The sequence below is a fragment of the Gobius niger genome (genome assembly GCF_951799975.1).
Source record: "Gobius niger genome assembly, chromosome: 2".
Lineage (NCBI taxonomy): Eukaryota > Metazoa > Chordata > Actinopteri > Gobiiformes > Gobiidae > Gobius > Gobius niger.
Window position 1 is genome coordinate 26,673,259 of NC_136853.1, and position 115,804 is coordinate 26,789,062.

Consider the following 115,804-nt stretch of genomic DNA (forward strand, 5'->3'; position numbering starts at 1 on the left):
CAACCAGTTACATATCAAACCTGGAGCCACGATAAAAAACATGTAAACACAGGTAAATGTCCATGAGGAATTGTTCATACAGGGGCTTTTCAAGACAGTACGAGTCAGACGCAGTACTGCCGTTTGACCTCTGGAGACACCGATGACTTAAAAAAAAATAGATTTAAGATTCAATATTCACTGCTTTTACTACATAACCTTCAATGCATTTTAGTTCATTTAAATCAAATTTCAACACAAATCAAATTGTTTTACCCATTGGATTCTCTGAGGCTTTTTTTCTGGTTGTACAAGGTCTAATGAGTATCCTTTTAAAGCAGTACTAAGTAACTCATGCCCCTAGAGGCCATAAGCGCCACTGCAGGTGTCATATCATGTTGCGTTTTTTTACTCATTAATTGTCCTTGAGAGTAAATACTGCGCTGACAGAAAAGATAAAGGGAGAGAGGGATATTGTATATCCAATTACACAATGGAGATCATTTTTTTCCCTCAACCTTGGCTGTAAATACTGTTTAAGTGGCGCTAGCCCACAGTTAGCTTTGCCCGTTAGCCTGTTAGCTTCTTCTTCGTGATTCCATTAGTGTGTATTGCGCCTCAGACCCGGAGGCAGCGAAGTTGCAATTGCGGTTTTCTGGCCAGAGACACCAGGGGGAGATGAAAGACCCCCCAATCATACCATTAACACTTGTATTACCCCCAGAGGGACAAGGAAAAGGATTTATTAAGGTACACAAGCTGCTTAGTACTGCTTTAAGAAGCGATAAACAGCCTACGTCGTTAACATTCATTTTATCTAATGCATTAAAGTGCTATATGTATTGAGTCCAGTGAACACCCTTTGGCTCTGTATCAAAAGCAGAGAATTTTGAGGCTTTGACTATCGTCTGTAAGTCTAGGGTGAGTCCTTCAGTATAGGTTTATCAATTTTCTTATTTGAAAATGTTGCAGCAAAAGTATTCCTTCATCCTTCCTTTATACAGAGACAGACCTGATGTTGATCCCCTGTGGAAGAGTATGTCTGTACACCATCCAAAAGTCCCAGCAGCAGCGCAAACTCTTCCCTTTTTTCTGTCAGCAAATCAGGCGGCACCATCTCCTCAGTGCAAAATACTACTTTTTATCACCTACATTGGCCTCCAAAAGCACGTGCTCAGTGGGTTTTCTTGCGTAGTCCAAGTAAACATTCAGAGTTTTGTAAAAGGACAAAAAAATAATAAAAAAATAAAACCCAAGCATCATTTTGAACGATGAAAAAACGTCAACCAAACCAGTGTTGACGACCAATTTTTGTATTGCGTTAAGCAGGTGCCAAAATCATTGTGCTCTGGATTGTGTGGCTCTTGACTGATCGTATATTTGGACTGACATCTCAAATTGCAGCAGTTACGGCAGTTCAACAGCCAGTTTTAATACACTACTGTTGGCAATTTAAGTCCCTTGCTGGGTGGCAGTGTAGCATATTGGGCGCCATGTTGGTAATGCTGCATGGTGTCAACTCAAGAAGACAAACAAAAGTCAAAGTGAGGGTAGAACTTGACAGGCCAGTGTGCTTGCTGGTTGTCCAACGTCTCCTGAGATTAAAAACAACAAGAAAAAAAAAAAAAGCAAAAAGCCGACTTTCCCCACACGTTTGTCACTTCAGGTTTTCTGAACGAGTATGGAGAGACGATACACCCAGAGCTGTGACACAGTCGAGAGGGGCTGGTGTCAGGCGATCAGTGAAGGCTTCATAAGGCAAAGCTGCATATCCATGCGGTAACATCAATTCAACATAACACGGATATTTAAAAGATTTCTGCAATATTCTGCTGTTTTGTTTGATGAAGCGTTTCTTCTTCTGCACAGAATGGATGCCTGAAGCACAGGAGGTTGGGCAGCCTGAACAACAAAAACAAACACTGTGAAAGAGAATCACAGAAATTGCTCCACTGTAAATATAGACATTACATACAGCCATCAAGTAAGTTCGAACAATATTATGCAGAGAGTAATCAACTTCTTTGACTGAATACTAAAGTCACTGTTAGCTGGACAGAAAGTCAGCAATGAACGATACTACAGTGGTGTTACTCACATGTGAGGAAGAAGGCCATCATTATGTCTTGCTTGCGTTCTCGTAGATGACGTCTGAAGTGATGGACTGTTTCTTCTTCTGCCACATTAGCAAAACACACTGGTGGATGAACACATACTGCTCCTAAAGAAGGATTTTAACAGATAGGTCTCAGTGATTCTTCCTGCTCAGGTTTACGTCAAGTCTCATGCTTTATTGCATTTTATAGCTTACTTCAGTCTGCACCATGGACAAACGATGTGACCTCATCTCAGACACCATGCCTAAAATGTCTACAAACTCGTGCTCGCGAATATGCTGCATCAAGCGGTCCAGCGCAATGAAAGTCCCAGTCCTTCCGACTCCAGCACTAAAACACAAGTGCAGTCAGCCAAGACGCTTCAGACAGAAAGCTTTCAACAATGACTGAAGAGACTTATTCATCTATATCACTTTAACTGAACTTACCACCATGTAGGAAACACGTTAAGCGATTTTAATACAACTTGCAAAGCCTTGATAAATCAGTCATGTTAATTGACTGAAGAAAATATACACCTGCATTTTGCATTAAATAAATTGAGAATTACCTGCAATGAACAATAATGGGGTCTTTGGTCCTGTTGGCTTGCAGACGAACAATATGGACAAACTGAAGGATGCTCTCAATAGCATTTACTGTTGGTACGCCATGATCTGGCCATGACGTGTAATTCAAATGAAGCACGTCTAGACATTCATCTGCCTGTAGGGGGCAGCAGACACAAATAGTGCAGTAGAGCTTTCCCCAGTAAGTAAATACAATGAAACCCGACATTTAAAGATGCTCACATATCCCAGTCTGATCTTCCGGATGATCCACTCCGGAGACTCCGTTTCGGAGAGCATCTCTGCACTGACCTCGCCGTACATGACCGGTTCATCTGTGAAGGGCCAGTAGTGGTCACACTTCACCTGAAACAGAAAGTTTTCTCAAACACATCTTCAAAGGACAGCAGATAAATAACAGGGGAACTATGTTAAACTAATTGTGGCTTTATCATCAAAAAATGGATTACCCTTCGTCTCTCATTACACTGGGTGAGCATAACTATGATTGGACATTTCTGCTGCAGGACCATCTTCCAAAAATCATTTTTGGTCTCTGGTAAAGGACCCTGAGTGGCAATGTACTCCTTCCCATGCTTGTAACCCTGAATTACAAAATCAAGCAATGAAACTTGCAGTAACATGAAGACAATGTACATGTCTGTTGCAGGGAACTCACAGGGATGTAGTTGGCATTTATGTAATCTGAACCTTCATCGTTGTGCATGGAGATCAGTTTTACACGACTAAAATCATCTGGAAAAAAAAAAAAAACATGCCAAAAATCATAAATATTGGAAAGAAGTGTTTCATGAGCAGTATGTTAGAACCTTACAGGGCAGGATGTTGGTATAGCGGTTCTTCGGCCTGTTAATTGGTAAGTCTGCTGCATCATGGGTAAGGTCCAAGCCAACAGTTTTTAGCTCCTAAAAAAACAAATAGTTTCACAACAGAGCAACAAAAACAGGCAAAATCACAAGTTCCTTTTATACTGAAGTGTACCTCAAACTGCAAAGAAAACTTGTACGCTGAGTCTTTAGTCATTTCTTTGAAATAGGCATCAAAATCATCCAGTTGTACAGGGCTGTGAAGAGATAACATGGACAAAGATATTTTTATTACAGATACATTTTTGCATGGTCCAAGGCGAGGGAATCTGAATTCTAGAAATCATATAGAGCTCCTAACTTGGCACTAACGCCAGATTTGGACAAGCGTTTAAACACGTGGTTGATCTCATCAGGTCTCAGCTCAGTGCAACTTTAGCTGGTTTGGTTTAGTCTATACATTTTAAAGGCAGTTTTTAGTGAAATAGCAGACGTCAAATGGAGTGAATGCAAAAATAAAACACAAAAAGCACAGGTATAAAGCACATTAACAGTTTTAGTCGTGTTACCTTGTTAACTTCCGTTTCTTTAAAGCTGTCTTGCTCCTATAAAATATAGAATAAAGTCCTTATGTTGTTTGCAATTGTTTATGTAAAATGACTAATGTCTGGTATTCTCTTTTAGTTTCAGTCTTTCTTTAGAGTTATTGTGTTATTAACAAAATGATTAACATTATTAATAAAAATCATGGCAACATCAGCTTAAAAAAACAGTCATGTAAATAAGATTAGATGTTGCTTTTATAACTGTGTCATGTTATTCAATACAGTTTTATAAATGCCTTAAATGCATTTATACCACAGACATTGCCAGCCCCACAGAAGTGGATCATGCAGTGATAGGCATGCATCTGAGTCGTGTGTGAGACCTATTTGCTCAGACGTGTTCATTATCGAGGGGTTCATGAAAAACATGCATCACCAAAGTCGACTAGACAAAATTCTAAAGTGCAACGATGTACAACTATGCATTACTTCTAAAGTGTGTCTTGATGTGGGAAAAAACAGCGTGCAACACTAAGACACGAGTTAGCACTGAACAACATGCTACGTTCAACAAGTTAGACACACACTTATGTAAGCAGACAGACACAGCATCGCAGGACACTGTCAAACAAATGTTAAACAACTACCAAATAAAAACAGTCTGGTGTTAGTCTTTTATGTCTCTCGTCCACTATTTGTTTTTATGTCGCACACCAAATTAATTTCCCAACCTGTCTGCGAATTACAACAACTCATACATTTGAGACAGGTACTCGGAAATCAGAGCTACCTCAATGATTATGTGGACAAAGGATCTGATATTGTCCCAATCCAGAGGATCTTGTGATTGTTGAAATACAACTAATTTCAACCGAAATGGTTTGTGACAATCTCACTTAGCCATGCTATAACTTTGAGACAAAGTAGATTATACATCTGTTTTAGTGAGATCAAAAGAACTGCCTGATCAGGTCATTTGGAGATAATGCAAAAACAGCAAAGGTTAATAAGCTGCAATATATATTTATGAAAAGATAATTTGGGCTATGGAGAAACACTCAGGAAAAACACCAGACTTTTCACAGTGTCTCAGTTCTGTGGCCTGTGGCTCTGCTAAGACATGCCCCTGAAGTGCAGTGTTTTGGCCGTTAGTTGCTTACTTACCAAGGATTAATATAAAAAGCCAAAAGATAGTCAGTCCAAAGGCAGGATGGCAGTAGGGTAAGGAAGGCAAAGAGGCTTCTTCGCCTGAAGGGGTTCAAATATAAAAATATAAAAATAAAAACACAAAGGGAAACAGACACCAGGGGGCGACAGGTTGGGGACAGAACATGGTGCTCCATTAGTAAAGAGGCAAGAGCTTCACATTAGTGCTGAACAGAGTTACAATGAATTATACTGCCCTTTCAGAAAGTGCTCCGTTGTCCATGGAATGGACAACAGGAATCTGTTTCTGCCAGAAGTCAATGGTCACTCTGTCCCATTTTACAATCCCCAGCCTGATATCGTGACATCACAGGGTCCCCCCATCCCGCCCACAGTGAAACTGCAGTCTCTCAGAGCCTAGTCACTGTAGTAGGCAGGTCCATATGCTGACCCCACAGAGGACCCCTAACACACGTTAATAGGCAAGTCTCCAATGAATCAGATATTTTCAGCCTTCTTTTACTACACAGACTTTCCAAATAAGAAACGGTACATTTTTGCATATTAGCACATCTGTCATTAGTTCCTGGAGGTTTTATCTGCGTCATTGGAGAAAACATTTAAAGACAATTCTGCTATGTATAAACAATGACAATTGCCGACATGCACAGTCAAAGCAGAAACACAACTCCACCGTCACAATTAGACACTTTGATGGATGCTTTTAGTGATGAGAGGTAAGATACAAGAGCAGATGGAAGCTGCCTTAACTGACCGTCTTTCAGCTGTTATATTAATCACAAATCCGTCATGTTGTCATCAATTTAAGTCAGACATTTTAAGTCTTTCAAGCTATTACCAAAAATATGCTGTGCTAAAGGGGACTTCATTACTCCCAAGAGCTGCAGAAAGTACTGCCGAGATATAATCTGTTCGTCAGACCCTAATCGTCCTCCAAATCCCAAAAGGGCTCTGCTAAGCTGTATATTGCTGGGTCTTTTGAGGGTGAAAGCCGCAACACGCTTTAAACAACACGCTAATGCAATTGATCTTCTAAAAAAACACTTAAGCAGCACTGAAATATCTGCGGTTTAAAACATATTTCACAAACAAATGCAATGTTTTCCTACCAGTTGTAAGGAAGTTTTCCATCTCTTTCAAATGAGGGGAAATTGACAAAGGTTTCGGCCCCACACTCTCTGAAACAGAAGCCGAGATATATTATAATTAGAAGCCGTGGAGGAGTTATTATAACACGGCCACAGGGAAGTCTGATATTTGATGACTGGACAGTTAACACAGGAAATGAATGAATACTGAAAGCAGAAAGCTATGATAATACATAATAGTTTTTTTTTTTTTAAGCAAAAAGTGACATTCTGTGTGTATACATACAATAAAGCTATACACCAGCACAGATAAGATAAGATAGATTAGATAGATAGATGGATAGATGGATAGATGGATAGATGGATAGATGGATAGATGGATAGATGGATAGATGGATAGATGGATAGATGGATAGATGGATAGATGGATAGATGGATAGATGGATAGATGGATGGATAGATGGATAGATGGATAGATGGATAGATGGATAGATGGATAGATGGATAGATGGATAGATGGATAGATGGATAGATGGATAGATGGATAGATGGATAGATAGATAGATAGATAGATAGATAGATAGATAGATAGATAGATAGATAGATAGATAGATAGAAGCGTCTAAACTAACGATGTTCTGGCCGTAGGCTTTGTTTGACTTTACAGCTCAGGGTGAAAACGGGTGAAGAGCGCTTAAAGCGGGACTCGTCAGGCTCGGGCCCAATGTGTAGCGGCCTAACCACTAGTCCAGAGGTCTCCAACTAAATCTGCTTTGGCTCCTCAAACTTTACCATCACGAACTTCGACATTCATTGCTCTTAACTGTTACTTATGTGTAAAACATGAGCACAGGTTAACTAACGCCACAGCAGAGCTGAACAAAGAATCAATAATTATGCCAAAGTCTTAATATTGTCTATTTAATGGTTAAATCAGCCTCAGATATCAAGTATATTGAGAGGATGAAAAAGCTCTGGACCCAGGTCTGCCGGTTGGGGACCCTGCACTGGACTATTGGCTGCACATGTAGCTTCAGAAATGCTGATCTAGATCAGTACTGTATGAATTATTGATGTGATAAATTTAATGTTCGTACCTGGTCATTTGCAGATGTTTTTTACGTAACACCAGGAGGAAGAGCACGAGCAGGCTGATGAGAAGGATGCTGAGGACGGCCAGCGCAGAAATAGCTGCAACACTGGGGTTCATCTCTTTGGCTGTAATTAATAAATAACAGATTTCATCCGGGGCGGAGCTTAACGTTCTAGGTCACCCACTCAGTTAAAAACGTATGTTAAAGTGTTAAAGCTTAACACTACACCACATCCCAAATCCAAAAAGAACCGGGAAAGTGAACAGTGCTGAGAGAGGGGTGGGGGGTGGGGGGAGCTCAAACTTCCTCCTCCTGTGGCTGGTCAGATCACTCTGGGGGGGTGACATCAGCTTTTGGCCCCTCAATAATTGCAGTTCACCGTTGAACCAACAGATGTTTAGTTGGTTTTTCAACTTCAAAAGTGCAAATTAACATAACAACATGAATGGCAAAAACTGGACAGTAAACAGTAGACAATACTGTACTGCAGCACTTCCCAAAGTCCAGCACATCACGGCCCCCCCTCACTGAACTAAAGATACCTCCCCCAACAGTATGAGTTCACTCTTTTCAAAGAATACGGTTTTCATCATTAATTTCTCACAATCTTACAAAACAACAAACATGAACTCACTTTTTCCTTGTCATCAGTTACAAAACGTTTCCATAGTTACAAGGCAAAAGTGACATCATTTTGTTCTGCAGCCCAGGATGCAAGAACAAGAAGTTCCTGCGTCTTGTGAAGCCTTTATTCTTAAACCCATTAATTTTTATGTATAGGACGAGTACACAACCTTTGGACCACTGCAGGTACCCTGAGGCCCTCTGGACCCCATTTTGGGAATTTCTGCTGTACTGTATACAGTTTATCAGCACTTTAAGTATCTTACCCATAACCCTGTCCCAAACATTAACCAAAATCACCACAGATACAGTATCAAAAGCTGACCAGGGCAAACTTGGAAGAAATGCTGAGAATTTAATGAGGCATGGATTGCGACATGCTGTCATTACATTTAAGCCATAAGCCAGTAAGCATGTGCCCAGGAAGTAACACAAATCACACTTACCAGTAGTCTGGATGGTAATGAAAGCTGGTTTGCTGGGAGTGCTGTAGCTGAAGCTGGTGACGGTGCAGTTGTATGTCGAGGAGGGAATCAACCCAGAGATCGTCACCACATGAGTGTTCACCGTTTGAGGTTCACGTGACTGAAGAAAAAAATATGTTTTAACAAGAATGCGCGACATTACAAAAAAACGTTATCCGTCTCAGCACTGAAACTACAGTATTTTTCTCCCACACATGTTACACGTACCTTGAGTTCTTTGTCCACTTTGCTAGGTTTGCAGTAGATCTGATAGTAGTCCACAACTCCGTCCTCAGCCCACAACAGAGTCACCGAAACGTGAGTGGCATTCACAGCGTACAAAGACTTTGGAGCAGCTGGCTCTGTGTGGGAGAAAACCTAAATGTAAGACTGAACCCATTAATATCTATCGCTGTTCTCTGCAAAACTTCCTCTTAAAAGTGCAGCTGCATGGTAACAAGAGGAAGTAGCCAGAAAACACTTCTTCAGTTTCACCGAAAATGAATGAAAGGAAAAAAAATGTCAGCCTTCAGAATGTGACGATTACAACAGTTTTATGCAGGAAGAAAACGAAACAGGGACGGCATTTATTTATTTTCAAAGGGCTAAGTGAGCCCCTCCTGTCATTATTTGAGTGTCTTTTTGCAAAAATGAAAAAAAAAAGAAAAAGAAAAGAAAACGCTCTAGTTTCTATTAGGGCTGTGCAATTAATCGAAATTCGATTACAATTTCGATTATTACACTAAACGATTACAAAATTAGCAGACTTGCATTATTTAATGGCGCTGGGATTATTTTCCCTTCGCATTTCACGTGCCATGGCTGCACTGTGCGATGATGTCATCAGGCCGCGCTGCTCAGTTTACTTGCGCAGGTGTGGGGGCTGGCCAGCAGGGGGCAGGTGTGAAACAGAGACCTCTCCTTAATCGAGGCATACTTGAAATCATTTGTCCTTTAATGACTGTTCAGAAAACAGAAAATATTCAGCATAGTTTTTTTTTATTAATAAAGATATGAATAAAATAAATAGTTTTTTTTTAAGGCAACCAACAATCGTTTGAATAATCGTGATTTCAATTATGACTAAAATAATCGTGATTATTATTTTTTCAATAATCGAGCAGCCCTAGTTTCTATTAGCCCCTTCATCACGCACAATGAGCACATAAATGTAGCTGCACATACACACCGTTTCAATCCCTCAGTCGCAGCATACACAGTAGTTTGAGGTCCTCGTGAGGTGGGTGCAGAGAGTTTGCTGACTTTTTACTGGTTTATATTCATTCACTGAGAGAAACTTGCCAACACCAGTGGATTACAAGGATATGCGTTGGCGTGGTCCATGTTAATAAAGGACTTCTAGTCTACTTTTTGCACACGGTGTTGCCTCGGATCTCTTGCTTTCCTGCCATTGACAGTCGTGGTATGGGTTCTTTTTTTCTGTTTCAGTATACGTTTCGGCCTATTCCTTAAGTGGACCAGTGTTTGTCTACAGTTTTTCGACTACTCAAGCGCCAACGTACTGTCCCTGTCAGATAAACTGATAAATAAATACATTTCTATATATGAAACTTAAGAGGTGTGACTGTCCCAGAATACACGTGCTCTTTTTACACATTGAGCAGGTGCCGACTGCCTCCATCGCAGGCTCATGTGTGCTGTGTGTTTGGGGCTGACCCAGTTTGATGATGTAGGGCATGGAGATGTTTCTGCTGCGCTCAGTGCACGCCGTCACCGTCAGGTTATAGATGTCTCCAGGAGGAAGAGGAAGGCTAGCCCGCATCACGTTACGAGTCACCTACACACAGACACAAGAGAGGACGACACCCATTACATTACATCACTTTTGTCACAACTACGCAAGAAAAGCTATTCAAGTAACAAATGCCAGTGACGGACTGTTTTGAAATCTTCCTCTTATTTCCACATAGAAAGAATACAAACCATGCTTTTTATGCTGATTTAACAGATTTACAGGTATTACGGGCAGTCAAAGACATGCATTATCATATTGGTTATCCATACCTTACTCATAAAATGTCACAATATATCACAAGAAATAAAGATGACATCTTGACATAGATTCAAACACAATCCTTTGTGTATATGCTTTGTGCTGAAGTTACATTCAAAAGAGTAAAATAACTTTATCGTAACAAAAGATTTCACTGGAAACTATGATGGTTTGTGAATACTTGTATTTGAATATGTCTCAGTTGTGCATGTTGGAGCTGATACAGCGGTGGAGACAGTACATCATTCCTCTGTTCCCATAGGAGACGATCAATAGCCACTCAGACTGACCTCAAACTATCAATGTGCTTACAGTTAAATGCTAACAGTACCAACAAAAGGTAGTTGCAGAGCAGATTAATGGGTGACTCACATCAATAGAGTAGCTTTTCTCTGGACCCTTCTTCCCAATGGCCACAACCTGCCAGTGCAGCATCCTGGAGTGGGACAGGTCGATGAAGAGTTCACCGTAAGTCCAGCGAATGAACAGGACGCCATGAGAGTAATCGACTGAGGAGATGTGAGGGGCTTCAGGAGCTGGGCAGAACACACAGCATTACGCATAACATGATAAGTTGCATAACATTTACACTTTTGCACATGAATTCCAATCGGCCTCACCTGTAACAAAGCTCACTGCTGAACTGTCACAGCAGGTGAGTGGTCGCTCACCCCACGTTACCATAGAGACACGGAAATTATAGTACCAAGCCGGCAATAGATCGGTCACTCTCTGAAAATACAATATGTTGTTTTGTGATTAGCATAGTTACAGCAGCAGCACCTGCGTACTTGACCAGAAATTTATTATAACACAAATACTTACCACAGAAGCAATCACAGATGCAGTGGCAGCAATCTCATAGTAGGTGGTCCACTCTGAGGTCAGGGTGACCGGGTTGAAGAAAAAGGTCTGCAGCACATACTTACGAAAGGCAACGTTGTATGGGCGCTGCCAGCTCAGGATGACCGCAGTGGGACTGAGTGGATACACAGCCAACTCACGCACCCCTGTGGGCTCTGAAACATGAACGACCAAACAGAGAAAATCAAATAACCGATGACTCAATAGCACCACTTAAAGAAATAAAAATAGCCACTAACTGTGGAACACCATGAAATCACATGCACACCCTCTATTCTGAAAAATGACAGTACTGAGCATATGTGAATGTCGCCTGACCTATAGCAATGATAACAGGTTCAGAAGGGGGGCTGATGAGCGGCCCGTTAGTGTGGTACACCACCACTCTGTACTGCGCCCCAGGCATCAGGTTGGTGATGATGTCACTCGTTGAGTTCTCCTGACACAAACAAGCAGAAAAGGTTCATTCATAGAAAGAAAGAAATAAGAAAAAGTCTAATGTGATATTGAAATATATTGAATAATTTCAAAATAGTATACAAAACACAATATCAATGAATGAATCAATCAATCAATCAATCAATCATTGTGGTGCTGTTGTTTCCATAAGTGCAGTGATAAACTTGTATTTACACATTTATTTACTAATATGGATACTGTGGGTCCTAAAGAATCTTTTTCAAATGCTTCGGTAAATGCTTGGTGAATGAATCGTTTTCTCTGTAAACTGTAACTAACCAGTGAAGCAGAGTCTGAGCTCACCTCATTGCAGTACGTGTTCTCCATTCGCTGACTCAGGCTGGGCTTTAGGCAGGTGGTGGACATCACAGACACCACGCTGCCATTGTGATTCTCAGACGAGGGTGCCCAGGACACTGCAGCTGTGGTGGAGTCCAAAAGCCGGACACTGACAAACAGAGGGCGCTCTCGGAGCTCCTCAAGCACCTCACCACTGGGACCTGCAACAAGAACAGCAATAAACACTGCAGCCCACAGGAAACCAAAAAGAGCTTGTTGAACTGACCGAGATAGAAGGTGAAGCCCGGGCTGGCGGCGCTCTCTCTGGCTTCACATTCACCGAAGCTGCTCAGCGTCGTCACCTGCACATGGTACGTTCCCGGCTCCGTAAGCTCCGTGAAAAACTCATGAGTGTTTTCATCCACTGTGGCAGTTTCTGTGGAGTTTCCTGAGAATAGAAAACAAAAATATATATATGCGCTAAAATCATAATAAATAAATTGTAGCAAATGCAGAAATTTCACGTTTCTCACCATCTCTGTAAATGTAAATGTTAAAGCCATCATATGCGGTGGGAGGTCGGGGGGGAAGCCAGCGTAGCTCCAGAAGGATGGGCAGGATGGGCAGTTTTGTGGACAGAACAGTTGATTCTGGAGGCAAATCCAAAGCTGAGCCTGGTTCATTGGAGTCCTCATAATCGGGAACAAGCGCATTGACAAACTCCTCCTTGTCCAGAGAAGCCGGATCTTCAGTCGGGGGTTCCTCTGTTGTCGCTGCGGTGCTGATGTTGCTACCGTCAGTGAAGTTCAGTGCCAGGCTGAGAGGGACTGAGGTAACCGTCCCGACTGTTTCGTCTAAACTGTTCTCATTGGCAGGAGGCTCCTCAATCTCTGTGACCTCTCGACTGTGGCGCATGTGGATCTGCTGGCCGCCTTCAGTCAGCGCAGTCTTTGGGGTTAAACTTGGCATGGCACCCTGGGTCAGATGGACTATTTTACGAGAAATGTTGAGAGGAGGAAATGGTACTGTGGGGGAGAAAACAGGATATGATCAGATCTATTTTTCTATCTACAAAACACAGAAGCTAAGGTTATTTTAAGCTGACTGTTGTAAGAGTATGGATATTAGCTTACACGCTGCTGTTGTTAAGTGTGTTCCCAGCTGTGATGGTGAATTTGTAGGTTTATTACCATTAAACCTAAGTCTCTTCCTACAACTTAACTAAAACTTCCCCTCCCAATGCAGCTTGTACGTATTAATGGCTTATACACTACACTAAATTATCTCCACACAAGGTGATTATTTACTGCATGAATAATAAATAAAATGGAGCTGTACCTGTCCTGTGATGCAGCGTGGTGTGGGTGATGTCACTGTGTGTGATCAGGGTGCTTTGATTCACAGTGGCCTCTGAAATCAACTGGAAGATGATGTTACGGTAACAGACTCCCGGCAGCCAGTGTCTGAACACCGTCTTTCCCCTGTAGAAATCTGAGCAATAAAAAGAAAAAGATGTCTTTCACATTACAGCACAGTAGGAAGCAAATTGTTATTGTCACACTATGAACATTCACACCCAAAATCGACATCCTGCAGTATTGTCTTATAATTGATTGTTGTCTTAAAATAGCAATAAAACAAAAAGAAAATGTGTGACTAGACGTGTCTTGATCAATAGTGGGCAGATATCCAGTTGTCTCGCTTTGGCAATGTCTCTCAGCACTAAACGTACTAGTGGACACTTCAGGTCAGTTACAGCTGCTGAATATGATAGCACTGGTAGATAATGAATTCCAGGTGACCCCACGTTTGATAGTTTCTTTGCATCTTGACCCAGTTGCAATTGGCAACAAAACATTTGATGGTTCTGTGCCCCATCTCAATAAATGTTTTCATTTCCAATTTACTACATCCCTCTAAACAGTCCTCAACAATTTGTGTAATAAATTCTCTATACGTTTGTTAAGTGGTGACGTCACAGCTCTACTTCCGGGTTCGCAGATGTGCGAGAAACTACAAAAAACTGTTTAATACCACAATCAATATTTCTGAAACTCAACAGAGAGTTACTGAACATACTTTATATCAAGCAAAAATGCTGAACCTACTGCTCTAAAAATAATATTTACCAAAATCGGTACTTCCGTTTTAGCGGAGAAAAATGCAAACAGCACAGCAGCTACGCTAACCCCCGGAAGTAGTGACTTGCTAGGTAACGGAGCAGTATATAGTTGAGCAGTCAGTTAAACAGTTAAGGCCTATTCATACTCCACAAGACGCGAGAACTTTGTGCTTCATACACTTTTATGAATGCCGAAAGGTTTATTTAATGATTTCTGCGGATAATAGTTCCTAAAAGCTTGTGCGTTGCTTGGCTAGCTTCTTATTGTTAGCCTAGCTACTTAGTTGAAGGTGCAGTTGGAGAGAAGGAAAGGTGGTGAATCTGGGGAAGTTGAAAGTCAATCACGAGTGATTCCCCCAACTTCTCTCGCAGGGACGAGAACAGAGATCCTCTACTACTACGTGCGGAGTGATATGAAAGACCTGTATTACTCCTCTATCAGAAAATAATGGCCGTTGGTTCGAGTCAATGGAGCGTTCTACTTACGTTATGAAGAGCCGTATAATAAGCTACTTCATGAAATGTGTTTTAGGTGAACAGTTATGTGTGTACTCGAAGTAGTTGCTCCCCGTTATTTTTCAAATACCAGACCTTTGTAACATATTGAAGCCACATTAAACTTCTAAACTGCCCTTTGTGTCCAAAATCGTGTGTTGAGTGGATGAAGAATTCCAGAAATCAGCATACACAGTCCTACAATCCCGAATACTGTGACTTTTTCGCATGTCTTTTCCTTCCCATTTTGTGTGAGGGAAAAAGGCTGCATAATAATTCTGTACACTTGATTTACAGCTTTGAAAACACTTTCTCTCATTACAAACGTTGACATCACTCGGCCTTTCAGTTTTAAGCAGTTTGTAGTTTGAAATATAATTTAAATCTAACGCCATAATAACACACAACTAGATAATTATTCTTCCATAGAGCATTTCTCCATAATATGTTGCAGCCTTGGTGTCGAACATTGACTTCACGACCTGTAACCCAGTTGGTGGAACAAACCTTTGTAGAGCATGAAGCGCCTCTCCTGTCCTTCTGTGTAGCTGATGTTGACTCGACTGAAGACGTTTCCAGGCGGAGGCTCGATCTGAAACACCACTCCCGTCTCTGGTGACTCCTTATAATCTGATATCTGCACGCTGCGCAAAGGCAGGGGCTCTGGGGATCACAGAAAACATTGATATCCTTAGTCTTAAGCATTCATGTAAACTTAAATGCAAACTGTTTGGTGATGTGGGTAATAAATAGTTGAAGTTAATGCGACATTACTAGAGCAAGAACGAACAAAAGGTAAATCTCCCTCCCCATTCTCTCAGTTTACAGAAAAGCTCGGCTCATTGGTCAAAGTGATAACACGGGGATTCAGATTAGTTGCAGAGATTAAAAAAATATATGTATACAATTTTTTAATATTACTCAGATTACGTCAAATTGCAGAGCCAGACTATCAAAATTGTAGTACATTTAAACTTACAGACTATCACTTTAAAACAAGGATGTCAAACTCATTTGGAGTTTGCCTGGCCTGCCGTCTGAAGAACCGTCTGGACAGCTCCTCGCAGCCTATCATTTCACGATTCGGTCCAATCACGCACAAAAAGGTGGGACTTCATTCCCCAAAGAGGCGGAAGCCGTCACCACACTCTACCAAAACAATAGAGATGGCGTGCGTGGCGGGTGATACAATGTTTTCTTCTGTTCTTTCGTCTTTTAAATCATTTGAAAAAAAAAAATGTAATCCCTAAAACCGGAGCAAGAAACAGCGTTCAAAGCGCTTCTTGTAAATAAGGACGTTTTTGGAAAGGCTTCCTGCCACTTGTTGCAGTGACGTATCTAGCGTTGCTCTGATTGGTTGATGCCGTCTGTCAATCGAGCCCACCAGGAAATCGTTGAGATCATGTTTGCTCTCAGACTATATGTCTTTGAAATATCATATAAAAAAGCATGTAGTTTGGCAGGCCAGGGAAATTTGGAGTGGGGCCAAAAATATAAACGTAGTGTTGATCAGGCGCCAAAGCAAACTGATGTTAGCTAATAATTCATGTATTATTAAATAATGACACAGTGACCTCCATCAGCCCTGCTGTTCCCTCCTCCATGGGACTCATCAGTGCGTCCAAACAGAGACATATTAAAAAGTCTGTTTTGAGCAAAATAGTGTGCGCTCGATGTTGTGTGTGAGCAAATGAGCACTTTAAGACGCACTGGGAGAGAGATGGAGAGGTAGAGGGTGTGTGTCGTGTATCAGCAGAGCATGGCCGAGATCCACATATTCTCCTTTCACTGCCCAGATCAGACGCTTTCAAACGTGGAGACAGTGCTTGACTTTGCAATGTTAGCTTTGTGATGCCAGGCGAAGGAAAACCTAAAACTTTATCGGCACATGATAAGCTGAACAAAGAATGTTTCACCCCTTGTCTTCAGTCAGTCTCTTCCATCTGTCTCAGAAGCATCCACTCTCTCCGCTGAGAGTATTCAGTATTCTGTAACTGTATTTCCCCCCAACACTGGCCTGGACACAGGTGCCTGATCAGCCTCCGTCCGCACAGCTGTGGGACCGAGAGACATGTTGTTTGAGGATCAATGTCTTGGTGAAGACCTTATTCCTCCTCAGTCGCCTTTGTCTTGTTTATTTCTGCAGTAGACTTACATGTGGTTTAGTCCTGGGCTTGATGTAAATGATCTTAAATATCAGTGCTAAATACATAATTCAAAATACATAATTTAGAGCAATTTACAGTATGATTAATTTGAACAGAATAGGTTTGAGTTATTGTGGGTGCGGCCCCTTGTGAAAATTAATTTCCAATCCCCTTAAAAGGGTAATTTGTCATTTATTAATCCCCCAGTTACATTTGTATAAAAAAAAGATTTACCTGGTAAAGTCATACATTTTATTTCTCCTTCTTTGCCTCCAGTGTCTATGGACGCTAGTACTGTATATGAAGGGGGGATATTTCTGAGTATGAATGCATTCACAGATGGACATAAGCTGACGGCAACAATCCAATGTGTTTACAAGCATGAGTGTCATGCATGCAGTTCCGACCTAACAAAACAATAACATTTATCAGGGAAATTACTAGCTTTATTCTACTCAGTTCTACCCACGTTCGGAGTGTTCCCAAGGCCTAGCAGGTACTCAACACAATACAGTACTGTGTTGAGTACCTGCTAGGCCAATCAGCAGCCCGTATTACACTGGCTGCTGATTGGTCCCGAGACAAGAGGCATAATGAACAGTAAAGTAATTCTGACTCTAAAAAATGTGTAAAAAAAAAAGTAAAAAAAAGGCACATCCACTTGTACACAGAGTTAATTTTTAGCCTTAATCTTTCGACACATTTTATCATTTAGTTTTATTCAAGATTTAGTCAAATAATTCTCGACTAAATTTTAGTTGACTCAAATTGCATGAAAATTTTGTCAACTTTGCATTCATAATATTTAGTATAGTCATATTAAATAAAGGTTCTCTGTGTCATGTTTCTTCTTCCACGTGAACAAAGCTCAGACTTGACGCTCTTTCAAACTGTCAGTGGACGTTTGGATGATTTTAGTCTCTTCTTTTCATTTTTATTTAGTCATATTTTAGTCGACGAAAATATCTGGGCATTCTAGTCATAGCTTTAGTTTCATGAACAACTTTTAACTCAGTTTTAGTATATTTAGTAGTTTTAGTTTTAGTCGACGACATGAACATTGCTTGCACATGCCAATCACTATGACTTACTTGTGAGGACGGAGATGGTCTTGATAGGTTTGGACCAGTACTGCCCTCGTCGGGTGAGCAGCCCCACTGTGTAACAGACCCCGTGGAGAGATGTGTTGAACAGCAGCGGCTCACTGATGTTGGCGTACTGCACCACACTGATGCGCGGCTCTCCACTGAACTGAGCCGCGTACGACGTGATGTTCACCTGCAAATCTGACGGCTCCAGGCTCGCCGAGATCACACCCTCATCGTTTACCATCACCAGGAAGGCAGAGGCGCTCTGAAAGAGTAGACAGACAGGCATTTTCTATTAAACTTATTCTCCAACACCGCCAAATACATAAAGTCAATTCAAACGGCGTTACTCCCAATCCCTCACTCTGTTAGGTTTTCATTACACATGTATTTAAAAGAAAGCTTTTGTGAATACACTGTTATCAAAACAGATTCCAATACTTTTCGACTCTTACTTCAGCAATGATTTGGATGGTAATGTTTTATTTCTTCTCCATTTCTTCATATTATTCATAAGTAATGTTAGTCTACTAAATATTTTGACCAGACGGGGGTCTTATGTCTGAATGGCAATTTATTTTTAAATTAGATTTTTAGAAGCATTGAGAAACAAACTTGCAAATGATGTTAGTTGGCTCAGAAATGAAGCAACAAAGAAATGGAGAGATACCGCTGTGGTCAGGCTCCTGTCTCACTCATTTCCACAAAATAATAAAATATATAATAAAAAATAGATTTCGCAAATGTTTTTATTTACATACAGTAGAAGGTTTATAGTAAGTAAACTAATGAAAATGTGGAACTGACCGTGGCGCTACCTGACACATAATGACACATAATTATCTATACTGTAAATTACTGTATTTTTACACTTGTCTTTTTGTACTTAATTCTGTTTTAATGGAATAGGCCACAGTTTTTCCATACTGAAATATGTTCTTACCTGAGCAGTAACATCTTCACTTTACTGCGTGGATGCCTTACAATATAGCACCCCTTTTATCCGCTTAGAAAATCGTTTAATTTTGTGTAACTATACTTGGATCGTGTAACTACTCACGTTACCGTATTCAATTAGGGGAAACATGGAAGAGCTTGGTTGCTTTTCAACTTCACCTCGTTTGACCCCTTAGAGGAGAGGAGGAGAGGCTAAATGCTAACAACATCTTTGGTGTTTTTGCATGACTGAGCGCACGCACAAAGACCAGACGGGTACACATCAACTCGTCTAAGCTCAGGTATAGACATATCTCAGTATGGAAAAAGGGTGGTCTGTTCCTTTGAGAACAATTTATTTCTCTATGATGGGATAACATATATTATTTCTTGTTTAAATAGAAAGTACATTTTCCTTTCAGTGGAAAGCAATAAAGTTAACAGAATTGGAAACAGAGCATAATTGCACATTAACAAAGAAACTACACCCATTAAAAATGTTCCTATAAAGGGCCAGACTCTTTCCACAGTCACAGCACAAACAAGTCTGAATAATAAATGATTTAGAGTCTTTAAAAACGCTTGCCATCTCCTCGCTCTTTCAATAACATTAAATACACTGCCTCACTGATGGTTCCACAAAGCCCTTCCCCCTTTTCTTGCTCCAAAGATTTCTCTACCGTCACTGGCTGGGAGCTGAGATTTGGGGGAGGAGAGGAGTGAGGGGTGTTGCTGAAAAGGGGAATTGGGAGCATCTTCAAAGAGACCATGGGGGATTCCACTGGAGATCATCAGACACACTACTATGTGGGGCTTTGCATATAGAGTTGCAGTTCTTTGATGCAGTGTAACCAAACAAACTGATACATATGAATGAAATTCAGACAATGCAGTTAACTGATCACAAATAATATCCAACATGTGGGTCAGTGTGATCATATTCTACAGAAACAGACGACTTATTTTGTATCAAAAACAGGAAAAGGGGAGCGCACTCTCTGGTGAAGTTAAAAATGCTTTATTTTTTATGGTATTTATTTTGTGTTATATTTACACTGACGACAATTTCTGTGTTTTTTGTACTTGGTCTTGAAAACTCTGTTTTAAAATATTTAAAAAGTGTGTCCGTGAATGTGTAATGAGTTACTCTAGACTTCTTTTTACAGCTGTCAGTTGCTGAGGAAATTCAATTGTCATATAGCTCAAATGTCATTCAAATAATGTTAAGACAAAATAGAAACAAAGATTGTCAAACTGCAATTCTGTATTTCATTGTCTCTCCCCCCAGTTCCCATTAAGTCATAGGAAGTCCCTCATCTCCCGCTCGTGCTCCCACTGCCAACACCAGGGCTATATATACATATGCCACTGTTTTCGACGTCAGCATCAACTTGCAGCTTCAAAGAAGCTATATTACATTTTTCAGCACAGAACATTTATAGTAGGGCAAGACTTGACCATGAGCCATGAGCAATGACCAGGCTTTTAGAGTTGAACAGAAAGAGTGCACACATTTTTTATTATTTATTTTTATTGAAGAGATGAAGAGCTAACTTTAAAATTAGCGACTGGATTGTGCGTAACAAATATTTTGTTTTGGCTGATTATGTAACCACGTCACCAAAGCATTCCTGGCCTGAGGACAGCATTTGCCCCAGTGCTGGAACTGAAACGGTCCCTCGAACAACGGTCCAGTTTCCTGGCAGCCTAACGTCTCAAAGCACATAGAGGTTACGGCGCTGCTGCACAGCACAGGCGAGGGAGATACTGAGAAGCGCAGAGGAGAAATAGGGGAAATCGTGGATGCTTTGAAAGCCACACAGGAGCTTTAGGCATGTTGGTAACAAACATGTCACAAACGCGTTATTACCCACAAGTCTATCCTCAGTCTCCAGGCAATAAAAACACATGTAAAAAGCTCAGAGGCAGGTGAACTTACAGGTGATGGAGATGAAGGTGCAGCAGTTATTATAGCAACAATATTTGATCTTCTCTTTCATTGTTTTCCAGATAGAGGTAGACTCACAGATTTAGGTTAATTAAAAAAAAAAAAGGCGCTTGCCCAGGGATGCAACTCCCTCTCTCGCGACTGCCGTGCCTCACACTTGCCCTGGCTGCACAGTCAAACCACCGTTCAGGCTCCTCTCCGTCCCCAGCCTCACAAATCACTGACCATGCATGTTCATCTGTGTGTTCACCTTGTTCCCCGACGTCTGCAGTCCTATGTAATTGAACAAGTGAAGGGGCGAGCACAATACATGGCCACAGGAACTTCCGGAATAAGGTTTGTTTGTTTGTTTATTTATTTATCAGGACAGTGTAGAATTACATTATGCTCGAGAGCAAAGATGACCGTACCAGATTATTACTATTTTACAGTTTTGACGTGGAAGGTTTGGTGAAAAAATAAATAAACAAAGTGAGACATCTTCTCTAGAAAGGATCGTTTTTTTGTTGCTGCAAAGTGAGTGCTCCTGTCGTGCATGGACAATCTTTGCCGTTTTTCTCTCGGTGAAAGTAAGCGAGCGTGCACGGCAGAAACGAGGCCTGAGAATGACTTCTGAACACCTGTGTTGCTCTAAATGTTTGAGCCTTGGGAAATGTTCGTCTTTGTAAGTATTAGTGTGTCCAAAGCACCTGTTGAAGTTATCAATGTCTCTGTAATGTTACATTTGAAACGTTTGTCACTAGAGTTTTGGAGTTACTGCAGTCTATAACGCCGACTGTAATAAGTGAATTTCTCCTTTGTGAGATCAATAAAGGTTTATCTTATCTTATCTTTATCTTATCACATGTGCATTGACTAATTGTGTTTAGCATGTTACCTGTAAAATATATTGTTTGTATTTGCCCTATTTTTTCTGTATGTTACAGTTACCACATCACACACACTGAAAGCTTCCCTAAAACAAGAAAAGCCTTGTGTCCAGAGTTTCCTTAATGGTTGGCTGTCTGGCAGCACTGACACGTGTTGTGAGGTCAGTGCAGCAGTGGTTCTACACCATGAAGCCCCACCTGTGGTCAGGCCACACACCCTAATCCAAAAACTGTGGCTACCACAAATATTAAAAGATAGAAATTATAATATTATTGCCACTAAGAATTTGTTTCAAACTTATATGTTCAGAAATTGATGTTTTCTGCATATATACATTTTTTAAGGTCCTATTTTATGATTTTTAACCATTTACTGTTGCTTATGACCTGACCTTCGGACTAGACAAAGCTGTAGGCCCTTTATGTTGGGAACCAATGGATTAGGGCGTAAACACAGATGTTTTTTGAAGGATACCAAGCAGTACACACTGTTTAACAGTTCTTCTTGTGATTGTTGATATGAACTCATGAAATGCTTGATTATGGATGTTTGTAAATTGACTTTTTGAGCACTTCTTGGACCCTATATTCCAAACAAGTGTGAAATATGAGCTGCGTACAACTTCAGACGACGAACAAACAACAACAAAAATGAAATTAGGAGATTTCCTATGTCCACAAACAGTTGTGCAAGAAACGATTTAGAGCTTCACTAAATGAATACTTCTTGGGTGACTGAGAGTCTCTGCAAACATAGTGCCATAATACTTACTAAAGCATTGTTACATTTATGTATTGTGTAATCATAAATGAATAAATAAAATCTTGAATGTTGATGTAAGCTCTTCTGTGTGTAATTGCTCTCCTAAAACAGGTTCAGTATCTTTTAAGTTATCAAAGCTGCAACGCTTCTTTTTAAGAGGCACATTCATAGTGAACTCACCATGAGATCATTGTTAGTTGTACGTTCATGCAAAGTTTGGTCCTTGGCGTGGTTGGTTTATTCGCAAACAAAAAAATCATTAAGATCATGATTAATTAATCATTATCATTAATGAGTTAATTGCCTGAATTAACGGTGTGAATTCTTGAGTATTTCATCATGAATCGTCATCATCGAAGTCATGATGAATTCAAGCACTCATTTATGCACCCTTATTTTAAAGCGTTACCAAATAATCAACTTAAACTGACAAAGCATGTGCAAATTAATAGTGAGCAATCGATGTGAGAGACATTTACCCAGGCCACGCCCCACATTGTACAAAATAAGGTATGTCTATAATACAATATTTTACTTGAAGTTTCCAAAAAAACATTCAAAGTTATTGAAGTTATAGATAGAATGTGGGATTTTGTGTTGGGTCCATTGACTTTTTTGATGAGAATAAAATGAAGATTGTGTCAAACACAGAGGTTTCCAGGCAGTATTGATTTTTTGAAGAATGGGAGAGTTTTGTATCTTCTCCATTAGGATAACATTGGGCCTTGCGGTCATCACCGTGGCAACACCATTGAAAAGATATTTTTCTGCCAAATCTCCTACGTTTCTGAGAAACGAATTTTTGGAGTCTCCATTCAAAATACAATGGTTACTCTTTAGGGGCACTTCGTGTCTGTCAGGGGTCGTGGCCATAATAATATTTTTTGGTTTGTTTGTTGTCCCTCCTCCCACTGGCTGATTTTTTTTTCACTTTTGCAGGTGGCGCTGTCGTGCCATTTTTTCATTTCCCAAATGTAAAACACTTGCTCAAAACACATATTCAAATACATTTTTCCCCGGACCGGATTTATTGGCCACAATTTGGTGAGTTTTCGAGCATGCTTAGGGGATCAAAACCCTGTTCAAAAAGGAGGAAAGAAATAAAAATAATACTTTTTGCAAAAACAATATAGTTATCATTATAGTTAACATTATCGAGTACGTCGTCCGCATGATTCGCCGCCAAAGTGCGCATTGTGTTGCAACAGCAATAGGCCCTAATGGGCAATGCGGCTTGAGCCTAATAAAATAGCTTTAAATGAATGTGCCCATCGGCTAATGGCTGTAATTATTTTGAAGTATTTAGTCAGCTGTGAATTATATTGCCATATATATCGTTATATATCGTGTGATATATCTTTTTGGCCATATCGCCCTGCCCCAGTCCCAGTGTGAATGTCACCACGGTCATGAGGCAATAAACGTGTGGGCAGCACGTCACAGTAAACACTAGGTGATCTTTAGAGCTTCCTGTTGTGCAGGTGATGCTGATGATATCAGCGGTTCTTTCATTAAAGTGAACAGTGGGAGAGTTTGAGCTGCACTGAGGATAATCTGTTCAGCAAAAATACGACAGGAACAGGAAATTAGGAAAAAGATAATACTTTGTTGGTTTTTATACAAGCTGTTTGCTTCAGGGTCAGACTAGATTTGAAACAAAGTCAAAAAGCTACCAAAAGGTGTGAAAGAAACACGACTGTTTGAAACAAGTGCACATTGTTTTGCACTTAGTATCAATGCTATTTGATTCATAGTTTTACAATAAGGTAATGGTTTTTGCATTATTTCACCCCCACTTGTATCAGAAGAGGCCACTTAAAGCACTGCATTGATTAGAAAACCCTCGTGCAATTATGCTAGCACTGCTGAAAACTACCAAGCTGTTCCCCTATTTACATACAGTTACGTGACAAAGCACAAAGACCAGACAGTTACGCATCAACTCGTCTAAGCTAAGGTAAGAACATATCTCAGTATGCAAAAACAGTGGCCTGTTCCTTAACTTGCGGTTTCTCAAGTATACAACAAACTTGGGGTGCAGAGTCGGGTCAGGTCAGAAAGCGCACTTATTTAATTCTACTTTTTTCTTGTTACATTGTTGTCTTACAACAGAACGTTTTTATGAGGTAAACGTATCATTAGCATATTTGGTTTTCTCGACTTCAGATGAAACCTAGAGCTCTTCTGCTCCAAATGTGGCACAAAGCAGCAGTGCGCCAGCACATAAGTGTACGTGACAGGCACATGTGATGAAAATAACGCAGCAGCAAGACGAAAGGCAGAGCTAAAATATCAAGGCGACATCTTCTTACTACCCTGAGTAGAGCAGCATCGTAGCGTCAGGTAAAGGCTGCTCCACTTCACTTCCAAACTTCGTTTTGTTTGACAGAAACAGTTGTCCATGATATGGTGAAAGTAAGGCCTCACCAAAAGGGTCTGCTCCTTTTTTGATAAGTCCATTAGCGATTTCAAAGCTGTCATCAACGATAGTGGCAAAACAAACCAACAAGTGCCATTTCTCTTCCTGTAAACTCGCTCCATTTGACAGCCAGAGGCAGAGCAGCTCATGCAACGGCTTTGTGTGTTGGCAAACTGAGACTAATTTATCGAGTGATAAAAAATTTGACGCCGTTAAAATGCATTTGCGTTAATGCGTATATGTATATATATATATATATATATATATATATATATATATATATATATATATATGTATATATACAAAGCAATTGAGTTTACTCTTTTTGAGTCATAATGACAAAAGATACCAAAGATACCAAAATGACCCTGATCAAAAGTTTACAGTTTACCCTTACTAATTGACCATTCCAATATGAGAAATATGTGAAAATACAGCATTAGAGCATTATAATGAAAGAATGAAACACACAACCACATACTCTCAGGGGCAAAAATCAGGGCAGAGAGAAAGAAGAATCCATACCAATTCACCCAATTCATAGCAGTTCGGTCATCACCATGGCAACACAGATGAAAGGGGGGACATGTTTGGGGAAGGAGGAGATGTTCGTTCGGTCTGAGTCCAGGATTACCATGGACACAGGGCAAAGAAGAGCATGCTAATGCTGCCCTGCACATTGCAAAAATCAGGGCAAGAGTGAGGGGAACAGAAAAAAGCAATAGTACACAAGCTTGAACTGACAAAACAAAATTTAGATTTTAACCTTCTGAGTTGGATTATTTTATGTGTTGTTGCTTTAAAAGCCTCAGACGTGAGGACACACGCTCAATGCAAACACACAGGCGTTGTTCAAGGAGAGGAGCTGCTGAATGAATGGAGCATGTGACCCTATGAATGGGTAGTGAAGGGGGTCAGGAGGCGGTGCCTTCAGGCAGCTGGCAACATTATCATGCAAAACTTAAGAGGTTTTGTTTTATCTGCTGAGGAAGACAGGCTTCTGCTCTGCCCAGAGAACATTAGTCTATGACAGTGGTGTCAAAGAACATTTTAAAATATATGCTGATAGTATGTAAGTACACTGCAGTGGCGGGCCATGCCCATGGGGTTAAGCCTTCACACACTCATGCACTAAATGATGCCATGGCAGCTATTCTCTGCCCTGAGTCTACCTGCAGACATGCAGAAGGCAACGGAAATAGCAGCACCAAGCTTAAATTTCACTATTACACTGCCCGTACAGTGGTGTCGATAAGCTCACTCCATCTTACCACTCATTCACTTTCCTCCCTACCTCCTTTCGCCTGCTGAATAAATGACTGTGTGGCTCGGCGAATGGAGGTAGGGAGGAAAGTAGATGAGTGATAAGATGGGGTGAGCTTAATTGTTACAAGCATTGGGAGCAGCTGTATGAGCCATACAGTCCCATTTCATTTTAAAAGTGAGCCTGTAAGTATAAATGTTTAAAGAGGGGGTATAGAGCATGAGTATGCTTTTTTAATCACATAGCACCAGTCTATAGCACACAACATTGATGACAAAACCTTCTGTTGGTCTGTAAATGCAGTAAATTAGAATAACTGCCTTGTATAAAATTGCTCTCTCAAAATGGCTGTAGCAAATGGCTGTGAAATAGGCCTCTGTCTCTTTAAGAACCTCTGACCCTTTCAGACCCCCTTTCAGGGGGTTCTGCTGAGGAGCAGTGGTTGGTTACTCGGCTGGTGACGAAAGCTCGGAGGCGTCTCCAGGAGGTGGGGGCGTTCCTAGGAGGACTCAGGCAAACCTGTCCCTAAAATGGCTGCCATCAGAGTTTTTACAGATTACTCAAAAATATGTGAATGTGCTCAGGCGTGTTTTTAATGAGGGAATGACATAACAACATGATGTAAAGCTTGAAAAAGTCGATTTTGCATAATACCCCCCCTTTAACAAATTGAATAGCTTGTGTATAATTGACCGCTTGGGTCTGACATTTGAGGAAACAGTAATATTAAATAATACTTTTTCTAAAGTCTCTGATTTGCTGATTTCAGACACTAGAATCCCCGGGATACCACTTGGACCAATGAGAGGCGCTTTCCTGTGAACCGGCTTGTCTGGTCCTATCAGGAGGGAAGGACCATGATCGTTTAACCCTTAGCATCCTGTTCCAGCCATAGACATATTATTGATAGACGTCTTGTGCTCACTCCTGCCTATTTACATTAATGACTCCAAACGAGAGAAAATCCATGATGGCTGCTCAATCTCCACCCACAGAGCATGCTTCAAAAAAGGACAAAAGGTGGAAGTCCCGTGGACCTGCTACACGCCTCCACAGTGCTGCAGAGCCCGTCAATCACAGCTTCAGGCTTAAACGTTTTATTTTGTCACAGAACAAAAACCAGCGAGGTTAAAAAATATGTGCCCAAAGCTTAGATTACAGCTAAAAGTACTCACTTAAACCCTGAATAAAAGTCTAAAACTAAATGCACTTTTCTACCTTCATTAAGCCCAAAGCGCTTTACAAAAGGAACAAGTCACCCATTCACACTCATTCATACACCAATGTACACAGACAGTGGAGGAAAGGTGGGTGAAGTGTCTTGCCCAAGTACACAACGATAGTGTACATCTTCAGTTAAAAGAAACTGAAGATGCACACTATCTTCAGAAGATGCACACTATCTTCAGTAAAAAAAATCTTCACTTAGTTTAGCTAACTTTCATTCCTATGGCTTAGTGGCTCACATCCGTTTACATGTATCAGTTAGCATTGGATGTGAAGCCGCTTTTCTCTTAAAATTATCGACAAAATGGTGCACAGATCAGGACTTTTGGTACTTTTAGTATCGTGACACGACTTCTCCACATGATTTTATCAAAGGAAAAAGTGCTCTCAGCAGAGGCACAGGGTGCTCGATTTGATCTGGTAATGTGTAGTTTTTTATTTTATTTACTCTTACTTTAGCTGTAACAAAACAGATTAAAGGGACTATACAGAGTTTAAAAATGTTTTCATTTTTGAACCACACTGTGGTTGCTGTTTTTTTTATTTATGAAGATTTTCCTCAACATCTGCACCACTGAGAGTACTTCTGGTGTGCGTTGCTTTATTTTCTCATAAGGCCAGACACAGGTCCTCAGCCAATGTCATTGCCTCTGCATAAATAAAACGTGGGTCCAATTGTAACGTACTGAATTCTTTCACAAAACCATAAACATGACCCAGGTTTCCTTTTGATGATTCTTTTGAACCTAGACGAAGCAACCCAAGGGGGTCCATTAATAGTGATGTAAGTAATTGCGGACCCCTGGCATCTTTTTATCTTTTTGAAAGTCCCTTCCCAGCTCTTTTTGTCTATTGTGAGATTTAGATCCTTTCCCATTACCATCCTCGTGACATTAAGAGAGGCATCACTGAAGGTCTTTATCAATGTTGCATATATTATGCCCTTTCCCATATCTGAAAAGAACCTGTTCCAAAATATCACAGGTTACAGGTGCTAATTGGAACAAGGGATGAGTCCATAAAAGAGGTTGTAAGTTGTAAATATTTTAATTCTTTATGCTATTTCATCAAATTACTTTAAAATGCCATGATTGTACAACTCATTATCATGCACACAACTCTGTATAAACTAGTATTGCACACAGACAAGCGCAGGTACACGTAATCTCCCGCCTCTCCTCACCACTCCTACTCTACTGTTGTGCTCACCACAGTTGGAGTTGAAATTCAGGTCATCCTGAACTACCTACCAAATCATTGGGCCTCATTCATGAGCATCTTCTTAAAGGCTCAGGCCACCGTTTTTCCATACTGAGATATGTTCTTACTTGAGCTGAGACGAGTTGATGTGTACCTGTCTGGTCTTTGTGCCCGTGGAAGAGCGTGGTAGCTTCCAACTTCACCCTGTTTGGAGCTATAGGAATACATTAGAAAAGGCTAAATGCTAACAACATCTTTGGTCGTTTTGCGTGACTGAGCACACGCACAAAGACCAGACAGGTACGCATCAACTCGCCTAAGCTCAGGTAAGAACATATCTTACTATGTAAAAACGGTGGCCTGTTCCTTTAAGCAACTTCTTAAAATCCGTACTTACGAAGGCAGTGTCAGGAAACTGCGCCAGATTCATGACATGTTCTTAAGTAGGGAAATACTACTGAGTTTGGTGAATCCCAACTTAGATGCGTGTGCGTGTGAGAACTATTTAACAACCTTTGGGCACATGAATTTGCTCTCATAACAAAATGTTTTAATAGATATAATCTGCATGCCATGAAAGGGTTTTCCTCCTTTTCCCCGGGTCAGTTGATGATGCGGCTGCCCACCAAGCTCAACGAGTGTAATCGCAAGGTCGCAGGATCGAGGCTGACGCTCGTCTTTGTCAATAACGTTAATGCAGCATATTTAATGCCATTTGTGAAAGGCGGCACTCAAAAGTTTTAGCAGTAGTACATTGGTGCTACAAGTGATATTACCAACTTATTTCTGAATAAAGGCCTCTGTAATTTATTTACATTTTGGAATTAACTAACATAATATATATTACATATTAAATGATTTAAATTGTGCAAATATATATGACTCAGAATGTTGGGTTCCATCAGGAGCACGATCGTGAACAGAACTGGAGATGTTTTTGTGCATAAGAGTCCTCCTGAGTGAGCCAAAAACCTTCCTAAAAAGGCCTTAAGAACAAATTTGTGCGTAAGAACGTGTCTTGAATGAGGCCCATTGTTTGTACTGTTAATTGGTTTTAATGAGGCCAAAACTCAAGTCACACATGGAATAAAAATGCATAAGAAAATGAGTGGATAACAATATCTTAGCTTTGCCTACACGTTTGGAAAACAAACTCCCCACCATCATATCTCCAGGACAGACGGGGTTTATAAAAGACAGACAGTTGTTCCTTAATGTAAGCAGACTAATGAATATTATTTATACCCAAGAAATGGATAAACATAAACAATATCAGGAGTTGCTGCTCTCCCTGGACGCGGAGAAGGCCTCCCACAGGGTCGAGTGGGATTTTGTTTCTTCTAATAATAATCAAATTATTAGATCTGTTCAAACTGATAATGTAAATTCCTCTTACATCTTACTGATTATTGATGTAGGTGTAAAACGACAAAGGTCGGGTACAATGATACCAAAAGAAAACAAATCTCTTTTTTTTAACTAACCCGATTGGTCTTTTTTTTTGGAAAACAAAATCACCCAAAAACAATTATGTTTGTCAATTTTGCCACATGTAAAGCACACACAGAAATGACAGGTCAAGATCATTGTTGAGATAGACTATAAGCGGTGCGGTGGTACAGCAGTTAGCGCTCGTGCTTCACAGCTAGAAGTCCCGGGTTCGATCCCCGGGTGGGGCATTTCTGTGTGGAGTTTGCATGTTCTGTGTCTGCGTAGGTTTCTCTGGTTTCTCCTACCACTAAAAAACAGTGTAGGTCGCTCCGTCAGCATTGAGGATGTGTATTCGACCCCATAAAGCCCAAAGCATTATACGCCGAAATAAACGGACTCAATAAAGAACGCACTGGATCACAAACAGGATTTAAACAGGATTATACCATGACAGGATGCCTGGCGTACTGTCCAGGGCCACAAGGGGGGAGCGTGTCGGGGAGGGTATTTCCGAGTCACTGGGAGGGTTAAAAGCTGGACAAGGATTGCGTAAAGTATTGGAGGTATGGTAAAACTATTCCACTGTCACCAAAGCACAATCAATTGATCAGGAAACTTTCATTTGCAACCTTGTGCTCAGGAGCAAAACCCAGAGGTTTTCTTAGAATAACGCAGCAGCAGTAGCTCCTACTGAATAGGGCTGGGTAACGTAAAATGGTACCTACCAGGTAGGCACTCTCGGTAGAGGGCGGTATCTAAAAACTAAAATTCTTTCGGTGCCAAGATTCGGCGCTCTCCAGATGTCAATATATGACATATGAATATATGGAGAAAAAAAATGAGCGTGAGCAGATAATTAGCCGCTTCAGCACAAATAGAGGCTATTTTCTTAAAGCAAAGCTGTAACTTACTAAACTTTTGTAATTATTAGAGATGGCATTGCCGCGGCAGGCCTGAGCCAGGACTACACCGATTGTAACCCAATAAGTGTATCGCCATGGTTCAAAAATCTGTTTGATTTTAAGCTTAACACTTAAAATATGCAAAGACAAATTTAGAGTTCTATGCACTCAATAAATGGAGATTAACATCATAACACCAGGTTAATCTCTGGGAGCGAGAGTGCACTCAGCATCTGAAACATAACCAGCACAGCATGCACTTGTGCGGAGTTCAGTCTCCACTCACACACGAGCAAGGGTTTGATCAGGCCACATGTGATACACATACGCTCACCTCAAACAACGCCCTCTACTTTAACAAGCATGAGTGGCACAGGCAAGATCATGCGGACACCATTTATCTAACCAGGATGGATCTCAATGTTTATTCTGGATTTACACTGCCATATGAATATTTTACATATTATATTGTCTAAACTGTAAAATGCATGAGTTATCATTCACACCAAGGACTTTGGACACTACAGTGGCCAGGTTTACTTAGTCCGAAAAATTATAAAATTGGAGTAATAAGATATCCCAATAATCAGATCAGATGCGTAGTTATCAATTAGGTGAAAACGTTTGACAAAAAGATTGTGCAAAATATAAATATATAAATGTGGTCCACACACTCGCTGCTGTAGGCTACACACAGAAATAAAGGAAGGAGAGTTAGTCAGATTTAACACGAAGAAAGCAACAACAAGGATGAGACTGAGCGACCGTCCCATGAGAGAATTTGCTTCACTTCACATTATTAGAGGTAAGAAAATAAGTATCTGCTCCACACATGCTCAGACTCAAAAAAAGCAACAACCATCAAGTGACTGGCGCCTTCATTGAGTCAGCTAAGCCTGGTAGATGTAGATGCTTCCATGTTCAACGTGAGCCTTACTGAGGACATACAGCATCAGGCTTTTCTTGAGTACGTCAGGACATTTGCTCCAAATTGTAAGGATGGTGCACCTTGGTGATTTTAGTCATATTTAAGTGCAGATTAAAATCATAAATAAATAGCCCAAGTGTAAGTGTTAACCTGTTGTTGTTTTTGAATAAAGTTGCAGCTGTACTATTTCACATGGATGAACTGGGCTTTTCACTTGCAGCAGTCAGTTTAGTGACTTGTGATCCTCGGCACAAAGGTGAAACAGTCAACTCTTAAAGTTTCAGTTTGTCATGCGGTCTTTCCAGTGACTGTATTGCCAGCAGATGTGTTAAAAGTATGTTACAGATAGGGTTTTGAGAGGGTTGATTATGGAAGCGTACTGCACAGTGTGCCGACAGTAAACAATAACTTTCAACGTGTGTTATATTTGCCCTTCAAGTGCTCCGTGTGGCATCACCCCCTGTGCTTGGTTTCCTAGTAGTGGATACAGCACAGGTTTAGGCCCCATCCACATGGAGTCAAGCTCATTTCTTTAGAATGTTGTAATATCTTGTCATGTGCAACCTAAAGATGACATCCCCATAGTGCACATGCCTTCTTTCCATCCACATTCTGTAGCAACAAAAACAAGGCAAAAGGTGCCACTCATTTGGCTCTGTTGCTATGCGGTTACCATGATGGAATGCTATCTGCATACCTTATTTCACCTTATTCTGGAAGTCCGCCATGAATTGTGCCCCTTTACTCATGTTAGTTTACATAGGGCAGCAGACGTGATGAGAAAATCAGTTCTACACGGACACAAAGCCGTTTTCAGGCCGCGCAGAGAAACATTGAACATGAACATTGGACATTTTACACAAATCAATCCACTGTGCATCACATTTTAGCGGCGAACGGAAGTGCTGATCCGTGGCAAAAGTGGGCGGAACAAGGTGAATAGCAGTGAGTCGACCTCACTATTCAATCTCAAGGTAAAGCAACACTTTCTACAGATGCCAGTGCATCATACAGTGTGTGACCTAACAAGGGTGTTCTGCAGGGACGTTTTGATGGTATTGACTTTTCAGGGACAGTTGCGCAGACTGGTCTGTCTTATTGTGGCCGGAGGGTCGGCGGTTCAAATCTGCAGATACACACTGTCAATGTGTCCTTGGGCAAGACACATGTTCCTTGATGTTTAAACATTTTGAGAGACTAGTAGGAACGTGCTATATTTGTGACCATTTACTATTTCACAGTACTTCAACCTGCTACTTGCCATCCCCCTGATCAGGGAGTTGGAGTTAGGTTTAGGGCAGTGCTTAATTTGATCCCCCAATTCAATTTTTTTCAGGGTAAAGGATCCGGGAAATATTTAGGAGGATCCGGCAAAAAATGTATCTGATATAATGGTGTCTAATGAGAGTGTTCCGGCAAATGTTTTGGCCTGTTCCCCCAATCCATCACATCAGACCAAAAGTGTTCCTGAAAACACTAATTTACAAATTAAGCACTGGTTTAGGGTCAGTGTTATGATTAGGGACGGCAAGTGTCATGTAAGTTGTGTTTCACTCACACAGATCTTACACATTCTAGAAACTAGAAGGTCTTGGCTTTCAAAAGAGTGGCATATCGGCTGTACATTCTTCGTCAATACGCTTTGAGATTCAGATATGCATAAGTGCTAAACCTAACTCTAATCATTAACGTAACCTTAAGGTATTTGATCTCTGATTTGAGTAATTAGATATCTCAAAATCATGGCCAGAGGTTCAAAGCTGGAGGGCCAGACTTGACCCCCTGGTCCTGAGGTTGCCCACTTGTGCTTTATAGTGATAAAACATAGGCTACAATAGGATTCTGGAAAAAGCATTAAACTAAATCAGAAGGAATGTGGACTTCTGGACCACTGCTAAAGCTCAAACTGCACTTCTCACCAATTCGCTTATTATGCTGAATGACAAAGTAACCAGACACATCAACAGAAAACAACCTGAAATACGTGATGTGCCAGGTCCACTGATCGATCATAATCTCAAGGTTAAGCACGGCGTACCCACAGCTGTCCTGTGATGCTGCGGTCCCATCTGAGCAGGATGCGGCGCGTGCAGACAGCTGTGGAGCAGGACCACTCCGTACAGTGAGTGTCTGTGTGATACTCACTGATGCTGACAGACATGCAAGGAATCTCCGAGGCAGCAGCCGACTGACCCACTTTCCACAGGACAAAACGAGCCGCTGACCTGCCCAAGCCGCTCTGTCACAGCGCAGTCTCTCATGTCCGACATACACATACGTTGCATTACGCAGAACTTCAGTTACCGATTACCTTCGACAACACATGCAATAAATCCGATGTGTTGGATCTATTTTCGCAAACAAAGCCGCGCTGTGGGTAGCTAACGTGTCATCAACAAAACGGCATCCATACGGAGAAATAAGCTCTCTTACCTGTGCAAACCAGTATATATGAAAGGCGAGCGTGAGCACTGAAGCCATAGTGTCCTTCTCTAAAACACAGTGAAAGCACAATCTCTCTTTTCTTTTCAGTCTGCTGCGCATCCAAACAATGGCGATTTTTGCTGCATCGGAGCGCAGCACGATGCTTCCCGCAGTGGTTCAGTGAGCGCCTCGTTTCCACAAAATCTCAGAAAGTGACGGCATCATTGTTATCAGCGACCCCGGTGTCAGTCCCTCTTTGGATGAGAATATGATGAGGGGCCTAGATCCATGCCGCGGGCTGGAGACAGGAGGAGGTCGGCGTGGTGCTGTAACTGAGCGGAAAAATCAGGCTGCTGTTGCCGCCGCGTGGCCCCGCCCTGCTCCGGAGGCTGCGCGCATGGATAACCTCCTCCAAAGCTCCTGCATCAGGCTGAGGGATCTGACGGTGTGTGGAGCAGCTTCAGTAAGAATGAAGAGAAGTTATTACAGACTTTACATACGACATACAACTCCATTGCCTGCAAATGTCTCACAAATAAAGAGTAGGCTATATATAGTCAGTGGCAAACGGGCTGTTTTACTTACACAGAAAAAAACAGCGCCATCAAAGTGTAAGTGAATGAAATCCTTGATAATATTAAATTCCATAACGTTATGTGTTTCTAAAGAAATACATTAGAAACAAATCAAAATCACCAGCACAGTCAAATGTTTCATGAGTGCAGTCCGCCCTCTGGTGGTGAGAGATGTGGAGTGCGATATTAATAAGAAGAGCTTATATTTAATGTGATAGAGTCCCGATCTCTATGGTCCCGATCAAAAGTTTAAGACCAGTTGAAAAAGGGAAACAAAATTGCATTTTTGCAATGTTGGATCTTAAAAGGGTTCCAAGAAGAAGTACAACTACAAACAAGAAGGAATGGGAGTGATTTATTTATTTATGTATTTTTTGAGTAAGTGTTTTATTGAAAACAATAAATACACTGAAATAGGTTGTTTTGCAGCTGATCAAAAGTTTAAGACGGTTTAACTCTTTTTATTGTCCGGGCATTTGGATGCGAGGTGACACAAGGGGGCGCCCTTCCAACCATCTCAGTGTAAATGTGAATTTACTTTCTCCAGAGAGACTTTAGAGCAGGGGTCACCAACCTTATTTCAGCTGAGGGCTACTTTAAGAGCATTAAGTTGTTCGAGGGCTACCAGTTAAAAACAAATCCTAAAGACTTAAACGTACTGTTCACTTATAGGTTATTGACCCCATATTATATTAAAATAGCTTTATTTTAAACTCATACCGAGTCACAAGAACCGAAATAACTGTAATTGTAAGAATTACATTCAAGAAAATGAAGCGTTTTACACTTTAGAAAAGGTCCCAAGGGCTACTGGACATGCCCCAAAGGGCCCCTGGGTGCCCGCGGGCACCACGTTGGTGACCCCTGCTTTAGAGACACCATGAGTGACAGTGACATGACACTAAATACAGTGTGGCTTTGTTTCTAGTAAAAGGCCGAGGCCTCATTGCTCTTCAGGTGAAGAAGGAAGTCATGGAGCTTCTGCTTTAGACAGAACTTTATACGTGCATGTGAATTGTAAAACTAAAGTATGTAGTAAATTAAAAATGAAATGAAATTTCTGATTCAACTTTCATTTTTTTCAAATCACACTATTGATGCTTATAAAGGTTGAAAAAATTATCTACATTCATATTATCTGATGGACATTCATGTTTGTCCCAGTTCCTCTGACCCATGGTGGGTCATGTGGACCATGATCGATGTGGACAGGACTGTGGTAGATCTACTTTTACTTTGGAGAAAACAGTTACTATAGTAACTGTTGAAGAAAAGAACCTCATGAGCTTCTTCTGTAACATCAGTCCTGCTGCACCACGACTCAGAGGAACTGGGACAAACATGACTCTACAGCAGATACAAACTACAAGGGTTTGATTTTGTAGAATGAGAGCAATTAATAACTAACTGAAATTCTAATCACATAAACGAATCACGATTTTCACACCAATTACGAAGGAATACTGGAATTTCAATCTTTTATTGTTACATCCAGCAGAAGGGTCATGTTCTAGTGACTTCCTTCTTCACTTCTCGGTCTGTGACTGACTGAAGAGCAATGAGGCCTCAGCCTTTTAACAGGAAAGAAAGGGTCACTATTTAACGTTATGTTACTGTCATTGGTATCTGACCTACAGTGTAATTCTGAAGCCAATCAAATCACAGTGACTCAGAGCGGGTTAGGCTCAAATGGGCACCAAACGGCAAGATCTAAGCTCTGAGACAGAAAATAATAAACCCACAGCTTAATGGGTTATGGTCTGTGCAAAAATGTAGCTTCAGTGTCATTTTCTGTCAGGTATTCACACTGCCATGACGGGCCTTTCACAGCGCGCCATCGCTGCTGAGGTGGGACGCAGTAAAGCAGTCATCTTTTATTTCCTAAAAAAATCCTGTAGGTTATGGAACAAAAAGGTCAAGTGGAAAACACCCCCCAAAAATGTCACCAGCGCTGGGCCGGAGGATCCGATTGGCTGTCCGTCAAGACACTGGACTTTCCTCGACCCAAATGAGGCCGTTAGTGAAGTCGACTGCAGCCCAGTAACCAGTGGTTCCCACAGACGAGGGCCTCAGTCCTGAGGGATTCTCTCTGCAACATCTGCACAGAGCCAGTGGCCATTTGAGCTCCATTGTTCCACTGAAAGAATAGGCACCTTCCTCCACTGTGGGGCGGAGAAAACATCTCAGGTGGATCTGCTTGTGATGCCAGCAACATTGGAAACCCTCAGGACCATAAAGGACAGGTAACATTTTTTTCTCATCAGAGAATAAAAATGTCTTCCACCTTTCAATGTCCCATATGTGGTGCTCTCTCGCAAACTCCACACGGACAGTTCAGTGGCTTTAAAGAGACGAGGCCTTTTGGAGACGTTTTTTGTTTTTGAAGGCCTTCAGTCGCAGATGCCGATTGTTATTGCTGTATATGGGTGTGAAATGTGCATGTAATTACATTATTTGAACAATTTGAATACACAGGAGGGACTCTGAGAGCTAGAAACAAGTTTAGGCCAAAACAAAAAATGTCACTGTTTGAACAAAAAAAATCTGTTTCCCCAGCTTTAAGTTTTAAAAAGCATGTAAAAGGGATATCGAATACAGTCAGAATTTAACCTAAAAATATTTAACATACTTGTCAGTTTATAGCTACCATTTGGGGCTGCCAAAATATTATCTTATCACATATTGAATATTCAGCATCAGAATAGGTTTTGTTGCCATAGAGAGGACCAAACAGGTTAACAAACTAGGAATTCGTGTGGTTAACTGGAGCGAACACACTCAAATCAATAGAATCGGTTCATAAAAATTTTGATAAAAAGCCAATGCCCTACCATATTTGTTTCATCATGTGTTGTTTACAAAGTGTTAAATGGATTTGCGCCACCTTCTTCTCCTTCTTTTTGACAACTTAGAAAAAAGTGTATTGTGTATCTTACTGGATCAGGAGAAATTACTAAACAAAAATATAAATCTACAAGTTCATCCATCACCTCTCAGAAAACAAAACCTACATTCAATGTTCAAATCTCTCCCCTCAGTGCTTTGTCCAAATCCTCCCCAGAAAGGCCATCAACATGCAAATACTTCAATTATCACTTTAATTTAGTCAGATTTTCCCTGTAGATCACTGCCTAATACAAGATTTTTGATCCTTTTCACTGTGCATGGTTCTCATTCTTCCACATCTTTGACTAGCTTCACAGCCTCAGTATATTATATAGGCTATATGTTAGGCCTACTTTATTTTCCAATCTTATTCAAATAAGATTCAAATGTGGCTTAAAGCAAACCAATCTTGTGACCATTAACATTTCTTGTACTTTACAAATGTCTGTTACATTGAGCATTTTCTGTATTTCATCTGCCTAGGGAATGTGACTTTGTGGCTATTAACCCTTGTGTCGTCTTTGTCGCTGCGCATCTCTGTCATAGTTCTATTAAATGGTCTGAATTTTTGGATATGCTTTAACACCAATGACTTTTAACAGGAAAAAAATAAATCCTGCATGCTTTTGTACTGACTTAATTTGTGCTTCAGATATGAAACCATAATTATGTCTCCATCCCAGAGGACCTCCTTGACATGCACATTCACAGCAGCAGCTCTCCATTCATCTCAATGGCAGTGTCTTCCAGGTCTGTGAATCCAGCTATATTTTTGTCTGCAGCCTTTCATACCAGCTTTATTTAAAAGCCAAATCCGTAACTTTTTAAAAATATACAGTGGGGATAAAAAGTATTTGGTCAGTTTCACATAGACATTCTATTGGATTTTGGCCAAATACTTTTTTTCCCCACTGTACACTCCACAGGGCCTCCTCTACATGCATTTACCCGATTTGAAATTCACTCATTTTTTCATAGTTTTAGGACCCAAAAACCAGTGCTATAACCCAGTTTTTAAATATATTCAAACTGTGATTCTCATTCACCAATTCCATCTATTTTCAGGAAATTCCTCTACTTTCATCATAAAATCTGCTCAAAGTAGAGTTTATATCTTAATTCATGTGCGTCCGTGCGTGTTTTTAACATAAACAAGGGCTACAAGTTGAAATAAATAAAGTAACACGAAAATTTAGTATCAGGCCATTAGTCTGGAGTTATACTGAAGATAGAACCCACATTTATTGAAAAATTAAATGCTATGACTGAAATATTAGAGAAACAAATTGGGGTCATAACAGAATGGAGCACACAAGAGTTAAACAACTTTTTTCTTTTTTTTTTTCAAAGCTTAAGTGTTTGTCAAACTAAGTCACTGTTTATTTCACACAGAAGCGTGGAAGTGAACATTAAAAAGTTTAGTAGTACTGAGAAGTTGGGTGTGGTTGTTTTGACTTCCACTTTGTCCCATACACAAGGCTTTGCACATGTTAAAGAGAGTTTAATATACACAAAGCAGGTCATTTTCAAAGAATAAATAATGCGTACACAACACAGACATAATGATCTTAATGTAAGTAACAATTCAATGCAACACAAGTTTAAGTGACACCATGCGGTCCAGAGGTGGTGAATATTAACTTTCACCAGCAGAAGCCTGTAAATACTTTGCCAGTTCTTGGAAAGAGAGAGAATACAAAGCAGTGTTCATATGTCGTGTTCTAAGAAACTCATGGCCCGGGAATCACATGAGTCAACCAATCGCACAGGAAACCTAGTCCACTTTTGGCCTCATGTTGCTCTGCTGCAGCTAATGATTGGAATTTCGTCCAAAATACTCAAGGGATTTCAACAACCTAGACCTTAGAATTTCTGTTTAGTGATGCTTTTAAGACAACCGCCAGGTATCCCATGGGGCAACCTTAAAAAGGGCCAACACCAGGGACGTGGGAACTATAATGTGAGAGGGGGAGTGGGATTCTTGAGTAGGGGCTGCACGTACGAAGCACTTTCACAGAGGTAACCATTTCAGACAGTACCGGACTGCCTTCAGTCTATCGACGGGGCGCTCCTTCTCTAAAGTCTGACTGAGGATGGTCACTTCCCCTGAGCAAGGCCTGAGTTCGGTGTCTTACTAAGCTTGGTTCCTCTGGTCGTGCGTAAAAACAGTGGTGCGCTCATGCCCCCCGCCAAGTGTGAAATCTTGCGCATTTTGCAATAGCTACAGTTTGACAGGATGAGGAAACGTGATGCACGCTTCTGATTGGGCTCTGAGAAGTGCCAGCCGTGCGCCTCCATGTGCATTCCGTTACACTTCCAGCTCTGTCCCTCAAGGAAAGACACCTGTCGCCCTGGTCACACTACACTGGTTACTCTTAAAGTTTGACCAAAACAGCCCAGCTCCTTGTGCAGGACGGCGAAAGACGTGGCCCATCAGCGCTCGAGCCACTGATAGGGGTCGGGGGAAAATGCTCAGCAGGGACTCAACCTCTGCAGCTGAGGAATGAATGAAGCAGTCAGTAAAGCCTTTGATTTATTCCAGGCCTACAGAATGTGATTCACTGAAAACTAACATGGCGTCTAGTGGTCAGACTATAGAACTACAAGAGTTTTGTTTCTGTAAAATTTATATCTGAAATAGTTTAAATATATATATAAATATAGAGTAAAAAGTGCTAAAAGCTTTAAAAGTTTAAAAAGTTATACAATTATTATCCTGATTGTAAGTTGTCACATGACCTTAGTTGGTAAGCGCGGTACAACAGATGCATTATGGGTCTGATTGAACATGCTAAGCGAAGAGAAACATGGCCCGAAAGTACGGACATTCTGAACTAGCTTTACAACGGTACATATGTACATTCATATGGTTTTCCAATGTATTTACGATATCTGATGCAAGTTACAGTAGAGGGCGGCACCGTATTATTTGTTTTGTTGTAATTTTCACGGTGTTAACGATGTCCAGAGAGTCCAGAGCTGTCTTTTGACAAAACAAAATGAAATGACATCATCTTGTGATGCTGATGTTTCTCAGCTCCCCTGAGGCCTAGGGAGTTGTGAGAGAGCTCATTCTAAGGCTTTGAGTCAGCTCTTTCCAATGCACTTTCGGCCTTTTATCCACATAGCTGATATTGTAAAATACCCATATATCTCTAATTAAATGCCCCAGAATTGGGGAGAAAATAATCACAGACACTGGGTATCAAAAGGTTCAACTCTGTCCCGTACATGTTATGCAGTTTAACCAGTCCCAGAATTCAAACAGACAATTTGCCGCAGCGAAGAGCGTCCTGGAGCATAGATGGGTGAATTTCTGCTGCCTCTAAGCTCTTTATCAGCCGTTTGACTGTTGCCCTCTTCCCCTGTGCCCTCCTCCACTGAGCAAGCCCCTCCAGAGCTGCCCCGTGTGTGTCAAGCTGGTGGTCAGCACGGCACCGATACAAGTCCTCTGTGGTGAGTTCCAGGTCCAGGAGCACAGACTCCCATTGCGCCCCAAGGAGAGAGGCGATACGGGACAGCTCACGGTCTGTTGGCACTTTGTGCAGGATGTCGTCACTGAGATAATCATCTGGTAAAACACACGCACACAAAATTAAGCTTTTCCAGGTCAATTACAAATTATCATAAGGATATACTTAAAATGTATGACAGGTTGTCAAGTTTTTGTAATTCTTGATTTGGTGGGATAATACCTGTGTTAAAGCTGCTTTAAGCGATTTTTTCGTCAGTAGGTGGAGCAGTGAACCCTTTTCTGCTCCACCACAACCCACCTCCCCTCACCCGGCTTTCCCCCCTCACCCACGCCCCTCACTCCCCTCCACACAATACACCACAGCTGTTCTGATTGCATTCAATGAGATACGGAAATCTCAATACTCTTGAGCGAAACACACACATTTATCAGCATAAATAACATATGTAGCAAAGTAAACATTTTGAGACTTACATTTATTTGCTAAACTGCAACTTTCATTAAAGTCTCTTTTTTGGGCATTTAGAACATAATACTTCCATTTAGACCGAAGTTTTACAGGGCAGAACTTTATTTTTTTCACTTTTTTGGAAACATGGCGAGTCTCCATGGTAACAGTGGATTTTCCCGAACTCCATAGATTCCTCGGAAGGTCACAAGGGGGAGCTTTTATCAGGGTTGTTATTGACCTCTTCAATACCATGTAACTATAATTTATATAATACTGCATTATAAAACAAAGAGAGAACATCATTTAACTTGATAAATGATGATGAACAATTATTTGTGACAAAGCGGCACAGTCTGACCTGTCGTCCCGGGCGCTGGACCAGGCAGTGGATCGAGGTCCCCCTGCAGTGCGCTTCGGACCCAGGGGAAATCGTGGAGCGACTGAAGGAAGGCGTCGAAGGCCCGGGGTCCGCGGCTCGGCAGGGTGTCCAATAGTTTTAGGACTCGGTGCTTGCTACTCTCCTGGGACTCGATAGCCTCAACCTGAGCCAGGGTTAAGATGTCCTCCTGGTATAAAACCTGCACAATGGTCTCTGACACTAACAGTTGCTCGGACAGCCACAATCGGTGTTTTCGCAGAATTTCCTTGTGTCGCCTTTCCATGGTATCCTTTACAAATGTTTTTTTTTTTATTACAAGCTAAATGGCTAAATGCTAGCTGCGCAGCTCTCATCGTGTCCGACTAGAAACAACGTATGTGGAACCACCCCCAAAAAAATCGCCACAAAAAGAAAAAAGAAAGACGCTCTACACGCTCCAATTATTACCTAGCGGTCAGAAGAGGTGGGACCTTTAGCTTTGATCACAGCATCAATGCTGTGGGCTTGTTTCAATAATCAATAATACAATCAATAATAATTCAATGTCAAAAGATCCAGTGGTCCATTATTTTTTCACCAAGCTCTTGTATGGATGATGGGAGAGTGCAACCACTGCGCAAAGCCTTTTCCAGCACATCTCAAAGATTTTCAATGAGGTTAAAATCTGGACTCTGTTGTGATCCATGTGTGAAAATGATGTCTCATGCTCCCTGACTCCCTACTTTTCGGGGAAATGTGTGATACACATCACATTAACCAATTGTCTCAGAGCACATACGGAGGACAAAAACTGCTAGAATAGTTAATCAATGTCCACATTGGAGAATTATTATAAACATATCATTTCAAATGAATTTTTTTTATTTTTATAAATTGTTCTTTTTTTTGTTCAAACCAAAAATAAAGCCATATCGTTAGGAATGGTATTGTGAAGGACGATGCGATTCTACTACTCTTATCAAGACTCCTTATCGATCCGGTACTTTTACGATACTCTTATTGGTACTTTAAAAGGGGAGGGCACGATGGCACTGGTTGCTTCCGTCAATCTACCGCAGGGCATCTGTGGCTACAACAGTTGCTTACCACCACCGAGTATGGCATGAATGAATGACTAGGCAAGGCAAGGCAAGGCAACTCAATGCACCTACAGTGTAGCGCTTTGAGAAACTTGGTAATATAGGCAAGTGTGAGGCATTATTATTATCTCTATTAGCCTGGCCTTAGCCATCCGTAAACTCTGGTCAATTATATATTTCTATATTAAAGTAGAAAAAAAATACGCATGTACAGTGGGGGAAAAGTATTTGGCCAAAATCCAATTCTATGGAAAACTGACCAAATACTTTTTTTTTTAAGCACAGTGTGCTGCTATACTGTGCTTACGCGCTGTAATGACTCTGGTGTAAATGCAACTGAACCACCATATATGAAGGGAGAGAGTTTTAGCCACTTATCTCACCCTTCTCTTTTGTGGAATGAAAATGTGCGTAGTCCAAGCCTACCCTCTATAACAAAGAAATGCAATACTTGCTGAGTTTGTGCAGCTTTTATTAAAAAAACAAACCAAAAAAATTAAAAATGGTACAATAAACACAAAGCCACACAATCAATAAATATATATTTTCCAATTATGGAGGAGCTGCAATAAAATAAACCGTAAATCTCTTACTCATACAATTCAATATACAAAAGTCAGATACGCATGTCAGTTATCATATTGCAGTGTTACAGGGGTTTATTGGTCAGTGATAAAGTACATAAAAAAGTACTGAAGGCAGCACACTACAAATTTGTTTCCATCATGTGGCGTTTTAATTGGTGCAAAATAAGTTAACTTAAAATCAGAAGGTTTCTGTTCTTTGTTTTCTAGCCGTCATTACAACAAATCACAATATTTAAAGCAATAGCGGATGGCATTTATGGACTTCCATTTTCTTTCACTTGAAGTTTCTTGAAAAGTATAACAGCAAGACAAAGTCTAACAAAACTGAACTAAAGCAAGCAAGCACTGAACATACGTTTTTTGCTCACAAAACCTGAAATTTAATCGTCACCAGGTCATCCGAGAAATATTGCTTTAAATGAGCAACAGAACTAAAATTGTGTCCCACAAAAATCTAATAATTGGATATGAAAAGCGAAGCAATGCTTAACGTTTTTTTAATACATATAATTTTTCCATTCTTAATTTGTATTTGTATATCTTTTATAGCTTTTGCAAACACCTAATTAACACCTGCTGCTGCTGAAGGTGATTGAACCAGCGGCACAAATATGGCGTCGTCTAACAATGTTAATTTAGTGTTTCAGTGATCATATTTTCAAATTTATTTATTTGTTTGTGGTTATTCATACCTGTCAGTTTTGACTGCTCACTTCCTGCAGTCTTCCTCAGAAGTCAGGTATGACCAGCCACAACTGGTCTGATGGAAAAGAAATCAGAAAATAAAAGCAGTACGGCATCACCCAAATGGCAAGACCAGGATGTGTCATTAGTTGATTTTAACCAACAGAAACTCATGAAGGCTAAAGACAAAGACAATCTTTGATTACAGCTAATATTTGATTTCCAAGTCTTGATTCTATACAATAAAAGTATGCACAGCTTTGATATGATAAAGAGCTCATATTGCTTTGTTTTTTTAGAGAAGCTCAACAGCTGCTGAAGCTTTACAACTGACTCATATTTTTCCCCCAATACACACTTGCAATAAAGCAAGAGTCCACAGTCTGAAAAAAACAGTTACTTAATTGTATTTTGTATCTTGAGCTTGAGTTATTCCACTACACCTTGAGCATCTCATTTATATTATTGCATTCAGCCTTTGTGATGAACGAAGGGTCTTCCAACTACAGACTTTGACTACAGGCTTTTACAGCTACACATTATAGGCGTAGTCCAGAATGTAGTTTTTCAGTCTGTTGGGTAATGGCAGAGCCTGGATCTGCCGTGTTGTTCTATTAATGGCAATGCGACTGAGGTGCTTCAGTGATGGTGTGGCAGTGTACACAGGTTTGGTTAGGAGCAGCTGCACCGTTCCATTCGGAGATGCTGAGGGTTGAGAGTTTAGGGTAGTCTTACTAATCCTAGACAGCAGGAAATAGTGTTCTACCAGTTGGACAACACTGTCAAACTGTTTCAATTTGGGTTTCACCAGAACAATGGAGTCCAATTTAAACTTTCCATGTTTGTACTCAATGCGCAGGTTTGTAGGACCTGCCGATGTTACGGTGGAGATGGTGAATAAATAATCCCTCTGGGAGCTGTTGCGGACAAGGAATGTGCCTTCAGTGGCATCCTGCAGGATTTCTTTGGCTTCATTCGCAGTTAAGCTTCCCCAGTACCAGCCTGACAACAGAGATTCACATTATAATGAGGAAATAGAGAAGTACTTATTTGTAAATCGTCACATAATTTTAAATCAAATATAATAATAAGGACATGGATGGCAAACACTGTGGACTGACCCGTGTTTTTCAGTTCCTTCATGGCTAATGCTATGCGACCCTCATCAGATTCCACAGCCCCGGAGTTGCTGTCGGCTCGTCTGTCAGTCTCAATGCTCTCTGGGGCCTCAAATGATTGGCAAGTCATTGAACAGAGCCAACCTTCAGCCTGGTTTCGGGCTAGGTCCACTACATGGGACAATTACAGCCTCAGCAACATGTTCTGCCCCTGTCACCTGAATAACAACTGACAGTTAATTAGGACAATAGTATTGCCTATAAACATAAACGTTCAGCCGATAAAATAATAATAATACAATAATAATAATGACCAAAAAAATAATATTATTATCATTATTATGTTATAATAACGAGACACCAACACTAATAATATATGTTGCATCGATGCATCTGAGGGATTTTGATTTGTATATATATATATATATATATATATATATATATATATATATATATATATATATATATATATATAGGCTACTGCAATCTATATTTTATGGGCTATAGACCATGTGTTAAGTAACATAGCTTAGCTTGATAAGCTAAGCTTACCCTCTTTAACCAGTATTATAGTTCAGGGGCTACAAGATACATGTGCGATACATATTAATAGAAGTAAAGCAATGGCAGGCTACCTTAAGTGCTGGACATGCACAGACTCCTCCGCGTCCTCCTGTGATGTGAGCCTCGGTCAGACACCGATATTCAATCAGCTCGAGCGCAGCGCGTTATTTTCTTCTGAAGGCAGGTTTGAGGTCTTCGTCATTGCAGCGTAAATTTGTGGTGGAATTGGAAAATTGTAGATGTGGGAGCAATGAATCGTAAACGGTTTTTAGCTCACTGACGCGGCGAATAAAAAGCTCATCGCGTGCTTAAACATGTTTCCAGTCTGTCCATGGCTGCCGCTCCCGAAAGAACCAAATTCATCGAATCCCTGATCGAGCCCTCTAATAACCGAGATGGCCATGAGCACACAAGTGGCATTTCCAGGAACTTTCCAGGAATAAGGCCACGTGGTATAACGCGAAGCGATTTAAGGTAGTCCCTCCGGCTGCGTTCATGGTGTGTGTCAAAACAACCCATTCTCATCTCAGCACTAGAAGTAACTTATTCTTTCAGGTATAGTAGAAGTAACCATAGCAACGTAATGCCACTCCTCCTGAAACCTGCCCATTATGCGATCCTGGGCATCGTCTTAGTCAGGGATCAACTCTGTAGGTTATATTATTAGGCCTAAACTTGAAAGGTGTCTCTATGCAACTAGTTCTGAAGTTTTTCAAAACAATTAAAATAATGCACTACAATTGAGTCTGTGCTTTTCTTTCCATATTTCACATTTTTGTTTACAGTGACATAAAGGCAAATTTATGTAAATTCAGCTCTTATCTATTCAACAAGCATGTAATAGCGCCACTGTGTGGAGTATTATGGTAATGCCCATAGAACAGTTACCAACTTTGACATTGAATTTTATTCTAACTTAGTGGAGGGTTTCCACATTTTAGATCTGAACAGAAATAGAACCTTCAACAGTAGTAAATTGAGTGGACTTTTCTGCTCTTCACTCCTATGCCCTTGGCAAGGCAAGTGTATTTGTAGAGCACAATTCATACACAAGGCAATTCAAAGTGCTTCACAGTTCCATAAAATTGCAAGAAAACAGATACAATCAATAAAAACATCAACATGAAATGCATCAATTACAATAAAAGGCAAGGGTGCAGATAAAATACTTTCAGTCATATGCATGACTGAAAGTAGACATGACATCATCATCAGACATGACATCAGACAGGAGATGAGACACCTGTACTTGTAGTGCGGTCACATGACAGAGATGTTCTCACCCTGCCCACTCTTATTAAAGCAGTGGCAGGACCTACAGAGTGACCAATGGCACAAAGGTACCTTTTAATTTTTTTTATTTTTATGTAATTGTATTTCTCTGTCATGTGACCTCATTAGGGGCACTGCAAGTACAGGTGCCTCATCTCCTGCTTCATAACTTCATTGTGCCCAGAGGTTTCCTTGTCAGCAGGGGGCAGTGTCGGGACACGTGCGTGTGTAACACAAGAAGGAGTCATCGTCATCAGCGCGGTTGTTTGACTTCACCGCTAAAGCTACAGACTTCACCAGGCGGGCTTTTTGTGTACGCTGTGGAAAACAAACAGTGCAGTAAGTTTTCCTGTTTAATTTCCCGCGAAGCTTATAACTTAAGGATGCACCTTACGTGGTTTATATACTAAAGATACTAACCAGAACAGAAGTCAGTTCATTCAAATATGTTTTATTCATAGTATGTGATTATAATTTGTTTACATTCTGAGATGGTTTTTACTCAGATACTGTAATATAATGCATTGTAATGTGGTACATGCTGGTTATTTTATCTGGCATTTCAATTCAATTGTGTGTAATGGCAGTCTTATTATTCCCATAATAGTGATCATGGAGTCAACTGAGAGGAGATTTGCCCACCTTCTGCAGCCTATCCGAGAACTCACCAAGAACTGGGAGATTGATGTTGCTTCAGAGTTAAATGATTATTTGGAGGAGGTAGAGCAATAACATTGTTATTCTAATGCATTGACATATTTCATTTTTACATTTCGGAGTTTGACTTTCTCTTTGTAGCTTGATGAGATGTGCATCACATTTGATGAAGGCAAAACGAGGCTAAACTTTGCAGAGGCGGCCTTACTAATTCAAGGGTCTGCTTGCATCTATAGTAAAAAGGTTTGTAAAAATATAACATTGTATTTCTAACCTTCAATCTTGATTAATAACCACATGTGTGTGTGTTTTAGGTTGAGCTTCTACATAGTTTGGTATACCAAACTCTCGAGTACATTAATGACAAAAATAAAAAGTAAGATACATAGTTGAGTCTTCACTAATTGTATAAATCCTGTCTAAAGATTTGATACTTTTTGTCCTTAAGAAAGAACAGGCAAGTAGAACATCAGGATAATAATGCAGAAGATGAAGAGCACAGTCACACTGAGGATGAAGCTCAGGTGAGATTTGACCAATAGCTAATAGTAATATAAATTACTAAATGAGTGTGATCACCCACATCCCATGTATTGTTTTCACTTTAGTTTACAGACCTGGAGATCAATCCTTCAAACTACAGTCAGAATGGAGATTCCTTCACGGTGAGTTTTCATTAAACTTTCTAACGTAATTAAACAACAATTGTGTTTTGACTCTGGTTACATATTGTGTTGCTTAGACGGTCAATGATATTCCTCTTCCTCCTGAATGTCTGATTCCTCAAGACACCAGAGCCAAGCAGAGGCTTCCTCTCATTAGGTCAGGATTTTTGTGTATACATTACATCCAGGGCTTGACATTAACACTCACCAAATGCAGGTAGATTTGGGCTGTGGCGGATGATGCTGCTGCCTCTCACAGTGGCGGGTCAGACGGGTAATTTTCCCACATCTGAACATCATACTACTGCACTATATCTCTCCGGGATATATTCAATATTCTCTGCTCGAGCCTAATTGTCTTGTCTTCGGACATGTGTCTGTCATGTGAACAAGCATGCGCTCCCCTGCACCAAGCAGGCGACTATGGCGCCGCGCCACACAACAATGTCATAGCTCACAGGCTTTTTTTTTCTCTTTTACTCAGGATAAAGTGTTTAATTCCCAACTAAATACAGCACTGTGATGTGCGCTGAGAAAAAGAGAGGCGCGCATGGGCGTCAAGCGCACTGGACCACGGTGAAGTTCATTGCACGCTGGATATTCACTTCCAACAGTTTGATCTCTGTCTGGATAAAGCTACAAACATGTTAAACAGACTAAAGCTTTTCAGTCTGCGCTTAGTGTGGGTTATGTAAATAGGCACCATTATAGATGGCACTTGTCAATCACTTACTACAGCCCGACTACAGCAGGTTAAGCACATTGCAACAATAAAGTAAATTTAAGCAGGCCTAAGCTGTGTGTTAATCCATCATGTTAACATTAGACACACACACACAGTGAAGTTAAAATGGGTGACACACTACCATGTAGGGAAGGAGCCAGTTCCTATTAACTGCATTGCACTTTCACAAGTAGCATCTAAAAAGATAACTTATGAATTACAAAAATGATCATTAAAGCAGTACTTAGAAACTGGTTTACCTTGATAAATCCTTTTCATAGTTCCTCTGGGGAAAATACAAGCGTTAATGGTGTGATTGAGGGGTCTTTCATCTCCCCCTGGTGTCTCTGTCCAGAAAAACACTCTTGCAACTTTCCTGCACTGGGTCGGAGTCACCAATACACACTAATGGAATCACGAAGAAGAACAGGCTAGCTGGCAAAGCTACCTGCGGGCTAACACTGCATAAACTGTGTTTACAGCCAAGTTTGAGTGAAAAAAATTATCTCCATTGTGTACTACGGCACCTGCAGTGGTGCTGATGGCCTCTAGGGGCATGAGTTACTTAGTGCTGCTTTAATATCATCGTCCGGGACCATGATCTCGCTGTACAGCACCAGAAATCTCAAAAACAAAATAATTTGATCCCTTCCCCCCTGTATAAATATAGGCATTTAGAACGCTGTGATGTCATCTGAAACCCAGCAGTTGTTTGTTAGCCTATTCACTTAAATATGTGTTTTACTTGTAGCGAGTGAAGTCAGTTGCTGGCTAGTAACTTTAGAAAACCACTAGATAAAGCGGCCGGTGACCGAATAAGTTCATGTCAAGCCCTGATTACATCGTTATCAAATACCATAATCTTATGCATCTCTGTTTTCAGTCTCAAAGGTGAGATCTTGTGCAGCCAAAAAGACTTCAGGTTAGTCACCTTGATCCCAGAAAACGATGTCATTCTTCTCGCATTGGCATCTACTGAGTCAAGGGAACTGACTGAGGATGATGACCGCATTGCAGTTGAGGAGCCCCTGCAGAACTGTATAAACCAATTCCATCTTAACAGTATAATACAGAGTATGTCTGCCATTTTCATTGACAGTCTGCAACTCTTGTAGACGAAGCACCAGCTGGAGAAAATGCCAGTGCAGCAAATGTGCATGTAGATGCTGCAGATGAGTTTTTTCCTCTCGAAGAAAACAGTATGGAGATTACCCAGGGAGCACAAGAGCACATAGAAAGACATCAGGTCAGATTACATCATGATGAGTTCTGAATATACTATATTCGTTTCTCTTAAACTCTGTTTTTACAGCCTCCCCCTGAGGGAAGAAAGATGAGAGACAGGTGTCAGGTTGAAACCATTACACCAAGGAATGAAGACCTGACCCCTGTATGCTTTTCAGATGCTTTCAAAAATGACTCAGTTGTTACTAATTTAGCCTTGGTTTATTGATAATTTATTGATTTAGGTAAATGTGTGGGCTCTCCACGATCCATACGCAGTAACTGTTGAAGATAAACCTTTTAAATCAGGTATTGTGACCAAAGCCTACTTGAAACTGCTTGTACTCGGGGAAAGAGGATAAATGTATGATTGTTTTTGTCAGGCAAGTGTTACAAGGTTCCTGATGGTTTGGATGATGGAGGAAAAAGAAAACGAAAACGTTCTTCTTTGATACAGGATTTTGAGAGCTGGTTCAGAGGAAATTGTAAGAAATTGCTTCTTTTAAAAAAAAAAAGTTTTGTTGATTTTACGTGGCATCAAGTTGGGTTCTTTTGCTGTTATTGCAGTTGATCCGCCGGCACACAAGTTGAAAAATGGTCCTCACTTTATGGGTAATTTGTGTGCATTTTTAATTGATTTTGATTGTTTTTTTTAAAAACTTTAACCAAGTTTGTTTTGCAGACCTAAACTACATCTATTTAACCACAGTCAAAGACAAAATTAACACTAAAAAAAGGATCTACAGGAAGGCAGTAAGGACTTTTTTTGGCAATACACTGTTTTTTATTTCTTTTTAGTAAGATAAGTTATTGGTTATGCTGTATTTTTTTTAGGGAGTGATGATTTCTGATGAAGAGCTAAGACAAACTCTCTTGCAACCAGAAGACACAGCACAACAGAGACATGGAGAGGATCCAGGAGATAAATGTTCTCCGGAAGACCTCGGTAAAAGACTCAAATTGTATTGCTGAAATGCATTTTTTGACCTAATTCAAGATGGCTGCTTTCTTTGCTTTCATGGCATGTGAGCTTTTAGTGCTTCCTTTGTTTGAAGAACTTTAATTTAGATTTGGTGAACACGAACCATCCATGTTTTTGTGTGGTTTTTTTTACATACTGTGGACGTTACAGTTTCCATTTACTCAGTTGATAAGTTTGTATTATTTCAAGGCTTGAATTTTTGCAAACCTAGAACTGCTATTTTTTTAATTTTATTTTTCATTTCTGAAGACAATGACATCTCTGACAATGAGCATGAGGGCTTCCCGGATGATATTCCTGTTGCATTTGGAGGTGAACCCGACTTAATATCACCAGGTAAAAAGATTACAGTCATACAATATTTGGGTGAAAACAAGTCATTTTTCTGAACATTAGTTTATTTTTTGCAGAAGATAAAGATGAGCTGAGCTACGAACAACTTGTGAAACTGCGTGTTGTAAGTAATGGGGGAAACAAGTTGTGAAAGTAATGGCTTCTGGATGAAAAGACGGTACAATTGCCTCCACATTGCCTGTTGCAGGAGCAGCTGGTGGTGAACTCTCGGGGCTATACTCAAGAGACCGCATTGTCGCGAAGAGTTAAAGACTGGGAAGACAAAATCAAACCTGAACTTGCATTGCAGGTATCTAGTTCAAACGCTTCCTCCAATCAAAATAAATGACAGCATTTAACCCATTTGTTTTATTACTTCAAAGGAAGAACGGCCAGCCTTTGATATCCATGATTACGGTGACAGGATTGTTCACACATTTGACTGTGTTGGCCAGAAAAGACGCTTTACTTCTATTGTCTCTGGATTGGACAATTTTGAAGCATGCAAATACTTGTTGGCCTCCCTGCAACTGGTAAATATCATAGTAAACGCTTAAATTTCCAGTACAGAAAGATTTTGTAAAATTTTCCTTTGCAGAATATTGAGTACTTGGTGCATAATGTATGTTTACTGTCTCCCCTTTTAGGCTAATGACTACACCATAGAAATCGACACTTTGGTTGGACTGGAGGCAAGTGTAGATTCAATGGGACTGACCCTTCTTAGTGTTCAAAGAGCCAACGAAAGGTTTAAAGACCTAAAAGCTTCAAACTGAACCACTTCTTTAATGAATATAATCAAGTATTTTAAACAATTCAATGCATATATACATTTTAGCTTTAGCTTTTATATGCAGAGTTTAAGTCACAAATAATGTTAAATAAATTAAATGGCATTTTTTATTCAACACTTTTCTGCTTCTGTTGGACAGTCATTCACTCAAATGCACTCACATTCATGCAGCAGTGATCAAGCATATGCGATGACAGCATTCTTTGCCAGAATTGCCAGAAGCATGAATGGAACCACAACTATTCAGATGAGCTGGATCAAATTTGATATGTCATCATGTGGTTTTTGATACTTTCTGTGATTTGTTCCTTACTCTTCATTCTATTGTAATAATCCAAAAACAATCCATCTGGGCTTATGAGGTAGATGAGAATGGTATGATCCACGATGTAGTCTCCATCCTCGTCTTTAGGCCCAGGATTTGCATACACTCTATAGTCCCTTCCTGCGTGTTTTATCTCCTCTGAGGTGCCTGTCAACCCTATCAATCGAGGGTGGAAGTCTTGAACATATGCAGCCAGTGCTGGCACTGTGTCCCTCTCCGGGTCCACGGTGATGAAGAGTGGTTGTACTGCTGGCAATGATGGGTCCTGGTCAAGTACAGACACAACAGCACTCAGCTTCTCCAGCTCATCGGGGCAGATGTCTGGACAGTGGGTGAACCCAAAATACAGCAACACCCAGTTCCCAAGGAAGTCTTTCTTGGTGCAACGATGCCCTTTGTGGTCCACCAAACTGAAGGTACCATGACCCAGGGCCACTTGCTTCAGCTGATTTGAACGTTCCTGCCTCAACTTCTGTTGCTTTTCCAAATAAACGTAGTACCAGGTCCCAAGTATGCCACCCCCAAAGAGCATTGTGACCAGCAAACGTGACCCAAGCCTTATTTTAGCCGCATTTGCAGACGTGCCTTGCTTTTGCGAGAGGAATCTTCTGTGGGCCAGACGAAAGCTTTGGGGTGTATTGAAACCCGCTCTCTGCGCACCCATGGAATATGGCACGCGCTGGAAGGCACATCTTTTCAGTGCTGTGCTGAGGTCATTCAAGATACATCGCACGTTCAACATCCTGCGTTCACAGAACTACAAAACAAAAATGGCGTAATTTTAGATTAATATGCAATGCTATTAGGAACTACAACAAAAAAACAGCCAGCAGTCAACTAAACTTTACGATGACTTGATTAAAGTTATGAGTAAGTGCTGAACAGCTAGCAGCTAACAGAATACAGAACGTACAGAAAGTGGCGCTAATGCTCTAATAATTGGTTGCCATCCGTCAAAAACTCTAAGAAGAAGAGGTACTGTTATAATTAATATTATGTCTATGGTTATAATTTGATATTTTATGTAAACATGTAGAATTTGTCCTACCTGACAGACAAGACATGAACACTCTTGCGCCGGTGTCACGCACGGTCATTCAGCCTTACGTATCGCCTTACGTCATACACGTACTGCTCATGCGCAGTGCATTTTCAAAACTGTTCATGGGTGCAAGTAACCTGGCTAACACCATGCTGCTGTGTGCGCTCGAATTATTTCGAACTGCACAACAGCCTGGGGACCATGGCCGAAATCTCCGGTGGATTTGGGAACCAATCACAGAGCGAGGAAGGACGGCAAGACGATGACGCACGGAAGCTTGTAGTTTATTTACGGATAAAAAATAAAAAAAAGTTTATTTACGGATCCAACATGACAGCAGCAGACACGATGGTATTTTTCGATCAAGCTTTAGACCGTGTTATAAATAGTTTATCTCAAACGTTTACAGCGGGTACGTCATACGTCATCTCATGCGATGATACGATTGGCTATGGCTACGTGCAGACGCAAGATAGACTTTTTTTTTTTTTCGTATCGCCCAATAAACGGCTATGGACGATCGTAAACCACACCTCTCCTACGAGAAAATGCATTGGTGGTCCCCAGACTAAATATCACTTGTGATTTTAGTCTGGTGTTAGCCAGGCTAGGGTGCAAGCGGTAGCAGATTCAATTCAAGACAATGTTAACAGTTTCACCAAGTTTGCATTGCTTGGCACTAAATTCCGTATCAAGTTGGGTAATTTAGTTTTCTTACTTGCTCAGACCATACACAGACTTGTCAACTAAAAATGAAATCAGGTCAGTCAATATTTTTTATTCGAAATGACTATTATGAAATAATATACTAATATCAGTAAATAAAATGGGAAATATATAAATCTATAAAGATATGAATGTTTTTAATAATCAACATAGATATGACAGACATATGGCCTATTTAAAGGGTAAAAAAAAAAAAAAACATCTATCGGTTTATTGTTCATTAATATTAATAAATGTTGATTATCCTCCTGAGATTGTTTTAATGCCCTTGACAGAGAGTAGCATTGATAAACTAGCTCATATACTGTTGTGCTCAAAAGTTTACATACCCATCCATCCATCCATTTTCTTCCGCTTTATCCGGGGCCGGGTCGCGGGGGCAGCAGTCTCAGCAGAGATGCCCAGACTTCCCGGTCCACACACACCTCCTCCAGCTGTTCTGGGGGGACCCCGAGGCGACACCAGGCCAGCTCGGAGACATAGTCCCACCACCGTGTCCTGGGTCTTCCACGAGGCCTTGTCCCACTAGGACATGCCTGGAAGACCTCCCGCGGGAGGCGACCAGGAGGCATCCGGAACAGATGCCCGAGCCACCTCAGCTGCTCCTTTCGACGTGAAGGAGCAGCGACTCTACTCCGAGCTCCTCTCGGGTAACTGAGCTCCTCACCCGATCTCGAAGGGTGCACCCAGCCACCCTGCGAAGGAAACTCATTTCGGCCGCTTGTATTCGCGATCTTGTCCTTTCGGTCATTACCCAAATCTCATGACCATAGGTGAGGGTGGGAACGTAGATCGATCGGTAAATCGAGAGCTTTGCCCCCGACTCAGCTCCCTCTTCACCACGACAGACCGATACAGCGACCGCATCACTGCTGACGCCGCACTGATCCGTCTGTCGATCTCACGCTCCATCCGTCCCTCACTCGTGAACAAGACCCTGAGATACTTGAACTCCTCCACTTGAGGTAAGGACTCCCCACCGACCTGTAGAGGGGAAGCCACCTTTTTCCGGTGGAGAACCATGGCCTCGGATTTGGAGGTGCTGATCCTCATCCCGGCCGCTACACACTTGGCTGCAAACCGCCCCAGTGCGTGCTGAAGGTCCTGGTTTGTTGAAGCCAACAGAACAACATCATCCGTAAACAGCAGAGATGAGACTCTGAGGCTCCCAAACCGGACACCCTCCGGCCCCTGGCTGCGCCGAGAAATTCTGTCCATAAAGGTAATGAACAGAACCGGTGACAAAGGGCAGCCCTGGCGGAGACCATCACGCACTGAACGCACTGAACTGGCAGAATTTTGGACTATTTTCAGAGAATATTAATCATAACACAAAAAGTGTTTGTTCTTTAAAAAATAAATAAAGTAATAATAATAATAATAATAATAATAATAATAATAATAATAATAATAATAATAATAAAAAGAAACTAATAACCCTGATCAAAAGTTTACATACCCTGGTGATCTTGCCCTGATAATATAAAACATAAATGGGTTTGAATGGCTACTAAATGTCAGCATCCTCACCTGTGACATGTGTTTGTAATGGTGTAGAAAAGGTCAGTGAGTTTTTGGGCTCTTGACAGGCCCTTGCATCTTTCCAGTGCTGCATTGGCGTTTCTGGCGTCATGAGGAAAAGAAAATAATTGTCAGATAATCTGCAAGAAAATGTAGTTGAACTAATGGGAAAGAGTTTTATATATATACTGTATATATAAAACCACTGCTGGGAAAATTGTGCGGGATGCAAAGAAAACCCCACAAATAACTTCAATAAACACAGGAGTCCCTGAAAAAAGTGGTGTGACTGTTTCAAGGTACACAATAAAGAGGCAGTTGATGAAAAATGGGCTGCATGGCCAAGTCGTCAGAAGAAAGCCATTACTTCACAAATGTCACAAAGTATCCACTTACAATATGCCAAACAGCACAGAGACAAGCCTCAACATTTCTGAAACAATGTCATTTGGAGTGATGAGACCAATATGTGACTTTTTCTAAATAGATTTCAGGGTGAGTGCCGCATGTTATTAAAGGAAGTAGGAAAAGTGTCGCTCATCAGCCTGGAAGCTGTGCATGGGACGCACTTGGACGTTCCAACATGACAGCGATCCAAAGCCACAAGCTGTGTTCCATTCAGAGTAATGATCCCGAGTGGACTGTGAAATTAACATGGCTGCTCAACCTTCTCCTACAAAGCCTATTTTTTTTTTTTTTTTTTTTACCTAAAATGAAATTTGCGAACACAGTGTAAAAGAAATTCTGCGCTATGGCTGCGAAGCGCTAAGATGTGAATGAAAGTTGTGTCTCGATTCTTTGCTTGTGCTTTGGTGACAATGGAATAGTTTTACTAGCCTATCTTTCTCGGACACTTGATGCAAACCTCGGCGCTTATTTCAATATGTGTGGTTGAGTGTGCTGTACCTGTCTGTCCAGAGATCGTGTCATGTCAAAATCCCGTTCAACACATGTTTGTAATCCAGTGTGTTCTTTATTGCGTCCGTGTCTGTGTTTTCATAAGTACTGAAGCGTATAATTCCTCTGATCCGAATGCCTGGGCTCAGGAAAGGCATTTGAAACCACAGCTGCTGCTTGTCATAAAGCTTTTCCTCTTTTCAAGCGCTGTTTCCGTCTAACTTGTGTCTTTATGATGTAGTAGAGGTGGTTATGTTGCTCCAAATTCAGATGATCTGTGTCCTTTTTTTCTCTCCAAATGTTGTACTCCTGGACTCCTTCCCCCAACGCCGTGTTCACCCGCTCTGAACAGCTGACGTGCACAGTGCTCTGATCACGCCTGCCGCCGTGCACATCACCCGCACGTGTGCGAGCATTTCACATACAAGGCATTGAGTTGCCTTGTGTGTTAAATGCGCAGTGTAAAGAAACTTGCCTTGCCTAATCACCGCACCTGCCACGGGATCTGCGTTAGGTCTGAATGCACCTTTAGAGATCGGGTGAGGAGGCACTCAGTAACCCAGAAGAAGCTCGGAGTACAGCCGCTGCTTCATCACATTGAGCGGAGCCAGTATGTATGGATTTTTGTAAATGTGATATGAAGTGCCTTTTTTTCCCCCCTACATTATTTTCTAACATTTAAATTTCAAGGCAATTACAAATGTCAAAAAATCTAAGAAAGCGTGTCGACCAAGTGTCAAGGCAAGAGGTCCCTAAGGGGTTGCTGTGTTCTATAAAAAGCCTTCAGATTACCCTCTACATGGGCACTCCATTTGGAAAACCTTCAATGTCTTTCTATACAATTGTATAACAAAAGGGGACTGTCCCTGTTTCCACTATTGCAGTGGATACAGTGGAGGTATTGTGGTGCCAGGTGTAAAGGCTTACATAGCTGCATCATCGGCCCTGGTAATATGTCTCAACTAACAGGCCATGTGAATACTTCGATGCAAAATAGAACTGAGTTCTGTAGAAACATAATAAATGAGGAAACCGGCTGTAAAATACTGTGAGATAACCACTATATTGTCATTGTTTGAAAATGCTTTGATAAAATATGTTTCGGTCTTACAGATATGCCTTTTGTTTTTATATTATAGTTCGTAGTGTTTGCTCTTGCTAATGCTGTCAGCTGTTACACACCATGAAATGGTTAATAGAGCACGTTATTGAGGCCCATTACGTATTCATGTCAGGGTTTGTCTGTGCGCTCAGTGACGTAGCTCTGCATCACACTGGTGCTGAGCAGGAAATGTGGGACAAGAGAGAGAGGTCTGCAGTGAAGCCACAGCAACAGGGAGGGAGTAGACAGAAGACAACCCCACTGCTGCAGTCTGCATCACATTTAACAAGGTATTTATGCATCCTTTCATTCTGCAGATACATTCTCTAGAATGGAGCAGCAAGCAGAGCTGTATTCGGCTTCTCATTGCATTCTGCATCTGCATTATACATCAGTGGCTACATCCCTAACAGCTTCATTGCAAGAAAGCATATAGCTATAATACAGCGGTCTGTTAAAGGAGCAGTGTTAAACGTTCTTTGACTCACCTTGTACATGTTTGACATTTGAATTTACTGATCTGAATCACAGTAATTATCTGTTCTGGTGGCTAATGTTAGCATTATTAGTGAATTGCTGCAATTTGATCATATGAATTACAATATTATTTGTTTTATGACCTCTGATGAACCAGTATATACATAAACAATAGCCGAATATCATTGGTCTTGAGTAGATTCTATGTTTTGGTTTGCAAAAACTCACGGTTGACTCGTATTATTTTCTGTTTCTGCTGCAGCATGCGGGGGCCCAGAATGCACCAAGTCTGAGGATCTTTCCTCAGTCTGTCTGTTGTCCTTGCTCCCAAAGCTTTTGCTCCGGTGTCTGCAGCTGTGCTTTATCCATTGACTGAAACATGGATGGATTCCGCCTGCCCCCTGTGATAGAGGAGGTTGTGGATCCCTCTGGTAGGTCTTCTTTTCACACATACACACAAACAGACTTGATGTACCTGTGACGGCATTGATTGAAGGAAATGGCTCTGATGAGCTCTATTTATAGACTACCATGATGACAGCAGTGAGATCACAATTACGGTCACACTGAAATAAATGCTAAATAAATAGAGAATTAACATTAAAGGTGCATTATGGAACTTTTTATGCAAGTATAAAAAACGTAATACTTTTTAAAATACTTTTTGTGACACAATGGCTGCATGAGTGGTAGCATGGAGCCTTCACTTTTGACCATGGCAGCCTCTACAATGCCCACAATGCTGACCACGCAACACCCGGAAGTCAATGTGAAATTTGACAGGAAGCTAAATGGGACTTGAAAGGATGGGGGTAATGTGGGCTGTTCTGGGTGCACCTGTCATTTTGTGCAAAGTGGAAACAAAATTACAATAATCAATACGAGGCGAAATTAAAGCTTGGATGAATTCAAGGCTCAATTTGGACAACATATTCCTCCCTTTAGAGATATTTCTCAGGTGATAGAAACTGTTTTTGGTCAGCTTTGACCCCCTAAAGACAAAAACTGGTCCAACTCAACCTCAAGGTTTCTGCAGCTGGTTTTAACAGACCAGCCAAGAGCACCAAGGACGTTCTTGATCATGGGGACCTTTTTGATCAGAAACAATGATCAGAGTGTCCGTTTTGTTCAAATTTATCTCAAGGTAATGCCAAAAGAACACGTTTTTGATGCAAGATACACATTCCAAAAACACAGATAAAAAGTGAAACTCTGAGTCATTGAAGGAGCAATACAACTGAATATCATCTGCGTAAAAATTATGAGACGCATTTTCAAAACCACAAATCAACCGACCAAGAGGTACAACTAAAACAAAACAGGCACCAGAACACAGCCCTGGGCAACTCCACATGACATGTTGGACACATTAGACGTTACATTGTTGATAGCAACTTTAAATGTTCTGCCATTTACATATGGAGAAAACCTTTGGAGAACAGCCCCAGAAAACCCCATTTCAGATTTAAGTCAATCCATCAATATACCGTGATCTACTGTTTGAAAGCAGATGTCAAGTCCAGTAAAACCCAAAACAGTGTAGTTAGCGGCCACCATCACATCACTGGAAACTTTCACAAGAGCAGTTTCAGTGGAGTGCATTCTCCTAAAGCCAGGTTTATTGTACAAATCATGAAATTATCTGTTCAGCCACCACCTAGATTTCTGAGATGTAGGGAAGTTTTAATATGGGACGGGAATTTTTTGGCTCTACAGGATCAAGATTTGGCTTTTTAAGATTGGGATTCACCACAGCTTAAGTTTAAAGTAGCTGGAGACCAAGCCAGATTCAAGTGAAAGACAATTTTACCACCCAAGTACCAACAACATCAGAAACATGTAAGAACAGGGACGTAGCAACAATGTCCTCAGGCCTCGATGACCCACAAAAACCTGAACATCTTGCACGCTGGCAGGGGTGAAGAAGGACCATGAGTGCACAGGGCAGTTACAGCACATAAGCTATTGAAGGGTGGACTGATGTTCCTAATATCTTGCACTTTGTTCACATAAAAGTTCAAACAGCTATTACAAGCTTCCTGTATGGCACGGGTTCCCAAACTTTTCAGACCGCAACCCCCAAAATCACTCAACAAACTAATCGGGACCCCCCTCTGTAAAATGTAATAAGCATTCATAATTTAAGGTGCAAAACATCTAAAATCTGGTTTAATGCTTTTAGTTTGGATAGTATATTTTGATACTTGATTTAATATCACTAAAATAGGCTGCTTTCAATCAAAAATACACCAAATTCAATGTCAGATATGTAAAAAAAAGACAGTTCTCTCAAAATCATCTTACGACCCCCACTTTAGTATCCCCAGACCCCTCAGGGGGTCCTGACCCCCACTGTGGAAACCACTGCTGTATAGTGTGCTGTGCCATATAGGTGACCTGTGTGAGCTAAAGACAGAGAAGCCCATCATGTTGAGTGACACACTGACAGCCAAAGAGCGCGAGTCAATGGAGGAGAAGGATGTGCCCATGGGGGATGAAGAGAAAGATGAGGAGGAGAAAGAGGTGAAGGAGGAGAAAAGTGAAGATCCAGTAGGAGGAAGAGGAGAGGACAAGCACAAAGAGCAGGATGTGGAGGAGCTCAAGGCTCAGGTGGTCCAACTACTGCTGGAGCTGGAGGAAACCAGAGAGGTGTCCCACAGCCATGAGGACAGCTTTCTGGAGATGCAGGGTAAATCATGCTGAAGTACAACTGGCATTGTAAGTAGGCCTACCTTTGATCAACTTACCGGTTTACTGTGTCACATTTAGGTCTCCTAGAAGAAGAACGACTAGCAAGTGCCCATCAGGCTGAGAGTTTTACTAGACAGATTCAGAAGCTACAAGGTTTATGTCTTTGAAGTTATTATTAAATATACAAAATTCCTTTTAACATTTCCTACTCTTTCTAACATTTTCTAAATCTTTGTTGTTTTCAGCTCAGCTGCGGTCTGTACAGGAGGAGATGGACAGCATGGAGGAGGAGAAGGAGAGTGAGCTGGAGGAGGTTCAGGATGAACTACGTTCAGCTCAGGAGGAAGTACTTTTGCTGCAACAAGCAGCAGAGGAGGCAGCGGCTGAAAGAGAGAATGACATCGCCTCAATGCAGGAGGAGCTGTGTCGTGTTCGTGCTGAACTGCAGCGCCTGTACACTACCACACAGGAGTACGAGATGGAGATCACCTCTCTGAGGGCTGAGATCAGCATGAAGAGCCACGGTCTCACAATTGAACCGCAAGGTCTGCAAACACATGCAACAATGTTTATTTTCTGTGAACACACAGCAAATAAAAATACTTTTGGACAGGTGACATCACTCATCTGAAGGATGAGGTCGTTACACTAACAGACCAACATCAGTCATTAACTGATGACAACAAAGAGCTGAGCGGTAAAGTGGAGCACTTGCAGCAGCGGCACAGAGAGGTGTAAGTTCTCCTCACGTCAGTGTGTTTATGTTCATTACTTAGGATTAACACGAGTGTATTTAACAGCTATGACGATGACGTTTATTTGGCTGTTCGAGAGGAGGGACGCTTAAATGACACATGGGACAACATCCAGAAGTCTGACTCCCATATTACTCTACATCAATCCATTCCTGAAAACAACCAAGGACCAGAGGACCTGGCTCAAACGCTCACTGTCTTGAAGGGGCAGCTAAGACAAGCAGAGGAGACTGCTCAAAATGTACAGAAACAAGTAAGAACAGAATCGCTGTTGTCATATGGTTTGAACCTAGACCAGAGGTGGGCAAACGAAGGCACGGGGGGCCAGTGCGCCTATTCCTTCAACGTGACTTCAACATGACCAAGCCTGATCTGCACTGACTAAAAAGGCTCGACAACACCACTGTTTTCATGCACATAAAGAAAGATCATGAATACTGTAACTGCTGCTATTGTGTTGCTTTATTTATGTAATAATGAAGGCACTCATATTTTACATTTTCTATTGGAGAATTGTATTGGTTTGAAATGCAACCATCCTGGCAAAAAAAAAAAAACAATATGGCCCTTTACACCAAAAAGTTTGCCCATACCAGCCCAAGACATTTAGTAATATATTTTGTTGTATTTCATACAGTGTGAAGGTTTAAAATTGGAGCTGGCAGAGCTGCAACAGCTCTATGATGCCAGTCAGCGTGAGAGAGCCTCACTTGAGCAGGAGTTACAGAGATGCAAGGTTCAACTGCAAAAGTTAGCAGGCAAGAAGTCCCAGGTAAGGTCTACACAATGAAAACTTCCCCTACAAATGCACACCTAGCCTGCACTGCCGTAAACCACTACCTCGTATGTGAAGGTTTGTAAGTACTTTCATGAATAATCAAAGCAATTACAAAGATAAACACTTTACACAATTACAATACTAACTTCAAACAAGTGATTTTCTCCACACTGAGATCAATAAAGTTCTGTCTTTCTGAAAGACACTGAAAGTTTTTGACAGTGTTTATGTGTAGATTAAATAAGCTTGGCCAACAGTTCATTGCCTTTTAGTGCATACTGTCAGGCCCTGACCGGTTAATTTTCCAAAACAGTTTTCTGTCTGTTTCATGTTTTGGTTTAAAGTTGAAACAATATAAAGAATTAAGAGAGAACACAAAACAAACATAAGGACACTTTACACCTCTCCATTTCCCCTCATGACTGGCTTATATTCCTAATTTACCTTTACATCATTTTGTGTTTGCCATTGCACGTGTTTTTTTTTTTTTTCCCCCAGAACAGTTGCTGTGACTAGTATTTATTTGCATCAACTTATTGTGGGGTTGAACTGCCTGCTTGCATGCACAGTACTGTCATGGCATCTTTAACTTTTTGTGATTATTTATTATTCCTCCGTCCTCTGCATCTCCTCCTACACTCCTTCCTTTTGTCTTCTCTTCAGACCTGCACACGTCCGTGTGAGCCCCCTGTTCTTTCCATACCCTTCATAGGAATGATTGTAATAGTGGCCTTGATTTGGTGCTGGTGGGAGGAGCTGGCGTCATAGAGGGGACCAGGTATGGCCTTGTCCTTATTTCTCTATGGGGTTCAGTGTGTTTGATTCATTTGAGCAGAACTATTTTTTTTTTTGCCATCTTACATCAAAGTGGAGGACAGGGGGCCTGTGTAGTGTTAACAATTGAAGGCATTAAGACATTTATATAAGTAAATAAACACAATTCAATGTGTGCAATGTGCAAAACAAACAGTTTGTTGCCACATTCTGTTCCTTTCGTCTGGACAAATGTGTTGGTAACTCTCACCCTCACGTTGCTCATGGCGTCGTTGTTTTGCAGACAGACTCTGAAGGCTGGACGCTGACAGTGGCAGTGGTTGCTGTGGCAGCGATTGCGGCTCTGGTCATCCCCAGTTTGACCAGAGCCTGAGGACCAAAGACAGAGGCACCATCAGCACCTCACATGTGTCTGTCTCTATCTGCTTCCTGCACATCTCTGTTTGTGCGCCATTCCTGAGGACAGTTTTGCTCTGTGCTCTAACTCAAGGTATTGTGGATATTCTTTGCACAACCGATTTGTACACGTTAAAAATCCACAAACATTAATATGCAGGTACACCACAAGGTTTAAATTTTTACTAACGTCAAATCATATAAAATGTTAAGATTTTTACCACTAGAGGGCGGCGCTGTCTATTTGTACTAAAGACATGGCAGTTAGTAATACCAACGTTAATATAAATACCTAAATAGGTTTTGTGAATTGTGATTTTCTGGGGCAAGGGGCCCTTTTGTTTAAATAATGTTTTGCACTTGTGTGTGCTTTCGGAGACCTGTACGGCCCTATAGGAGCACACCTTATTTTCAGAGGTTCCATTCATTTTGTAGCAATTAAATGTGCAAAGACAAAAATGGGATAAATAGCTTTATTTTGTGAAGTTTTCATATGCTTGTTGGCTGTGTTACTATGACTTGATGTTGATGTTAACCTTGTAGCAGAGATAATAATAACCATATCATCAAGAGAGTGTCATTGACGACGGGTTTCACTGTGTCAGATCTATATTTTCGTTGGATCATTTGTTGTACATTTCAGAGGGATATTTTTTACATTTCTTTATAGGCTATAATAACATTTGATTTCAGATATTTTAGATGTGTAAATAAGTCCTATAGAACAATATTAAAGGTAGACCGGATGAATCATGTTTGTAGCGAAGGATGACACAGATAAACAGTCATGTTTACATTATATGACCAAATACTTCTTTTAGTAAGATGCTACTGAAACTAAATAAAGATGATCTTCTCTGTTGAATATAAATGTGTAAATATCATGTTCTTCAAAACCAAGTTATACATTTTCATGAGTAATTAGTATTAGGTGCATTGTATGAAATATTGCTATTCTAATTGAAGTATTACCAGTCTGTCTTTCAGTCAAAAAGGGTCTTTTCAGTTGTTTCATCGTTGTTACTTTGTGGAAAATATAGATCTTCCTTGAAAGATAATGCTATTAGCTCCTCGACCTCTATTTGTTCATTTGTCCTGAGAGTTTAGAGGTTGTTTTTGTGTGGAAATAGGTTGCTTCGGTGAAATGTGTAGATAAATGGATCGTTTGCATTACTATTTCAGCAACCATGTAATTAGATCACAAATATGTTTATACCAAATAGTTCAATTTAAGACAAAATGAAGAGAAAAAACATATCTCCTTTTCAGCACCTTTAAATCCTCTTTTGCATGTATCTCAGTTGTACATGACACACGTCTGACACTGTAGCACAGCACGAGCACCCTCATCACTAGTGACTGTTTAATTGATCTTTTTCTGTGGATTTAACTATGATTGAACTATCATAAGAATCACACCGTGGTCCAGTCTCAAGTAATGCTTTTGCTTTGGTAAATGATCAACTATCTGCTTTTATTTGCTGGGCTGGTAATCTATGTTTTTAATGGTCTGTATATGATTGTAAATGAATGAATAATAAATAATGTATGTTGTTGTCATGTTTTTATATGAATGTCATTGTCTCTATATTTAGAACTCTTTACAGATTCTATTTTTCATATTTATAATCTTACAGGCTGTATTTTGAAATGATGAAATGTGATGACCAAAATGTACTATGCCTAATGTCCAGAGAACGGCCATAAGCCAAAAAGGGAAAACTTTATTTCCATCAAACAACCTGGCACATGAAGAGATGGTCACTGCGCTGTCGTTGAACACATGACATCACGTTTCCTTTCACAGTTTATGAGCAGCATTTTACAAACGGCCTCCTCTGAGGTCAGGAGCCCCTAAAAATACGCGGAGGTGTCGCTTCGGTGTGGACTCCCTGCTCCCGGGGATGGGTCCTATGGTGGAGCCTGGAAAGCGGCGCTCACCCGGAGGTCCTACCCATACTTTCTACCACGTGTCGCTCCTCTGCCCAATGGGCGCGTGTGTCCATATCTCCGTGGGATTAGAGGATGCCCGGGAGTAGTTTTATATGGTCATGGAGGGGCCATTCCTGAGAGTCCAGTGAAGTGACGGTAGATTTTTAAGCGTCAGTCCGTCAGAGCGCTTCAGTATTTGGCAACGCACCGCGACTCCGCGTTCGCGACCTGAATGTCCACTTTTTGTTCTTTCTGCTTATTTTCTGATCGAAACTCCCACATGACTCGACCGGTTGGGAAAAGTAGTTCGCTCTGTTCGGTTTATGTATAAACTTAGTTCAACTCTCCACTGGACCAGCACTCTCAACTGCTCCTTCCTTCACTTCTTTCTTGTTTTTTCTTACCCCACTTTTGAGCAATAAAAGGAAGGAACCATGATGAACAACGGCAACTACTTCGAGTCCCAGCAGCCGCTGTTTTACCAGGGCACGGACATCGGCGAGGAGGAGGAGGAGGAGGAGATGCCGGCCACCGAGAAGGACCTGGCGGAGGACGCGCCGTGGAAGAAGATCCAACAGAACACGTTCACCAGATGGTGCAACGAGCACCTCAAGTGCCTCAACAAGCGCATCACCGACCTGCAGAAGGACCTCAGCGACGGACTCAAACTCATCGGGCTGCTGGAGGTGCTGAGTCAGAAGAAGATGTATCGGAAGTATCATGCGAGACCCAACTTCAGGCAGATGAAGCTGGAGAACGTGTCTGTGGCTCTAGAGTTTTTAGACAGAGAGCACATAAAGCTCGTGTCCATAGGTGAGTACTGTTATAATATGGTTACAATGTCACAGACAGCAGGAAGTTAAGAAACACACAGTTTGCAGGGAGTTGCTGTGTTTTTCTCTCACTGAATCTGCCTGTGTGTGGTGATGGTCTGTCCTGAGGCTCCTGCTGTGTTTGTGGTCTATGGTTCACGCTTCAGCTGTCGCCTCACACTGAAGGCTTGAGAAGGATGTCGAAAGCATGGTTGGTTTGGCAGGGCCGATCTCGAGATTTCCCCACAGTTCACAACAGGACACTCTCTTGTTGTCTCTCATATGAAAACATTATTTAGTTGTCTTTTTTTTTTTTTTTTTTTTTGGAGCCTTGAGCGAATACCGAGAAATTGCTGGTTATAAAAAAGAAATGCAGAGCTGTCATTCAATGTATTTCTAGCACTCCAACTCCCTTGTGCAGCCTATTCTGAAGCTGTGCTCGTCAGCAAGGCAGCATTTAATTGACCTCTCAAACTTTTGGAGAGGAACAGTATATGACATGAATGTGCAACATGTCATACTCTGTTGGTCAATACTTTCACCCCAATAATCCATATTCACACATAGACCATCCTCTTTAATGATCAAGATGTATTTATTTACTCAATGATTTCATTACATGAAAACAAGACTGGCATATACAAATAAAATGATAAAACAGTGTAAGAATGTACACATTATCTGGCCTATAATCACCACTGCTATGAGTCAGCCATATTGTGGCTGGCCTACAAACAGTGAGGTGGAGGTCCGGGCAGGATACTATTTGCTGATTGATGGCAGGACAGCTGAGCTCTGCTGTGCCTCCACCGACAGCTGCTCAAAATAGACCCACTGAAAAGAAACCACAAAGACATCAGCTGAGCCGGATTTCACTCTGGCACAGGCTCTCACTGAACCATAGTAAAACCCCGACGGGAGACCTGCCGTTGGTGCCTCCCATTGGGTGAAATAGGGGCAGTTGTGTGTTTAAGCGCTTTTCGTAGTTTTGTTGCTGCATAACATGACTAGCATTCTGTATGAATACTTATTAGAGTTTGCTGATATAAATAGCCAGAGTTAGACGTTTTATATGAATTAAATCAGGCAGATTACTTGGGTGTCACTCCCCCTGGATTGGCTTTGAAGATGCCATGTAAATACATACAGCTGTTTTGGGGTCAGAATTCAATACAAAAACACAATACACACACAGTAGATACTACTCTTTTCTTCTTCTGTCCCGTATGGGGTCTGCAGATGTGTGTCAGGAATCAGGATGGCTTTAAAAAGTCTCTATTTTGTGTCTGTAATAATTTCCATGTGTTTGTGCCGTCAGCTTTGAAGAATGCTCACACACTCCCCCGCCCCGCTCTCAACACTGACATTATTTCAAAACCATGGTTTTAGCGTGTCACTGCTAAGGAAGGTTGGGAAAAGCTTTCTACTACTCGCTTTATTGACTTTATTAACAGGAAAATGTTTAGATTTCAAGGTTACTTCTTTATTGTTATCTTTGCACGGAAACAAAAATGTGTTATTTGGTGTTAGCGCTTTGCCATTTGTCCAGGTACCGACCCCTCCGGGCTCCGCAGCTGCTCTCAGACACATGGATCAGCTCATGTTTCCAGATAAAGCAAAGAAAGTGCATAGGGGATGTATCAGCATTTTTAGACCAGCAAGTAGATAATACTACAGCACTTAAATGGTCAGATCTTGGCCCTTAATGTGTGTGGTCACTCAGTTAGTGATGAGGTCAAAGGTCAGGTTCATCTTAACTATGTTCATCAGAGTGAGGGCTGAGTCTAAAAGGATATGATTGCTGTAAAAATCACGTCTCAGTCACAAGGAACCACAAGCCCATGTGTTCTTTGTGCTAGTGTGAACAAGATCAATATGTAAAACCCCTGTAAATTGAATAAGTTCCCATATGTTGTATACTAATATCAGGAACAAGGCATATTATATTATATTTATTGCGGTATGTGGAGAGGCTCGTGGTATTACATAAACCTTTAGTGCTATCAATACTGTCCTTAACCAAAAGATTAAAATTCTTTCTTTCATCATGTCCACTGCTTTTTTAATGGACTGCTGCAACACAACAAGGTTTTTAGGCCGAGTTGATGTAATTTGATTTATTGTGAGCAAAAACCTGAATTAATGTTGCTAGTACGTGGTCATTCGTTAGTGAAAATATACAAAGATAAATCATTTTAAGTCCATCAGGCTCACCTTTGTAATTCTGTTGTTGTCTTAATGGCAATGTACTACATTCAGTGCAAATGAAGTGACTGCACAAAACCTTTGTGGTTTGAAGAAGACAGTACGTTCACGTATCCACTTCAATAGTGCAGTCAGGTTTAAAGGAAATGATTGGCCAGGCCGATACACTGCTCTCTTTAGGATCACTCTCTGAAGTTCTTTGAATTGCCCTGAAATGGGAGTCCCCTTGTTTGAGATCTGCTGACTGTCACACTGGACTGTTGCCTCTACTCTTGTGTTCAACAACGGGCTTCCTTTCCTGTGGCCTTGTCCCCGAGAGCAGAGGGGATGTGAGCGTCTGCTCCCACTGCTGCTTTCAAATTCCTTGGAGCAACTGTGATGACAGCTGACAAACACCACACGAAAATTGCAATCGCGATCTGTTCTTGAAGCGTTCGCACCAGACCATTTGCACTGGTTTGGTGTTTAGCATGACACCATTTATTTAAGTTGTAGAAAGTAAGATGAAGTCTCACTCTACATCTGAGTGGAGCATCAACTTAGGGCTGTTGGGGGGAAGTGCAGTTCAATTGGCCTTGTCTCTGTTAATGTGGGCATTTAAGGTTCGAGCTCCCAGCTGTTGTTTTTATTAGTCACAGGTGTGTGTCCTAAAATAGCTCTTTCTTCTTTCAGTCAAAAGCTCAGCCGAGACATCTGTTGCTCACCTGCCAGGTCGGTTCCTTTGTCCATTCAGCAAAAGATGACAGTAAAGTTTGTACGGGTTTTTTTCTTGATTCGTCCAGGTTGCCCATGTGGAAAGGGCCGTGTCATGTCAAAAATATCTTAAAGTTTTGTAGAAAGCACATTACTTGAGTTAAACATTCTCTTATTTATGTTTTCACCATACATTAAATGGTAATAGAGCCTTTACTCATGCATTAAACTCCAGCTCTAGTGAAATTTTGCAGGTTGCAGGAAATGTTGGAGCAATTCTGTAATCATTCCACAGGAAAATGGAGCCGCCGGTTGTTGTTCATGGGTCAGCTGACTTCTGGAAACTCACTTCGCAATAAAGACATGTGAGGTTTGCTTCACTCTGCTCCTCGTCATTACTGCATTCTTTGTCTTCATGTAAGACCCGGGGTCACCGACCGTTTCAGAGTCGGGGGCCACCAGTTAAGAAAAATACATCCAAAAGACTTATTTCAACATGCTTTTATTCAAATAACGAGTCACAACAACAGAATGATTCATTGTGCCGCCCCGTGTCTTCGGACCCTGAGTCTCCATTTGAGAATCAGATTGTAAGAAAATGAACTTACTGTTTTCAGAAATGGTCTCAAGGGCTACACTTGCCACAAAAGGCGCCTGTGTTCCCGCTGGCATTGTTGGGTGACGCCTGAGTTGGACTTATTAGTGAGCACCGATATGCATTTAGGAATTCGCAATGTCATATTCAAGTCTGCGTCTGCACTGTTATTGATTTGCTGCTGTTGCTGTGGTGGAATGCAAACCGCCATGCTGTTGCTATGTCATGACATCACACACATCTATATCTGTATGCCGAAACTGAATATTAGTAACCTCTCAACCCCCGCCTTTAAAGGGACTATACGGAGTTTAAAAATCCTAAAATTGACTCTGTGCATAACTTCAAATCATAACAACTCCCATGAAGTGACTTCCTATAATTACATACACACATTTAAAGTGTTTTGTCTGTTAATAGTTGGGCAGAAAGGAAGATGAACTAATGAATAAGATGGTGTTTTCATTTTGGTGTGCTGGATCGAAACAGGAAGTCACTTCATGGGCGACGATGTTATGATTTTAAGAGTCAATTATGTATTTTCCTCCCCCTACAATGTTCCAGCCATGTCCTAATGTGTAGAGTGAGACCAGATCTATTCACCACAACTGCCTCTAAAATCCTGCACTGTCACTCAAAAAGGTGTTAATTCGGGTCCGAAGTGCCGTCATGCACCAGCTTAATATAGAAGCTGCAGTTACACGTAAGACCTGAGGTGGCAGTAGTGAGTATAAAAATGACCAACTTGCATTTAGTCCCTTTAAAGCAGTACTAAGTAACGTGTTTACCTTAATAAATCCTTCCCGTAGTCCCTGTGGGGGTAATACAAGTGTTTATGGGATGATTGGAGGGTCTTTCATCTCCCCCTGGTGTCTCTGGCCAGAAAACCATGTTTGCAACTTGACTGCCACCGGTCCGGAGAAAGCAATACACACTAATGGAATCACAAAGAAGAAGCTAACATGCTAACGGGCAAAGCTAACTGCGGGCAAACGTCACTTTAAACATTATTTACATCCAAGTTTGAGTGAAAAAAAATATTTCCATTGTATAATTGTATGCACAGTAACCCTCTCTCTCTTCGCCTTTCCTGTCAGCGTAGTATTTACTCTCCAAGACAATTAAAAAGTTAAAAAATCGTAACTTGCTACTACACCTGCAGTTGCGCTTATGGCCTCTAGGGGGAAGAGTTACTTAGTACTGCTTTAAAGGTACACTGCATAACATTTTGAACTATACTGTTGCCGGCAAAACAAAACATGCTCCTAATGACCAGCTCAACACAGAAAATGCTATTACTGCAGTGTGTAATAAATGTATGGATTTGGATGAGAACCTAACCTGTTTAAATCTCAAATTCTACTGCCTTTCGTCACATCTCCATGGAAACGAGCTGGAGACGTACCCACTCCTGGTAAAGTTTACAGTCATATCTTAGGAGGGGTGAGCCTCATATTTGTTTGTTGGTACATTAATGCGGTATTTTTCAATGGTGAAAATATCTGTGATAAAACAAATGCTTGTTTTAAAATTGTATTTATTGGGTAAAATTCTACGCTGTGTTGCTTTAACCGAGCACATTTTCTCCATTTCGAAAAGCTTCTTCTTGAAAAAAAAAAACTAACGTCAAAATAGCGAGAGAAAATGAGGATAAAAACGGAGCTAAAACGCAAAAACACAAAAAAAGTGACGAAAAGGGTGACAAAAAACCCTGACAAAAGTGCAGCAAAATAAAATGACACAATCAGGTGACAAAAGCGTGATAATTTGTGTTTTACAAAAAAACGGCAAAACCCGCCGAGAGGTTAAAAAAACAATTGACCTCTCATCAAATACAGCAAACAGTGAATAGAGTGAATAGTTTTCTCATCGTAGATATAAAGCTGATGACTCGGTGTGAAGTACAATCCGACTCACAGTATCTATTGAAATTGTTGTAGGTCTTTCTTTACTGTTCCTACTTAAGCTCTTAACCCTGGCCTGAACCGAGCACATTTTCTCCAGTTTGGTTAAAGCTTCTTGAAAATAGCAACAAAACCCCAACAAAGAGCGTCAAAAACATGACAAAAAGGCAATGAAAAAGTGATGAAAAAAAGTGACAGAAAAACAATAAAAAAGTGATAAAAAAAAAGTGACTAGAATGTGACAAAACAAAAAAATAACAGAAAAGTGGGGAAAAAAAGTGATGTAAAATGCTCTCGGTTAGCTTAAACTTTTTTTTTTCTTTGGTCTCTTTCTCTGCTGACTTCAGCTACTACAAACTGGTCTCCAACGGTTACGATTATCAAACAAACAATGCGCTCCGAAACAATGCCTGCTCAAGAGAAAGGCTGCTCTGTCTGGAGAAAAACAGGCCGCCTTCATCATCAGCTACACACTGTCTCTCCACGTGCACGGGCCCGCGCGGTGATGGAGAAACTGTGTAATGGTGACATTTAGAGAGAGAAGATTCATGGGACAGCGCAGCAAAGGAAGTCTTAGTGGGAGAGTGGAAAAAGTAGAACAGGAGCGATTACAAAGAAGGAAAGGAATGATTAAGGAAATGGGGGCGGCTGGTTCGTTCGTGGGCCAAAACATTTGAATGAAAAGTATCATATTGTTTCACCTTAACTGCCTTCCTTTCTCAGCGCTTTCCCCGACTGTTAACTATGGCTACAGCAGATCCTGATGTTTACAGAAAAAAGTTACTCATCAGATTCTTGCTATCAATGTGGGCTTGGATATTGTCTGTAAATTACCACTGCTCAATGGACATTTAAAATGTTTCAGCATAAGCAGCACGTGCCGAATATTACAATATCGCTTTTGTCCTGGAGTAAAGCTGCACAAACAGTTTCAATCGAATCAAATCACAATTTAATTGGTCGCATTCAACAAATCACAAAGAGCTCGTCGATACAACCAGGTCAACATCCTTTCCAAAAAGCAAAATATCCGATTATTACATATTTTGCCCAAAATGGTCTGAGATGCATGTGTGATTCCTGTATCAGTTTATTAGGCTTGTCTTAACGTTAATGCTCTCGCTCATGTTTAAAGGAACAGGCCACTGTTTTTCCATACTGAATATGTTCTGAGCCTAGACGAGTTGATGTGTACCTGTCTGGTCTTTGTGCATGCGCTCAGTCACGCAAAAAGACCAAACATGTTGTTAGCATTTAGCCTCTCCTCCTCTCCTCTATGGGGCCAAACGGGGGTGAAGTTAGCGGCGACCAAGCTCTTCCACGTTTCCCCTATGTAAATGTAGTAATAACTTCACACCACCACAGATATTACTGCGCGGACGTCGAAGTGCTCCTATGGTGTTATTACGCCTTACAATATACTACCCCATTTATCTGCTTAGAAAATCAACATGTTTAATTTTGTGTAACTAGACTTGGAACTTCTCACGTAACCGTATTTAAATAAGGAAAAACGTGGAAGAGCTTGGTCGCTTTTAACTTCACCCCTGTTTGGCCCCATAGAGGAGAGGAGGAGAGGCTAAATGCTAACAACATCTTTGGTGTTTTTGCGTGACTGAGCACACACGTAAAGACCACACAGGTACACATCAACTCGTCTAAGCTCAGGTAAGAACATATCACAGTATGAAAAACAGTGGCCTCTTCCTTTAAAAGGCGCACAGTAAAGTCAATTTTGATTTCAATTCTAAATATTTAAAAATTACAAATCTAATTGCAGTTGCAAAACTTGAATACTTTATCCAAAATCAAGCAGCCCAAGCTTTGGGCCTCAGTCAATACCCCTGAGTAACTTCATTTTCTCTCTGTGGCCATTTCTGGATCATGAAAAAGCTGGCTCTCATGCAGCAGTATTACCAGTACACAATAGAGAGTTTATGGTGCTTTATTTGTTATACAACAACTGTACAGCGGAATTTGTCCTCTGCATTTGAGCCATCCTTTGATGCCAGTGGGACTGGTAAGGAGGTGGAGTATGAGGAGTTCTGTTCAGAATCAAATGACGTACTGTAAGCACATACCCACTCATTTGGCCTCTGTTACTATACTGTGGCATCCCCTTATTTTACTCTTGCCCCTGCACATTCTGATGATAAAGTTATAGTACAGTTGTTTCTCTTTCAATGGTAAATCCTAGCCTCTTGTATCTACTCATGAAGGATTTGTCCATTTTTAAAGTCAATTGATTTGGTGAAAACATCATGAGCAGAAAACGGCAAGAAAAGAGCCAGAACTTGAGTCACTGATCTCTTTTCTGCACATGTGAGGAGAATTCGGGCTTATGTTTAACAGAACGAGTCATCAGTGCTGAAGGATAAAGTGGAAACGACTTTGGAAACTTGTGTGCTGCTTGGCCATACAGCTCAGTGTGTCATGTGTTTCCTATTTAAACTGACCTCATTCCGCTGACTTGGGCTTGTGTTGTCATTTCGTGCTGTCAATAGAAGGATCCCTCACATTATGAAGCACGCTGACATACCACTAAAACTATGCCTCTGACTTCAGATAAGTCATGCATTCAAGTCTTATTTTGATGCGTTCAGTTGTGAAAACAGGAAATGACAAAATACTGTAGTAAAGGCTGGGAAAGTGGCTCCTGCTATAGTCCACTTCTGCAAGGCCAGTTTTGTTGTTTCTTTGAAAACATGAACTTTTTCAAGGAAACAACAAACAATAGCCCCTCCATTTTTAAAAGCAGTTTGAAAACAGTAGATAAAAGCTGGGCAAACCATTAATGTGTGGATGGCAAGAATGAAGCAGTACGCACAGGTTCAGAAATGAGCATATAAAATACACCATTATATATACACCATTCTGTGCACAATGTTAATGAATGAAGTTCGATGTATTGAGGCAGCAAAGTATCGCGATAAACGATATTATTGACTCTAACGTAACTAGATACTGTCAACTCTCAGGCATAAAAATGACAGTAAACCTCTGTTCTTAAAGTGCATCATAATATCCACACAAGCTGCAATAAACATGAAATATAATGTAACTCAGTTTGCTTCCGTTAGAAATTAAAGTTTTACAAAGAAAAAATGGGGGGGAAATGCTAATAAATGTACAGACGATAAATATCAAGCCCAAAAATGTGTAGTTTATCTGTTACTTTTTGAACAATAGGTCGATTTGGTAATTATTGTCACAGCCCTAGTCCCATTGAGAGAGGGAGAAGGTAAAGTGTAACCTATTAGTTTTGGTACAAACCTTTTCCTAACATTCTAACAAGTCATCCCAGGGATGAGTTTATAAGCATGTTTAACAAGTTTCCATTAGAAAAGTGGAGCTTTACTGACAGGATTCATTTACATTTAGATGCACACTGGTCTCTTTATCACAAATGTTGACTTTTATAATACACTGAAGGAAACAACTTTTCTTCCCACTTCTAAGTAAAAAAAAATGGGCACATGTTTTTTAAAGCTCGAATTTGCATATTAAAGGGGCTAGATACAAGTTGGCCATTTTATGCTCACTACTGCCACCTCAGGTCATACGTGTAACTGCACCTTCTATATTCAGCTCGTGCATGACGGCATTTTGGACCCGAAGTAACAACTTTTTGAGTGACAGTGCAGGATTTTAGAGGCAGTTGTGCTGAACAGGCTCATTCTACACATTAGGACATTGCTGGAACCTTTTAGGGCGAGGAAAACACATAATTTTTAAACATTTTTTAACTCCTTTTAGTCCCTTTAATTGTTCATTTAATCTTTACCATATCATCTGTTTTTCTAATTTCAGATTCTAAAGCCATTGTGGATGGTAACCTCAAGCTAATCCTGGGTCTCATCTGGACCCTGATCCTGCACTATTCCATCTCCATGCCCATGTGGGACGATGAGGATGATGAAGATGCCAAGAAGCTCACCCCAAAACAGCGTCTGCTGGGCTGGATCCAGAACAAAGTGCCTCAGCTCCCTATCACTAACTTTCACCGTGACTGGAGGGATGGCAAGGCCTTAGGAGCTCTGGTGGACAACTGTGCTCCAGGTATAAACAATAGAGCACATACTGTAAATAAAATATGATTAGGATGAACGACTGCATTGCTAACAACAAGATTTCTGTTCTGCCCCCCAGGCCTGTGTCCAGATTGGGAAACCTGGGATCCAACTCAGCCTGTGGAGAACGCCAGGGAGGCCATGCAGCAGGCTGACGACTGGCTTGGAGTGCCCCAGGTACAATTCCCATTCATACTCACTTCAGCCAAATATTTACCCATAAACCGCTTTTCTCAGAGACAGCACACTTTCTTTTTCAGGTCATTGCTCCTGAGGAAATTGTTGATCCAAATGTCGATGAACATTCAGTCATGACCTATCTGTCCCAGTTCCCCAAATCTAAATTAAAGCCTGGTGCTCCACTGAGGGCAAAGACACTGCACCCCAAAAGGGCAAAAGCATATGGGCCAGGTGAGCATTAAGATCATTTGAACGGCACTGGACTGGTCGATATTTTTACATATTACAGTAACATTTTATTTCTGTCCCAGGTATTGAGCGAATAGGAAATATAGTTTTAAAGCCCGCAGAGTTTCTTGTTGAGACTGTGGAGGCTGGACTGGGAGAAGTGCTGGTCTATGTTGAAGACCCAGAGGGACACACTGAAGAGGTGGGAACCTATCAAGACAGAAGATGATAAAGCCATTTTATTCTTATGTGTGTTTGTCATGTTTTCCTGTGTCTTATCAGGCCAGAGTCATCCCCAACAATGACAAGAACCGGTCTTATTCTGTGGTATATTTGCCCAAAGTTGAGGGACTGCATAAGGTAAAATAATGTCTTTAAACAAAAATCCAATGTACTGTGTTTGCATTTGCATTTGTTTTGTATCCTCATAGGTGAAGGTACTGTTTGCTGGACTAGACATAGACCGAAGTCCTTTTCTGGTCACTGTGTCAAAAGCCATGGGTGACCCGACCAGAGTCCAGGCTCGGGGTCCTGGACTTCAGCCGATGGGCAATGTGGCCAATAAGCCCACATACTTCGACATTTATACAGCAGGTGAAGGAGATATTCAGTTATAAAGATCAGTGGAACCCAAAGGTTGTGTACATGTACAGAAAAACTAATTCACTCACATTTCATTCAGAAGACCACTTTTATTGCTACTTACCAAGTTTCTCAAAGCGCTACACAGCGTAGATATTATTCATTAACGCCGTGCTGGGTGGTGGTAAGCTACAATTGCAGCCACAGCTGCCCCTTGAGGTAGACTGACAGAAGCGAGGCAAACCGTCTGTGCCATCGGCCCCTCCGACCACCACCACTCACTACATTCATTCTGGCTTTTTGTACATGTTTTGGTGGTAGGGGAAACGGGAGTACCCGGAGGAAACCAACGCAGACACAGGGAGAACATGCAACCTCAGTCATTTTCAGCCTCAGACTTCAGCGCTTTGACAACAAATGTTCCGAGTGATTTTCTTAGGTTTTATCGGAGGCGAAGCTACAGGCGGCGACAATACTCGAGATTTTTACCTCGTCTGTCCTGCGCGCTGACAGCTGTCCGAGGCATGATGACGTAGATGAACCTCATGTTGGTTGTTTGGACATCATTAGCTTCCCCTGGTCATTAGACTCGATAGAAAAATCCTGCCACAGCTGATCTGTGCGAAGGCTTTCGTTGTTGCGCTGAAATGGCTGTGTCCAGTGTCTGCTAGCAGCTAAAGCTACAAACAACAGCTGGCTAACCATGTTGCTAACGCACATGGGGAGCAGTTTCTCACAGCTCTGCTTGGACCAGGCTGTGTTACTCAGTGAGAGCGCGCGGGGAAAACAGCTGAAAATATTATTAGCGGGCCTCGGCACAGGTACAAATCCTTTGATTCATATCGAACGTATTTGCGTATTGAATCGATTGTATCGAACGATCTGACATATCAAGAATCGTTGCATCCCTAGTTTTTAGCAAATGTTAGTCTATGGAAAATGTTTGCTAGTACCCACAAACATGCCGAATTTCCATGGAAACAGCACATTTTAGTGAAATTGTATTTTTTTTCCTGACCTGTGATTAATACAATGCACTGTGTCCAGGTTCTTTCTCTCTCTTTTTTTAACGTAAATAATGAGTGTGAACCACTCCATGGTGTTTGCGAGTGAGTTATTTCTAATGACTAGGACTGAGTACCGTTAAACGATACCAATTTGGTATTGAAAAAACGTTCACATACTACTGGCACTGAAAAAACAAAAGTATCGAAAGCAGGTACGAAAACAAAAATATCTTAAGAGACAAAGTTTGGACGCGTGATAACGATATGTGAAAACAAAGCCCTGACTTTTGTTTACTTCATCGAACAGTGTTTCAGAAGGTTCAGTTTTGACCTCGATTGTCAAAAATACTGCGATGACTTGTGCTTACTCTATTTTGTGCACTTTGTGTTCCCTGTGTGTTGACCAGGAGCTGGCGCTGGAGATGTCGGGGTCATTATTGTGGACTCTAACGGGCGCAGGGACACAGTGGAGATCGTACTGGAGAACAAGGGGGACAGTATTTTCCGCTGCACCTATGTCCCTGTTTTAGAAGGAGCTCACACAGTTTATGTCACTTTTGCTGGACAACAGATTCCTAAAAGTCCATTCAATGTGAACGTCTCTGAAGGTAAGCTCCTCCAAAGTTCATGAGAGTGATTGTGATTTTTGTTAAAAGCTCCGATTAATGTGTGAGCCTTGAATAAAGCTCAGATATGAATGAAAGATGAACTCAAAAACAGACAATAGTGAGTGGGTTCTAAATGTACCTATATCCACACAAACATGGCCGTCCAGGAAGAGTCAATCAGGTCATGCAGGTTATGCATGTGATGTCATAGCAGCATGGAAATCACAATAACAGCAGCAAACTGAGTGAAAATGACACTCCATTTGCTGCTGTTTAAGGTTTTATTTTGGTTCAGACTAAAAACGTGCATATCCTCTACTAAGTTAATTAAGTTAATAAGGCAAGCAAGCACAAAATCACAATTTAGCTTTAAAGTTATAGTCTCGCAAAGTGATTAGAGAGTGAGATTGAAATTTGAAAGTACACAATCAAATTCTTCTTGGACCAGAAAGCGAATGCTAATTTGCAAAATGAGGAAAGTCAGAACAAACTTTCAAAAGTCGACGATCAAGCTCCCTCCCCCGTCGCCTCCTGATTGGACCTGACAGGCCGGTCCACAGCAAAGCTTGTCTCATTGGTCAAAGTGATGGAGATTCTGATTAATTGCTGAAATGGGCAGAACACCAGGTGCTGCAGCAAAGACTTTAGAAAAAATACTGCTTAAATTACATCAACTAGCAGACCCGGACAGTCAATTATACACAATCTATTAAATTTGTGAAACATTTAAACTTACAGGCAACACTTTTATAATTACTTTACTTTTGAATTAGGAAAACAAAATAATTTTTGTTGTATACTTTCCCCTCCGTTCTTTGTTGAGGTGTCAGCTGAAGGCTTGAGAAACGTCTCCAGCTCCTCAATGTTGAATGTCATCAGAATTTTAAAAGTTCCTATAGTTCTGCAAGGCTAGTTGTTGTTGCTTTTGTGGCATGTTGCTTTTGGAATGAACATGATGAGACTTTGCTATGTAAATGACTGACTCTTATTCAGTCCCTCAACACGTATATGTGTCTTCATTGGTCATATACATTATAATTATATTATATGAGCCCCATCTGCCATTTCGGTCATATTCAATATTAAAATTAAAGATTGCTATGAGAATTATGGTCAGTTTATTAGCATTTGCAGATAGTTCATATTACTGCACATATTACTGCACATTTGGACTGGGGGTCTCAGTCGTGTCTTAATCATCATGACTCTTACCTCCTCCAGTTTCACAGAGCAGCCCCTCTGCTGAGTCCCCTGTGCAGGTTTTGCCTCAGTCTGTACGCACTCCACCCTCAGACAAGAGCAGAAGAGCCCCCCCTCCAACCCCTCCCAAACCCCGGCGACCAAGTTAGTAAAGGGGCGGGGCATGTCACTGGAGCCTGCTGCGAGCCCACTTTCCTCTCCCACTCAGTCTGGCCTTGACTCCTTTGAGGGTCCTCTGCTTTGCAGCATGTGCTGGCGCCTGCTTCACTGAACAGCCCTCTGTCTTCAATCTGAGTGAATGTGGATGTGTGATTAAAAAGTACATTTTGAGACAGATTAGATTTATAGATATATAATCTACTAAATACTTTGCAACTCATTTTACTGCAGTTGCCACTTCTGTTCCAGTGTTATTTGTTAATATTGTGAATGTGACCATTCTTATCCATTCTATGTGCTTGACTTTCAAGAACTCTTTCAGCAAAAATAAGGTTGTCCTGTGCTCCAAATGTCTTGGTTATTTGATTATATCTCTGGACTAACTGGGTTTTTAAAAAAATAAATATTTTTTTTTACAATTATTCCAAAGGCGATTGATCTCATCCAGGTAGATACAAACATTGAAACATTTCAACTGGACATTTTTACAAACATAGTTGCCGGACGTTTCGAGAAGCGTCCAGTTCTCTTCTTCAAAGATGTTGCGTCCCATCAGATGTCAGACTGGGTGTGTGACGTGCTCCAAGCGCACAGGTGTTGCCAAACTTTGATTTAATTCATTTTTACTTTTTATACAGAACCGGTCAGCAGTGTGGAAACACTTTTTTATGTATTGTTTTTTCTTTAATTTCAATACTATTTACTTTGTAGACAACTCTTACTGAAGGCAGTGAGCACATATTATGTTTTAAACAAAAAAGGTGAAATAGATTCTCCAAAAATAGCCACCCTTTGCTTTGATTACTGCTTTGCACTTTTGACATTTTCTCAATGAGCTTCACAATGTTTTCACTTCACAGCCTGTTAAGTCATCTTATGAAGCTCATTGAGGAAATGCCAAGAATTAAGGATGGCAATTTTGAAGAATTTAAAATCTAAAACATATTTTTATTATTTGTTATTTAATATTTTTGGTTTCCTACATAGAAATGTAAAACTGTATAAATAATCGACATGAAAACATGGAAGAATTTAAATCAGAATTTAAATTGTCTGAACATCATCTGTTCAGAGAATTTAAATTGCATTACTCTCTCGCCAAGTGTAAACAGTTTATATAACAAATTCAAAGTAGGTTAAAGGGGGGGGTGGGTGAAATCTTTGTATCTATTTTATTTATTTCAAGTACACTGTAACTAATTTATGGTGAACATGAAACTTATAATAAAGCCATGCAGCTTTTAACAGCTCCGTACCACTATTTAATTCTTGCTGCTTTTCTTTTTTCAGCTACAAATTGCATCTCCCAGTTCTCATCAGCTGACTAACAGCAGTGACAATCGGCAGCAATATGTTTTTATTACTCCTTAAAAGTGTTGAATGGGCCGTGAGAACAGATTTTAGGTTCTTGTGAAACAACTGCAGTTTAACGTGTGTTTTTTCCTCAGCTTGTAATTCTAATGCCTGTCGAGCGTCTGGCAGAGGTCTGCAGCCGAAGGGCGTGAGAGTCAAGGAAGTTGCAGATTTTAAGGTTCACACTAAAGGAGCTGGTAGCGGCGAGCTCAAAGTCTCAGTGAAAGGACCAAGTAAGACTTGAAACAAGGAAGTGAAGGAATTTTAAATAAGGATGTGTATGTGTGAACATTGTACATTTTATATTGATTGTAGAGGGACTGGAGGAGCCTGTGAAGGTGGTGGAGCTGGAGAATGGCCTGTATGAGTGTAACTATTATCCTGTCACCATTGGTAAATACATAGTTACAATCACATGGGGAGGACACAGCATACCACGCAGGTGAGACACATCCCATTGACATCTGAGCCCTGACATGTGTTACATGTTCTGCACATATGTTCATATAATTCACAGCCCGTTTGAGGTGCAAATCAGTGAAGAGGCTGGTCCTCAGAAAGTACGTGCCTGGGGCCCTGGTCTGGAAACTGGCATGGTGGGAAAAAGTGCTGACTTTGTTGTCGAAGCCATTGGTATGGAGGTTGGAACGCTTGGTACGTGAATTTTATATTATTTTTTTTGTCTAGTTTATCTATCAATAAACTGATAAGCTTTTGATGAACAGGTTTCTCCATTGAGGGGCCATCTCAAGCCAAGATTGAGTGTGATGATAAAGGGGACGGCTCGTGTGATGTGCGTTACTGGCCAACTGAAGCTGGGGACTATGCTGTCCATGTCATATGTGATGACGAGGACATAAAAGACAGTCCGTTTATGGCACATATCCTCCCGGCTGCTAAAGACATATTTCCAGAAAAGGTTTGCTCGAAAGGTTTAATTGCTTGTAATCATTACTGCATTGTTGAACCATTAATGGATATATTATTATCTTTAGATAAATTGCTATGGTCCTGGTCTGGAACCAATCGGCTGCATTGTCAACAAAGCTGCAGAATTTACTATAGACACACATGGAGCTGGTGTGGGAGAACTGAAAATTTATGCTCAGGTAGGATGTCAGTGTGGAGTATATTACAGTAATGCCATGACATTATGACCTTAATGTTTTTCATATACATTTTAGGATGCAGAAGGTCTTCCCATTGACATCCAGATCACAGATAATGGCGACAGCACCTACCTTTGTGTTTACATTCCAACAAAGCCCATTAAACACACTATAATGATTACCTGGGGTGAGGTCAATGTCCCCAAAAGTCCCTTCAGGGTAAGAAGCTGTCACTTTTATATACTTTGTGGTTGTCGACTACTGAGCATTGTGAAAGTGTAAGGGACTAAGACCAAGGAATTGACTTAAGTGGACATGGGATCTTATTTATGCGCTTTGTTTACTTTGACTATGAAAATCAGAAGCAAAGTGTGAAATAGCTGTGAGATTCTGCAAGTTCGGGGTCCAGTGCTGAAATTGTGATGGGAACAGTTGAGGAAGTTTTAATGAATTTGACATGATTGTTTTTCAACAACAGGTGACCATTGGAGAGGGCAGTCACCCAGAAAATGTGAAGGTCTATGGTCCTGGAGTTGAAAAAATGGGACTTAAGGCTAATGAGCCAACTTACTTCACAGTGGACTGCAGTGATGCTGGACAAGGTTAAATCTAAACAAACAAAACAAAAACAAACAATACATAAATTGAATATATTTAATTGAATGATTTTAAATACCTTTATCTATAGGTGATGTCAGCATTGGGATTAAATGTGCTCCAGGAGTGGTGGGCCCTGCTGAGGCTGATATTGACTTTGACATAATCAAAAATGACAACGACACGTTTACAGTGAAGTACATTCCCCCGGGTCCAGGACAGTACACCATTATGGTTCTGTTTGCTGACCAGGTACAAAGCATAGACACACAAGCGTATTTATAACAGACTCATTATGCAAATGATAAAACTGATTATTGTTTTTGTGTGAAACAGGAAATCCCCGTAAGTCCTTTCAGAATAAAAGTGGATCCTTCTCATGATGCAGCTAAGGTCAGAGCCGAAGGACCAGGGCTCAACAAGTCTGGTGAGGGATTTTGTAGCTTATGAAGACTGTTACTATTTAATCTGTACAACCTTTGTAAATTACTGTAAAAATGTCTTATTTTACTTTTTCAGGAGTTGAAGTAGGAAAACCAACTCACTTCAACATTTATACAAAGGGGGCAGGAAAGGCTATTCCAGAAGTGTATTTCTCTGGCGCAATAAAAGGTGAAACTGTGCGGGACTTTGAGATCATTGACAACCATGACTACTCCTACACTGTCCGCTACACAGCGATCCAGCAGGTAACGTTGTGCTTTTAAAGGAAGAGGCCACTGTTTTTCATACTGACATATGTTCTTACCTGAGCTTAGAGGAGTTGATGCGTAACTGTCTGTTTTTTACACATGCGCTCAGTCACGCAAAAAGACCAAAGTTGTTGTTAGCATTTAGCCTCCTCTCCTCTCCTCTATGGGGCCAAATGGGGGTGAAGTTAGAAGCGACCAAGCTCTTCTACATTTTCCCTATTTAAATACGGTTTTGTGAGTAGTTACACGATCCAAGTATAGATATACAAGTATATACACAAAATCAAACTTGTCGATTTTCTAAGTGGATAAAAAGAGGTACTATATTCTAAGGCGTAGCAATACCTTAGGAGTACTTTGACGTCTGCGCTGTAAAGTCGAAGTGACGCACGCGTAAAGACCAGACAGTTACACATCAACTCGTCTAAGCTCAGGTAAGAACTTATATCAGTACGAAAAACCGGTGGCTTATTCCTTTAAGTGTGATTGATTCATGATTCAGTTACTTTAAGCTAATTAATGTTTGTTCTTATGAAGGGTAACATGTCTGTCACGGTTTGTCACGGGGGAGACCCTATCCCTAAGAGCCCGTTCAACATCAACGTGGCCCCTCCTCTGGACCTCAGCAAAGTCAAAGTTCAGGATCTAAATAACAGTAAGGACGAATGTTGATTGATCAAGATGAGTTTGCAATGTCTGTACTGATTTTTTTGTCTCTGTGTACAAAGAAGTGGATGTTGGGAAGGATCAAGAGTTCTCCGTTTGTACTTGGGGAGCTGGAGGTCAGGGGAAGCTGGACGTGAAGATAACATCTCCATCGCGTCGGCCAATCCCTTGCAAAGTTGAGTCGGACACCAGCAACGAAGTGTACACTGTAAAGTACATCCCACCTGAAGAGGGCACCTACAGAGTGGACATCTCTTACGACGGGAACCCCATTTCAGGCAGTCCATTTTCAGTGGAGGGGGTCATGCCTCCCGACCCTTCGAAGGTGAGGTAGATTTGTCCAAATACTTTTTTTTTCGAACCTCATTCAATTGAAAAGCCAGATTTGACATTATTTCTCTTTGTCTACCAGGTACGAGCCTATGGTCCGGGACTTGAAGGTGGTGTGGTGGGTAAACCGGCACCATTTGCTATTGACACAAAAGGAGCCGGAACAGGAGGTCTCGGTTTGACAGTGGAGGGGCCATGCGAAGCAAAAATCGAATGTCAGGACAACGGAGATGGATCCTGCTCTGTGTCCTACTTGCCCACGGAGTCCGGAGAATATTCTATCAACATTTTGTTTGCTGACCAGCACATCCCTGGTTCCCCTTTCAAAGCAACAGTGCAGCCGGTGTTTGATCCAAGCAAGGTAACGGCCAGTGGCCCGGGTCTGGAGCGGGGCAAAGTCAACGAGTCCGGCACTTTCACTGTGGACTGCTCTAAAGCCGGTGAGGCAGAGCTCACCATAGAGATCATCTCCGACTCAGGGGCTAAAGTGGAGGTCCACCTCCAGAACAACAGCGACGGCACCTACTCCATAACATACATCCCACAGTTTCAGGGAATGTACACTATTACCATCAAATACGGAGGCCATGCTGTGCCAAACTGCCCCACACGCCTGCAAGTGGAACCTGCAATCGACACCAGCGGCGTCAGAGTGCATGGGCCTGGAATCGAACCTAGAGGTGGGAATCACTTAAAAACATGAGTGAAAATTCTTCTGTAATAACCCGTCCTGCAATGAGAGGAGGCGTCTAATACCTATGTGTAACATGGTAAATCTCAAGTTATGTTTAGTTTAAAATGACTGTAAACCTCTGCCATCTTTATAAAACAAAAGACAAACTGACATTTCTCAAAAAAGAAAAAAGAAAGAAAAGAATAGAGGCTCGAAACTCAGCATAGCCTAAAGCACTTCAGAACAGTGCCCATCAGGACCCTGAGTTGTCCACCAATCCTATCCAAGAGCTGGCACAGCCAGACTTTTCATCTGGTGAGGCACTATATGAACAACTTCATATTGTGTAGTGTATTTATATATTTATTGATAATAAGCATAATAATAAGCAAGATTTAAGGTCCTCATCGTATATTAATGGTTGTGTGTTAAAGGAACAGGCCACCGTTTTTTCATACTGAGATATGCTCTTACCTGAGCTTAGACGAGTTGATGCGTACCTGTCTGGCCTTTATGCGTGCTTGCAGTCATGCAAAAAGACCAAAGATGTTGTTAGAATTTAGCCTCTCCTCCTCTCCTCTATGGGGCCAAACGGGGGTGAAGTTAGAAGCGACCAAGCTCTTTCACATTTCCCTTATTTAAATACGGTTATGTGAGTAGTTACACGATCCAAATATAGTTCAACAAAAGGAGTACTATATTGTCAGGCGTAATGACCCCTTAGGAGCACAACGACGTCCGCGCCGTAATCTTCACTTTACTGTGCGAACGTCAAAGTGCTCCTACAGTGTTATTACGCCTGACAATATAGTTCCCCTTTTTACCCGCTTAGAAAATAGACATGTTTAATTTTGTGTAACTATACTTGGATCGGGTAACTACTCAGGTAGCTGTATTTAAATAGGGGAAACGTGGAAGAGCTTGGTCGCTTCTAACTTTACCCCCGTTTGGCCCCATAGAGGAGAGGAGGAGAGGCTAAATGCTAACAACATGTTTGGTCTTTTTGCGTGACTGAGCGCACGCACAAAGACCAGACAGGTACAAATCAACTCGTCTAAGCTCAGGCAAGAACATATCTCAGTATGTAAAAATTGTGACCTGTTCCTTTTTAATTTACAAAGGTATCTATACTTTGCTCTCTTTAATAAATTAGACCTTTCTTTAATATTGTTAGAGTGCTGTGACACTTAAGCAGAAGAAGTGTATCTAAAATACAAAATAAACTACTGGGCCTTTAAAAAAAATGCATTAACATTGTAACTATACAATTAAAATGATTGGCTATGGACATGCTAAAGGTAAATGGGAGTTCACTGCTTAGGATTACTTTGTCATTGTGCATTTTACTCAACTCAAGATTGTTTTAATATCAAAATCTAGTCTTAAATGTTTGTAATGTGACAACACTTGGTAATACTTTATTCTTTCTGTAGGCCTCTTGAAGGAAGTGACCACACATTTTGTAGTGGATGCTCGAGTTCTCTGTAAAAGTGGGGGAAACCACATCAAGGTGTGCATCTCAAATCCGTCAGGCATCACCACTGATGCCTACATTACAGACAAAGGCGATGGCACCTACAGAGTGGAGTACACGCCGTATGAAGACGGTAAGGACAGAAAGAGAGGGGTTATTCTTTTTATTTGTCAGTGAGTTTTTTTCTAAGTTTAACTTTGCTATTTTAACCTGAACTGTAGTCAAATAAATCCCTTATTTAACTGCACCATTAAAAAAGTCATTTAATCTGCCTATAATTCATTCTATTTATTAAAATATATGCAAATAAAATATTTACTAAATATCTTTATTCAAGCTCTAGAGCTCTAATTCAAACAGTATGTGCTTGAAGTTATAGCTGAACAAATTCTGCTACAAAAAGAAAATGTATATATCACAAAATACGTTTTTAAATCCACTAAAGCAACAATAAAAAGAGTAAGATGGAGCGAAGGCACAGGCTCTGGTATTAATAGCTGAAGCCAGATAGTTTTCCACTGATAGTAATGTGTGACATGTCAGAGCCCACTGCTTTGTGGGACAGAAATAATTACTGTGGAGTGTGGACCTTATTCAAGTTGATACTTCAATGAAAGATGGTTCTCCTGTGTCCCCGTGAAAAAATACTAGCTCATACTTAGCCAATAGATATACTCATGTTGTATGTGTAATAGTAAGTAGGTTGGATGTCATATTTGATGCATTTTTATTTGTTTATAGGTTTGCACCTAATTGAAGTTGTGTATGACGACGTGCCTGTCCCCAACGGTCCGTTCAAAGTTGTGGTGGCTGAAGGCTGCGATCCCAGTCGAGTGCGCGCTTATGGTCCTGGTCTGGAAGAGGGGCTTGTAAACAAACCAAACCGTTTCACTGTGGAGACAAGGTAATTAGTATTCTCATCTTTTTTTTTTTTTTTACGTTTCCTGTTTTTCTTACCACCTTTTCTGTTATTGTGTCCTCATTAGGGGTGCTGGCACTGGAGGTCTGGGCCTCGCCATTGAGGGTCCCTCCGAGGCAAAGATGTCATGCAAGGACAACAAAGATGGAAGCTGCAGTGTGGAGTACATTCCCTTCACCCCAGGCGAATATGACGTCAACATCACATTCGGAGGACTGCCTATCCCAGGTGAGTGACCTGCAGGAGTACCGTATTTTCCGGACTAGAAGTCGCACTTTTTTTCATAGTTTGGCTGGAGGTGCGACTTATACTCAGGTGCGACTTATATATCAAAATATATAATTCCACATGTTGATTTAAAAAAGATTAAGGACTGGCAAAAAGCGGAGGTTACTCTTACTGCAATCAAAGGAGCAAAAAAAGCTTATCGCGAGCTAAAAGCTAGATGGCCACAGCAAGAGCAAAGCAAATGAGAGCTTGAACAAGGTGATGCCGGAAGAGGCTTGTAAATGGTGCAGTTACGCCTCCATGCCTAGGTAGTTGCCAAGGCTGGTGCGACTTATATATATGTTTTTTCCTTCTTCATTATGCATTTTTTTGCTGATGCGACTCATACTCCAGAGCGACTTATAGTCTGGAAAATACAGTACTCTATGTGATGTTGATAACAGTGCAAGCACCTTTGTCTTCGCTGTAGGGAGTCCGTTCCGGGTGCCTGTGAGAGAGCTGGTGGATCCGAGTAAAGTGCGGTGCTCTGGTCCGGGACTTGGGAATGGCGTTCGAGCGCAGGTGCCCCAGACCTTCACTGTCGACACCAGTAAAGCCGGGATGGCCCCTTTGGAGGTTCTCTTGTATGGGCCATCAGGTAGTTTTTGTAGTTTCTGTAAATTGTTTGTTGAAGATAAATTATCCTGACCTTTAGGATCTGATGCTCAAGTCACATGTACTATGGCCTGTTTACTTCTCGTTCTAAGGTCTAACAGAACCAGTCGGCATCTCAGACAGTGGAGACGGCACCTACGCTGTCAACTACACACCTGCACTCGATGGCCCATACACAATCTGTGTGAAATACGCCGACCAGGAAGTCCCACGCAGGTAAGCAATAAGTTACTGTACCTAGCTCAAATACATAACATTTGCACAGCGCAACACATTGGTCAATTCACGCTCGTTTCCATAGTCCTTTCAAAATCAAGACGCTGCCGGCTCATGACGCCAGTAAAGTTCGCGCTAGTGGTCCTGGCCTTAACGCGTCAGGGGTCCCGGCCAGTTTACCTGTCGAGTTCACTATTGATGCCAGGGACGCGGGCGAGGGACTGCTCACTGTTCAAATACTGGTAGGTACAAAATACTGCACAAATCTTGTTTTTTTTAGTTACATGTATCTTTCTCTGTCTTTTTTTGTGTTACTCACTCTTGGTGTGATTTGATCTGTACCTATCCCGTTGGTGTTGGTGTTCTGTCGGGGGCGTCCCGCTGCAGGGTCCTGATGGGTGCACTCGCGAGGCCTCTGTTTATGTGGCGGACTGGGGCAGGAGGGTGTGGGAGACACATATAGTAAAAGGCACCATCCCCTTCCATATTCTTAAGAAAGGCAGCGTAAGGCTCCGACCCTTCCCCACTCACCTCTTCACTGCGTCTCATGTCTCTCTCCTCACCCTTGCCTACCCTCTGTCTCAAGTCTTCGGTCTGCCCTTGTAATCCCAAATTATCCTATACCTATTAAAGATATAGATTACTTGTATCCACATTAAAGAGGATAAAAGTTACCATCATGCCCTTCTGTGGTGTTCATTTGCACTCACCTTCATTTATTTTGTCTAATAAGCTCATGGTAGCATGGCATTTTCTGATTTCTAACTGTGTGATGACCAAATGTTTGCTGCATCATCATTTGTGATTAGTTCCTGTGTGGTTCTTTGTAAAATATGACATCACTGGTCTCTTGCAGACAGGAGTTTATTGTTTTGCCTTGGAACAAAATGTTAAAAATCGTTTCAAAGTAGAACTCTCTGGTGTACCGTATTTTCTGGACTATCAGTCGCTCCGGAGTATAAGTCACACCAGCCTTGGTAACTACCTGGGCACGGAGGCGTAACTACACCGTTTACAAGCCTCTCCTGGCATTTCTTAAGCTCTCATTTGCGAACTCGTTCCTCTAGCTGTGGCCATCTAGCTTTTAGCCCGCGTTAGCTTTTTTGTCTTCTTCATTGCAAAGAGTAACCTCTGCTTTTCACCAGTGCCTCACAAGTTTATCGCTCACTCTCTTTCTGCTGTTTGATTACCGTTTTTTAAATCTTCCGTGGAAAAGGAGTAGCAGATACTGGTACACAAGCCTAGAGCGCCCTCTAGCGGCTCTCATTGTGAAAATGACAAACATGTAAAATGATAAATTTTTATATAGAAGTCGCACCTGAGTAGAAGTCGCATCCCAGCCAAACTATGAAAAAAGTGCGACTTATAGTCAAGAATGTTTCTATGGTCTATGGTCTAAATTTTCTATGGTCTAAATATGACTATTGTGCATGGCAAATGTGTATCCCTCTTGGCGCCACAGATCATGAGTTTTGACTCCTGTTAATAGACCAGTGATGTTTGCATAAGTTAGTATTACACTGCTCCTCATGTCCCCAGGATCCTGAAGGGAAACCGAAGAAGGCAAATATTCGAGACAACCGCGATGGGACATATACAGTGTCTTATGTCCCTGACATGACCGGACGCTACACCATCACTATCAAATACGGAGGAGATGAGATTCCATATTCCCCATACCGCATCCATGCCCTGCCCACAGGAGATGCCAGCAAATGTCTGGTCACAGGTCAGCCCCTAGAACAGTAATCACATCCCTGTATTAGGATTTAAATGTCTAACTCTGAATTTGACTTTTCCTATAGTGTCTATTGGAGGACATGGTCCAGGTGAGTGCTTTTATATGTTGTAGTTGACCTGGTGTGCATTTTCTCCAGTTCAGCTTTACCCAAATCTCAAAGGTCACAGCCTGTAGGCCAGTGTACCGCCTCATTTGACCTACAAAACTCATCAAAACTAATCTTTTTCCGCATTATTGCTGCGTTGTTATTACTTTTTGACATTTGTCTGTTACACTTTAATGGCTTTTTGTCACTTTTTGTCTCTTTTTCAGTGTGTCAGTGCTTTTATGTCACTTTTCTGTTGCTCTTTTGTGGCTTTTTTGTCACAGCATTGTCACTTTTTCATCACTTTTTCATCACTTTTTTTGGTCATTTTTTCATCACTTTTTTGTTGCTCTTGTGGCTTTTATCACAACATTGTCATTTTTTCATCACTTTTTTGTTGCTCTTGTGGCTTTTATCACAACATTGTCACTTTTTCCTCACTTTTTTGTCACTTTTTTGGCACCTTTTTGTCACTTTTTTAACACTTTTTCGTCACTTTTTTGTCACTTTTTCGTCACTTTTTCATTGCTTTTTCATCGCTTTTTTTGTCACTTTTGTTTGCGTTTTTGTTGCATTTTTGTCTCTTTTCTGTTGCTCTTTTGTGGGGGGATTTTGTTATGTTTTTGTCACTCTTTTATTTTTTTTCTCTCTCACATTTCATCAAATTTTTGTTGCTATTTTACCACTTTTTTCATCCAAACTGGAAAAAATGTGCTTGGTTCATGTTTGTGTTAAGAGGAGATGTTTAGTTTTTTGATTGCCAGGAACAGTATGTAAAACAATGGCAAAACATGAACTGTTTATCAAAAGGTTCAGGAATCGGCCCGACCATTCAGATTGGAGAAGAGACCGTTATCACTGTGGATGCCAAGGCTGCAGGCAAAGGCAAAGTGACTTGTAAAGTGTCCACACCTGATGGAGCTGAGCTGGACGTGGACGTTGTGGAGAACGCTGATGGGACCTTTGACATTTACTACACTGCACCAGAGCCTGGAAAATATGTGATCACTATTCGCTTTGGAGGGGAACACATCCCAAACAGCCCCTTCCATGTTGTGGTGAGTTTGCCAGGGCAAGGGTGACACCTTCTGGTGAACAGGTTGTAGGATTGTAGAAAAAAAAAAAAAAAACTCCAACTATGGATTATGTGTTCCATCATATGATCATGTGTTCACGCTTGTGTTCTTAAAGGTGCATTATGCAACTTTTTATGTGGAAAAAAAAAGTTCATGTTTGACCCAGTGTATTTGACGGTGTATTTCATGGAAAGTAAAGGTGCCATGCTGATCACTCATTTAGCTGCTGGGTCACTACAAGGTCACTAATATCAACTTTTATTTTCACATAAGAAGTTGCATAATGCACCTTTAATTGAGATTGAATGAAATATACAGTGGGGTGTGAAAGTTCAATATTTCTATCATTGTGAATAATGAAGCTGAAGGTGAAATGATCGAAGTTACAGATGAGACATTTCTGATTTTTTTTTATTTTTTATTTATTGTCTTTTACATTTTCAAAATAACATGAATGTATAAAAGACCAGAGCAAAAGTTTGGGCACCTACATAATTAATACCTTGTAGTATCACAGCTGTAAACATTTTTCTTAGAAGCCAAGAGGTTTTTAATTCTAGTTTGAGTGATTTTTTTGCCCTTTCTTCCTCACAAAATTATTCCAGAACTAAGAGATTGCTCAGCTCTTGCTCTTTGGAGGCTTACCCACAGATCTTCAGTGATGTTTAGGTCAGGAGACAGTGAAGGCTACGGCAAAACCTTCAGACTCTTGACGTCTTCTATCGTGGATTTTAAAGTGTGTTTATGATCATTACCCATTTGTAGAAGCAATTTCTGAAATTCTGTGCCTTCTCTTCTCCAATGGATCTTTGCTCATTTCAGCCAAAACTTTCTAATTTAGCCTATTTTTTATCTCCAAAAAGCATGAGGGTGTGACAGCCCTGTAATCTCTTAGTTCTGGAAGAGTTTTGTAGAGAAGAAAGGATCAAAATCCCTCAAACTAGAATTGAAAGACTCTTGGCTGCTTTGAAAAGTGTGATACTTTCCATATTGGTGGGTATGAGGTATTAACTCTGCAGGTGCCCAAACCTATATTTTTGTTTACATTCATGTTATTTTGGAATTAATGTATTTGATTTACCTGATTTTTATGTAAATGTTGTGGGAATGTCTCATCTGTAACCTACACACTTACCTTTTGGAGAGAATTTCACCTTCCCCTCGCCTCATTAATCACATAAATAGACATTTTGAGCCGGGGTGCCTAAACATTCGCACCCCACTGTATGTACAGGTTCATCAAACTTGGATTTAAAGTTTTTGGGGAATTCAACTGGATTTCAATCTGTTCATAATTTATAACGGGGAGCGTGCTTGTTTAAAACACTCTGCCTTGCCTCCTGTTGTCAGGCCTGTGATACCACTCCAATGACAGAGGAACCAAGTGACAAGCTTCAAATGCATCAGCCCTACTCACCTTATTTGGGCTTCTCCCCTTCATGGGTACAATGTTATCCACAGTTATTCTACATCATCTACAAACTGTTTATCTCCACAGTACTGCAGCTTGTCAGCATTACATCTCCTATACAAAATCTATGCTTCGCATGAGTCTTGCATGACAATCCTGTCTGCTGCCACATAACTGTCTTCATAAAAGCTGGTATAAACAGACATGCTGTAAACTGTTGTATTCTTGCCAGATCCATACTTAAAAGGTTGTCATAACTGCTCCTTTGGGCCAGTCGCCGCCTCCCTCTAAATCTCCTGCTGTGATGTTTCCTCTTCTATCTATTCTGGGACACAGTCCCAGAACTCCCAGTGTCTGACTAATGCCCTCTCCTTTTGGCTTTGGTGCAGGCCACTGATGATCCTGCCAGTGTTTTGGATGGGATGGAGGCTATGCTCCGTCCATTCAGTCTTGTAATTCCTTTCACTGTGCAAAAAGGAGAGATCACAGGTAACGCATTAGTTTGTTTGATGTTTGGCACTGTCACTCTGGTTTTGAGTACATTTGAGTGAAATCTTTGTTTTGCTCAGGTGAAGTGCGAATGCCTTCTGGTCGCACTGCATGCCCCTTCATCACTGACAACAAGGATGGGACGGTTACTGTGAAATACTCTCCTACTGAAAAAGGCCTGCACGAGATGGACATCAAATACGATGGAAACCACATCCCAGGTAAACTCGACTAAAACCTTTGTAGCGTTCTGAGTTTTTAATGAACTGGATTTGTTATGTAAAGTTTGTTGCTTTGCTGGTGACAGGAAGTCCTCTTCAGTTTTATGTGGATGCCATTAACAGCGGTCATGTGACCGCTTATGGTCCAGGTCTAAGTCATGGTATGATAAACAGACCAGCGGCTTTCACCATTGTTACCAAGGACGCAGGGGAAGGTAATACAGCCACTGAACCAAAACATAATTGTAACTGAAATAATAGTCGTAAAAGTCAAAATCTCTCTCTGTAGGTGGTCTGTCACTGGCCGTGGAAGGACCGTCCAAAGCAGAAATCAGCTGCAAAGACAATAAAGATGGAACATGCACTGTTTCTTACCTCCCGACTGCGCCTGGAGATTACAACATTATTGTCAAGTTTGATGACAAACACATCCCAGGCAGCCCTTTCACAGCCAAGATCACCGGTGCTTACATACCCAATTTTTCTAGATTTTGTAGATTTTCTCAATTTACTCAGTTTTTTTTTTCCGGTGATCTTCAGGGGATGTGACAATGAGGATGTCACACCTTAACGTGGGCACAGCTACAGACGTGTCCCTAAAGATCACCGAGACAGACCTGAGCAGTCTGACCACCAGGATCAGAGCTCCATCTGGAAACGAGGAGCCGTGTCTGCTCAAAAGACTGCCCAACAGACACATTGGTAAGTTGCTCACTCGGTTTTATGTATTTTAATATCCTAATGTGATTTACCTTTTACATGTAAACAGGCATTTCATTCACTCCAAAAGAAGTGGGTGAACATGTGGTGAGTGTGAAGAAGAATGGGAAACACGTGACCAACAGTCCATTCAAAATCATGGTTGGGCCATCAGAGATTGGTGACGCGAGCAAGGTCAAAGTGTACGGCCAGGGATTGGTTGAAGGGCACACTTTAGAGGTGGCAGAGTTCATTGTTGACACCAGAAATGCAGGTAACACAACGATCTTTGAGAATTTCCATTTTTGTTTTTCTGTTTGTTTTTTTGATGACTGAATGTATTTCAGGCTACGGTGGTTTGGGACTGTCTATTGAAGGACCCAGTAAAGTGGACATAAACTGCGAGGACGTGGAGGATGGGACATGTAAAGTCACCTACTGTCCCACTGAGCCGGGAAACTACATCATTAACATTAAATTTGCTGACCAGCATGTTCCAGGTTGGACACTCTGTCCCAAAACGTCCCTTCTATAAATAGTGATAGTTACCTATTGTTCACAAAGTTTTGTTTTCCCCCAAAAAGGAAGTCCATTTACAGTAAAAGTCTTTGGAGAGGGGCGCATGAAGGAAAGCATCACCAGAAAGCGACAGGCTCCTTCTATAGCCACGATTGGCAGCACCTGTGACCTCAACCTCAAAATCCCAGGTGGGGCAGAAATGCTGCTTGCTGTATATTTGCTCTGTCCTTTCTCTTCCTTCTATTTCCCATAATGCTCCTCAGCCGTTGCTCTGTCCTGCGCTCACTCCCTGCTTCACTTGTAGGAAACTGGTTTCAGATGGTTTCAGCTCAGGAGCGTCTGACCCGGACATTCACTCGCAGCTCTCACACATACACACGCACAGAGCGGACAGAGATCAGTAAAACCCGCGGAGGTGAGACTAAGCGGGAGGTGCGAGTGGAGGAGAGCACCCAGGTGGGAGGTGACCCCTTCAGGGACGTGTTTGGAGACTTCCTTGGCCGTGATGCGCTGAGTGGATTCAGCGGGATGCCAGCTGGTAGCAAGCCACCACTGCAGGACGGTGTGTGGACAAGTGTGTGGTGCTCAAACTAAACCTAACAAAGGGAGAATTGGGCTTGCACTGTTTGTTTTGCTTGTTTTACTTTAGAGCTACAATAGTTATTGAGTTATGTGTTGATTCCGTTTGCATTTATTTCTTAAAGCAGAACTAAGTAACTCATGCCCCTGGCCATAAGCCATACGTTTTTTTTACTCATTAATTGTCTGTGAGAGTAAATACTACGCTTACAGAAAAGACAAAGGGAGAGAGGGATATTGTACATTGTGCCACAACTCAATGACATAATAGATTTTTTTTTTACTCAAACCTTGCTGTAAATACTGCTAAAGTGCCGTTAGCTTTGCCGTTAGCCGGTTAGCTTCTTCTTCGTGAGTACATTAGTGTGTATTGCGCCTCTGACTTGGAGGCAGGGAAAGTTGCAAGTGTGGTTTTCTAGCCAGAGACACCAGGGGGAGATACCCGCCCCCCCCGAATCGGGTTAATGCAAGACTTGTATTAACCCGAGAGGGACGACGGAAACAAGTTACTTAGCTCTTCTTTAAGGAATCAGTGGATGCCTCTGTGAATTTTACAAAGATATATTCAGTGTTTGCCTTTTTTGTTGTTGTTTATTTAGGTGTGGATTGAACCTGTTTAACAGAGCATGCTTCTAATTTCTATCCTTAATCCCAATACTTTTTTGTCTTATCCTCTCTCAGAAAGACAATGCTATTAACATATATTGCTACCTTGCTCTTGATGTTTTACTTTTAATGTTTGCACTATGAATATAACACAGTATGAATAGTGTTTTTTTTACATACTTACATGTGATCTTTTGCGCAGGTGAGGCAGCGAACCAGGAAATGACAGCTCAGGTAACCAGTCCCGGCGGCAAAACCGAGGATGCTGAGATCATCCGAGGAGAGGACAGTACATACAGCGTCCGCTTCATCCCCGAGGAAATGGGCCCTCACACAGTCAATGTCAAATACAGGGGCCAGCATGTTCCCGGCAGCCCCTTCCAGTTTACCGTGGGGCCGCTGGGCGAGGGGGGGGCACACAAAGTCCGGGCTGGGGGCACCGGTCTGGACCAAGGAGTGGCAGGAATCCCAGGTAGACTCTTTTTCCGCTCACTGCATCAGATTATTTGCTGTTAGCGTCACTGTCTTTGTACTCTGCGAGGCCATCGGGTGATTAATGTCTCTGCTTGTGTTGTTCTGCAGCTGAGTTCAGTATTTGGACCCGTGAGGCCGGAGCCGGAGGTCTGTCCATCGCAGTGGAGGGACCCAGCAAAGCCGAGATCACCTTTGAAGATAGGAAGGACGGATCCTGTGGCGTGTCCTACGTAGTTCAGGAGCCTGGTATGACTTTATAATAAGGGGGAACGACATGATCAATAAATGCTTAAATGTGTGGGGTGCAGAAAGTTCAGTGTAATTTATGAAATCTGCTGCTTTCTCTTTTTCAGGCGATTATGAAGTATCCATAAAATTCAACGATGAGCACATCCCAGACTCTCCTTTTATCGTCCCGGTCGCTACACTGTCTGATGATGCCCGTCGCCTCACAATCACCAGTCTGCAAGTGAGACAACATGAAGAATCTGAATCTATATGAGTTTATGATCTGTTAGAGAGGGGGACGGGGGGTGAATAAAAAAGCCCGTAACGACAAGCCCAATCTGTTAATTAATGTTGTCTTCTGATGTGTAACTATTAAATGCATTATTTGTATGTTTTTAGGAGATGGGGTTGACGGTGGGGCAGGAGGCATCATTTGCGGTACAGCTGAATGGAGCCAGGGGACAGATTGATGCAAAGATCCACACTCCATCGGGTGCTATAGAAGAGTGTTACATCACGGAGCTAGACAGTGGTAATAATTAACAATTTACATGGTTCTATGCAGTTACTCAGTATGATGAAAAACATGAATGTGAACCTGCATACAACCATCAACCAAAGAGTCGTCAGAATCCTAATATTTCTATAGACCTTTTTTTTTTTAATTAAGCGGTAGCACTTTATTTTACACTATCCTTGATACATTGTACCTTCCACATTAAGTACAATGTAATGTGCTATGTAACACTGTAGAAACTTGCACCTAAATGTTACATACACAATGGAATAATGTGTGTTAGTATTTTGGTGGTACATAATTTGGTGGTACAAACTCTAACCCTAACCTTACCTCCAAAGTAGTAATACACATCATTCCATTGTGAATGTACTGCATAGGTATAAGTTATTACACATTGTTACAAAGCAGATTACATTTTACTAAATTTAGTTTGGTACAATGTATCAAGATAGTGTAAAATAAACTGTTCCTGATTAAGCTACAATACTACATCTGCTTTATATGTCAAGGATTTACTCACAGAGAGAAGATTTTTCTCTCCACAAGTAGGAGTATGGGTACTTCATAATAATATTACTCAAGTAGAAATAGAAAGTACTGTGTGATAAAAGTACTTTAAAAAGTAAAGTTACTTCAAGAGTTACTCAATTACTCAAGACTTGTAACTACCCACCTCTGTTCAAACTTCATGTTCTTCAGATCAGTATGCTATCAGGTTCATCCCAAGAGAAAATGGAGTTCATTCCATTGATGTGCGTTTCAACGGCAGCCATGTTCCTGGAAGTCCCTTTAAGATCAGAGTAGGAGACCCCGGGCAGGTTGGCGATCCTGGGATGGTGTCTGCGTTTGGGCCAGGGCTTGAGGGTGGAACCACAGGTACACATACGCCAAGTCTAAATACAATGGAAAGAGATCAGAACCAGGAAATGTGTTATTCAACTCATTTGCAGGTGTGGCAGCTGAGTTCATTGTAAACACCTGTAATGCGGGTTCGGGAGCTCTTTCTGTGACCATTGACGGACCGTCCAAAGTGAAGATGGACTGCCAGGAGTGTCCTGAGGGCTACAAGGTCTTTTACACACCCATGGCTCCTGGAAGCTACCTGATCTCTATTAAATATGGAGGGCCGCAGCACATAGTCGGCAGCCCATTTAAGGCCAAAGTTACAGGCAAGATGACACTGATGTCACTTTTATCTCGTCTGGGAAAGTTGTGTCCATTTTTGAGACTGTGTACCTTGACCACTCCTTACAGGGTCGCGTCTCTCTGGTGGCCACAGTCTTCATGAAACCTCCTCAGTTCTTGTGGAAACCGTCTCCAAGTCCTCAACAATGGGTGCAGCTTTCAGCTCGCTGCCCAAATTCTCCTCAGATGCGAGTATGGTGAGCTCTCGGGGCGCTGGACTTTCAAAAGCTTTCGTTGGTCAGAAAAACTCGTTTACTGTGGACTGTGGCAAAGCAGGTAAACGAACGCACTACCAAGTCAATTCCTTAAAACCCTGTGGTTCATAAGCTACTTTGTTTGCTTAAAGGGGCTAGACGCAAGTTGGTTATTTTATACTCACTAATGACACCTCTGGTCATACGTGTAACTGTAAATTCTATATTAAAGGGATACTTCAGGATTTTTGACATAGGGCCTCATTTCCTAGTTATCGAGAGTGTTGCTGATTTCTGGAGATATTTTTTTTGTAATTCTTATACTTGAAGAGTTTCGTGGTGCTAGGCTAGTGCAAGGCTAGCGCATGTCCACGATATCAGCTAGCCTGCATTAAAAACAGTCTGACTCGCTCCACAGTGCACCTGAGGCAAATAACTTATAACGCCAGACTAACCATATAAATGTCTGTGTTGATAGAGTAATTTTAACCATTTTACATTTAAAAGACCTTATATTTGAGCAGCATCAGCTTCGCGGTTGTATAAGCTACGCAGCGGCGGAGTGATCTGCTAGAAAATAGTCCCTCAAAATGCGATCATTCATGTGATGCAAGGTCAGTTATATTCCAAAAATTACTCTATCGACACAAACATTAATGTTGTTAGTCTGGCGTTATAAGTGAGTTGCCTCAGGTGCACAGTGGAGTGTGTTTTTAATGCAGGGTAGCTGACACCATAGAAATGCGCTAGCCTAGCACTAGCCTAGCGCCACGTAACACTTCAAATATAAAATTGAATTACAAATAAAAAAGTATCTCCAGAAATCTGCAACACTCTGGATAACTAGGAAATGAGGCCCTATGTCAAAAATCCTGAAATATCCCTTTAAGGTCTGGACTCATCCTACACATTAGGACATGGCTAATTAGAATTAGATTATTTTAACATTTTTAAACTCTGTCTAGTCCCTTTAAAGGAAACGGGGGGAAATAATCCTCAGCTTGCCATACACAAAGAAATAAAATACTGCATGTAAACAACGACTAAAGAAGTAAATAACCGTTTTTCTCCCCTTTTTATCTCAGGCACCAACATGTTGATGGTTGGTGTGCACGGGCCAAAGACGCCCTGTGAGGAGGTGTATGTGAAGCACATGGGCAACAGGATGTACAATGTCACCTACACTGTCAAAGAGCAGGGCAGCTACATCCTCATCGTGAAGTGGGGCGATGAGAACATCCCCGGAAGCCCCTTTCATGTCACTGTCCCTTAACTACAATGAACTTTTGATTGTTCTCTGAGATCCACTGGACTCTGTGCTTTGTCCTTTCCATGGAGAGCGTTGTTACTGCTGTAGGACTGCTGCCTCTGTTACAGACACTGCACCGGTTTGTAGTGTCTGGCTGTATTCATCATTTTAATTTGAACTCAAGACACGTCTCCAGATTCACACTACAAGCCTGTTCCCGTCAGCATTCCTGTTTTCATTTTCAATCCATTTTACTCAACCAGCAACGATAAATGAGCACGTAGAGGCAATGGCACTGACAATATGCATATTGAAGTTTGTGCATTGGGCTTGAGTTGGAAAAAAGAAAAAAAAGAAAAGAAGTTAAATGCCCCAAAGATCTTCAGAGTAAAATACCGTATTACTCCCAGACTTTTGTACACACAACAAGTGGTCTAACCTGTGTGAAAAACCAAAGATCCTGAGCTGTGACTTAAATTATATATTGATATCTTTTGCATTGTATTTATTTTCTGAACTTCTTTTTGTGGTATTATTCTGACAGAATGGTCTTATTTCAAGAATGTAAGCTGAATTTTCTGCCAAGGAGAAATTGGTATTTTTATAAGCTTAAAGAATGAAGTGTGCAAAGATTTTCACCTTATTATGGGAATGTTGAAAGAGTGATTATGTGCCAAATCTATTAGAGAGTGACTTTTTTGTAATTTTGTATGTATCAAAATCTGTGAACTGTTTGCTATGTTAAGTTTCAGTATGGTGACATTGTGCAGGCATAATAAAGTGGTTTTGCTCACAAAACATGTCAGAATATTTAAAATAAGCAAATCCATTTACGTTTTACGGAACTCATTGATCTGGATATGGGAATGCCTCCTCTAGGTGGCAGCAGAACATTGTCAGCAGGAAAACGTGCGCAGGTACAGGACCACTGAACATGTCAGGGTTCCCACGAGAAGGTCTCGCTCCTGAAGATGGATTGATACAGGCAGGAAGTTCTTTCTCCTTGTATTTTCATTTGATGAGTTGTTTGGTTGAGTAGATTGCATGGTTTAGGCAAAAAAAAAAAAAACATCATCAAACCATTAAAAAGCCTCCCAACATCCATTAAAACAGTAAAAAGTACAGTATGTACAAATATAGCCCACAAGGTGAGTGCATGATTTAGGAGATGCAAAAATAACAAGTAAATACAAATATTACAACAGTAGGTGAGTAAAAGTAGGCTATACAAACACACCATTAGCAGACCATAAAGTTGATTTGGTAAGTATTGGGTACAGATAGGATTTAGCTCTCGCTTTTTTTTCTTTTTTCTTTTTGTTTTACTACTGTACAGCATTTCACATCTAATACAAAACGCTCATGACTGCGTCTTTAATGTCGGGGGTAACGTATTGCAAAAGTAACGAGTTACACAAATATACTGTATTACTTTTCTGAGGAATATAGCCTTACTTTATCACCTTAACAACATACGGTAATATATTTGTTTTTACAGTTCAAGTAACTCGAGTTACAAGTGCATTTAAATGGTTTGTATTGAAATGTCAAACTCCCCCCCCAAAAAAAATAAAAATAAAAAATAAAAAAATGCAGCACCAAATCAAGTTGGAGTTGGTGTATAAGATCCAGTGTTGGGAAAGTTACTTTAAAATTGTAATATCAGCAAATTCTATATTAGTAGTTACAGCTAGGGCTGCTTGATTATTGAAATATAATAATCACGATTATTTTTGTCATAATTGAAATCACGATTATTCAAACGATTATTTGTTGCCTTTAAAAAAAAGTCTAGCTTTATTTTATTTATTTATTAATCAAAACACTATGATGATATTTTATGTTTTCTGGACAGTCATAAAAGTACAAATGATTTCAAGTACGCCTTGATTAAAGAGAGGTCTCTGTTTCACACCTGCCCCCTGCTGGCCAGCCCTCACACCTTCGCAAGCAAACTAAGCAGTGCGGCCTGATGACATCATCACACAGCGCTGTTTGTTTTTATGTCAGACAAAAGCATGAGCCATGGCACGTGAAAAGCAAAGGGAAAATCATCCCAGCGGCCTGAAATAATGCAAGTCTGCTTTACAAAAAAATAATAATGAAAAAATAGAAATAAATAAATCGAAATCGTAATCGAATTTCGATTCATTGCACAGCCCTAGTTACAGCTGTAAAAATGTAATTCAGGTGCTCGTCATATAATTAGAATATCATGAAAAAGTGCATTTACTTCTGTTATTCAACTTAAACTGTGAAACTAATAGCCTATACGATATAAACTCAGTACATGCAAAGTGACATATGTCGCCTTTATTTGTCATAATTTTTATTATTATGACTCAGCTTGTAAAAACCCAAAATAAAAATCTCAGAAAATTAGAATATTCTGAAAATGGACTGTAAACCATAATCATCAACATTATTATAATATAATAATATAATAGTTATATATTATTATATATAACAAACAAAGGCTTGACATTTGTCACTTTGCATGTAATGAGTTTATATCATATTTTAGTTTGACATTTTAAGTTGAATAACAGAAGTAAATACACTTTTTCATGATGATTCTAATTATATGACGAGCACCTGTATGTTTGTGTTACATATTACTGTTTTAAAAATGCAACTTTTAGTTACTTTTGGCAATAAATAAACTAAAAATAGTAATAAATCCACTGAGCAAAAAAAGTGCAGTCAGCGTTTTCCTTTCCTTTGCTTCCCATTCTCTCATGTTTTGTTTCGATGACTTTATTTGCACACAACTGCCAATCGTATGTGTCCAACTTGGTTGGTGCTGCATTTTAATAGGGGGAGTTTGGCATTTTTTGTTCAAATATTTAAATGCACTTGTAACAAAACAAAACACGAGAGGATGGTGAAAGTGAAGGAAGAGGAAATCTCTGACACAGTAGCATAATTATTATTTTCAATTTATATTTTGCCAAAAGTAACTCAAAGTAGTGTAACAGTTACATTTTTGAAACAGTAAGATGTAATACAAACGTACTACATATTTTAAAGTTATAACTACTAATATAATTTTTAATCTAATCTAATTTAATTTATTTAATTTATTTATTTTTTAAAGTAAAGCCCATTGGTTGTGTGATAGTTTTTTATTGGTTTGGTTTGTGAGACATTTGTGTTTTTTCCGCCCCGCCAACTTTTTCCTCTTTTGGCCACGGATCGGCACTTCCTTTGTCATGACATTTCCGGTAGAGGCTGGTGTGGGCTACAGTAGATTGATTTGTGTACAACACTCCCAGAGGATAATTTTTTATTCTCAAATTGACGCAAAATTAAAAATTGCATCAAATCCTATCCACACTGACAGGCCGGCCGCTGGCACACTGGCATCTTAAGGGTTAATGATTTATGGTAATGTTTGAAAGCACCATTTTGATGGTAACAAGATTTTTTTCAAATCCCTTATGGCAGAAACACTCCCCGAGTAAAGTTAATGTAACCTGGTAGAGCTGTATCCCCACCTCCTCCTCCTTGTGTTTGTGTTTGTGTTTGTGTTTGTGTTTGTGTTTGTGTTTGTGTTTGTGTTTGTGTTTGTGTTTGTGCTGTGGGCGTGGCTTGGTTTGGCAGCACAGGTGTTGGGAATCAGCTCAGGGAACACTCTATTTAAGCAGCAGGCACACACCACTCTGTGTCTCTGCCTCTGGTTACACTTGTGCAGGTAACTCAGCAGCCCTACCTTCTAAACTGCATACTTTAATAACTTAACTTGACCAATACATACTTTAAAACAAGTGTTGTACATATGACTAATCCTCTCTGTCTCTGGTTACGCTTGTGCAGGTGTGTGGAAAGGGGAGCTACAGGTGTGGCCCTCTGGAGAAGCAAAGTGGGTCCAAGCCAAAGGTTCGACACACCGCAGCAACAGCAACACTTCGCGTCACAGCTGCCCGGTCTTGCCAGTCTTACCAACAGAACCGACCCAACTCCGCCATTGACTTTTTCCCTTCCTGACCGTCACGCAAACCGCACTTTTGGACAAATCCCCCCTTTTATCCTACCTTTTTAACATTTTAACTTTTTTGTAATAATAAAACTTGACCTTTTAAAAACAATACCTGGCTCTGCAATTTTGTCCACCTACCGGTTGTCAGACAGAACTCTGGGCGTTACATTAACAAGTGCCCCGCACGTACAGGCAAGTAACCAGCCGATGTAACTTCATAGTCTTTTATTTAGTAACAAGCGGCCAAAAGTACAGGCTGCTGTTCCAGCCACAGCGCACTGTGAAGACACACACCATGCGCCCTAGCAGGTACACAACAGCAGAAAAACAATGGAGAACACAACAAGTAATACATGCTATTACAGCTATTACAATACTATTACACGTTTAACAGCTCCTTCCACTTCTGCACAAGCATTAGCTGCAGAACAACCAGGCCCTGCTGCAGGGAATGCCTTTACTAGTGTGCCTTGAATGTGTGTCCATCATGATATGTTTTACCAAGGCAGTCACAGCCATTTTTGAGTTTTATTAGTAAATATCACTTTGGGTTAAGTTTGTGTAGTCATGGTTAAATAGCAGCTAGCTAATTGAGGCTGGAATCAGCCCAAGCATGTTTCCGCTGTCAGATATCATCTACCTATGTTCCCTAGAGCCGCATAGCTCCTTACACCATCGTATATTTTTAGTAGATATATTCTTTACTGTCATGATATGTCATGAGCTTGAACTCGAATAATAGGTGCATTTGCCGTATTGTACCCAACATGGTCATATACAGTATTACAAACTGATGCTGAAGTTGTTGTATGTGTGACTGTCCAGACTTAAGAGTAGGCTAAGATAGACTAACAGCAGAGGAGAGAGCAGGAGGATGCAGGCAGTGGGGGGTAGTGGCCTCCCGGATTAGAAACCCGAATGGTTAAATTAGTCGGAGATATTTTTGGCTGGAGTCTCTCTGTGACAGCCCCTCCCTCTCTCAGGCATTAATTATCTGCTCAAACCGGACTAATAATACCTTTGCAAGGCTTCAGATGCTTGGCCTTCGACATACAAGAACAGACGTAAAGAGCACACTATGTAACAATGCAGACGAGCGTTTATAGAGTCATGTTGTTTTCCAAATACTGTAAAAATCAGGTCTGTTTTTTAATGTATTTTACGTACCACATCATACCACATTAATTTGTCAATGTATTATTATTTTGTATAATTTTCAATAACAACAAAAGTATTTGGCACGAACAAAATGGGCTTTTTGCATTAACATTCAACGCGAGTATCGGTATCGAAAACCAAGTATAGTTTAAGTACAGGTATAAAAAAAACATAATAGTACCCAGCCTTACATATTGTCCCAACCCAACTACATACTGTACCTTTTTCCCTTTCATTTCCCATTCATTCTTCATTCTGTCTTCATTTAAACCTGAGTGTCCTACTGGCAGGACTTAAGTGTTGATGCATTTGCTGCTTCACTGCCCACAGCTCTGCCCTGTCCCGTTTGCCTGATGGAGCACAGTGCAAACAGACACTCCGATACACTTTTCATCCTCCCATTAACGTCTGAACTTCGTGAAAAGAAACCTCCACTGTCTGCACGCCTCTCATAATGTCAGACCCCGCAGCGGAGTTACTGTGACTACATACGTGCTCCTGAATAAAGAGCTGGGGGCTAATTTGTTTGAGAGTCTATGTATAGACCATATTGTGCACTAAAGCCTGCGCTGCTGTTGTCACTAATGCTCTATGAACCAACGGATTTTTATGCATGTTTCATCTCATGGGACAGTGTGTGTAGGTCTCTGCAAATGAACCCTCTTATACTGTATAATGTGTAATTCAATCAAATCAGCTGAAAATAACCTTCGCAAACGTTCAACAACTGTCTTGAATATTGGAATAACAGTATTATTCAACTGCTTGAATATATCATTTCAACCCATTGCTGAAATGTTTGGTAACTCATCTAGTTTCAGGATGGACTGATGAACAAAGGAGTTCCTCAGTTGGAGCCTGATGGTAACAGCACGTATCCAGTGTTCAGGGCATGGCTGGGGTTTGAGGTGAGCCGCATTGTGTTTATGGCCTCATGCTGTCCACCCAGAGGCTGTCCTACAGTCTTTAAGCAGATTTGAATCAATTGTCTCAGTTCAGATTTCACAGTGCAGTACAGACACCTGCACCACACTGGGCTACAGGACTGCGGGACGGGTTGCAGAGGTGAAAAAGAGAAGCATCACCTGATGAGAGGCTCCGAATGACCACAGGCGATGAAGGAAATTCCCTGTTTAGTCTTTTTACAGATTAAATCAATGTGGCGTTTCCAAGACAATGAACAGACTGTCATCAAACCCAGATGACAATGGGAGCTGTAGTTAACGTTAAGTTGAAGGGATATTTCAGGATTTTTGACATAAGGTCCCATTTCCTAGTTATCCAGAGTGTTGTTGATTTCTGGAGATATATATGATTTTTATTCATGCAGTCCTTATATTTGAAGAGTTTAGTGGCGCTAGGCTAGTGCTCGGCTAAAGCGCATGTCTATGGTAACCAACAGCCTGCATTAAAAACCTCTTCAAAATCATGGGGCAGTCCTTCAAACGTTGCCATATCTGATTTGTAGAAAGCTCCTTTGTGAATTCCATGTGTAGTAACGCCGGCCGCAGGTAAACAAACTACTGTAGATCCGGTAACCTAGCAGATCACCGCTGCTGCGTAGCTTACAACCAGGAAGCTGATGCTGCTCAAATATAAGTTATTTTAAATGCAAAATGGTTATATTGAACAATTATTCAGTCAACACAGACATTTATAGTAGTAGTCTGGTGTTATAAGTGATTTGCCTCAGGTGCACTGCGCTTTGGTCAGACTGTTTTTAATGCAGGCTACTAGTTACCATAGACATGCGCTAGCGTAGCACTAGCCTAACACTAGCCTCGCACCGCTAAACTCTTCAAATATAAGGACAGCATGAATTTAAAAAATAAAAATCTCTAGAAATCAACAACACTCTTGATAACTAGGAAATGAGGCCCTATGTCAAAAATCCAGAAATATCCCTTTAAATACCACCTCCTCTGTTTTAGTGGTGTTTATTTTTAGAGCTTTGTTTTTGCTCCACATCACAACCTTGTCAAAACCCTGTTGGTGCAGCACAGGATTGTCAGTATTTGACAAGAGAGTCAACAGGACTGTGTGTCATCTGAGTATTTGAATATGTGTTGATAATTTGAAGTTGTTCGACAGTCATCAGTGCATATAGTGAAAGTTGAACTGACACAGCCCTCCAGCCCATCCAGCTTCTGGCAGCTCTGAGGGACAGGGAGACGACAGGGAAGACCACATTTGGGAATTTTCTTTAGTGGGAAGTTCAGCCTCCCTTGTAATTAATGAGGAGCCAGAGTAAACTTACACAGACACAGGGAGAACATGCAAACTCCACACAGAAAGGCCCCGTCCAGGTGGGAATTGAACCCGTGACCTTCTCGCTGCGGGCACGAGCACTAACCGTTGCACCACCATGCTGCCCAACATGTAATTAATCAAATACCACCTACATGATTCTGTATTAACACATTTTATTTTACTTTTTACGAACAGTGCTAACAGTTCCTGTATAATCTTACAAATGTGTCGGTAAACTGTGCATGATTTATGGCTTGTGCTTGTAGTTTAATAACAGCAGCTGTTTTTATCTCTCACTAAAGCTCCGATACAAAAACCCAAACCTAATTTTAAAACCACTTCTGTTCTTAAAATGATGGAGCCCTCCTTATGCACATACTTTTACCATGTACAATAAAAAGGGGGAGAAAAGGTTTGTTGTCCGGAAACAACACTTTAGTATGGTGTTTTGTCAGCACTAGCTCACCCCCACACATTCTGTATTGTATATATTGTAAAAACACAGTGCTGTTGAAGGCTTACTCAAGCCTTCAGCTCTGATGGATTTAGTGCTGATTGCAGAAGAAGGGCTCCAAAATTCATCCGTCACAGTCTTCCATTGCAGTGCCCGCTGTCTAAATGCTCACACACATCCAGATGAAATATAACCGGTTTTATTTATGAGAGAAAATTGAGGAGGGATGAGGGATGGGGGGGGGGATTACTAACAAATGCTGCAGTATATAGACCTTGTAATCAGAACCGAGATATTGAGGAGCCGATTGCTCAACACAATCTGCTTTGAAGCCCCTGTGTCTCTGTGGCGACAGGTTAAGTGAGTGGTTGTGTTGGATAGGAGTTGTGAACTGACACTATAAACTCTTTGTCAAATAAATGGTCACATTTATATAGCGCTTCTTGGCACTCAAAGCGCTTTACATCAAAGAACCCCTCACACGTTCACACCTCACACACCAGTGTCAGACTTGGGAGGCAAGGTGGGTGAATGGTCTTAAGAATGTTGATACCGAGAAATAATAACTACAACATTGCTGCAGCTTAAGTTTCAAAATGTTAAGCTAATCTAAGGTGTTCCGGCTTCTTATTAGCCATCCTATATTTCTTTGGTGTTAATTGGTTCTTACAGCCATTATTTGTTCTTGGCAATATTTTTACATCACCGGAAGTGCCGCCGTTAACCTAGCCACTTCCTGTTTCACGAGAGAAGAGAAAGAATCAGTTCTGAACCTGCCTAGCTGTGTCTTGTGCCAACACAGCCTGAAAACTATCAGTTAAACTGGTGTATTTGTTATGTTTGGATCTGTGAATTTTCACAATATGAGACGTTTTAACAGGCGTTAGTGTAGTATGGTCGAGCTATACCATTAGCTTTTTATCAATAGAAATGCCCAAAAGTAGTACATTTCTCCATAAGGACACACAGATAAGGCACTGAGAAAAGACAACAGGTTCCAAAAAATATTAAACATTAATTTATTTACTACAAGTTATTAGTTTTGGTTGTTGTTTTTAAAATGTTCAGCTCAGGATAACAAATTACAAACAATACGCCAACGGCCAACATGTCAACATAAGTTAAGAGTTCCTTTGTTCATTTTTGACCCATTTGACGCTCTACATATACAAGTCCACTTTCACTGAACCGACATGTTGCACATGTTGGTAGGCCAAAAGGCAGTGGTGGCATCTGTGCTGGTAGTGGGCTCAGGCAGGACTACCTACAAATGAAGGCTTTAATTAAAACCTACGTACCATGTTAAACCCAGTACATTACAATTTGAGACACATACCACTCCAAGATCCGTAGAAGGGATACCATGCTATTCCAGCACTGGACCATCGGGACTTGACACACCCAATCTACACTGTCACTGCCCTCGAATCCATAGTGAAAGCGGTACTAACAAAGAAATGCTGGGTAAGGACTAAAACAAGGGTCAGAGGGCAAACAAAGAAAGACAGGGGGGTTTTATAGTGTGGGATCTAGCACCCCATGTGGTGGGTGGAAGTAGCAACCCACAATAGTCGCTCCATTACATTAGCATAGATGCTAATTAGCCTGTTTACCTTTTCAGTTTATTTGTGTATTTTGTCCTAGCAATTTGGGGCCACAATATTTTAATAGTAGTTTATTGCTTATCTGTGTTGATATTTGTCATGCTCTTACACACTGTGTCTGTTCAAAGTTTTAAAATTCATTCATCTGAATAAACACCCATCAAAGAGGAGCACAGTGGTTTAATATTGAATGATGGTTGTCTACCTGTCCAGCTAGTGCGAGGGCAGAATAAAGGGGGTAGAAAATAAATCTGTTTAATAATACTACTGCACCTTTATGTCACTTGTTTCCCCATATCACTGTAACACTCAACACAGATACAGACTTTTGTCATCTGGCTATAATACGGCACACGAAAAGTCCCTGCTGAAATCATTATGTTTTTCATCCATTGACTTCAACTTTATTTCATTACAGGGGAAAGTTCAATCGCAGTCCTCTGGGTAATGAATGACCCAAGCCCGTGGATGCTGAGGCGCTGAGCTGGGCGTTCAGTGTGCAGCTGCGTTTCATTTGACTGGCGTGGAGTGTGAAGTGACAGAAAGCTGATGGTGTGGGTTTCCTCTCCAGATGTGTCTCAGCGACGTGAGGCCTTGGACAGCTGAGCTCGTGCCGCGATGTTCATGGTGCTGTTTCACAACTGCAACTCAACCACATTCTGCTAGTTCTTATATTTCCTCAAGTAGGTCAAGTTGAAGAAAAAAATTAAACAGAGGCCCAACTGCAACACAGATGGATGGATGAATGGATGGAAAGATATATGTTTAAGGATTTTGCCACCTTTGCATTTACAGTGAGAACCATATACATACAGAACAGAACGTTTACATACAATTTATAAAAACACACATTTGCATTTTTTTTCTCATTGTCTTACATGAGACCAGAATTAACTTTGACTTTTTTAGGTCTATTAGAATTTTCTAAATTATTTCTATTTGTCAAAGGCCAGAAGAATGAGAGACAGAATTTTCTACACGGTTTTATATTACTTTTTACAACGGCAAAAGTTTACATACATTTCATTAATATTTGGCGTAGGCTGTAAGCGTTTCTGTCATTTGCCATTTTATCCTCTATCTCCGAGTAAATCCCACTTAATGTCCAATATCACTCAAATAACACTGCCAAATTCTATTGTTTCTGGGCCCGATCGCATGGGGTTTAGTGTCAGGCAGGCAGTTTTTTTTGTCCAATACATATAAATGCACTTTTATTAAGCCAAACTGACTAAGGAACCTTAAGCCGACTCTCAGAAAATAGGAACGACGGGATGCTCTGGATGCTCTGGATTGGCACGTACAGGCTCTTACTTCGTTGGAGATGCTCTGGAGCCACCTGATGTTTTCAATGGTTTCTGATAATCCTGTGATTAAAGCCATCAATTGTTGCACCAGAGTCTTGTCCGAGAGCCATGTCTCCCAGGATAGAGAGTACTTCGGAGTTGTAAATCCGGAGCTTTGTTTTGCGTGAGTTGATGCGATTCAGTTACAGTGGTTTCCAGAGGGACTGCAGACCTGATGCTGCCAGGGTTTTTTCCAGCAAGTCACCTTTGATTTTAGGACCACGTTGTTTGTTTTTGTGGACCCCAGACACACAAAGCTCCTGACAGGTGAAGAAGGGATGAATCCTGCCCGTCACTGACATGCAGGAACTTGGTCTTTGTCCATCTCACTTGAAATCAAAATGCCAGAGTTTAACCGCAATGTTTAGTTCTGAAACACTCACAAACATGCACACATCCAGCTCGAAAGGCTTATGTGAGATCTGATGCATTACATTGTACAAACACAGTGTTAGGTGTGTTTTATGTTATTTTACATTGGTCTAGTCGAGGTGTCTATTGTAATGGACAAATCAGTTTTCCCCCTTTTGGCATGGTGGCACTCGTACTTCGCAGTTAGAAGGTCCCAGGTTCGACAGGGACAGGGCCTTTCTGTGCGGAGTTTGCAAATTCTCCCCGTGTCTGTGGCCAGGTGATTCTGACCATTACTGCGGCTGCCCATTGCTCCTTAGGGGTTGCCCCAGCGGGATTAAAGGATGGATCAAAAGCAGAGAACGAAGTTCCCCAATAAAGTATCAATCCTCAACAAATTGTGTTGAATTAGCTGTGGCAACCGGTTTCTTGCTCTTTGTTTAGGACTTTGCTACAAGTACAACAGTAACTTTATTATTGGAGACTCCCTAAGGCAAAAGTCTTGATTTCTCGAAAATGTTTGCACTGCTTCTTTTTCTGCACCGTGGTAATTAACACTTGCTTCAAATAAAATGTTTAATTTTGTTCATTAGGGCCTGAACTTAATGTTCTGGGGTAAATAAAAGCCCCGTCTTAATGAAAATTATCTCATAATTTTATTATGGCCATTTCCCGGTCTCCTCTCATAACCTGGGCTGATTTTGCTAAAATAGAACCATCTCAAGGGCTTCATAAAAATGACTTGCTTGGTCTCACATACCATTACATGCTAATTATTATCCACTTCATAGCAGCCTGTGAACATAAAGGTAATGAAGTTGGCTTCCCTGTGCCGGAGTTGACGAGTGTAGAGTTGATGGGGGGGAACTAACACAAGTGAATGACCACTTTATGGACAATGAAGTCTAATGAGTTATTTTCATGTGCAGATCTTATATTATACAGTTGAAGAAATAAATGTGTTTGTTTGCAAGGATTCAAGATGTAATGGATTGTGATAACGAAAGCTTAAATGGGCTATATAAAACAAATTATTTTTGTTGTGGGTGATAAACAGGATGTTCCACATTTCTTTTCACATTATGTGCTTTTGCAAGATCAAAATACGAGCTCCATTAAATTAAACTCAAAATAAAAATGAATCATTTGTTTTTGCTGATTCATTACCTGTCCGTTGAAAGGGTTTTGTGGAAAAAGAAAATGTTTCGTGTTGGATAATTTGGAATGTCCGCCGTTGAATTTGTTTGAATAAAAGGGTTAGTGTTTTTGTTGCTGATTCGATCAAGCACCATTGTCAAGTCTTTTAGCTCTACACCACGTTCCAAATTATTATGCAAATTGTATTTTAGTGTCAAAAAGGTAAAAAAAAAAAAAAGAGTTTTTTCAATGAAACTCATGGATGGTATTGTGTCTCAGGGCTCTTTGACTCACTGGCATTAATCTCAGACACCTGGGATGATTAGTTTTCAGGTTAAGCCCAGTTAAGGGAAAAACTACTGAAAACACATTATTAAGCAGACCATGATTTTCCAGCAATTTGGGAAAGAAAAAAGATCTCTCTGCTGATGAAAAGCATGAAATAGTGGAATGCCTTGGTCTAGGTATGAAAACCTTCGATATTTCATGAAAGATTACGCTTAATCATCGTACTGATAAGAGATTTGTGGCTGATTCAGAGACACACGGGTTTGTGCAGATAAAGGCACAATATGGATGGTTTCTGCCAGACAAACACAAATCAGCAAACAGGTATTTGAAGCTGCTGGTGCCTCTGGAGTCTCTCGAACATCAAGGTGTAGGACCCTCCAGAGGCTGCAGTTGTGCATAAACTTTCTTTCTGGCCTCCCCTAAACTGTTAATTGAAGCTCATGAACAGAAACGGCTGCAGTGGCTCAGAAATACATGAAGACTCATTTTCAATTTATCTTTCATTGTAATTGACATTCTAAAACAAGTGTGTTGCAGTTTTTTATTATCATATTTATATACTATATATATTTTTTAATTGTCATCATGTTGTGAACTAGTACTGACAAATGTCAAATCTGACCACTCACGTTAGTGCTGCCTCGTAATTGAGACACATGCCTCTGATCAGGTCTCCATGACTTTTCTAAAATGTTTTTTATTTTTTTATTTTTTTAGTGTTCCGGTCCATGCCATGGGTCACTTGTGAAGTCAAAAACTTGGTGAGACACTGACCATTGGGCTGAGACTGATGTCCTTGTTATGGTGAACACTCCTCATTATCTTTCTGACCCTCTCTGTCACAGGGTAACGGACACAGGACAGCCCGTCTTTATCTGGCAGAGGGGAATTGAGGGCACGCCCCCCCTTCTAGACTGCATGATGGGAAGGAAGGAACAGCGTGCGCTAATGGAAACCAATTACCTGGTCATCACAGTGGTCAACACTAGGACTGCAGTCCTGAGGTGACATCAAGGTGAGGGGATGAGAGTGCATAGCTAAACAATTTACACATTTACTTGTTAACAGTCAGAAACAAAAATGTGCAAAAGTTGAAAGTTCAAGTTGGTATTCAGGAGAGGTTGTGTTTTGTGCAATTTCCACAAGCACCTGATAATGATGTTTGAATGATCACACCTGTCATAGGCAAGAGGTTTTGTAATGTGATTGTGCTTTAGGTCCAATATTGTTTGCCTAAAGAATTGGCTAAAAATAACCATTGGCGACATAAAAAACATAGTCCTAGGGTTTGTTGGTTCTTTTGTCAAGGAAATACTGTAAGTATGAATTATAGGTGCAACGTCCAAATATGGAGAAACAAATTAACTTCAGGTTTCAGTGAACAGGGCTGTAATTTCACTCATTTGACTACATCCTTCAAAACTAACACATATATCATCACTTAGCACAATTATTCACCAATAAAATGTGTGAATTTCATCAACTTACCATGGTTAGTTTTCAAGTTATGTAAAGAAATGAACCCCGAGTTTAGCCAGACTTGGGTCTTTTTCAGACTTCAGAGCTTTTGTGCAGAGATTCATACAATAGAGAAAAAAATTGCAGATCATTAGATAGAGCAATGACAGGGACAGCGGTCAGCGCACAATAACAACAGTGCATGTATCAGACGAAGCTTAAGTTTACCTGGAGGATTCCGGAGGATGACAGGTACTTGCATTGTCCTTGCATGAACAGACAGTGGGAACCAGATGTTTACGTACACTTTATGAAAAGACACATTTGCATTTTTTTTCTCACTGTCTGACATGAAGCAAGAATTAACTTTTACTTTTTTTTTTCAGTCAATCAGAATTTTAAGAATTATTTCTATTTGTCAAATTCCAGAAGAATGAGAGATAGAATTTTCATACACGTTTTTTTTTATTGCTTTTTACAAAGCCAAAAGTTTACATGCATTTCATTAATATTTGGTAGCATTGCCTTTAAACTGTATATTTTGGGTCAAACGTTTTGGATTTCCTTGCCGAAGCTTCTCACAATAGTTGGCAGGAGTTTTGATCCATTCCCCCAAACAGAACTGGTGGAACTGAGACACATTTGTAGCCACCTTGCCTGCACATGCCTTTTCAGCTTTGCCCTTACATTTTCAACTGGATTGAGATCAGGACTGTGATGACCACTTCAAAACATTGACTGTGTTTTCCTTAAGCCATCTTGTAACCAGTTTGGCAGTTTGTTTTGGGTCATTATTTTTCTTCATGATGTCATTTATTTTGTGAAGTGCACCAGTCCCTCCCGCAGCAAAACAACCCTACAGCATGATGCTGCCACCCCTATTTCACAGTTGGGATGGTGTTCTCAGGTCTTGCAAGATTCACCCTTTTTCCTCCAAACATGACGTGATCAATTGTTGGGCCATAATGACATGATGGTCATTCGGATCTGCATGATGGCTGGTCATTTCCATGTTTGAACCAGTGAATGTGGCACCTTCAGGCGTCTTGAAATTGCACCCAAGGATGAACCAGCCTTGTGCTTCCAAGGTCAGAACATCGTCACCTGGGCTTTGCCAAATTGTTTAAAGGTATAGTAATCTTAGTGTATGTAAACTTGTGACTTGGTAGAAAGTAACAAAAACATTTCTATAAATATCTATCTCTCATTCTTCTGACTTTTAGCAAATAGAATTTATTTTCGAAAATTCT

The 115,804-nt window shown here is 41.0% G+C and overlaps 7 protein-coding genes across 11 annotated transcripts; 3 read left to right on the top strand and 4 right to left on the bottom strand.

Annotated features, from left to right (window-relative positions):
• Positions 1-992: 992 nt before the first annotated feature.
• Positions 993-34,628, bottom strand: ptpro (protein tyrosine phosphatase receptor type O). Of its 4 annotated transcripts, XM_079582662.1 has the most exons (27): positions 34,242-34,628; positions 17,925-18,186; positions 15,194-15,349; positions 13,408-13,560; positions 12,603-13,094; positions 12,356-12,517; positions 12,094-12,290; positions 11,650-11,770; positions 11,293-11,486; positions 11,088-11,199; positions 10,840-11,003; positions 10,131-10,251; positions 8,682-8,815; positions 8,436-8,574; positions 7,369-7,489; positions 6,293-6,361; positions 5,181-5,264; positions 4,041-4,076; positions 3,647-3,728; positions 3,480-3,570; positions 3,324-3,400; positions 3,115-3,249; positions 2,888-3,010; positions 2,647-2,801; positions 2,291-2,426; positions 2,078-2,200; positions 993-1,881 (listed from the first exon to the last, which is right to left on the bottom strand). In XM_079582662.1, exons 1-26 carry the CDS (start codon positions 34,350-34,352, stop codon positions 2,099-2,101), a joined length of 3,729 nt encoding a protein of 1,242 aa, XP_079438788.1. In that variant the 5' UTR covers positions 34,353-34,628; the 3' UTR covers positions 993-1,881; positions 2,078-2,098. The 4 variants fall into 4 exon arrangements, with proteins under 4 accessions (XP_079438788.1, XP_079438790.1, XP_079438789.1 ...); XM_079582664.1 differs by lacking the exon at positions 5,181-5,264; XM_079582663.1 differs by lacking the exon at positions 4,041-4,076.
• Positions 34,629-40,900: 6,272 nt separating this feature from the next.
• cradd (CARD and death domain containing adaptor protein) lies at positions 40,901-42,347 on the bottom strand. The gene is made up of 2 exons (XM_079551769.1): positions 41,978-42,347; positions 40,901-41,264 (listed from the first exon to the last, which is right to left on the bottom strand). Exons 1-2 carry the CDS (start codon positions 42,279-42,281, stop codon positions 40,954-40,956), a joined length of 615 nt encoding a protein of 204 aa, XP_079407895.1. The 5' UTR covers positions 42,282-42,347; the 3' UTR covers positions 40,901-40,953.
• A 2,376-nt stretch (positions 42,348-44,723) lies between these two features.
• socs2 (suppressor of cytokine signaling 2) lies at positions 44,724-45,711 on the bottom strand. Its single transcript, XM_079551493.1, has 2 exons — positions 45,470-45,711; positions 44,724-45,350 (listed from the first exon to the last, which is right to left on the bottom strand). Exons 1-2 carry the CDS (start codon positions 45,594-45,596, stop codon positions 44,881-44,883), a joined length of 597 nt encoding a protein of 198 aa, XP_079407619.1. The 5' UTR covers positions 45,597-45,711; the 3' UTR covers positions 44,724-44,880.
• A 2,183-nt stretch (positions 45,712-47,894) lies between these two features.
• Positions 47,895-52,794, top strand: ncaph2 (non-SMC condensin II complex, subunit H2). Its single transcript, XM_079551414.1, has 19 exons — positions 47,895-48,022; positions 48,101-48,202; positions 48,274-48,335; positions 48,408-48,483; positions 48,568-48,624; positions 48,702-48,781; positions 50,232-50,386; positions 50,464-50,594; positions 50,661-50,771; positions 50,818-50,881; positions 50,956-51,057; positions 51,140-51,184; positions 51,255-51,325; positions 51,407-51,518; positions 51,804-51,890; positions 51,965-52,011; positions 52,096-52,197; positions 52,271-52,420; positions 52,535-52,794. Exons 1-19 carry the CDS (start codon positions 47,915-47,917, stop codon positions 52,661-52,663), a joined length of 1,791 nt encoding a protein of 596 aa, XP_079407540.1. The 5' UTR covers positions 47,895-47,914; the 3' UTR covers positions 52,664-52,794.
• Positions 52,795-52,937: 143 nt separating this feature from the next.
• Positions 52,938-54,118, bottom strand: sco2 (synthesis of cytochrome C oxidase 2; the record flags this gene model as incomplete). Its single annotated transcript, XM_079551415.1, has 2 exons — positions 54,054-54,118; positions 52,938-53,762 (listed from the first exon to the last, which is right to left on the bottom strand). Exon 2 carries the CDS (start codon positions 53,745-53,747, stop codon positions 52,938-52,940), a length of 810 nt encoding a protein of 269 aa, XP_079407541.1. The 5' UTR covers positions 53,748-53,762; positions 54,054-54,118.
• Positions 54,119-58,451: 4,333 nt separating this feature from the next.
• On the top strand, positions 58,452-65,354 carry LOC306983049 (uncharacterized protein). 2 transcript variants are annotated; one of them, XM_079582731.1, is made up of 10 exons: positions 58,452-58,583; positions 59,033-59,201; positions 61,163-61,459; positions 61,540-61,614; positions 61,707-62,006; positions 62,075-62,195; positions 62,262-62,469; positions 62,854-62,988; positions 63,658-63,772; positions 64,052-65,354. In XM_079582731.1, the coding sequence occupies exons 2-9, from the start codon at positions 59,150-59,152 to the stop codon at positions 63,760-63,762; spliced, it is 1,293 nt and encodes a 430-aa protein (XP_079438857.1). In that variant the 5' UTR covers positions 58,452-58,583; positions 59,033-59,149; the 3' UTR covers positions 63,763-63,772; positions 64,052-65,354. The 2 variants fall into 2 exon arrangements, with proteins under 2 accessions (XP_079438857.1, XP_079438858.1); XM_079582732.1 differs by lacking the exon at positions 63,658-63,772 and having other exon boundaries at positions 64,052-65,349.
• Positions 65,355-65,952: 598 nt separating this feature from the next.
• On the top strand, positions 65,953-100,888 carry LOC306959280 (filamin-C-like). Its single transcript, XM_079551356.1, has 48 exons — positions 65,953-66,909; positions 76,116-76,364; positions 76,455-76,552; positions 76,636-76,786; positions 76,867-76,985; positions 77,066-77,143; positions 77,215-77,377; positions 78,780-78,980; positions 81,788-81,925; positions 82,008-82,134; positions 82,210-82,346; positions 82,418-82,611; positions 82,688-82,801; positions 82,877-83,020; positions 83,280-83,403; positions 83,490-83,650; positions 83,735-83,825; positions 83,918-84,087; positions 84,628-84,745; positions 84,819-85,081; positions 85,169-85,766; positions 87,193-87,366; positions 87,975-88,137; positions 88,220-88,380; positions 88,850-89,017; positions 89,127-89,250; positions 89,336-89,492; positions 89,638-89,754; positions 90,790-90,979; positions 91,056-91,079; positions 91,887-92,134; positions 93,953-94,052; positions 94,133-94,273; positions 94,360-94,488; positions 94,563-94,736; positions 94,814-94,975; positions 95,043-95,246; positions 95,320-95,472; positions 95,557-95,679; positions 95,796-96,053; positions 96,879-97,148; positions 97,259-97,396; positions 97,504-97,619; positions 97,778-97,910; positions 98,598-98,774; positions 98,849-99,067; positions 99,153-99,359; positions 100,363-100,888. The coding sequence occupies exons 1-48, from the start codon at positions 66,531-66,533 to the stop codon at positions 100,548-100,550; spliced, it is 8,235 nt and encodes a 2,744-aa protein (XP_079407482.1). The 5' UTR covers positions 65,953-66,530; the 3' UTR covers positions 100,551-100,888.
• Positions 100,889-115,804: the final 14,916 nt, after the last annotated feature.

Bases quoted from the DNA above. Each gene is read 5' to 3' on its own strand.
- LOC306959280 (XM_079551356.1), top strand. From the start codon at position 66,531: ATGATGAACAACGGCAACTACTTCGAGTCCCAGCAGCCGCTGTTTTAC. The intron at 84,088-84,627 runs GTAACGTTGTGC...GTTCTTATGAAG, and splicing joins GCTACACAGCGATCCAGCAG to GGTAACATGTCTGTCACGGT. The intron at 95,247-95,319 runs GTAACACAACGA...AATGTATTTCAG, and splicing joins TGTTGACACCAGAAATGCAG to GCTACGGTGGTTTGGGACTG.
- ptpro (XM_079582662.1), bottom strand. From the start codon at position 34,352: ATGCGCAGCAGACTGAAAAGAAAAGAGAGATTGTGCTTTCACTGTGTT. The intron at 13,561-15,193 runs GTTTGTTCCACC...TTTATTGCTCAG, and splicing joins GCGCTTCATGCTCTACAAAG to ATTTCTACAGGGGAAAGACG. The intron at 10,252-10,839 runs GTGAGTCACCCA...GTCTGTGTGTAG, and splicing joins AGAAAAGCTACTCTATTGAT to GTGACTCGTAACGTGATGCG.
- LOC306983049 (XM_079582731.1), top strand. From the start codon at position 59,150: ATGGATGGATTCCGCCTGCCCCCTGTGATAGAGGAGGTTGTGGATCCC. The intron at 61,460-61,539 runs GTAAATCATGCT...TGTCACATTTAG, and splicing joins CAGCTTTCTGGAGATGCAGG to GTCTCCTAGAAGAAGAACGA. The intron at 62,989-63,657 runs GTAAGGTCTACA...TCTTCTCTTCAG, and splicing joins TAGCAGGCAAGAAGTCCCAG to ACCTGCACACGTCCGTGTGA.
- socs2 (XM_079551493.1), bottom strand. From the start codon at position 45,596: ATGACTTGCCAATCATTTGAGGCCCCAGAGAGCATTGAGACTGACAGA. The intron at 45,351-45,469 runs GTCAGTCCACAG...CTCTGTTGTCAG, and splicing joins GAAGGAACTGAAAAACACGG to GCTGGTACTGGGGAAGCTTA.
- cradd (XM_079551769.1), bottom strand. From the start codon at position 42,281: ATGGAAAGGCGACACAAGGAAATTCTGCGAAAACACCGATTGTGGCTG. The intron at 41,265-41,977 runs GTCAGACTGTGC...GTGTTTTACCAG, and splicing joins TCCAGCGCCCGGGACGACAG to ATGATTATCTCAGTGACGAC.
- ncaph2 (XM_079551414.1), top strand. From the start codon at position 47,915: ATGGAGTCAACTGAGAGGAGATTTGCCCACCTTCTGCAGCCTATCCGA. The intron at 48,336-48,407 runs GTAAGATACATA...TTTGTCCTTAAG, and splicing joins ATTAATGACAAAAATAAAAA to AAAGAACAGGCAAGTAGAAC. The intron at 51,185-51,254 runs GTAATTTGTGTG...TTTGTTTTGCAG, and splicing joins AAATGGTCCTCACTTTATGG to ACCTAAACTACATCTATTTA.